Source organism: Cyprinodon tularosa, unplaced genomic scaffold, assembly GCF_016077235.1.
Source record: "Cyprinodon tularosa strain WSP-4 unplaced genomic scaffold, ASM1607723v1 ctg74, whole genome shotgun sequence".
Taxonomy (NCBI): Eukaryota; Metazoa; Chordata; class Actinopteri; order Cyprinodontiformes; family Cyprinodontidae; genus Cyprinodon; species Cyprinodon tularosa.
The window spans coordinates 948,560-1,092,738 of NW_024039496.1; positions in this window are offsets into that span (position 1 = coordinate 948,560).

Here is a 144,179-nt window from a genome sequence, read left to right on the forward strand (position 1 = left end):
CCACAACATTTAGTTATTTGAGCAAATTCAAGTAGTAACTTCTCATTTCTTCAACAAATTGTAAATGCTTTAGGACTTGTTTCACTTGCTTTGATACAACTCTGCTCCTTTATAATATAATCATAAGCTTATGTCATGTAAGTCAAAATTAACTATTCTTCTGAATGCTGAACAGTCATTCCATATAAAATTAATAATAATTTTATTGCTGGAGTCATTACATACATAAATGTTGAACTTGTTGTCAAAATTAGTTTAACTGGAGAACATGCAAACAATTTTGGGATAATGTGAGTTTTCAGTATTCAGATTCCATCAGTCAGCAGTTTGCAGCAAATGATATCATGCTGGTAAAATATCTCCCTCCCTTCTCACCATTCCTAAATCCAATAGACCTATCTTTCGTCCTGGAGTAGAAAGGTATATAAGCGGCATCCACATACCTTAATGGCCCTTAGTGGCCTTGGTTGCAGCATGTGATTATTTCATTACAGAGTCCTGCCAAGCATGGATTTGCAACTCGTGGAGATACTTTCCTCATTGCAATGCAAGGGATGATACTCAAATGTAGACGAAATCATGTCGCCTGACAGAGAGGAACATCTGGATGTACATGATTGAGCAACCGCATGGATTACCCAATAGCTGAAATGTTGGCATTGAAGCTTTGGTGACTGACCGAAAGAAATCCATACCATACTGATATTGACCTGACACAATATCAGCACAAATCATATATACTTTTCTACTCATTTGGAATGTTAAGAAAGTCTTGGTCAGGTGATATTATTTCAAAAGAGAACAATCGTCAACAACAATTGATAGAACACCTGACCCTTTGATTATTAACCAGTTTATTACTTGAACTTTGAAATAATGCAGCTAGAACAGTTATACACAGCTCTAAACAAAATGAGCTAATTTATACTGTGTATAAGGATGAATTTGCATTGCATTATTAAAGTGGCTGCATTAATTTAATTGGTGGCATTAATTGAATTGCATTGACCACAATGGAGATAATAGTATGATCAATTCACCAAAGAGGTGGGGGAGCCTAAACATTTTGTTCTTCCATTGAGATTATTTGTGCAAACTCAACACTAACAGTAGTTGCCTTTTATGGTTTCATTCTAGACAGCTGCAGCTGATTCAAAACACTACTGCTTGTGTTCTCACTAGAACTAAGAAAGTAGAGCATATCAGGCTGATTCTGAAGTCCTTATACTGGCTTCCTGTAGCTAAGAGAATAGACTTTAAAATCCTTCTGTCAGTCTATAAATCGCTGAATGGATCAGCACCCAAATATATAACAGATTTCTTGGCAGTGCATCAACCTCCCAGACCACTCAGGTCTTCTATGTCAAGACTACTTTGTACACCAGAACTACAAAGAAGTATGGAGAAGCAGCATGTAGTTCCTATGCTTCACTTATCTGGAACAAACTTCAAGAAGACTGTAAAAGTTGTAAAAGCTTGTTCTTTTAAGCCAAAGTAAGAGCTGCCTTTGACTGTTAAAGTTAAACTGTTAACTAAGGTATCATTAGTTCATGTTTGTGGTCCAAATGTTTTGCTTGTTTTACTATCTACTTTTATCATGTTTTATTCTTCAAATAGTCTCTGTACTGAATTGTACAATAGAAATAAACTTGCCTTGCCTTTCTTAAGAAACAAATTTAGCTACAGTGAGTGTTGTTGTTAGTGTACCTGTTTCTTGCAAGTAAAACGACTTGCAAGTAAAAAGATGCCTTAGTTTTTTCCAGGTTAATTTTGTGTGCCAAATATTAATAATATGTATGGTTGGTATAATTATATAGTATAGGCTTTCTAAACTAAGAACATTCAAATTTTAAATAACAGTGCATCGGTCACATCTCAAACTAAAACTTGCCCTTGTACTTATACTGTTGTTTCGGTCTAACTGTTTCGATTGGATAATCAAGGGGCCAAAAAATGTCTGTTATAATGCAAATGACTGACTGTTTTTTCTTTCTGTTTATACTTATATCTGTTAGGTCTTGGCCTAGAGCAATGAAACAAACAAACTGTTCTTCAGTATATTTTAATTCTTTTTTGGGCAATCTCTTTACCTGCCCCCTGTTAACTTCCTGTTACCCTCCAAACACACTTCCAACCCCCACTCTGCCACTCTTTGCAAAACCACATGACAGGCTGAAAAACCAGGAACACATGAGGTTTACTTGTCCTTTCTTCAGATGAAAAAACCCAACTATTTACCTTATTGAATTTACATTTGTCACTTGAATCTGAACATGTTCTTACTCACGTTTCATGCTCGTTTAACTATTAAGGAAAATGGAAACAGAACTGTAGGGTACACTCAGTCTGATCAGACATATTTGAAGTTTATGCTGAACTTTTACAAGTATGGAAGAGGGGTGAAGGGACAGGAGGGCCTGTTGTATTCCGGTGGTGTTCTTGCTGAGCAGAAAAGCCACAGGGTCTGGTTCAAATGCAGCGAGGTAAGCCACAGTCTCTCTAGTTTTTCAAACAGTCATTATGAGATGAGACAAAGCAAAATACATGGTTGTATGTCTCTGTGTGTATCTATGTTGCCTTTGGTGGACTAGCAACCAGCTTAGGATGTACCCTGCCTTTTGCCCATAGACTATTGGAGATACTGTAGGCTCTAGCCTCTCCATGATCCTGATGACTGACTTAGACAGACTTTGTTCAGTACAGCTCTCAACACATTTCCAATTATAAAGTGTAGCAGTGATAAAATGTAATCATGGTAATATAGGACAGGATGGATGGATGGATGGATGGATGGATGGATGAATGGATGGATGGATGGATGGATGGATGGATGGATGGATGGATGGATGGATGGATGGATGATGTGACAGAGTGGTCATGTTGTCTGAAGACAACAAGGATTCTCCAGATGACCAGCTTTCCAGACTTTTTCAGGAAATTACATGCTGACCCCTTCCTTCACATTGCAGTAGTTACAGCAGTGACTGTGATAATGACTTTACCATGGTCTCTTTAGCTGTGGTAGCAACAACGCAAATACAACAGGCAGAAAATGGGAAGGGAGTGTGAAAGAAGTTGTGGGAGAGGTATAGATTAGAATTGCAGCATTGTTAGGACATATTTTTCAAATTGACCCAGTTCACATAACAAAGCTTGGGGCGCAGACACTTACCTTGACCTTCACCATCTCTTTAAGCAGATAAACAATAAATAAATAAAATGTTGTTTTTTTGACAGCTGCTATCCGTAAGCCTGAGCAAGGAGCACCCAGACCAAACCCATCTTTACCAATCTTTCTTTGCTCTTGCCCTTCGCCCCTCCTCCTCTATCCTCTGCTCTTCCTGTGTCGTTTGTGTTGTGTATTGGTGAAACTTCAGGTTATTCATCATTCTCCATAATATATCCCTCCACTGCTCTCTCGCTCTTGCCCAGCCATTCTTTCCTACAACAAATTCATTTTGCCCTTGACAGAGTCCAACCTTTGCTTTGACACTGGACACCCTGTGTGCACCTTCTACTTTGACACTGGTCGACAGGCATTTAAAATCTGCCCATTCCCAACCAGACAGAGGTTTAGATAGAAGACCTAGACCTGCATAGTGGCAGAGATGAGGAGAAGGGTAGTGAAGGAGGGGAGGGGAGTCAAGAGTTGTGCAAGGACAGCACAGCCTTGTCAGGCCATTACAACTGACTGCAGGTTTAGTGCCGCCTCTCTCCTGAAGGTGTTTTTCAGCACCAGCTGATAAAACCCCCCTGGGCAAGGTGCTTAGGTCAGGTCTTCAAACACAAGGGGTAATCCATCCCGCCTCTCCAGCTCTTGCCTGGCTGATGCCGCCACTCTCATTTCTCCCCTCGTTGCCTTAATTTGGCAGCAAGGCTAGATCCTGTTGGTGTCAGCTAGCTTAGTGAATGGGCAAATGTCATGGAGTTGCAGTGGCAGGGGGGAATTGTCAAGCACCTTGTATCGTACATGGCAGCTGCACAGGAAGATAATAGATTAATTTCATGAGTGTCTGAGGCCAGAGAGGACAATTGCTTTTTCTTTCACTGCTGCATCCTTGTAGGGTTGGCGTCTCAAACTAATACACACATTTCCTGCACACAATGTGAGCATATTTTTCCATAAACACACACTGAAGCATAACTGGTTCCTTTCTGTTCCAACTCTATTTATTAGAGGCACATATTTTTAAAAACATTAGAATCTAAGTAGATTTACTAAAGGATAGCCTATAGATTTTAAACAAGGTACCATTTTCAGAAAGCACATTTTCTTTAAGGAGAGATGGACATCAAAATAAATTTTTCCATTCTTTTTAGTTCCTGAAATTACAATGACAAGCTTCTTCTCCTTCGTCTTCTTTTTCTGAACTTTAATCCAAAAGACTGTGCTGTGGACAATTCTGCAAATTAAATTCAAATGAGCAAATGTCTTTACCTATTAGTTTAAATGTATCTTTGACCAGTTGGGAAAGAAATAAAACAAACCCAGCCTTCTTCATGACAACATTTATTTTGTACATATTTCTAATTTTTTCTCCTAAAAGTCAAGGGCTTCTTGATTGTAAAGTGCAAACATGGTGTGGTACAAACCATTTGGATTACATAAAAATGTAATATTTTCTTCTTGGACAAAAGCATCTTATTTTGTCCTAGTTTGGTTGAAAGCAGCTCATCGTGCATCTAGTTGTGGAAGGGCATGTCAAAGACTTCTGAAGTCGTCTTTTATGCATCTCTCCCACTGTTGCTATGACACCGTCTGACCTGAGTGAAAGAACATGGGTTTTGTCCTAGATTGGCACTGCTGAGTGAGGGCATTTTTTGTGGGCACCAAGCATCTCACCCTTGTTCCATGGCTGCAAAATTGGAACACTCCCAGTCTGCACTTCAATATTTTTTTTTTTCCAAGACGAAATTATTATTTTCCTTGGAATTCTTCAAAAAAGAGGCCTGGAAACAATGAGAGCATTGGGCTGTTGAAGCGCTCGGTTGAGACATACCACTGTAATAGAAAGCATTAATATGAGGGCATTTTGGCTGGGGCACATGTTTTCAGGAATGCTACACATAGTTAGCATTACTGATCCCCTCGCTTCCTGATAGGAACAAATGTCTGGAATTCTGGGCCTTCATCCATGAGAGGTCACACTTCTGAGCAGACATTAGCATCTGTGACGTCATCATGCTGCACAAAGGCAAAGCAGAAATGGGTGAAGGAGTTTGGCACTCAACACAATTATCTGGTTTGTCAAAGGGAATTTTAGACATTTCAACCTATGCTGCACACATTGTTCAAAAAGCATAATATAATGCTAAACTAATTAATCACAGGTCCGCACAGCTGTAGCTCAAATTGATGAAAGCTAAGCAAAGTAGTTTTCAGAGTTAAAAAATACATTGAAAATTTCCGGTGTTGTCAGTAATATCTTACACAAAACAAGTTTACATGGCTAAGTGGACTGTTATTAAAGATTTTTTTTATCTAATTTAAACTGAACTGTAAATGACTATAGCAGTCTAAAAACCATTGAACCCTCTAAACAGAAGTCTTAAAACTACACATTTGCAAACCAGGTGTAGTCTCAGGCACCTTTAAAAAAAAAAAACGTCAAAAAAAAAAGTCAACTATTAAATCAGAAGCTTTAGTTGTACCCGAGATTGACTAATTAAAAAAGGCCTATGGGATAAATAAAGTAAATCTATTCTATTCTATCTGGACTGTTATTTTGACTGTTTTATTACCTGTTAGAAACCTACTCAAGAAAAGTTGATCCTGATGGTTGTTTGCTTACTCAGGTGAGCCAGGAAGAGTCTATCTTAGAACTTCATGATGCCAAATGAGCAACAGGTCTATAGTCATTAATGACTGAATGCTGAGTGTTATTTGCAATCTGAACCAAAATGTTAAAGTAGAAGCAGGATGGTTGATAATGATTCCAGTTTGAACAACATGGATCTACTGAGTGGTGTGCTTGGAACTCTGTGTGTGTCATGATTTCGGTGGTAATGGCTGGCTTGATTGCTCATTTCATTCACCTGTCCAGCTCTGCTATGTTAATCATCACTGCTTATCTGATCCACTTGCTCCTGCTTCTATTTAAACTCCTTGGTCCCAGCCATCAGTGCCAGACTATTCTTGAGCCTTTGGTGTGACACTTTTCGAGCTTTACTATTAGCAAAGGCGTAGGTTTGATTTCAACTTTGGTAGGGACACTATTAGTCTGATGTAATTGGTCCTATGCAAAATTATGCATGCTCTGTTTTTTTATGCTTGACGTGAAAATCAGGGTGTATTTTGTTTAAAAAGAAAAGCAGCATTTCTTGCTACAGTTGTAAAAATTTTATAAGCGCTATACACACTAGATGCTGTTTATCAATGTTTGAACCATCATAAGCTCATTCCAATTCATTTGACATTAACAGCAGAAAGTAAATCTTTGACTATTTAGCAAAATATAGTCTAAAAATGTCTGTTATATGTGGATTTATCCTGTCTTTTCTTTTGAAGATGTACAATTGTGCAGAGGTAAAACCCACACCTATCTTTTAAATATTCTCTCTGTATCATAAAATAAAGCAAAATCATAGATTCGAGGGACACCAAATAAATGTATTGTAGAGTTACTCTATTTAACCCATATCATGTATTTTATCTTGGGCTGAAACAATTAATCGGAATAATCGATTATTGAAATGTCAACAAATTTAGTAATCGATTAATCGTTAACTGGTATATAGAGTCTCTATAACATGTCTTTAGCTCACAGAGCGACCCACTTAGAGCAGGAATTATACCAATACCATTGTAAAAAAATATATAAACGAACATTTTTTCGTCTGTCAATATTCTCCATCCCCTCTACTGCTGCAACCCAGCTGTATTGTAAATTATAAACATGTTATTCACATCTAATTGTTGGTAGGGACAAGTAGGTCTGTCCAAAATGTTGGTAGGGACATGTCCCTATGGTCCCTATGCAAACCTACGCCCATGACTATTAGTGTTCTGTTTACCTGATCCTGACCCCCCCCCCCGACTGATGTCTGATTCTTTAGTCTGGCCTGTCTAGGGGCTCCTGTTGTATTCTTTTGTGGACATATCCCCTCTAAACCCCATCCCTCTTGACTTCGCTCTGTGGATTATCCTGCCTTTCTTTGTCTGCTCGGATCTGATCTATCAGCTCTGCATCCTTGTAGGCTTCTGTATCTGGAACTCTCTGGTTAGCTGGAATAATCCTCATTCTTTGGGGACGGACTGAACAGTCAAACCAGGTTAGTGACTCACATGTTCATAATCATCCTCATTCAGATTATCATGGTCACTAACGTGTGTTTTTTCTCCTATAGACGTTCCTGTTATACACGTCCTAGCCGCTGATACTGCAGATCCACAGCCAGCTTGTTTAAATGTTTTCAGTTATTCCACTATCTGTCTTGCCTGATTTCTGGGTCCTCTGTTCTGAAACATTACAATGTGCAAGTCTGCTGCAGGAGGATGTTTCACGCCTCCACTAAAATCAGTCTGACTTCCAACACTTCCTAAGTCTGTGGAAACACTCTAGTTAGTTCTGTTCTAGGTGTTACTTTAGAAACGTCATACCTGTGCTCGGACTTTACCTCATGCTTTGACTAAGCCTGCTGCTAGGTTTGATTGTGTGAGGACTCAAGAGTCGGTGTTTAGCTCTTAGTTGGGATTTACACTGATAAAACTGGGTAAGATGACAAAGAACATCTGTAATCAGAATGTTTTTTTTTCAGTTTGGCTTTGAATAAAATCAAATAATTCCTGTCTCTTTTCGTCACGTAAAGAAAGGTTGAGCCTATTTAAATGATCTAACTCGTCTGGAGAGAAGCAAGATGAGGTCAACAACTACAACCATCTGCCCTCTATGTCTGAGGAGTTCACAACATGTGCATCTTCAGCTGTGTGCGGTTTTGAGTCAATCTTTGTTGACTTTATTTGTAATACAAATAAAGAAACACGTTATGGAAAGGATTTCAAAATAGTTGAATTTTTTAGTTCAATTCAGTTTATTTATATGGTAGTACTAGTTTTGAATCCATCTCAAGGCAATTAATAAAGCCATTTCAATTAATAACATAATCCAGTCAGTGCATGTTCAACTATGTATGTGTATTTCAATATACATATTGTAAAACCTATTACATATATGTGTAGAGGAGATACACAGGTTGATAATTCAACCTGTGGTTTAGAAAAAACAATATTCTTTCAGTGTGAAATGTGCTACACCTTTGTTTAAGGAATCATTAGCTGTTTAGCGCATGATTAACCTGTCTTTGAAGATTTACTAGCACTTTGGCACAATGCTTGACCTTTAAGGATTTACTCGCAATTTAGCTCATGTTTCACCTTTTCTCTGAGAGATTTTAGCTGTTTAGTTGAACACTTTTCCTCTAAGTGTAATATGAATATTATCATCCAGTCCGAGCCTTTTTCATCAGTTTTACTAATCTTTGAGGATACATGTATTTGGATTATGTAAACACCAGAAATATCAGAGAAAATGCCAAAGGATAATCTTTTAAACACAAATCATCTTTTTATTGTTTTAATTTAATCTTAAATTATCAGTAATTGATCATTGGTCATTTTATGTTAAACTGACTATTTGTTTGTGTTCTAAAACCATCAGAAAACCATCACTAACAAAGCAAAATTAACATTCTGTACGTCTGCGCTGGTATCACTATAGATAACAGAAAAGATGGGTTACAATAAAATATTTAATAGTCAAGGATTTATAGAACAATAATTAAGTAGACTTACTGCCAAGCTACATTTGCCTAAGATTTTTGTATAGGATCCAGTTTTCCCAATATTTCCTCCTATTTTTATTTTTTTGCTGTCAGACACACAATCTCTAACAAAGAATCTAAAACCTGCAAAAACACAAACTGATGGAAAATATTGTCAACTGTGGGGAAACGCTGTTAAATACGATGAAGTAAAATTATACGACTGGCATAAAATCAAATACAAACAGCATAACAATAAAACAACAAGCTGGTCCCATCTAGACGTAATCGGAGACAATGACACACGAAGTGTGCTCCTGATATCCATTCTGCTCCGTAGCTTTGTTTTGGTCGCTGTAACCGCAGAAAATCCCGCTTCACAAAGATAGGATGTAATAGACAGGATGAGTCTTGAACTGAATTAGCCTGTGTCAAGAGGCACAGGTGCACCGACTGATGTAATTGGGAGAGAATACCGCAATTTTTTATATTTTTCAAAATAAAACATCACTCTGATAGTCGATAAATTATATATATATATATATGTATGTATATATATATATATATATATATATATATATATATATATATATATATATATATATATATATATATATATATATATATATATATATATATATATATATATATATATACTTTTTTCTGTGCGGCCCGGTACCAAATGACTGACGGACCGTTACCGGTCCGCGGCCCGGTGGTTGGGGACCGCTGTTCTAAGTTATATTCTAATATACAACCGCTGAAAATGAGATTAAAACTCAAATCATGGTCAAGAAGTTATACATATATGTAGTGAATTTCCAACAATTTCCATTCAAAATAGTTTTAACTCTAGGTCAGACATACTTCAGTTAAAAATGTTTTATCTAGGCCAGTGAAACTGAATTTTACAATTTCTTTTTTTTAATTTCAAAAAGCCGACTAAAGCTCACAAACCCAATAATATTGTTAAAAAGTGCCTTTGTGTAAGAGGAGTGGCCAAAAGTTTCTTACAAATGCTTCTTTTTTGCAGTAAATATAACAGTCTGATTAGCTACATATGGAAGGATTTCACTAAATGTTTTTAAAACCACACTAGTCATTAAACTGTCATTAACACTGTGAACTTGTGTTTGATTTAAAGAAAAAGGTGGTTGTATTATCAGTGATTCTGCAATTTTTTCACTATATGGAGCAGTTGATTTGTAAGATGATATGCCACAGACTCTGTGGCATAGTTGCTCTGAATGCTAACTCACTAATCAGTAGGGTGGCCATTTCTATAGCACCAAAAAGGAGGACATTGTGCGGCATATCAATAAATTATTAAGGTGTACATAAGAATCGGGTAAAGTCACATTTATAGCACAATTCTTAGTAGTTTAAAGAGGATGCTTGTGTAGCTGAATAGAACAAAATATTAAAGAAATGTAAAAAAGAATTGGTTCCCAGCATTTGTATTTATTTAATACATTGTGGTGTTTAAAAAGTTACCATTTTTTTAACACAATTAATTTGCGCAGAACTGCTGCAATTGATCATAAAGCAGTTGTTTGGAAAAGAAGCTCGAGAAAGAGCTAGAGAATAGGACGATGCAAGCTGCAAAAAGTGGCTGGAAAAGAGGAATTCATGACATGGCTGCAGCCTGTTGAGAGTAAAGATGATTTCACCATGTTCTCTATCTATCCATATCTATCTATATATCTATCTATCCATATCTATCTATCTATCTATCTATCTATCTATCTATCTATCTATCTATCTATCTATCTATCTATCTATCTATCTATATATATATATATATATATATATATATATATATATATATATATATATATATATATATATATATATATATATATATATATATATATATATATATATATATAAACTTGAGTCATGGAACTGTGCTTACAGCTCCTTATTTCATGTAAACTAATAACTTGTGTACATGATACTTGTTGATGGCATTAAAATTATTTCTAATAGCATTAAAAGAGCATTAAATTAGAGTTCCTCATTCCTGTATAAAACCTGTGAACGCTTAATTTAATCTGACATATTAAAAAAATCCCCATCATCATCCAGCAGATGTTCAGTTTCTGCCCAAATATTTTCTTTCTGTTGTGGATTTTTGTAACAGGGATAACTAGGATCATACATAGTTTGTATGAACTCTGTTTATTCTCTGCTTCCAAACTCATCATCTCATCCATTCCTGCAATAAGAATTTTCTTTTAAAGTTGTGAGATTCACTCTAGAATCTCACAACTTCTTCCTGGTCTGTTGAAGCACCAATAGTCTGCATCCAATTATTTAATTAATTGCTCTTAGTTTTTGGGAATATATACAAACTATGCTCTAATTTCTAGATACCGATCTGTTTTTACTATAATTTAATTTGACAAACCGGGTCTTCTCTACATTCTTTTTTCTGTTTGGTGCGATTGCAATAGCGGGTCTTGATTTGGACGGACCGGAGGGGAGCAAAAAATAGCTCAGCTCCGTATTTTGACGGTGAAGGACGGAGAAGACGTACGTGGGCGGTGACGAGCGGAGGATGTGGAACAGCTCTCATTGATTTACATGACAGACAAGTACTCCGTACGTGAGCGGGGCGGAGCGCTGACGGAGTATGTGGAATCTGGGGGTAAAGGAGGACAAATACACGTCCGGCTGGGTGCCGGACGCCGGACAGTGCAATGAAAATCCGGACTGTCCGCCCTAAAGCCGGACATCTGGCCACCCTACTAATCAGTCTGGCTTGCATTAGGGAACCTCTAACAACTGAGACACAATTGGGACAAAAAATAAATGAGACAAAGGTCTATTCAGATCTGAGTCCAGACTTGCCCACCCCCTCTTAAAATTCCCAAAACAAGGCAAAAGAAGAGTTGAAAATGTGAGAAAATGAAGAGAACTTCAGCAAGTCATCATGGTCAAGCTGGAATAGCGTAAAGGAGCTGGCAAGAAGATTACATATTTTATCCTTTTTAGCTGCTCTTGAAATTGTCAATGGCTCACTGAATTAATTTTTTTTTTTTTACACTCATGTATGTCTTTTATATGTCCATTATGACTCTGTCATTTAAGTATTCATACCCTTTAAATGTTTTCATATTTTTTCATGGTAATATAACAAACTTTAATGGTTTTCATTTGATGGAATTTCCCCCAATGAACTAAACATGGAGTAGAAAAATCATGCGCTTTAAACCAGCTACCTCAAGAATGAATAAAATGAGAAACCAATTGGTAAATGGAGTCTACTTGAGTATAATTTAATTGAAACAAAAATATAAGACTTTTAAGTGATGCTTAGAGTCACATTATTGTGTTAGCTCCAAGATATGGCCACTTTTTTTCATTCTGAATTGATGGAAAGATGTATGGGGCTAAAGACAGGGCAATCCGGGAAGTAACCCTGTCACAGCCTGGGTTGCAGTTTCACCTTCAAGAAGGACAGCAGTATCAAAGTATCTTCATGTGTCACATGTGCTCTCCATGTAGAATTATCATCATTGCCCATTGACTCTATTGCTAACTAACTGTTGGACTGGTACATAGTTGTTTTACACAGTTTAAAAATAGCTATGATGACTATCAACCCTCCAGCAGAAACCAATATTAAAATCTATTTAAACAGAACTGTAAAAAACCTGAATTCAACTCTCATTCTTGAAAAATTAAAAAGTTTCAGGAGTAAAAAGAATCCCATGTGACTATGTCCTGCTCTGTTCCTTGCTATTCTCTATGGTGTCTGACATTCTCTCGGGTTAAACTCACAAGTGAGACACATCTCAGCACTTGGAATAATTTCTGGTCTCTTTCACCTGAAAGACAGAAGAACGTAACTTGCTTCCTCCACAGGTCTTAGACAGTTATTGCTCCTAAGCAGCCCATAAATCTGTACGCACTGGGATGTTTGTTAAAAGGAGGATATGGATCAAAGGTCGCTGAGCCCAGTCCTTTGGCCCCCGCACTCCAGATGGCACCTCAAGGTTTCTCAGGCTGTCAGACGGATTTTTCTCTCTTTTTCACTTTCCTTCCCAACACCCCACTTTACTCCCTAAGTCAGGCCACATTGTCACATCATGTCTCTCCCACTCCCACTTATACTCCCTAACAACGCACCCATTTTCTCTTCTCTCCGTAAAGGTCCAGCCCAACAGGACATCACCCCCTCCTTATCATCCCTTCTGTCCGCAGAGGTTTTTTTTTTTCGTTTTTTTTTTTTCCTTATCAGGAAGTCGCTGATCTTTAGCACAGCCTAAACAGGAAGGGGAAACCTAAGTAGACATTAAAAATGCTTGTAAAAATCCCACTCAAATACTTAACAGTCAGTGTTTGGGAGGCACACTGCTCGGAATGGCATTATCATCTGCTAATTACGGCTTTTTGGAGGATTTACTATGTTTTCTTTTTTTAACCCCTACTTCATTTCTACTTCCTTCCTTCCATTTTGTTTAGCAAATAGGTTTTTATAATCCTAGTTGAATCAATTTTCACTGTCAAAATGAATAAATTAGCTTGCTTTATTTTGGAATAAACCATTTATACTGGAATGGCTGGTAATTAATTTCTTGTAATTACCCCACTGGGATTGGTGTCAGTTACACCCACTACATGGGAATGCTGTATACTGTATCAGCTTAAACATGGGTCTTACTTTACTTCTATAATTTAGGTTCTAAACCATATAAATATAGTCCTGCACTTCAAGCACTACTGATGTAAAATAATGGTGTATATACTGTGTTAAAAGCTAATTAGAAGACACTTTACAGTTATTTGTAACATAAATAGCATCAAACTAACTGTCTTATATAGCCAATAAGCTCCATCAGCTAAAAAAATGTTATTCAAGCTTTCTCATCTTTAAGTAAGTAAGTAAGTAAGTAAACTTTATTTGTATAGCACTTTTCACAGACAAAGTCACAAAGTACTTCACATGATAACATAAAAACAACACAAGTAAAAACAGATAAAATGCAATAAAAGCTATAATAAATAAGGGAATAAAACAACAGGCTATGTGTTTTGGAAGGCTAGTGAAAACAGGTGTGTTTTAAGCTGCTTTTTAAAGATGTCCACCGAGTCCAGAGAGCGCAGGGACAGGGGGAGTTCATTCCAAAGACGGGGTGCCACCGCTTTAAAGGACCGGTCTCCTCGGGTTTTAAAACGGGTCCGAGGAACCATAAGCAGGTTTTGACCTGAAGACCGTAGGCTACGGACCGACGTATACGGCTGGATCAGACCTGTCATGTAGCCGGGCGCCTGTCCATGAAGGGCCCTGAAAGTAAGGACCAGGATTTTAAATTTTATCCTGGAAGCAACAGGAAGCCAATGTAGGGACTTCAGGAGAGGAGTTACATGGGCTGTCCTATTTGTACGGGTCAGGAGTCTTGCAGCAGAGTTCTGGACAGTTTGTAGGCGACCCAGCTCCTTCTTGCTCAGACAGGTAAACAGGCTGTTACAGTAATCCAGTCTTGAAGAGACGAAGGCATGGATGATTCTCTCCAAATCATCGTGAGAGAGGATTTTCCTTACCTTGGAGATATTGCGCAGATGGAAGTAACAGTTCCTGATCAGTTGTTTTGAGTGTAGCGCAAGGGACATCCCCTCATCGAAAATCACTCCAAGATTACGCAGACTGGATTTGGCTGAGGAACATAGATCACCCAGGTGCTGTTTAATGTCAGGGATGGCACTGTCAGGAGCATCTTTATCAAAAACATTTTCAAAGAGGCATGCAGCAGAGAAAAATTGTCCCATTTTTTTCTTCTGTTATAAAAGGACAAACGTGTAACAATTGATATTAGTTTGTAAAATGTTGGGCCTTCTGCTAAAGGTAGCTAGCCAACCTTCATGTGTATTGCTTGCACCTTGCCAGCTGTAGTTTTAAAATAGCTACTTTGTTAAGAATGAAATAATAATATTTGTCTATTTTGAATTAAAAAGGTTGAAAAGTAGCAGCCTTCCTTTAACTAGTATGCTAATAGTATGCAGAAAAAGGTGGGTAAATGGCAACTTTCATATGGTATTTTTGTTGCCCAGCATTTTCTCTGACCCAAAAGGATTTTAAACCTTAAAGCTAAAGTGTGCAATATTACATGGATATAATGCTAAATATTATACCCAAGTATGTTTTTTTACTATCATCTACTAAATGAAAGTCTTAACCATTATGTTTGCATTGCCTTAGAAATTGCTATTTATAATTACATGGGAGCGGTTGCAGGAGTGCTTGTATGGAGACATCTTTGTGCTACGACAGTGCAGAGCTGACAAACTAGTGACTGTAGAGATTGCCATTAGGCTTGAATCTGACTTTGGCATGTTAAGGCTATAATAAAACATTACTTACAAAATTATTTATGCAAACAAACCTTGACATCCCTTGACAAGACAGGAAGATGAAAACATTTTGTACCATTATGGCCTCCATGTTTTTGGAGTGGGAATAGCGGTGGGGGGAGAGGTTCATGTTGCTGCAATCAGAATATTACATGTAGCTGAAAAAATAAAACACTGTACATAAAAGATTGGTATGAAAAATCTTTGAAACTATGCCTAATTGGAAACGGTGAATCTTCTGCTTTCACTTGAAATTTAGGCAACAAATTCGGTATGTTATAAAAAGTCCCAGTAACATAAAATAAATGTTGGTTCGAGCAAAATTTATAAACCAGTGAAGAGTTTGTCAACATTTTTATTTACCAATAAACTGCTTCATTTTCCAATATACTCATGCCATTTAGATTTTTTAAATGTTATTGTTTAATATGACATAACTCAAATAACTAAAAATGTCAAACTTCTGTTTCAGATGTGTTTTTAAAACAATTATATATAGCAGACGTAAAAATCTTAAATCTACTAAGTTGCTGCTTGTTATATATATAAAAAAACACCTATATAAATTACAAGATTGACTTACAGCTGAGAAAAGGAGTATGGCACAGTTTGAGGAAAAGCTGTTTAAAGTTGTCAATATCACCAGATAAAAAAAAATACATATAAAATGTCATATACTGTATATGCGTAAGTAAAGTCTAGAAATTATACTACATGTACGTTTAATGGCTTGCAACCCATGTCCAGAATGTTTTTGTATATTGTCAGTTCAACGTGAATATATAGAATGTAGGCATTACTTGAACTTAAGCCTAAGCTTAAAGCATCACTGAATACAGGTATTAACACTTTGTACATATCCCTCACTAAAGTGCTTCCTTAGTTGTATTGCCCAAAACCAGGCTGTTTAACATCTCTAATTTGTCACTCCCAGAAAAACGGCTGGAAGAGCAGATTGAATTGCCTTCTCTTGGCTAAGCTCCTTATGTTCACTTGAACATATTGGTGGGATTTGTGTAAGTGAACTCAGAGGGTCTAGGTATAGTGGTCCCTCTCCACTGGCTGTGTAAACAAAGCATATGAGGGAGTCTGTGCTTTGTAGTCTTCTGCGGCAAGAGTCCCTGGATCTAACTTTGTACTTTGAGGCACTGAGACAGCGCATTACCATCCATCTACCCAAGCATCTCCTCCAACAGATTGTGGGGTGTGCACCCAATGCCCCCATTAATAGCAGAGGCACAGCTTTCCTGCAGTGTCAGTCTAAGGAGGCAGAATGTTAGCTGTAAGTGTGTCACCCTGGCTGAGGCTGGGGCAGAGTGGCAGAAAGGGAGTGAGTCTATTCTTCTCCTCTATCTTTCTCTTTTCCCCCCTAGCCACCCCCCTCCTTCTTCCATCCTGCTCTCACTGCTTCACCCCCACCACAACAGCGCACATGAAACCAGGGCATGCCCCCAGTGAGCAGCAGTACACACAGCTGCCACCAGCAGGCCTGGAAGGGCTTGACTTGAAAAAAGAAATTTGGAGAAATAGCTCTAACCCAAAAACAGCCGCAGTAAGTGCCCCTATTTTCCTATTTCAGATAAAGAAATGATAGCTGCAGCGAGGAGGGAAGATGTTGAGGAGCGTGCCAAAAGACAAGTTCTTTCCTCAGGTCAGGAACTACAGTATGGGGACTGAGTGAGATACTAAACTTATGGGTAACTCAGAGATTCATTGTTTTTTAAATCAAAATACAGATTGTGTTGCTCATGATCTGTTTTGATGCATTTTAAGTTGACTCACATATGCAATAACTAACACAGGTAAATGTTCATGGAACAGAATTCACCATATTAATTTAATGCACCAGGCTGCAGGTAATCGAAACGGTTGAAAAATAAAACATGTCTTTTCCTGTTGATCTTAACATGAGTTTCCACAAAAACAAAAGCAGTTCTAAACATTTCAGGAAAATGTTCTTGTATACTTGCAGGCTCCTTCTGTTCTTTGAGGAATTGTTATTCACTGCTGTAAAACTTGTATATAATGTCAATTTTTCTGTTCTCATAGATACCACTCATCTGACCACTAATACTACTTAGTAATAAAGTTAATCAAGAGTATAGCCTAAACAGCTGAAGGCGAGGGAAACATTAAAAACCAGAGCAAATTCTTACATTAGGGGAGAACATTTTGACTGTCTGAAAATATGTCTTTTATGATTCCAAATATAATAATATTTTATTTTATTACTTTATCCTCTAGAGACTGTTTTTACAAAAAGCATTTAGACGCATTTAATCTTTTCACTTTTTATGGTTAGAACCAAAGCCTTTGCAAGTTTTTGTTGGAATTTATGTAATACACTTACACCAGTTAGCACACATTTTTGAAGCAAAAAAATAAATAAATAAATAAAAATAAGTTTCACGGTACTTAGAATAAAATGTTTAGATCTCATCAGATTTCCTGTCCATGCTGAAGAAAAGCATGACCAGAGCAAGTTAACAATAGCTTTTCTTTGCACATGTAGAAAATCAAACAACTTTTGCATACTAAAAATACATGGGGAAAGAGTGGATAAGAGTGTCTTAGTGGAAAAGAGATGTTACTTTTGGTACATTTGGGGGCCAAAAATTGGTCCCCATGAGGAGAAGTTCTCTTCCTGGGGTTAGGATCAGGACTAAGGTGTGAATCGGTTTTGGGTTACATCTGTCTTGATAATGGTCAGGGTAAGGGGTAAGGATGAGGCAAAAGGAAATAAATGTAATATCAATGGAAGTCGATGGAAAGTCCCCATAAGGATAGTGTGACACAATGTGTGTGTTTGTGTGTATACATTTAAAACCCAATATCTAGATATTTACATTTCTTCCACAAAGGTTTTCAAATTTTGTAAATTGTCTTAGTAATATCACATATTGTGTGTTGATAAGGGACAAAAACAATCAGTATCACTGCCTTTGAAATTGGCCCTTTCCAGGAAAAAAAGCCAGCTGAATGGCAGCCGAATGGCAGCAAAATCTCCTCCAACTTTCAGCCACAGGCCTTCTCATGGGTTTGCATATTTTTTTAATCTGCCTCCACCCTTTCACTGAATTACAGGATCTGACCAGGAGATAACACTTCTCTTTAGATCTTAAAGTCCACAAATCATGACAGAAAGAATAGTTTAGTACAAAGATTGATGCTTAAAAAGGAACTGTAGGGGACCAGCTAAGGGCCCATCAAGGAAATTGGGGAATTTTAGAATGGTTACTACTGTATGTAATCACTGAAAAAGATCCTTATAAAACCTATATTACAGCCCAAACAAGAGATGAAAGTATATTCTTCACTATTTAACACTCTACAGGCACAAAGATTGATGAGGAGATAATCCATGGAAGATGTGTCTTGGTGGAAGTCTAACTTCAAACATTTAAACAGAGACACTCCATCAGGATTTGAAGTTGACAAATACGGTGAGGTCCTGTGTGAATCAATACCTTGGTTGTGGAGTGGTGGCCATCTGCCAAACAAACTGGCACCTCTAATGGATCTTATTTTGGACACCAAGTTTGAACATTGAATGACCTTTAAAGCTGATCAATCCCATGAAAAGAAAACCAAAAATGTAGATTATATCCATGTGAATAAAGTATAAGTAGTTTTTCTAATGTAGTTTTCTTCAAAATCTATTATTTACACACAAAAAAAACAAAACAACATTTGGTTATTTTGGTTTCAGCTTGCCTCTTTTATCAGTGACAAATGCCCAAATGTAATTTATCCAGACTCTGAATCACAGGGTTCCTGAAGGTCTCATTTGTATTTGTTCTCAATGACCTCAGAACAGTCTTGGGAAGTCTTCTTAAACCCTGAGACAAATAAATCCAGTGTGTTTGCAAATTGAGATAAGGAAAGAGAGCGATTGTGAGAGCAGCACAGGGAGATCTCTAAGTCATGTTAAAGCAGCTGGGGTAGGCCACTGTCATGGCAGTGTGTCTAAGAGGGCTTGAGCCTTTGGCTCCTTTTGCATTTTAACACACCATAAATCACTCTACGAGCTCAGCCCTGCATTATGTGAATGATATATTTTATTTACACTATAGAGGAAAACACACATGGTCCTTATTAATCATCTCCCACCTTTAATAATGAGTCAACTTCCACTCATTCATCACCACTTCCAAAGCCATGCCTGCAGAGAAACACACACAGGAGGAAGAGGAAGGAAAAAACAAACATGGCTGGCTATCAATGTGGCTGCGGGAGAAAGTACATTTGAAAAAGATTCGAAGTCCAATTGTCACAATCTTATTGCATTAGAAGCCAATAATGTGATATGGTAGAGTGTGGAGATTGTAGCATTGGGGATTTTAGCTAAATAGCTAAAAGTATGCCACTCGAGGAAAGTAAAATACCTTGCTGACATGAGAACTTTTCTGCTCCCTGACATGTTTATGCAAGCGTGCCATTACTCACTCGCACTTGTTTCTGTTAGAAGTCTCCTTTAATGATCGAAGCAGAAGCATAACCATTGCCCAATGGAATGTGTGTCACAGAAATCTGCCATATTTGCCAATATGGCTGCATTACTGTCAAAACTCATCAAATAGAGGAATTCAAAATCACAACCTTTCTCCACCCTCTCATTCACTAGATGTGCATTAAACGATGGGTGATTCCCCCTCTCTCTGCTCCAAATAGACTTAGCCCTCCTTTAAAAAGTCAAATTTGATACTTATAAAAATTGAAGAAAAAAACTCTCTAATGTTTGCAAAGATTATAAGTCTTAAAAAGTTAAACTTTGCAGAGAGTTTTTAGAAATATTTAAAGTCAGATGAGAGACAGCAAGAAAGCTGCTGCAAAACCATCACCTCTACTTTGGGAAACATAACACGACAATGAGATAATACACCAGACAACTGTAACTGATTCCTTACATCCAAGGACATAAGGGGATTGGTTTCTACGGCACCTAAGAGTCAGAGATGGCACAAATTTATTGTAGTTACTATAGGATGGAGTGTACTTGACATTAGATGGCTTATTAACATTGATACACAACATCCACAACCTCAGAAACAAATTGGAAACTTCCACACACTGTAAAGAATCTGTTCCAAAACCACAGCACCTACAAACTTGATTAAAACCCCTTTAATTATTGCTTTTTTTATTTTGTTACATTAAAAGCACATATGTTCAAATGGTTTCCAGATCTGTTAGATGTTACATACCAATCTTGCTGAGGCAATGCTACTTGGAATGACTTTTTGCAGTTATTATCCATGTTGCTATTCTAGTAGTAGGGTGACCAGATTTGTGTTTTTGAAAAGGAGGATATTTCCTTTTTGGGGGGGGGGGGGGCTCTCTGCTGTGTTGCTGACTGGACAGGCCCAGACCGGGCATTCAAACCCAGCAGTTAGCTCCGGGGCCTTGGTTCCCGGACCAGCCCCGGAGTTGACTGCTCGGTTTCGGTTCTGCTGCACTGTAGTCGACCAAAATCCTGGACGATTTTGAAAATCCCCCCGGACATTTTTTTAGGTATGAAAAGTAGAACATGCCCGGGAAAAAGAGGATGTCTGGTCACCCTAAGTAGTACCCCAGTTTCTTCTGTGTACTATGGCTCAAATTCAGTCAAATTACACACATAGCCTTGGTGAACATTAGATTTTAAATGTTATCTCTGCAGTTTGTTGCTAAATGTAAACAATGATCATTTTGGCTTTCATCCCCAATTACCGTTTCCTTCAAACAAGCATTGAAAGCCTAATTTATGAAGTGTATTTATAACATTAGTAGTAAACATTATTTCAGCTGAGCTCTGGATTTCAACAACTCTTCTGATGTTCCCATGAATCTGTTGGCTGCATCTATGACTGATGGTCTTTGCAGCCAGTCAGCCTAAGTGGATGGCCATCTCTTAATATGTTTGCAACTGGGGGATTTTTGTTGCATGACTCGCATAACATTGATATTTGTTGTTTTAACATCTGAAAATTTTAAAAAGATTTCAGTGTGTAAATACTTTTGTAAGGCCCTGTAAGAAAAACTAACATAAGCTTTCCTTTTTTTTCTGTTGTGCAACACTTTTATATATATATTTTTAGGTTGACTTGATTTCAGATATCCCATGGAGAAAAACTTTAATTTCCCATGTTTTTTGCTCAAATATTGAAAATACAGCTCAATAAATGTGTTGACAGTGACTCTAAAACTGTGTAAATAAAAATGAAATCCCTGAGAAAAAAAAAGGCTGGCTTTATTTTGTTTGATAGTCTCTCTTTCGGTAATGGTTTACATCTTTCTTACATTCAGCCTGTGTTTGTGCTTAATGATCCAGGGAAAAAGGGCATTAAAATATAGCACTATAACATTTTTTTGAGAGAACTAAAGCTATCATAAAATGAGCGGTAAAATAATAGGAATATGATTTACTTGGTCCTGGTAAAGTGTTTGAATGAGTTTAACTGCTACATTTAGTAATGAGCCAGTACCTCCCCTCCCTATTAAAGGTGGTGGCCTCTTTTATGGTCTAACTTTAGTGATTCGTCACAGCTTGACACTGGCTATGAGGCATCAATAAACATAACTTTATGAAGCGGCATAAGCGACGGCATTTTCTGTTATTAAAATAATTTGGGCTGCCAACCCATGATGTGAAAACCCAGGCTGCATAATTATTAGCCACATATAGGTAGCATTCCAGAGATCTTACATACATTTGACAGTCAAAAAACCCCCCAAAAATATCTTGAGCAGTTTTTTTTTCTATCTTTCTAGTAGTTTTAGATGAATGTTAAAATAGTTGTTCTTCATTCTTTTCCCTTGCTCTTAAGGATTCTTCAGCATGTTCACTCCCTTGTACAACCTTTGAAATATCAAAATCTGTGATCCCCTAATCCTATTAATAAAGCTCTGTTGTCTATGTTACATTTATTTTCCTGCTAATCTCCTACTCTTCCACTTGTCTGCTTTTTTCCTCCCTCTCTCACACTTTGGATCTCCCCATGTCCCCTGGCTGACCCTAGTGAAATTTTTTTTCCTTGTAAGGCTGAGAAAAAGATTGATACCCAATGCTACATTTTCACATGTGGCAAGGAAGATCAACCGATCTGAATAGCATTGTTTGAGTATTCCATCTCGTTCCATGCAATACTTACAGCACCGCTAATACACATAACATGCCCAAAAACTTTGTTCCTTTTTGAAAGAATCTACAAACCGATATTTGATAGAACAGACATAAGAATTTTAAGTTTTATGCGTGTTAGGAATTTGTGTTTTCTTTATGTAGACCATTCCTACAAACTGGTGAAAACTGCTGTCCCCAACAGAAACACAAACAATGTTTGCAGATTTTAAACAATTACTAGTATCCTGCAATTATCTAATAAAGCCAAATACTAGGTTGAAAATATCTGCATTTAAAACATATTCATATTTATAAGCTCATCATTTATTACTCATCACCTTACACTGGTGTAGGTGGTTGACCTGACCCCCAATTCCTAAATTTCAGTTCATTAAAAAGACAGGATGATGATTTTATCACATTTTCTATTGCTGTTTTGAAAAATGCCTTTTTAATTGATTTACATGCAAAGGGTGAAAAAGTAAATTGGTTTCAATTTCTTTTTGTAAATCCTGAATATGTATGTACAAAATCTTGTCCCTCATTTTCTTATAACTACTGTACAGAAACATTGCAGGTTTTAGTCCATAGGCTAAGATTGATTTATGCCAGACCTCAAATATTTGTTTTACTTCCAAGAAGCAAGTACAGCTAATGATATTTTCAAAGAACAGTAGTAGTTCTGTGAAGCACTTTTACATTCTTCTGGGAGTTTGTTCCAGATAAGTTGAGCAAAGGAACTAAATGCTGATTCTTCAAGTTTGGTTCTGGTTCTGGGTGGACAGAGTAGGCTTGGATTAAAAGACCTGGTTGGTCTGGGAGATCAATACAATCTATGTATCAAGGTGCTGATCCTTTCAGTGATTTATAGACTAACAGGATCGTTTTAAAGTAGATTCTCTGAGCTAAAGGGAGCCAGTGAAAGGATTTCAGAACTGGCTGATGTGCTCTAGTTTCTTAGTTCTTGTGAGAATGCAGGCAGCATCATTTTGGATCAGCTAAAGCTGTCTGATGAGCTTTTTAGGCAAAACTTTGAAGACACTGTTGCAGTAATCAATTCTACTCAAGATAAATGCATTAATATGTTTTTCTAGATCCTGCTTGGATTTCTTCTAGATCCTTGAAATGTTATCCAGGTGATAAAAGGCTGACTTAGTAACTGCCTAGATTTGCCTCTGAAGGTCAAAAAATTACATAATCTTTGTTTTTATTTATTTGGAGAAAATTATGGTGCCTCCACATATATTTCTGTTCTAAGCATCTGGGCAAGGCTGTGATGGGTTCATAGTCACCTGGTGACAGTGACCCTGTCACACAGCTTTTGAGATCTGAATTGGATTGTTATTTGACTCTTTGGCTGCCAGTCTGGTTATTGTCATTAGAAGCAGCACTTCGTTCCTCAGTTCTGTTGGTTTTTTATTCTTCCGATTAGTTTCTGTTTAAAACCACTGGTGGGGTTATCTCAGTGTTTTGAGACACCAGTCTGGTCAGCAATAACATAAAAATGTCTAAAAAGTAGTCCAACAACAGAATCCTTGAAAAGAAATAGTTTTCTCTAACGTTTTGTCACTTTGGCTGAGATGAAAAAGTTTAAAAGTAAGAAAAATGTAAGCAAGGGGGGCAAATGTAGGCAAGCAAGGAGTGAAGGAGAGATGTGTCTGAGCAAGAATAGAGGCAAGAAAAAAAAATGTCAACAACCAGGAATTGGCTGCATCCTACTTAAATTGATCCTCCTTGATGACGTCAACTACAGTAGCTGCAAGTGCGCCTTGTTTTAGGCCGGCTCAGGCACCATGCCCCCGTAGCCCTCTGGTGGAGAGAATCGAAGAACCACAACAACCCTCCCATAACCCCAACAGCTGTCTTAGAAGAATAAACCACATCAAGGGGGGGTTCTACAATATTTCAATGTAACATGAATTTTAAGTTAATCAAAGTTGTGGAATCTTTATATTAGCAATCCTCCTATGCTACACTTACACTTGTTCCTCTAACTTCCTCTAAACTTGCAGAGCTAACTAGCTCTGCAAGTTTTATTTTTGATTTACTAAATTAAACATCGGCCTACCTTGTTTTGCATTGTACGGAGGCAATATGATGTTAAGAAAAGTTAGTGGGGGTAAATCCAGCTCTTTAGAGTCGCTGCGGTTCTTTACCTGCCTGGAAAGTATAGGGTTGAGGTCAATCAGAAGATAAAAGTAACTTTCTTAACACATTCAAAGAGGCAGCAGCTTAGGCTCTAAACACCATCTAGGAGATCATTTAATTTTAATAACGAATAAGTAACACACATTTTTACACCTCCCCAAACAAAAAGTTTGTCTCTTTGTGTTTTTAGGCAATACACAGACGCAAACAAACAAACTAACAAAGTCAAGGCTTATTTAAACGGAAATACAATTAAACCTCTTGGTTTGAATTGAGCCATAAGACATTTGAATACATTTTAGCCAAACATCTACCACTGCTCCCTTCTGAATTATAAGAGGAGGGTAATATACCCAAAAGTTGTACTGAGCAACAATGAAATATTACAGTAAAGAGTAGTATTCTAAGAAAAACAACTAAGTTCTTCACTTTTATGTACATATTTAAGCATTTTATGACACTGTAACAAATATTTTGAAAGCTTAAGTTTTCAGCAGTTAACTATGTACTGTATTGACTTGACCTTCAAATGACACAGGAGTACCAGAAATAAAAGTGTTTAAAAAAGCTTATGTTATACAAGATATTTACTTTATTAAGAAAAAAGAACAAAAAATCCACACATAAAACCCATAGCCATTAAATTCATAGCCGATGTAACCCTTAGACAAACAGCATCCCCTCGAGGGCATGAGGGGTCATAGTTCAAGACTCAACACAAATTACATGTAAATGTGTTGGGACCACTGGAACATAGTAATATTTGTTTTCATATTTAAAAGACTCAAGTAGTTACCTTAATTGGAGGAAACTCACTAGTGGTAAAAAGACTGCAGATATGTTAGCAAGCATTCAGGATATTACCATTAAAGTGGTGATGGAGTAAGGGAAAAGTTTAATGTGACTCTCACTCTGCTACATCTTGTGATGTGACTAATGGAACATTTTCCAGTGGTTTGCATAGGATTCTGTCAAAGCCTTATTCCTGCCTAGGGGCAGGAATAAGGCTGGCCCTTAACATATTGCTCTTAATCCATAGCGTTAAATGATGAACAAGTTCAATCACTAAGTCTAATTGATTGTTGTACAAATAGTTAAAATATAATTAGGAAAAGAGCATTACACCACCAATGAATGTAATTTACAGTGCCTTAAAAAAGAAAAGTTTATTTTATTTGCATTTCTGGTTAAATACTAGCAGAAATAACTACATAGACATACCACTTCACTAGCATCCATAAAGGACCTCTTGTGTAGCCAATTACTTAAGAAAATCATCAGATTATTAAACTGAGTTCACAAAAAATTATAAATATGCCTGTTTTGAGAGGGTCTTAGGGATGTTTTAAGGATTGTTATTAAACTCAAGTTACAAGTATCACTGAATGGCCCTGATAGCTTAACGTTAGCCTACACCACCATTCTGCACTGTGAGATACAGCAAAAAAAGGCTTAGCCTTCTTCCTGTTTTATAGAGCACTGTTGCTGACTTGATTTGAGTGTGGAAGTCCTATGCCAACACTGCAAAACTAAGACCAAGTCATAAATAAATAAAATATTATGTATATATATATATATATATATATATATATATATATATATATATATATATACATAAATATTAGGAAGCAGATTCTCTGGTCTGGTAAGACAAAGATCTGTTTTTATTCAAAGCATTGTTTATGGGAAAAAAAACTAAACAAAAAAAAACTGCCCATCACTATGAACTCAACATTCTGCAATGGTGGCTGTATTATGCTATTAAGGTACCTTTATCCTCAAGAACAGGGAAGACGATCATAATTGGTGGGACGATGGATGGATCTAAAAACACTGTAATCCAATAAGAAGTTTAGCTTAAAGCATATTTGTGCTTTAGAATAGCACAGTTAAAGTCCAGAACTATGTCCAAGTCAAAAATGTGAAAATGATAAATATGTTTCAGTCTTTTTACTGTAGGATTTTAAATCAATGTACTAAAACTAACAATTTTGTGCTTGTTTGTGATCTTCTATTCATCATTATGGTTTTTATGTAATGAAAAATTTTAATGTGTAAATACTTAGAAAAAGCAGTGTTTTTTATATAACTAGGCCTGTTATATTAAAGTTAAAGGAGTTGTATGGTGTTAGACAATGATTTCAAAACTACAATATAGCAGATGTCTTTTTATGTTCTTTTTTTCCTATAAAAAAAAACTAATTTGAGAAAAAAATAATCCACTAGATCCATTACACCTAACTGGCTTAATGTTTTTCGTTTTTACCTCTGCAAAGAGAACAGATTTTTTTTTTTTTCTGCAGTCACAAAGGAGGACAGGAATACCTTGCTCAGAAATCCTAATAGGCAATTTACATTTAAATGTCTGATGTCCCTATTACGGGTGGATTTAAAAGAGCAAGGGCTTGCCTTTAAAGCCTTCTTGCTGTCTCCAAGCCACCTCTTCATCTTTTCCCCCTTTCCACATCACCTTTTTCAATGAAGTGCATATCCCACAAGGGCTTTTATCATCACCTTTAAGGGGACCTAATCAACGGTGGGCTTGCTATAGATTCCACGGTGATCACAAGGAGGTGAGTTGACCCCCAAACAAAAGCCAGGTCATTAAAATATCTCCGACAGAAAACTCAGGGGGATCAAACTGCTTCATCAGCCTTTTTGCGAACAGAGAGCAGAAGATCAAAACGTAGCTATACAACAGAGAGACTTAGGTGCCTTTTTTGGAATACCTCAAGCCTCCAGCTTCCCTTTGCTTCCAGCAGGGAAGCACGCCGGTCTTCTGAGTGTGAAAACCAATAAAGATGTAACATAAACTTGGTGGAAAAGCATCTGCTTTGAGCAATACGTGGGAATCTGGACATGGCCTCTGATGACTGTATGCATCACAGTCCAGTAAAAGCTTCCTCAATCTGCAGCTTTTTAAGTGAACACTTGTTCGTGTTAAAATGTTAGTGTCCTGTGGGAAAGTAAGATTTTGGATTAATCTTGCTAATACTAGGTGTTGCTTCCCAGATGGTAAGGTTTGGCTCATTTCAATGTGTTGGCATCATGCAGTCCCTTGAGATTAACAGCCTCAAATCCATGATGTAAGCATCAGATTGCGACTCATCTCAATGGTGGTTTGCTGGATTAGTATTTGAGATTATACGTAACCATGAGAGGAGGGAAATACTGTGATCCAAAGAGATAGACATGGATTCGATGATTCTCAAATACTGTGATGTTTAAACAATCATTTGTTAATAAGCGACCCAAAGTGCACCAATTGTATAAACAACTATGAATACATGGCTGTATCCGAACGTCCTCCTTAACCCCTAGATTCCTCAATCACTTTATAGAATGAGGACACTATGGTGGACTTTATAGCGGACTCAGATATCTGACCGTTCTGATAGATTATCACTACTTTTCGCTCCCCATGTAACTCCGCTTCCACCGCACGGTGCCTGCGCCATCTTTGTTGTTAGTCACCACTGACAAGTTGCCAAAGCCAATTTTAACACTGGGCTGCTGTGACAGAAAATTCCATAATGCTTTGCATGGAGAGCTCTCCGCACAAAGCATTCCAGGATATATCTGCTGCTCTACGTAGTGACCATGGATGATCACTACTTGTCAAGATGCAATGTGGGAAATTTTGAGTCCACTACTTTTTCATCCACTGGACGTTTTGACACTCATTTAAAATGGCTGACACTATGTAGTGCCCTGTAGTGATTAGGGTGGACCTATGGTCACAGCCCACGTTTTTACTGTATGTTGTATGACAAATTTTGACCCTACTATCTTAAATTGGCAGACAAAAAAAGCTTTTAGACAAGGCCAGATAATTCTTCTAAAGCCTATCAAAAGTGTAATCTTCTCTTCTTAAAACAAGTTCTCACCTATTCAGTGTGCCTGAATGCATTGAGCTGTTGACATGCAAAAGCTTGAATCACTATTTGTATATAAAAAAACAAAAAACAAACTAATATTAATATGGTCCCTGGGTGTAGGTGAAGATAAACAGATACAAGGCTTACATTAAGTAAAATAAATATATAATGCTAAATGCTTTTCAGTTATTTTGGATTGAAAAAGGCATGTTTGCATACTGTACATATATTCCGTGTAAAAAGAACCTCTAATCTATGATGGATTTATTTCTATATTTCTTATTTCAATTTTTTTTTTGTTTTTACTTGCTTTTATGTTGGTTAAATAATTGTCAACTCTATGGTTAGCAGCAATGTATTTCTTTAAGAATGCAAATGACTGGAGATTACCCACTCATTTTAATGCAACTACAATAGTCCTCAGCTGTGGATTAGTTTCTGCCTCTTAGAACAGCAAAAGTGAGAAAGTGGTAGATGAAAAAAGCTGTCTTCTTAAAAATCCAACTTTATGGCTCCCAGAAATATGAACTTCATTTTGTATCCTTAATGGTGCAGATCCTATCCATTGAAGTAATAAACAATTGAAAATTTACATATAGTGTACAATATATTTCCTATGCCACAGCACACTTTTATCCAGAAGGGAATGAATATGTTTGTGTGATTTACAAAATAGACCCCTGGTTATGAGTGTGTTTCAGATGTTAAACTCTCCAAGGTGTTAGGGGGTGGAGCTGCAATGCATTGTCAGCTGGAAGAATGGTAGTGACAAAAGTGGAGATTTACAATTATATAGCCCTTTTTGCACAAGGAGGCTCTGCACTGTATCATCCATGGTCCTAACGAAGGTCTATGGTGCTGGAAAGTTTTGGAAAATCGTTCTCACCCAAGGACACGTGGCCAGATGTGCTAAGACTTATGGGAGCAATCATAGGTGGCCAAGACTTTGGTGTGGGCCTTATTACGCTAGGCTGCAACCCAGCACCTTCAGCTTATTAAGCTGTCAAGACTTGCAATGATTAAAACCAAAGAAAGGTCAGTTGTAGACCTTCGGCATTGTGCAGACTCTGGTATTTGCTTTTAGGCCCCAGACCTAATGAAGAGCTTTTACTTGATACATCCATGAGGCGAAAAAAAGGGAAATAGTTATTTAGCAGCCAGCTTTTTCAGCCTTATTCATCTTTGATGGCTTGTAAAAATGTCCAGTACTTTTATCCCCCCCACATACACTCTATCCGTCTCTTCTTCATTCCTTTTCTATCTTGACAGACTCCTTTGAAATTAATTTAATCCATGACAAAGAGGCAGATAATTAGGAAGAGATAGAGAGCAAAAGAAGATGAGAATAAGTAAGGAAATCGGAAACCATGGGTAACTGCTTACTGTTTTGCACATCCTCAGTCTCTCTATTCAGCAGTTTTGCATAATATCAGCATGTGTGGGGATCAAAGGGAGTAGGTTAATGGGAAAAAGGGCTAAGGGATAATTACAGGGAGGGGACAGGTTGGGGAGCGATGGGGCCAGGTGGGGCCAGCCCTGTTAATATTCTCTGGTTATGCTGACAGCAGGATTCCAATGTCTGCCTCTGGAGATTTAAAAAAAGGGAGAGTGAAAAGAGACGGTGAGAGAAGGGGAAAAAAATCCTCAGGAGTTCATAGAGCTGTCACGGACATCCATTGGTTACAAGGCAAAGGTAGACGCTCGATTTATTCTCTTGTCATAACTGATGATGCCACCCAGGGTGTCACTGCAAAAGGGCAAGGAAGGAGACCTAGTGAAGTAGAAATGTAGGGTTCAGGTTTTACAGACGCTGGCCAGAGAATTACTCCAAGTGTCACAAGGTGGGGTGACAGATGATGTTGAGGTCTTTACCAGAGTAGAAGAAACCTCCTGTCTTCATCTGGTGCCACTAATTTGATGATATTTCAGTTTCAATCAGTTGGTAGAGATTGATGATGGCAGTTCCCATTGTCATCATTTTCTACACTTTTCCTGTTTTGTTTTATATACTGTATGATCACAAAGTGTTAACACCTCTGCGGATATATATGCAGTAAATTTGACCCAGCTGGTAGGCAAATGATCAGTGTAGAGACATAATTTTCCAGAGCTTCTGACACCCTGTGAAATCTGCATCATTAGCATGAGTATGAGACTACAAATGATGCGGAGTGTGGAGGAGAATTAAAAAAAAAAAAAACACATAACGGCAAGGCAGAAAATGAACCTGTTTGAGTTCAAAGCATACCCTTGACTTCAGAGAGGTACATAAGTGGTCGGGACTTTGACTGAGGCATCTGTCTCTTCTAGAGGTGAACGTCACCCTGGCCTCTGTGTGGCAAATTGTATATGACATATGTAAAACTAAGGGGTTATACAAAGTTCTGTCAGGTCTCCAAGGGATTAAGTGGAGCTAGTTAGTAAGCTACGATTGGAAAGAAGATAGAGGGTATTTGAGAACAGTGTAATGTTCTTTAAAACATTAGAAACAATTAGAGTCAATATGCTCTTTGATGATTACTAGCATTTATTTTTTAATACAAAATAAAACCTCACATTTATGAGGGTTAGGTCTTAATCCAGTCTAGTTTCTCAGAACAGAAATAAGGATTGACCTATGAAATAAATGTCATTTAGTTTGTCTAAAAACATTTTAGAAAAAAAAACTTTTGTCCAAATTCCTAATTCAAAGAAGCCATGATTGCTGGTATTCAGTCAACTATCATTAACCATTTATTTCTACCTGGAGTAACTCACAGAGATTAAGAGGCAATCTGAGAGTTTATTCATATGAATGAATATAAATATCTACAGCAATTAGACCCTGAAAAAAAGAAAAAGAGCTGAGCATTGCCGATGATGAGCTAGACCGGTGTGGTGAAGGGGGAGAAGGTGGATTGCAGGGGGCTTAAGTGACCCTGACCAGGAGGCTTTGATGCTATTGGCAGTTGATAAGGTTTGGGGAGCAGGAGAAAATTGGCAGAGGTGGATCCAGATGATATAAATATATATATATATATATATATATATATATATATATATATATATATATATATACTGCATTACAATTTTATTCTATTATGGTGATATGACACATTTCCGGTATTTCAATATATGTTACAGTCTATGGTTAGCTTTTAATTGACTGATGTTCAAGGCAAAGCCAATTAAAGCTACTGTAAATAGACATACCCGCATAATATTACAAGAACTGTTCTGTCCTTGTTGCTGTGATAAATGTATGGTTTAAGGTACCATTACTAGTGTGAATGTTCTATGACCTCCTTGAAAGTACTGTCTAGAGTGTCTGCAGGAGCATAACACCAAATTATGGGCCCTGTACATTCAACAACAGTGTTTTTTTATTCATGACAGTGCATGAAAAAAAGAAACAAACAATGGTATTTATTTAAATTGGAAAGCATAAAGAGGGTTTTAAGCTACAATCGGATCAGATTAGATTGAAGAGTGGTTCTTTCATTTATTCAACACCAAGACTGAGAGAAGGGGAGTCAAGGTCAAGACCAAAACCATACTTCATAACAATAAAATATAATACATGATAAAAAGTAATCTGAAACATCACCATTCCCATAAAAACTACAAGTTTCTAAAACTTTTGCTATTTAATATCCATAATTAGAGTCTTAATTTTTTAATTAAGTATTTAGATAAATCATGCCTACAAATGTAGTTTAATAATTTGTTTGCGTGCATCTTAAGCCTCATTTAAATTTTTTTTCCAAATGGAAATATTTCATTTTCAATTAATTGAACTGGCGGCACATTTGTCTTTCCATATGTGCTTCAGTCTAATTGTTGATACTTATATATGCTTTTGCTTATGTGACATGTTATAGAAAGATTTCAGTTAAAAATGTCATGGTCAGTTGTGGTTTTGCAGCAGGATTTTTTTTTTTTTCTCTCTCACACCCAGATTTATCTTGAAGGTCTTGAAGCCTTAAAACACAACAGGTCCCTGAAGGGAAATTCTTGTAAGAGCATTAGAGCAGTAGTATAGAGAATGGGCTGTCAGTAGTTTACAGTGAACCCAATGTTTATGTTTCTGCACTTTAAAAACAGATTGGTCAATACAACAAAAAAGTTGGTGGAATTTTACCAATCAGGTTAACCCAAATGATGAATAAATAGTTTAGCAACTTTGACAGCGGTGGCCAGAATCTGAACCCACAATTCTTCAATTGAAGGGCAAACCCTTGCATCTAATGCCATTGTCGAGGGTAACATCTTTTAGAATTTAATACATGATACTAATGTTACAACCAAGGTTAATGACATGATGTGCATGGAACATATGTACACATCACTGTAATTGTCCTCTAGGTCCAAAACTATTACACACTGCACTTGACTAAAGCCAAACAGTCAGATTAGTAAACCATCAGTTAACATTTTTGTTGGTTGTGTGGTTAAAAAATGTAATTGGTTGATCCAAGACCAATGGCTTGGTCAGTTTCTGACCAATACATTGGTTAATCTAACCAAAATTGGTTAAACCAACTTAAACCTTTCTTAGAGTGTGAACAGTAAGCACTACATGTCATATTGTGTAAACTAAACTGATTAAACAAGAATACAGTTTAAAATAAAATACAGATGTACCATTTTATGTATACAGCATTAACTAAATTATTAATATAAATAACAGGATAAAAGATTAGAATCTAAGAAAAGGATGAGGATGATGTTCCAATTTAACTATTGAAAAGTAGTTTTCTCTAGTTTGCTTCAATTTTGTTTTGGCCTCTTTTTTCCATTCATCCATCCATCTTCTCCCACTTATTCCATCAGGGTTGTGGTGGGGCCAGTGCCTATCACCGCCTGTGTATGGGCAAGAGGCGGGGTACATCCAGGACAAGTCGCCAGTCTGTCGCAGGGTAACACAGAGAAGCACAGAGACATAAATCATGCACACACTAATACCTAAAAAAATGTAGTGAAGCCAATTAACCCAACAGACATGTTTTTGGACTGTGGGAGGAAACCAATATGCCCGGAGAGAACATCCAAAGTCCATGCAGAAAAACTCCACAAATAGAACCTTGAACCTTTTTGCTGCAAGGCAACAGTGCTACCATATTTACGGTTAAAAATTTCAATGGACCCCCCTATAAAAACTTAGCCCCATCCTTTGCCCCCCACACCCTCCACCCACCAACCATACACAATTATCTGGTGCCACCACTGGTAATAGTTAGATTTTGGGCAATGATTAAGGCTTTGACATTAAAGGAAAATGAGAGTCAAAACAAAGTTTTTCTTAAGATAGACCCTATCATGGCTCTGCATAAGGGGAAGGCTTCAAGGACATTTTCATAACATGAGACCGCCATTAGAGCCACAGGTCTGGGATCAGCCTTTCCTACAGATACTATAACCATGGACCTAATTACCTTATGACAGCCTGAGCCTCAGATGTACTCCCGGGACAAATGTCCTGGTCGGTTCTCACTATGGCTGCTGGCAAAGTCTGTTATAAACCTGTTCCCCTGTCCATGTTGTGCTGCAGCCCCCTTTCTTTAAAAGCCCAACAGTCGAAGCCACATCAGTCAGTCATTCTAAACTCATTACCATATGTCCTCCAAAACCTCAGACATCGATGTGTGATGACTGTCTCAGTTGAGAGAACACTGGAGGGTAAATGAAAACTGTCTGCACTTAAATAAAGAAAGAAAAGAAAAACCTCAACCTCTTGCCTCCCTAATGCCCTCCATAGGATCCTGTCCTAAATAGCAATGTTTTACCTGGAGCATTTCTCCTTCCTCTTTTCCTCGGCTCACAGAAAAAAGAAAAACTATTTAAAAAAACATAAAGGGAGCTTGTGAAGACTTTACCAATGAAACAAAATAGCACCTAAAGAAACCTAAAATGCATAGCATGAACATTAACAGACATAAAACTTGTTGACAGTTTTAGTAGTATGATAACAAAACTTAACAGTTAGCTGCTCTTGCCTCCAGTATGCTGACTGTGCAAAGATTGAATTCAAAGATTTTTGGCAACAAAAGAGAAAAAGCCTACAGCTTTCCCAACAGAAACAGTAAGTGAATAACAATGTGTGACCTAACCCTAATATCTCAAATGCTAGATTGCGCTCTATTTACGGTAACTTTCTTCTCTCCCATGTAGCAATATTCTTAACCGCAGGACAAAAATCTTATCTGTCTATCTTTGTGATCAGTTACATGCTCATTATGTTGGATCCATCAACATTTTGAAAAGCTTGAACATGCCCTTTTTCCCTAATAGTTCCCAAGACACACTCAACTGCTGTTGAAAGCTCCAGTTACCTGAAACAAATTGCCTGCAGAAATCTGAACCTCTACGAGTCTGCAAACGTAAAAAGAGAGACATACAAGAGCTTCAAAACATTAAAGCATACAATACTCCTGTGTTTTCTCCTTTTTTGAATTGTCCTCTAAAAAAAAAAAATATAAATAAAGAATAAAAAAGAAACCTTGTAGTCTGTGTGCATTCACATAGTTTGTGCTTTGGGCAAAACGTTGTGTTTCACCACATCCCCCCACATTCCCGCTGTATAAAAAGAGCTTTGACACAGCGGCAAGATAGAGTTTCACAGTGTGCTTGAGTGAATGTAATATGTTAAGATGTTACCAACATGGTTTCCATTATTGTAGAATAACAGATTCACATTTTGTAGAGATAAGCACTGAGTGGGCGTTCGGAGCACAGCCTGCTGTGACATACTGGGTATTTATGTCGACTGATGACGGGGACAAAGAGAGAAAAAAATCAACATGGGAAGGAAAGGCCTGGTGTATGATGTATGGCAGTGCCAGGAATGAAGTACTGAAAGAAAAAGAAATTAAATGCTTGGTACATATACATTAGCACAAAAATGAAGGACTGAATAGACAAAATTCCTTTCAAGAAACATAAAGCAATAATATACAGACTAAAACACTGGACCACCCATTTATATCAATCTTAATATGATATTTGTGTGCATTTAGTATTTTCCTGTATTTCACTCTCATAGTGTGGCTCAGTCTCAAAACCCTTGGGCCTGTACCCCACGAGGGTTCATTGATGGTGGCAAAGTTCAGTTTGGATATGGTTTACAAGCTTCTTTCCCAATGGGGCAGAAAGGCTAAAGGCTTCTGCCAAAACCACTGCTTATATACACACACTGATGTGTCAGTCAAAAAGAATATATCACAAAAAATCTAGCCACACGTTTAGAACAGGCTGCTAAGAACTTCAAAAATATGTTTTTTACTTCTTATAAGCAGAATTATGAAGCAGTGCATTACCAACAGAAAAGTGTGTCACATATTGTCCCAGTAAGCAATTGTGGCTTTGATAATTTTTTAACAAAAACAGAATTCCATCACTGTTTTCTATGAATACATCCTTCAGAGTTCCATCAAATTCAGTTAGCCATGAAGATGGTCAAACCGTTCTGTCCAAGGTTGTTATAAACTTTTGGCAGTCCTACACTGTTAGAAAGCCATATATTGCAAAATATAACAGATGTGAACAATAAAATAGAGAATAACAATAGAGTACAGTGTGGAAGTGCATCCAGGCAATAACATGTGTTTTTCTTCTTGTGGATCTATGCTAAACCACACTTTTTTTTTAAATTCACTAAAATGTGACATTAAGTTCCTATTGCTGATATCTGGTTTCAGTTTACAGGATAGTAATGTCAATATGACATATAGTTTGGTGTATAGAGAGACTTTAAAATTATAAAATGTTAAAGTGAATTGACAATTTTAATACCAACTGGGCTCTCAACAAAAATGTTTAAAATTGCTGACTTGAAGTGTTTTAAGAAAGTAATCCTAATCTTGTTTCTTAATGTTCATTTCTATGTTTTATTTTACAGCAGTTTTGATGACAGACCAACACAAAGTGGTGCATGAGTGTCAAGTGTAAAGAAAACTTTTACAAAGCAAATCAAGTTTATTTATACAGCACATTTCAGTAGCAAGACAATTCAAAGAGCTGTATAGAACAGAAAAACACACAGGGTAAAATATATGGCAATACATTTGAAAAAAGAAGAAAATTGTTATTATTAAAATAAAGCTAATTTCAACTGCAAACTTAAAATAATGTTTAGATATCACAAGGTCAGTTTCAGTGAATGTTTTTGTCAACTGGATTAGTGCTTTTACAGATTTTCTGGGCGTTCCTACTCTATCTATGGTTCTGGTTCTTGGTATGCAGAGCAGACTTGAGCAGTTAATATGCTAAAAAACAATCCATAGTGTATTTTGGAGCTACGCCATTCGGCGATTTTTAGACTAACAAAAGTGTTTTAAAATCTATTCTCTGAGATGGGGGAGCCAGTGTATGGACTTGGGTGTATGTGCTCTACTTTCTTAGTTTTGGTGAGAACACGGACAGCAGCATTCTGGATCAACTGCAGCTGTCTGTTTGGCTTATTAAGCAGACATATTAAGACAAAGTAATCAATTCTACTCACAGACACTACTTTTTAAAGTAACTGATGAGACATTATTCTATTATTTCCCGGACATGTTCTCTGGGTGTTTGAAGGACATCTATGTTACTGTCTTCAAGCGCCTCTGAGGGTTCAGGTCTGAGTCCATCACTACACCCGGATTATGAGCTTGGCTGGTTACCTCTAGTTGTATTATCTGAAGCTGTGTGCTTACTTTAAAATGTGGTTCATTTGGTCCAAAAACTATTAGTAGTATTTAGTTTTGTAAAAAGTAAAATTTGACTCAAAACATTTGTCACGTCTCTCCAGATGGTTGATTCAGAACAGCTTTGTGTACACTGCCAAGTATGTAAATGTGAATGTGTAATATGTTTTTGTATATGTAGAAATACAATTATATACAAAGTAAACCAAGATCTGTGGGTAGTGTATGATAAATATTGTAAATCATTCTGAACATGTCAGAAGCTCAGAGGATTGGACCCAGAATTCAGACGTGACAGACAGTGATTACTTCAAAGAAGTTTATTGAAAAAGCTACTTGTGGCTACTCATTAGTTGGGGCGGGTTCACTGGATATGCCGCGGGGATGTGTACTCAGAATGAGCTCACAATGAGCTGAAAGTCACCAACCTGGCAAAGTTCAGTCTATGCTCAGAAGTAGGAGTGAAGTCCAGAGGAGCTGAGCTCCGCAGCTTGAAACTGAGCCTGAACCAGTGATCCAGAAGGGAAGAGGAGCAGCGACCAGTAGCAGCCAGAGCACAAAGAGAAAACGAGGGATCCAGGAGGGATAATCCAAGCCGTGGTCAGAAGACATGTCCAAGATCGGCAACAGGTGAAATCCAAAGAAACAGAACAGGCAAAAAAGAGCAGAACAGAAGCAGCCAAAACTCAGAAGTCCAGGGGCAGAAACAGGTCAATATCAGGCAGAACAAACACATACAGAGTAACGCTAGAACTAGACTCGCTGGAAGCTCGAATAATCTAGCACCATGAGTTGGGAACTGGTGACATAAATAGCAGAAGAAACAGGTGGATCTGGTAAGAGATCATTAGGCCAGGGGGCAGCAAAGCAGATAAGAGGAGGAGGAGTAAAACCCAGGCTATGGTGCAAAGATCATGACAGAACATACCTTTCCTATTGTGAAATGTGATGGTGGTAGTACATGGGGTTATTTCTTTGCCAGAAGTACCTGTTGATCTATCTACTAAGCAATAAATTATGAGACCAAATGTGAAGCAAAATGTAGGAGAAAACCAGTTTGTGGTTATTAAAATCCTGACATTGTCACAGAAGTCCGTCCGTCCGAAGGGTTGTCAGCCAATTCCAACCCCTACTCTGTCATTTTCTATTAAATTACTGTGTATCCAGGTCAATTTATAACTCAAAACTTGAAAAAAATCAAGTTTTGAGAGAAATGGAAACATCACACTTTAAAGATCAAATTTTTTTACTGTTCAGGGAACACTTTTTACATGAAAACCACTTGTTCTGGCTGACACGATCATTTTAGAGGTTTCTTTTAGTGCATGTAAGTAAAGGAAAGAGGAGAAAAAGGGCTTGAAACAAATCTAGCTGTTTTTCCAATTTCTATATTTTCTGCCATGTACTGCGTTTATGCAAAGAGGGCTGATGAAGACAGAGCAAGGTCAAATGCAATAAAAACCAATGTCCTACTATTGATCTCATTTTGGGATCAGTATTTTTAACAGCGTCTGCTACCATAAGGAGATCTTTGCACTTTACAAGACTCATTGACAGTGGCAACTTTGTCTACACAATCTATGTACAAATCACATACATCTCTTTAGCACATACGCTTTAACCTTATTGCGCAGTCTGTACTGCTAGATAAGATTATATAAATGATAAATAGCCTTCACTCACTTAGTGCTTTATGAAATCAGATGACCTCAAAATGCTTTACGCAACACATTCACATGCTGGTGGTGGTAAGCTGCATTTACCCACAGCTGCCCTGGGGCAGACTGTGGGTAAATGCAGCTTCCAAATACCAATACCACCAGGATAGTCTGAATACCAACAACAGGCAAAGCAGACGAAGTGTCTTCCTGAAGGACACAGTGATGGTGAAATATACAGCAGGGGTTTGAACTAGAAACCTTCCAGTAACAGCATGAAAAAGCTTATAGCAGAAGTTGGGTGAAGTAGACAAAGTATTATGAAATAAGGAATTTTCTCACCTTAATTTTAGTGCAATGCTCCTCATGTGGTTAACAACAACACTTTGACCGCAGACACCTACTCTCTGTGGGAATACTGAACTGAGCAGCAACCTCACAGTTCTGGCCTGATGTGTTACTAAGCAGAACCACCACTAACTGCCATCTCTCTGTCCCAATGTTTCAATGCACTCCCACCCACCCACCTCTGCTCTGCATCTGAAATAACCCTGGAGCAGCAATTGACCGTGTTCTGCTCTCGCTATCATGGACTCTCTGATGACAGTTCCTCTACTGTAGGTAACTTAACTCGAGAGATAGAGCAGAATGAATACGGGAGAGACATTGAAAGAGGTGAATGAAAGCAGCAGCAAAACAGGTAATGTTTTTTTCTGTTAGACAAAAAAATTATATCAAGGTGCAACAGCAGACTTCTTTTTAAAATGTGGATGAAAACATAGAAAACATTTCACTAAATAAAAACATTTCTGGAGTAAAATAGAAAACAATGGAGACAGAGACAGAAAGGGAGGTGAGAAAGAAAGAGGGTATAAGAACTAAGGTGGAAGAGATTGAGACAGGAAAGAATGCATGAAAAAGACCAAATAAAACAGCAAAAACAGACCACACAGAAAATATACACTCACCGGCCACTTTATTAGGTACACCTGTCCAACTGCTCGTTAACATTTAATTTCTAAGCAGCCAATCACATGGCGGCAACTCAGTGCATTTAGGCATGTAGACATGGTCAAGGCAATCTCCTGCAGTTCAAACCAAGCATCAGTTTGGGGAAGAAAGGTGATTTGAGTGACTTTGAACGTGGCATGATTGTTGGTGCCAGAAGGGCTGGTCTGAGAATTTCAGAAACTGCTGATCTACTGGGATTTTCACGCACAGCCATCTCTAGGGTGTACAGAGAATGGTCCGAAAAAGAAAAAACATCCAGTGAGCGGCAGTTCTGTGGGCGGAAATGCCTTGTTGATGCCAGAGGTCAGAGGAGAGTGGCCAGACTGGTTCGAGCTGATAGAAGGGCAACAGTGACTCAAATAACCACCCGTTACAACCAAGGTGGGCAGAAGAGCATCTCTGAACGCACAGTACGTCGAAATTTGAGGCAGATGGGCTACAGCAGCAGAAGACCACACCGGGTGCCACTCCTTTCAGCTAAGAACAGGAAACTGAGGCTACAATTTGCACAAGCTCATCGAAATTGGACAATAGAAGATTGGAAAAACGTTGCCTGGTCTGATGAGTCTCGATTTCTGCTGCAACATTCGGATGGTAGGGTCAGAATTTGGCGTCTACAACATGAAAGCATGGATCCATCCTGCCTTGTATCAACGGTTCAGGCTGGTGGTGGTGGTGTCATGGTGTGGGGAATATTTTCTTGGCACTCTTTGGGCCCCTTGGTACCAATTGAGCATCGTTGCAACACCACAGCCTACCTGAGTATTGTTGCTGACCATGTCCATCCCTTTATGACCACAATGTACCCAACCTCTGATGGCTACTTTCAGCAGGATAATGTGCCTTGTCATAAAGCTGGAATCATCTCAGACTGGTTTCTTGAACATGACAATGAGTTCACTGTACTCAAATGGCCTCCACAGTCACCAGATCTCAATCCAATAGAGCATCTTTGGGATGTGGTGAAACGGGAGATTCGCATCATGGATGTGCAGCCGACAAATCTGCGGCAACTGTGTGATGCTATCATGTCAATATGGACCAAACTCCCCGAGGAATGCTTCCAGCACCTTGTTGAATCTATGCCACGAAGAATTGAGGCAGTTCTGAAGGCAAAAGGGGGTAAAACCCGTTACTAGCATGGGGTACCTAATAAAGTGGCCGGGGAGTGTACAGTAACTCCTTGAAGTCTGCTTCCAAATCTGTATAAGACGAAAGAAACAGAGAACATAACAGCAAAAAGAAGACAACAGACAACCAAAGTGATCAAGACAAAGCTTCAAGAGCAGCAGGTCTTGAAAATCCATGTGTGTGGAAAGCAAAACCTATGGTGATTCTAAAAAGTCATTCAGAGTGGCATAGTATTTAGTAGTATTGCGTATCCATGAATCCCTTGAAGCAAGCTACCATGGTATGTATGCATGGGCACACTTGTGGATAAATGATTTACAAAGCTTCTTCAAAAGGAAAATATGATTAATTGGGGGTGTGGGCTTTTGCAGACTTGCCTTACAGTGCCCAGGACTGATAAATAGGCAATCCTGGCAACAGATATCCAGAGGCACCCTGGTTCACTGGGACATAAGGATGGTAGAGATAGAGAAGAACACTCAGAGCCCAACCCTCTAGGGGCAAAAACCCCAAAGAGGCACAGTCTCTGATGCGACTGACCCAAGAGGCCATAGGTTCCGTACCTAGGTTCTACAGGGCTGCGGCAGCGAGCCCATGGGCGCTGCAGGTCACACCCAAGGTGGACCGAGATTAACCCGCAGGGTTCCGAGGCCCAGGGGCACACCATCCCCTAGTGGGGAACCCACAGGGCCAGGAGGCCTAGGTCGGGCCCAGCAGCCATAAGGAATGAGACAGAACCCACTGAAGTACCCAACCCTGTACCGAGAGAACCAGCAGTGTGCCAACAGACACAGAAACCTCTTATAGTTGGGTAGCATAAGGAGGGGGAGGAGACAGGCCCTGCTGATATTTAGGGCCTAGGAAGTACCAGTATGTGGGGGGATGCAAACACCCAACCTGATTAGTAGACAAAGACAAATTCACATGTGTCCAGTCAAATTCACACAATCACACCCTTACACCCATATGGACATGTACAAGCACTCAATGGAGACGCACACAGGGGCAGACATTAAACATATTCTTACACTCCTCATACATACACTATCCTCGCAGGCCTAGGGGCAAATGCCCCAAGGAGGAACAGACCCAAGAGGAGATCCTCAGACTCCCCAGTGTGGGGAGGGGGCAGGCAGCTATAGCTGGTGCTGGGATCATGCAGCACCAAAGGTAGAAGAGCAGCAGTGTACCCCAAGTCTAGCTGAAGACCCACCCCACCAAGCTCCAATGCACTCCCACCCACCTCTGCTTTCCATCCGAAACAACCCTAGAGCAACAACTGACCGTGTTTTGATCTCGCTATCATGGATTCTCTGATGACAATTCTTCTACTGTAGGTAACTTAATTAACTAGAGACAGAGCAGAATGAATAGGGGAGAGATGTGGAAAGAGGTTAGATCAGAAAGCAGGCATTTTTTTTCTGTTAGAGAACAAGGTTTAACAGCAAAAATTTTTTTAGAGATGTGGGATGCAGCTTAATAGTTACAAAATATTTTACTAAATGAAGAAATGAAATATCTTTGAGAAATACTTCCAAGTTGTTAAATGTACTTGGATTTGTGTCTCTGGCTGCTAATTTCCCATGTCACATCAGCCTACATGCCTTGGTCTTGTTGTAGAACGTGTGAGAGAAGGCTTTCTGCTGATTAGACATATTTGTAGTGACATATCGTGTGGCCTGAGGGGTGTGTAGTGGATAAAGTCTGTTTCAGTATTTTATCACTTTTGTGCATCAATTCAGCCATATTGTCTTCCTGGTTTACTGTCCATGTCCTTCTTCAGCATAAGAACATGAAAATGCGTGCACACATACACACACCTGATCATGGTGCCCAGTGTGATCTGCAGGCCTCTGAGGTCACAGTGGAATGACAGCTGCCACAGTGTCCTCATTACCCCCATGCGGCAGGGAATTAAAGACAAACAAATCCACAGCTATAGGAAGAGCAAGTTAAATTGTGTGTGAGTGTGTGTCCTTGTGTCCCCATGGTGGTGGTACAGTTAGAATGAGGGAGATGCCATCACTCCTTATGTTTGAAGAGAGTAATAAGGACACAACTGTGCTGTTTTTTTCATTTTCTGTCATGTCTTCTATTGCCTAGATGTGAGTTGCTGTAAAAACTGCTCCTGTGAAGTCCTCTGTTCTTGTCGACTTATTTCTTATTCCTTAGGCCCTTTTCAATAACATACTCCAAAGCAGTCATTTGTAAATTTGACCTTTGCTGTTTTGATGTTGCAGTGTCTTGCTGTGTTTGATTTATTACTTTATATTTATTGCTGTATAGGGAGATATACATTTTTCTATCAGGGCAACATTTTATGTTAAATTCTAATAAACTTAGAAGGCTAATTAAGATATACGTTTAACAATTGTAAAGACTTAGGATTGGAACAACTTATAGACAAAAGTGCAATTTCTTTTCAGTCTGAGGCAAGTTCAATAACAGGGATCTGTTCAACAGTAGCTGTGCCAGATCTTTGAGATTTTTAGAATTACACTTTAGACCTCTAAATATGAAGCTTGAGAATCCATGTTCTAAAGAAAATAAAAAAACACCTTAGCAAAGGTTTAACATCGGCATGAAGGGTTTTAATCATCAAATCAGTGTTAGTAAAAAGGTCCTATATGTAACATTTGTTGGAGATCTTTTGAGCCTTAGTTATCTGTCACACAGAGCAGATTCCTTAAATTCAGTTTGATAGACCAATGATGGAACATAAAAAGGCTTGTCTAATATCTTTATCACATCATCTTTATAACTCCCAATTCCTCTGGCATTTGCTATCTAAGTGTAATGCACATTTAATGCCACCCCATACTGTGGCCTCACTCCTACTGCGACAGCGCCTGACAGCAAAGGAGCTTGCTCGTTTACATGTGTTCCACATCGTTTCCCCTGCTGCCCAAACAAGGTGCCGCTGTTGGTTTTAACCGCAGCTTCGGGGGTGGGTAGTGGTGGGGGGTGCTCCATATACAGCTCTCCTCAAGGGAGACCATTGCTCATAATGGTAATTTAAGTGTAAAATCTGGTCTCTGGGAAAAAGGTCATTGAATCTACATAAGCCCTTGAGCCAGGCTTAGGACCTTCCGTTGGCCTTCAAGGGGATGAAATCCAGAGAAAGAACAGCTCCCATCTCTTCCTATTTCTCCTTCACTGGAATCCCCCCACCTTACTTTTAACCCATCCCCTCTCCCTTGGCTCTGCAGTTCCACTTGGTGCTTGATCTATGTCTGTGAACAATAGTTAGAGATTCAATAGAAGTGGGACCAGAGGGAGATGGGATGAGAGCCTTCGTTGTTGTGTGTTCCTCAAATGTCCTCTGCATCCTAAACCAAGACTTAGTAGTAGAACGATCAATACTGCATTTATGTGTACTTTCCAAAAGCATTATATACGCATCCACCTGCATGCTCAAAATATACTAAATTTGACTGGATCTGCCCTTATGTAATGGATCCAGCCATTTTTGACTGGCAGATGGAAAAGTATAACTAAAACAAAACTGTCAGTCATCTGTGGAAAAGAATGTTAGAGGGGAACTTTTGCTCAAGCTCTAGAAGTACTAACATATGTTGTTTTGTCTTTTGATTAGGGTTAGTCTTCTTTCCCTGTGCCGCTCTACTTCAAGTGTGGTGAGAGTCTGAAGGGAGCTTTTCCTTCTACAGATGGCAGAATCAGCTTAGGGCATATCACATTCTGGTTCTTATCTACAAGCAAATATAACAGCATGTAAAATAAAGTGCAGCATCTGGAAGTTAAACAGCATTCAATAGAACAGTATGTAAAGTAACACAAACATGTTAACGTAACTACCCACTTGTGGAACAATTATTTAAAAATACATAATTTCTTTCTTAATTTTAATGCATTTGATGCTTAGATAGAGAACCTAATAAGAAGATTTGCTTGCCTACATAATTAAGGAAAACAGAGCTACCTTAGCTATGTGATAACTTTCACAATTTGTATTTTATTCATTGGTTAGACTGTTAGCCTAAGCAGTTAATGAAGGTGTTTTAATTATGGTTTCTGCCCACAGTATAAACTGGAATTATACAAATATACAACCTATATGGTTTCTAAAATATAGGAAAACACACTTATTATTATTATTATTTTTTTTACATTTTCTTTGAGAGTATGCCTTTTAAAATAAAAATTATCTTTGACTTGGTAGACTAAAAGAGTTCTTACCATCCAGAAACAAGGGTAGACATCAATAAGCTATGTTTAATTTGTTTTACAATATTATTTGCTCAAAAATGCCCAATAAATGTTTTATATATAAATGTTAACATTTATCTGTTAGTATACATCTCACATTTTCAATGGAATCCCGGGAATGGTCAGGTGTGTATTGAATTGCCTGTAAATAACCTGTACTTATATAGCGCTTTGTTAAATCAGGTGACTTGACCAAAATGCTCACACTGACGGGTGACAAGCTACATTGTAGCCACAGCTGACAGAAGCTGCCGTACACTGACCACCATCAATGCAGGTGAAGGGTCTTGCCCAAGGACACAACAACATTAAAAGCCAGAGCTGGGGCTTGAACCAAGAACCCTCCGGTTGTGGGGCAAACTCCTGCATCCGATGCCACTGTAGCCCCAAATGCTCAAACACTAGAATGATTGATCACTACCAATTAGGTGTAAGAGAGACATTGCATTTTTAAGCTACAACCTAAACATTTTGTTTTTCGGATATATTTTCATTCCTAAGCTGATATTCTTTAATCTAACTCAAGTTGCGTTAGAGACTTAAGCCACAGATAAACAACTGTGCTTTTTCCTCTGCCTATTTTTTCCCCTTCTGCCTCAATTTTGTTACTTTTCCTATGTCTTCTCCATGCTGTTGTTGGTGTGACCTCTGCTCTCGACCTCTGACATTCGACCCTGAGACATTTGATCATTCACCACTCTAGAAGGGCCAAATTAATAGAGGAGTTGCTTGTTAATTGCATAAGGGGTGAACTAAGAGATTCATCACCTCAGTCATTGCCATTGCTTTACTTTGACTCCCCCCGTTTCTTCTTGGGTTTCCCAGAGGGCATTTAGGGGCAAGCCCAGCTGTGCTTTTTCCTATAAACCTTGGTGTGTTGTGCTGTGTAATTATTCAGCATCAGCCCTTATTAATCAAGTCAATGCCCTTACGTTTTAAATGGAAATTGCAGGGATTAATACAAGCATTCATTTTGTCCGGGAAATCTCGATGGCTTTAGACGACTAATCGAATTGGAATAAAGAGGCCAGAATGATGGGAGGGACTTGATTGAATTAAAGGAGAAGGAGAGACACATTATACTGTATCTACCAGCAGGGTTGCAGGCAGAAACCTACAAATACAAAGGTCATTGAATATTGTCAACAATGATATTTTGATGAGTCAAAAGTGGCGTGTGGAATAATATTAATTCTAAAAAAGGTTATTTGGCTTTAACATACCTATATTATCTTTTTACAATTTGTGCATTGTCAAGTATGATAGAGTGAACTTGCAGAGGTTATTTTTGCTGTAACCACTTGTATTTTAAACATGGTCCACATACATGCAGTCTTGTTTAAGGGTTCCATTGAAATGAACACACAAAAGGATTAGTTTACACATTCATAAACTAGATATATGTGCTTGGGATTAGGGCTGGGTGATAATTCAATAACGATATATATCGATCGATAGACGTGTGGCACAATAGAAAAAAAGAGGGTCGATAAAAGTTTGATAAAAAAGAAACGCAGTTTTCCTTCCTTCTCATTGTAGCCTAGCATGTAGGTTTATGCTAGTCACGGCTTCCTCACAACCAATCACAATCGCGGACCCAGGCACGCCGTCACCAAGCGCCGCCCTCTCAAACCACAACACAGAGCACATGAAGATGTCGCAGCAAGGAGAGGCGGAGGAAATTGTTTCAAAGAAGGGTTTTTGTAGTTCGGCAGTCTGGCAGTATTTCGGTCATGGCAAGTCGGACCAAAAACAAACCACAGTCATCTGTAAAATGTGTCGGGAACCAGTGAAAACGAAGTCTGATAACACAACCAACTTTTTTTTTTTTTTATCATCTCAGCCGCTCACACCCGCAGGAGTAAGAGCTGTGTAGGCCCCGACGCGGCTCTCCTCCGAGGAATCTTCGGGAATTTCGGGAAAATATATATATATATATATATATATATATATATGTTCAGTTCTGGGAAACTTCAAAGTAATAACTCAGGTTAAAGCAGGAAACGGGGGCGGCGGTGGGGGGGCATTTATTTATTTGTTATATTTATTTTGGTCACTTTTCTGGTCACTTTAGTTTATTCTTTGTCAGTATTTAATAACATAACTCAGGTCTTTTAAGTTATTTTTCTTTAAAACAATTCTGTTATGGTTAAAAAAGTTGGTTAAATAAAGATTTAATTCGAAGTCTGTGTTTGTGTTCTTTACTAAAATTAAATCATTTAGCAATATTATAAAAAGTCCAGGCAGAGCTGCACATAAAATATAGTTTCAAATCTTTTCAATAATTATCGATATCGATCAATATGCATTTTTTTTTATCGATAAGCTTTTTTTCTATATCGCCCAGCCCTACTTGGGATCATTAAAAAAATTGTTAGATGCTTAAGAAATTTTCAACAACCAATGCTCAGGTCTATATAAAATCTGAGATTTTAGAATATCTAGGTCAATGATCTAAAAGACAAAAAAAGGGGGACACCAGCATGGAATAAGAGAGAGGGCAAAAAAAAATATTAGGCTTCTCAAAATTTGACACCTTCAGGCATAACAGTCATTTCCACAACCTCTATGAACAAGCCAAAGGTCATCTTGAGGTAAGATTAATGATTACAAAAAAGAAAGAGAGAGAGATATTTAAGCAATGTAATGACAAAGACAAAATGTATCTTTGGGGGTGGCAAGGAGATATATTTTTGAAACAAAATAACGATCTCCCCAACCACAAACGATGGTGGTAGGGGTAATTATTGTGAAGGTCTGTTTTGGTGGCACTATTCATGTTATGCACAAATTGGCTTGTAAAAAAACTTTACTTAAAATTAGCAACTTCATGGTCGAACCTTGACTTTCCTAACTGATGGTGATCTCAAATACAGCAAAAGGGACTATGAAATAGATGAAGCAGACCACCATGAAGCTTTAGAAATGGCTCCAACTATAGCTTTGCTAAAAGCTGAGTTTGTGCTCAGAAAAACAAGAAACAATAATCCCTACCATTTTGGGTAGGAAGGGTGATCTAATATGCTGCCAGGGGATATTCTCTTTCCCTTGATTTAAGGTCAGTATCGGGATAGACATACCAAAACACTGCATAGCTTTATATACAACTCCCCTGTCCATTCCAAGAAATCACCGTTGTTTCCATCTCTTTATCCTTACACCTCTCCATCATGCCTGCTTTGACCATGTCTTCAGTCCCCGTAACCCAGATTGACAGACAGATTAGATTGGACACAGTTGATGCTGGTGGAAGCAATCAGATATAGTGTTTGGCAGAGGTTTTGTTTGTGTAAAATGACACACAGACCTCACTCCATAAGAGATGCCATTGGCACAATCTCGCAGGGCGATTGCTATCAGGCCTAGTGGAGGTGTTCCAACATGTCATTTGTCTGTCATTTGTTTGTCAACTGACGACAGCTCGATGTCTCTCCGGTGCATTCGAGTGGGTGGGCACGTGCGTGTCTCCAGCGGTGAAAAAAAAAATGCACATTGTTGTATATTTCCTCCCTCCAGCATCTCTCCTTCAGGTCTCGTCTTCTCTTTTTGATATGGTGGTGACATTTTTTGACAGCATGCAGAGAGATAAGATTTGTTGCGCCTATGAGCCATCAAGGGATTAGAAATGCATACTTCTTTTGGCTGACAGTGTCTACATAGCTCTCTCTTGACAATGCAAGATTCAACCAAACAGCAACTGTGTACCTCTCGTTAGTTTTGCACTGAGTGTGACAGCAGAAAAGCCAAAAACAAGCCAAAGTGAAACTCAAAAAAATGTCAAGGGCTATGGTTTCAACCTGAACAGTTCTAAGGAGTACACAGTGTCTTGCACCATTGTATTGATACAACTTTAACCTTTTCATATTTTATCGCACTTAAAACACAAACTTCACTATAATTAATTGTTTTCTAATAGATTACAGAAAGTAGTGCGTAAGTGTGTATCTGTACACTAACACATACAGAAATATATAAGTGAGTAAGTAGATATAGGTATATATTACCATTCTTTAAAGGAACTAGGGTTTTGTTAGAGAATAGTCCTGAACAAAAAGCATTGTGTCGACCAAGAAACATGCCAGACATGTCATGAATATATTTGTGCAGAAGTTTAGAGCATAGCAGGATCAGAAAAAAAATAGAGTTAATTTCTAAAAAAAATTACAGCATTGTTCAATCCATCAACATTATATGGACAGAGTATATGACATCTGAACCTAACAATAAAATATTTTCGAACAATCCTGAAAAGCTGAGAAACAAGAGAAATAGCCAAGAGAGCCATAGTAACAGAAAAACTTACATTTATGCACAAAGCTCTTATCCCAATGAACGAGTTTCACAATGAAAGCTATTGTTGAAACAAAGCCACAAGATGTCCTGTTTGAAGTTTACACCAACCTATAAAGGGAAAAAATTGACAAAGAAGAAAGTTCTCTAGTTCTCCGAAAATGGTTTCACATCCAATAGGTTATACTGTATGTAATTGAAAACTGAAACTAAACAATGACCTAAATACCCAATATGTATGGGGAAAGAAGTGGCAACATTGTGCTAGGGGGTTCTTTTGTTATACAAAAAAGTATTCCTGAGATGAAGGAAAATAAATCAACTTGAGCAATATCTTTTAATATCTGCAAGCTTTGACAGACAGCAGAATACTTTAAAATGTACAGATATTAAGTAGCTTGCAAGATGGCAAATAATCTTAACATGATTAATACAATGGTTTACATAAAATCATATTCATGTTTTAATCAATCACAAAGGGAAATTAAATGTTGCAATAACTGTTATTTTTTAAACAGGTGTTGTAGGTGTTTATAACTGTAGGCAGGAAGGATCTTCTGTAGTGGTGTGTCTTGCACAGTATCAGGAGAAGCCTCTTATTGAAGACACTCTGTTGTTGTTTAAAAATCATCTAAAGAGGGTGCTCACTTTTGTCAATAATTTTCTTTACTTAATGAATAATTCTTCTTTGTGAAATGATCTCCTGAGGTTCTAGAGGAGTTTCTAGAACAGAGCTAGCCTTCTTAATTAGCTTGTTTAGCTTTTTTAAATCACCAGCTCTGATACAGTTACCCCAGCACAGGATGGAAGAAGAGACCACACTCTCCACAACAGACTTACAGAAGATATGGACAGTAGTGTCTTGCTGCAAACGCAGAAGGACCCAAGCTTTCTTAGGAAGTACAATCTGCTCGGTACCTTCTTGTGTCTCCTGTGTAGTTTGTTGTCCGAGTGAACATCAAGGTATTTATACTCCTCAACCACCTCCACTTCTTCTGCCATGATGTTAACAGATTTCTACTTCTTCCTTTTTCTTCTGAAATCTTCAACCATTTCCCTTGTTTTGTTGACATTCAGTATCAGATAATTGTTTCCACACCATACCACAAAGCAGTTCACCAGGTCTCTTTTCTCAGCTACTTGTCCATCTTTGATGCACCCAATGATTGCAGAGTAATTTGAGTATTTCTGTAGATGGGAGGACTGTCAAGCACTTGAAGTCAGACATCTACAGAGTAAAAAGGAATGGAGAGAGTACCATCCCCTGTGGTACTCCTGTACTGCTGACTACTTGATTTGACAGCTGACCCTTCAGTCTAACAAACTGTGGTCTGTTTTTAGGTAGTATTTGATCCAGGCAATTTTTGATGACTCTGCTCATATGGTCAGAAAACCTGGCAGAGAGACATTTAAGTCTTGGATGTGATCCTGCATCCACGTTTCAGCAAAAGACATAATGCTGCATTGCAAGTATTCTGGCTGGGTCCCTGCTAGGCCTTAGAGTTCTTCTAAATTATTTCCTAAAGATCTCACATTGCCCATGGTGATTGATGGAAGAGATGGTTTAAACTCCTTCTTCCTTGCTCTTCTCCTTGCTCCTGCTCAGCATCCCCGGCGCCTCTTTTTCAACTCAGCTGGTACTAGTGGAAGTAGTTGAAGTATTATTTCAGCTTTAGAAATATTAAAAAGCTGCTTCAGGGTATAAAAAGAACAACTTGCTGTGGTTGCTGTGGTTACACATCATAACAAGGATCCAAAAAGGACGAAAATATCATTGAAAATCACTGTAGTTTCGCAGCATTCATCAACAGAGGCGAAAAGAAAACATCAGAAAAAGAAACTCATCCAAACATGGAAGGATTGAAGTTCTCTTAAAGAATATCAGTGTAAAGATGTCAGAGCTACTGCAATATGCAGCCACCTTAAGCAGCGCAATTCTAGAAATATAGCTGAGTCAAACTCCAAACCTGAATCCAATTGATGCTTAGGTGTTAAAATATGCTTTATGCTTAATATGAACAAAGAAAATATTATAAATAAGTAAAATCAATAGAAGGCCTTTCAATGTCCATTGACATAATCTGATATGGACACACCACAAATGCTTGTAGCAGTAACTGTGGATGATGTCGGTTCCACAAACTGTTATCACAAAAGCATTGATCATTTTGTATATATGTCCTGGTACTTTCAAACTATGCACTAGCCTACGTTGTTTCCAGTGGATGCAGGTCCAGCAGATTGTGCAACAGCTTCTCCCCCACTGCCATCAGACTGCGGAACCATTGAAAAAACTCTAAGTCAAGTCACAGACTCTGCATCACACTGATAACACTGAACCAAAACACTGCATATTTGCACCTTATATATTTGTGTACACTCTGTGTATACAAAATGATAATAAAAGTTGTGCAATTTCTTTATCACACTGTAAAATTCCCCCAAAATATATTAATATTTATTTTGTCACTTGATTAAATTTCAAGTGAGATAAATAATTTTGCAGAGACTGGAAATAAAAGTCACCCCCCACCCCCCACCCCCACCCCCCAAAATTACCTCTAGAACTTAAAAGTCAGGGATATTAAAGATACTTTATTCCAGTAATTATTTGGGCAACAGAGACAACATGGCTTACACTCTCAAACTACAATTTAAAATCGGCACTAAATTATAATGATTTTTTGGGTGTGAAAGTTCACACCAACCCTAAAACAGAACTCTAATGACTCCAACCCAAACTAACTGAGATAGAGTTGCACTTCCTGACCCTTAGAAATACCTAACATCTGTTCAGACTTTCCCATCTATTCAAACATACAAATGGGTAGCAGTGTTTTTTTGGCCCATCCTTGACGCACAAAGGTTTTAGGGCCTCCCTATTCATAGTGCACTGGCCAAGTAGCAGTTATCTTACAGTCTCTGTCAAATCAATCAAGTTGGAATTGTTTAGATCTTGGCTCAGGAAGAGGGCCAGTGTGTTTATGTGAGCAGACTATTACAGCAAGGGATAAGGGATGTGCAGCAGGGATTTATAGCATTCTCATCTCTGCAGAATGGGTCTTATCAGTCCAGTTTGCCCTAAAACTTTGATGGTGCTTAAGTACAAATTCAGGTCTTAGTGCTGTTATTATAGAAAATGTAAAGACGTATCTACTTGTTTTTAATAACAGCAAACTGCTATTTTGCTTCATCTACACATCACATTGTGGGAATTTTTTAAGCAATGCAAACAGAGTTGGACCATTTAGTATGCATTTTCAATTAAATATACCATGCATGAAAAAAACAGCTTTTTTTTGGTTCTCTTGGCTCTTGTACAGCTTAGCTTCACATCTTGTTTCTTCTATCTCAAGGGGCTAGTTAACCCCCACATAATCTGGAATTCCAACAGACCTCTCACTCTCCTCCTCATATTCCTCAATGACTGCAATCCCTGCAACAGCCCTGAAACATTACCAAAAACCCTGCTGTCACTTGGCCCTGATTTATGGTGCCTTTAATGTCAGGCTATCAGTGGACATGAGCGCATGAAACAACAGACGAGCCGCCCAAAAACAAATAGTTTTGATTAAAGTCAAGGACATTCCGTGCAGCTTTTTCCGTAGAAAGACATTTATCACATTTGATGTTGACCCTCCCTCACAGCTTCCCTCTCTTTTTTTCTATGTCAGTCTGCTTGTTTGGTAGAGAAGGTGATTGGGAGTGCTGAAAAAACCCAAACTCTGTGCTAACAGAGATACAGACAGCTTATATATAGAGAGACTTTACAAATCTGTAGTTGGCACAAAGTTTAAACAGCAGCAATTTCATTAATTGAACACTAAAGAGATTACAGAGTAGAGCTCTATGTGAATAAACAATGAGTCACAGACAGAAGGATTGATTTTAAAATGCCTCTCTTAAATAAGGTCATCAGCTTTTGTTATTCACTCATAGTCTCCTTTGATGCCATTTGACCTGTTTTGTAGGGTGTTATGATATAAAACAGATAACATAAAGAAGTGTAAAAAGAACAGTTGGATAAATTTTGAGTATGTGGTTAAGTTGAAGAATTTGGTTGTCAAGAATTATGCTAGTACCACCATGCTTACAACTTAGAATTATTTTGATCGAAAGCCTCACCTTGACTCACCAAGACATATTTGTGTAATGATGGTGACTACAGCCATTGGTCTTGCCCTAAGCCAATGTTTTGGATTTCTTTATTTGCACAATGTAAGTCTATATTGGTGTAAAATTAATCTGACTATGAATAGTTACATTGATGTTTTAACATTTTCCATTTTTAATATAATTAACTTATAATTCTTAAGAGATGTCTGCACTTCAAATATCTGCATATATTATGCCACAATTCTGTTGATAAATGTAAAAAAAAACATACAGTCTAGGTATATTCTAACTGTTTCATATCCCTGTATAAGCTGCCTCAGGATAAGAACAATGCAACTTTCCAAACCATGAAAACCTAGCCTGAGGGATCCTTTGGCCTACTACAGGACTGCTTGCAAAAACTAAGTGGTCCATGTATGATTTCCTGGGTTACATGAGATAATAGATGCTGTTCTAACACTATTCATATATTCTAGCTATTATAATTAGAGGGTCCAGTTGTATCCAAATCAAAAACCTAGAATGATTCGATAGCTGAGGGAAATCCTGGGATTTACTATCTTCCCCTGATCTGCAATGTCTAAATTAAGGTGACAAAGATCCACATTTTGGCCGTCTGACCTAAAAAGAGGGATTAACTAAGTAAATACAGTAAGCAGTTCAGAAAGAAAATGGAGGCATGTCTGGAAGGCTACGAGTCTGGGAAATGATTCAACACCTGGTAAACTTTGTTGGGAACCTACTACATTGATTTAATACCGATACCTCTCTAAGAACATATATTAACAACTTTTTGCCGACTTTAACAAATTTAGATACCCTCACCACTGACATTTTGTTAATTCACTTGTTCTTTATCTGTCAGCCTTCGACATCATCAAGATAGGCATGTCCTAAAGACTGCAAACCAACACAAAATACTGATCAGGACAAAATTCATGGTGAAGTCCTTCCTGCTTGAGCCAACCAGTTAGCCTGAATTACCAGTGCCAAAAAAGGCTGCTGTAACATGTCCTAATGACTACAGACCTTTAGCGGTGATGTTTGTTGTTATAAAGAGCTTTGAGAGCTTCCAGCACCTAAACTTACACTCCCCCAGAACTTGAATCCACAATAATTTCCCCAAAGGCCAAATGATTCCCTGGAGGCTCTCACTGTCACTGGTCCTTACATGGGTCATAACTATCTTGCAGCACAAATATTTCATTAACATTGTAACTCCTATTTGTTCCCATATCCCTCACCTGTGATGAATATGTGTATGTTACTTGTTTGGCTTATTGCAGTAAGTAACACTTCCAAAGTGTTTGCCTTGTAAGTGGACACAAAATCCATACCAAGTCATAATATGATGCCTGGAGAGTTACAAGTCACAGGGAGATAACAGAGATCAGAAATGCAGACAACGTTTACAATTCACCAAACCAAACATCTGTTATAGTGACAGGAGAAGGGTTGATGTGAGGAGGATTCCAGCAACGATGGGAAAAGCACTTCACTGCTGTTACAAACTTTTATCCCCTACAAAAAAACCTCCAGTTTGTGTAAACAAATCCTAAAGAGTCTGCAGAGCTTTTCCTCTTTCATGCCTCCCTGATCCTGGCCACCCAGTCTGCACTCTGGCCCACAGGACTTGAGAATAACAACTAAGAGGTCAAGGTTTAAGAGGCGAATTTGAGATGAAATCAAGAGATTTGAAAAGGTCTACAAAGGAATTAGCTAAAGAGGGAAAAGGAATACTAAATTTGCACAGTTTGGAATTCTGTCGGGCCAAATGTACTTCATGGCCTCAGCTGAGCGAGAGTCAGCCTAAAATGTGTACTCACCCTTATAAGTTGGACCGGTCTGATATGCTGATTCTATTTATGTTACAATAAAATTAGCTGTATTTGGTTCTCGTTTTGTCACAGCTTTTAAGAAAAGGTGTGAATTTAATCAAAGTAGCTTTAGTTGTCTTATTGAACTCCAGATGTTTGCACCCCCACTTAATTTTTTTTCCGCTTTTATTTCCCTCTTTTTAATGGAAACACACAAGCAGGGTTATTGTGCTTCTATCAAGGTCTTTCTTAAATGTCTGGCTCTCTCGGGTATTTGGAGGGGAGAAGAGTATCAGGTGTGAAAAAAAGTTTTTTGTGGAAATAGATTTTAAGAAAACTTCAGAAAGGCAGATGTTACAGTAGCACAAATTATCCCCACATTTTGAAAAAATCACAAAAAAGAATATTTTAGTACAAGCTGAACCTTTTATGCAATGCATACCAGTGTCCATGACTCTGATACTTTTTCAAATCACTCACAGATCAATGTGCAAACCTTAATCCAAACATAGAAATTGTATGGTACAATAGCAAACCTACAAAGATAAGGCTGTCAAAAAGCAAAAAACAGAATGGCTAAATAGAGCATTATCAGAGAAGCTTCGAAGAAACCCATGATAACTCTAGGGGAGGAGCAGAGATTTATAATTTAGCCTGGACAATCTGTCAAAAGGACAAGTAATACTCATGGACAATATGCACATTCATTAAAAACAGTAGAAAGAAAACAGTGGTATAGTAGAAAAATAAAAATAAATATACAACAGAGGATTATAGAAAAGACAATAGGCCACGTGCTTCTTTTGCTTTGGTGTACATCATGCCACCCTAGACTTGAATAAATTGTGTTCTGGGGTTTCAGTTTCAATCCTGGAAGGGGTAGAAGTGATGGGGGCCTTCAAATGGCTGCTCAGTGAGGAAAGTTATACTGCCCCAAGAGAAAATAATGGGTCCCTGTAGTCCATAATAGATTTATGGTAGTAAAAATATAGTTTTATTTTGTGAAATCTGACCTGAAAAGTACTAAAACCATTTAGCATATAGAACACAACATGCATCAAGTTTCCTCTTTTTCAAACTAGGAGAGAACTGTGTGAAAAGAGACAAACAACAAACCTCTAAAGCAGTGGCATAAATCTTGAGATCAGCCTGTATTGATAGGACCTTGACTACCAATTTGGTAACATGTGTGCATATCTATTTCCCTGACTGAGACTGATGATACATAAATGTAGAGGTAATAGAATTGTCTTTAAGGATCCAGCCATCATTTGTTAAAAGCAGAAGGTATTGCTTCACCTGTGGTGCATCCCATTAGTCTAAATCTAACTCTTCCTTTTGTCAATTACACTCTTTTTTCATGACTTGTGGTAGTGATCAAGAGGTGGTCAAGTATCTTGCCACAGCACATTAAAATGGGCTTTTAGTTCTGTAAGAGCAAAAAAACAAACAACAACAAAAACATATAATATATAAAAGATAATTTGTAAGCATGCATCATTAAATCAAATTAGACATAGAGATTCCTTTTATCATTCTCCACCAAAGCTTCCAATTATGTGCAGAGAACCAAGAAAGAAAGGCCAAAATCACAGCCAAACTGATGGCTTATTAAACGTTTTCTCTCTTTTAAAGGGTATGTACAAGATTTATTTCATGATGGGTCAAATTAAAAGCTCCTGCTAAGCCTTTAAAGCATTATTGTTTCAAAGCATACTGAGAACTTTCGCTACAGATGTTACCAAACCCAAATGTTGAACATATAACTGTTTGATTTGATGATGAAAAATTATATATTGTTGTATTCCTTTCCATTTTCTTCCTAAACAGAACTTTTAAAGTTGCTTTTATTCAATGTTTACCAATCTCTTGGTCACATACACAGTGGTGTTTATGCTGGCTTCAATTAACTCAACACCGTAGATATGTGTTTGCTCAGCAACGTGTTGCGATACAGTAGATTGTCACTGAAAAGGCAATAGTCTCACTTCTAAGTCATCACCTAATGACGCTTGGTCAAGGCCCCTGGAAGTCAGATGCTGACTCCAGATAGTAACCCCTAAACCGAAATAAACAGTAGCGTACATGTTACAAAGCTAAAGCTACCAAAGTAACTCTGCAGTCTAAAATTTCATTTTTTTTTTTTTTTTTTTTGGCGTCGTGTGTCATGTGATACAATGTCCGCAACCTTTCATTTACCCTGCTTGTCACATTCTGACATGCATGGTACTTTGACCAAGCATTAATATGTGACGAGTTGGGAGGGAGAATGTGTTGGCAAAGTAGCAGCATGGAGAAGACCGCACCATCATTAATGTACTAAATTCACTGGGAATTTTTCTTTTCAATGTAAAAAGAAGTTATACTGTTATAATGGGCACAGCTTTGAATGATCGTATCTGGTACTGCACTAATTATTAACATGCCTTCTGTTTTAAACCAATATTTAAAAATAATGCTCATTTATCAGATTCCTATGCCTAATCTGTTAATGTATGTTATGGGAGACATACATTTCAAAAGATGCTAAATGACACCACAAACAAAGTTAGAAAACTTTTCCTTCATCAAAATGTTTAGACAGTTGTCCTAACAAATTTTAGGAATGTATATAATTCTTTCATTTAAATTAAATATGAGTAATAAATGATTGCTCACCCATAAGGAAGCAGGTTCTCCATTGCAGGTGGCCATGAGGTTTTCTCGATCATGCTGATGGAATTGCACAAGCTAGCATGAACCAAATCCCGTGATATACATGCTAATAATGGAAAAGATTTTGGATAACTGGTTACTGGCCTTGTGAGAACCTCCTAGAATATTCTTGACAAGATGTTACTGTAAGGAGAGTGTATGCCCTGGTGCAGATTTCTTAATTGTGCGTTATCAGGAGGTTCTGACAAGCCTTATGACAAAACGGTTAACAAAACAAAATTATTAGAAGTTATTCAAATGTAAGGAATACTCAAAGAGTGTTTCTTAGTTGCTAACTGCCCCAGATTCCACTGCTAAAAAAATTAGCAAAAACAGATCAGATTGCCAATTAATTAAGAATCTGGAACAATATGTAGTCCGAATGTTATTCCAGCTGAATATACTGGTAGTCTTTATGGAACTGTTATAGATTTTATACAACTAATATAACTCATACCAAACACACAACCATTGAAACTTTCTGTTTGTGATTACTGCATGGGTTAATCATGCAGCCTACAGTATGTGCAGAGGCTTTAGTTCTCAACATGACTGTCACAGGTTTGAGTCCCAGTTTGGCAGTGGTGTCAAAAGAACACACATTTGTTACTTAAGTAGAAATATAGATACTGCAGTTTAAAAACACTCTGGTAAATGTTGAAGTCTGAACTTGACCTCTTTACTCAATTAAAAGTGAAAAAGTGTGTGCTCCAAAAACTACTTAAAGTATGAAAGTATAAAGTAACCTGAAAAAAAACAGCCAAATGCCACTATATGAATTAAAAGCTTAATTTTTCGACTATTTCAAAAAATTCTTTGAGATAGGACCAAGGATGAGGGAGGTGTTGTAGGTCTCCGTCTCCATCTCTCAATACGCTCTAGCCTGTGTCCGACCTTTCAGACATTTCAACATCTTTTTCTGAATCAGATATTGTAGCATGGCATAGACAATTCGTGTTTGCAGTTTGAAGAACACCTTCTTGCTTCTGATGATTTCCTTTAGCTAGCCAATGAGTGATGGCGTTATACGACTCATCCAATTATACTAGTTTTCACTAGATGTGGATGGAGCCAATGATCTGCATTGGATGGCGCACATGACGTGAAATAATACCTCTGCAGTTTGGTGATGTTTGGCGTATGTCCTCCCCCCTCGCTCTCCCATATCTTGTCTGTATACTTAATACATAAAATGGCAAAAATGAAGGCCAATACACCTAGAAAAAAAGAAAAAACTTTACTTAAAAAAGTAAAGTTTATTAAGTGAACACAGACTCTCCAGATCCAATAAGAAATCAATATAAAGGGTGTGGAGGTACCGCAGGGGTAGAGTACCAAACCCATGCTTGGAGGCCTCAGTCCTTTCTTCTCCCTCTGTCTCCACCACATTTCAAAATAAAGGCCATCACAGTCACCCTCAAAAATAAATGAATCAAGAAAAGAGCCAAACATCCTAGCTAATAACTAATACCTCAAGACATGGCAAGATTAAGAGACACTTTATGAAGAAAAATTAGCAAAAATCTATATCTATTAAATGTATTAAATTAAATTCATTTTTTTTAAAAGCCTGTTAAGTACCTTATCCTTCTATCAAGCAAACCTAATTTTCTTCATGCACTTACTTGGATTTACTTTGGTTGTTATCAGTGTCTGGTGTAAATTTCATGTAAATTGCACCCTTAGAAACGTCTCAAACAAGAAAAATGTTGACATGCTCAATACTTTTTACCCGCAGTAAACATTAGTTTAATCTCCTCGCATGATAGTTTCGTTATTTTTATCAATATTACACTTGGTATAAAAAGACAATACCTTTTCACAAGTCTAGAGAAATCACACAGTGTGCCATTATCATGACAGTATGGTTTAGTTTAATATTTAAACCATGGTCTGAGATCAGGTATTTGCATTTCCGAAAAATAATTTCACTTGTTTAGGTTTTCATAACCCAAACATCTGAAATTGAATAACTGTTTATTGGATAAAAGCCTTTGCATAGAACCCCTCGCCCTTTGAGTTTTCATCATTAATTCTGACACAGCCTTTCCCTACTGTATGTTCCCAAATCTCCTATAATGTTGTTTTATCCAACCCTCTTGTTCTTTTCTTTCCTTTCTTTACCCCCTCAAAGGTTTCTAGGCTGAGAAAAGCAAGTGTAATAACGTGTTGAGATGTACTCCGGGGACCTTATTATGTTGGGAGAAGTATTGGTTCAATGTTTCATGCTTTTCGTCTACCTGTTGGACTCTCATTGATCTTGGAGGAAGGTGTCAATAGGCAAAGATAGGTTTTGTCGTCATCACAAAACTATCACAGCACACAAGTATGCATAAACAATGAAACGTTGACATCATGTCACAATTTTTACATAGAAGGTTAAAAGAAGTGAACTCTAAAAGTTTCAAGACAAGAAAATATTCACATACTGCTTTTTTAGCAAGATATGTAAAAAAACAACCACAACAACAACAACATTATACATAATTACATATTTAGAAACAAAAAAATATAATTATGATTTAGTGCTGCTTAATTGTGCTGGATTCCTGATGTTAATGTTTAGTGTTTCACCTCCTATGTTGGCTACTACAAACCTGTGATTTTTATTCTCTCTCCATTTGAGCCTTATTTTCTCTTACTTTCTCTGTAATGCACCTTGAGATAACATGTTTTTTTGTGTTGGCACTAGATAAAAAAATAGCAAATATATACATCATGGGTGTAAAAAATAAGAAGGATACATTAAATTAGGATGTACAGTCTGTACAGTCTCCTCTTTTCCTACAATCAACATCTGTGAATAAAAGCATGAATAATGGTATAATTGTATGATTGATTTATTGATATTTAACACAAGGGGGAAAACCTTATTTAACATCTGGTTCAAACTATTAATTGCATTTACTTTTCGGTTTTACTGAGTGTAATTTAAATGTAAAATTTAGATGGAGAAAGCCATTATTTGTGCAGAGAAGTTTTTGATTGTTTAGTAACTCACCTTGGCAAGTAACATAGAATATGAGTATTTCATTTGTAAAATTATGATGCATTCGCACATGTTAAAAAGCAACATTGGAACTGTATTTTAAAAATACGTATACAACTATATAGATATTGTGTTTATATTGATTCTGCCACTCCAGCGGGCATTTCTTTCTTTTGTCTCTTACACGTTTTAAAATACAGGATTAATAATGTTTTAATTTTCTCCAGTCTACCAAAATACTATTAAAGTAGCATTATGTCATACTACAAAATGTCCAACTTGCTTTCTCCCAATGTTTATTTAGCGTTAAGAAATAATTTATATTACCTTCATCAAAGGTGAAATAGCTGACACTCCTAACAGCATTGCTGATATACTTTTAAAAGCTAATTTTTCAAGTTTTTTTAGGGTGTATGGAAACTCAACATCGAAACAACTCAAGGCAAAGTTTATTTCTATAGCACATTTAAAACACAAGCATTAAGCTGATATTTTCCCCATAAAGTAAAAAAAAATATGGAACTTATTCATCTGTATTTCTAAGCCACTCTACAAATGAGTTGTTTTAAGATACAGCAATGCAGTGGTACACCATAAACATGCACATGTGCACAGGAATACACAGACTGTGCCTTGGCGACCTCTCTCCTATGCTATCTTCTTCTTGATGAGGCTTTGTTTTACTCTGCACTTGGAGGAAAGGAGGTCATAAAAGATCAGATTGAGACAAGGTCAGCCTCCTCATCAGAGCTGTGTAAGGAAGTCTGGAGCCAGTGTCAGTCCAAATCATATCTTTTCGACAGACAGGAAAGAAGCAGTGTGTGTGTGTTCCTATCTAACTTCTGCAAACATTTGCACAGTAAGTGTTATTGGAGCAACTGCATACTCTACTGCTCTTCTTAACTTATTATATTTCACTTGCACCTGTCAGTCTCACTGGGTTTTTGAAAGTCACATTAAGTCTTATTAATCCTACATGATTTGATGTTACAAACAGGAGAGAAAATGACAGACTAATCACTGACTTAAGGAGACGAGTTGGGCGTTTCACTGTTGGGAGACTCCAGAGGTGGTGCTTGATAATTCACAGGAACAAAGACTGAATATACTTAGACTAGATTTGTAAATAGTCCAAACTTCCATGTAATTTCCATGTAATTAAACTTTTCCAATGTAGTCATACAAGTAGTAAGGATTAGATAATTCCCTTCTGAAGAACTATTGTTTATAAATTCTTTCATTTGCAGATATACATTTTTTCACCTTTAAAAACTATCTATTTTGCAGCATTTTTTGATCTGGAGAAGTTGGCAAGCTTTGGGAAGACTTTGACTACAATGTAATTGTAAAAGGATGTGCTAATCAAATGGAATTGTCCAGCATATTGTGGGTGATCTACAAAGATTGCTTGAGCAAAGACTTGAAAAACATGAAAACAAATTCAGTCCTTCCAATTTAAACAAACAAATTGCATACGCTACGAGCAGTTTGAACATTTTCATAAAAGAAAATTGAAATTGTAAACCATGGAGTTACTATAGCATTAAAAATGTTTACTTTTCAAAAAAATAATAGCGATGATGATTATTATCAATAGTGCAGTTTGCATATACTGGAAATCCAGGCAGGCCCATAAAAAGTTTGAAAACATAATTGTGCTTCATTTTGAGCCAATGAAGGAACATGGTGGAACAAAATATCTCTTTTCCACAAGTTACATGTAGACATGCACAATTCCGGCTGGAGTAATAATGTGCAGTCTTTTTTTTTCTTATCTTCTAAACATGCTATAATATCTATATTTTATTTTATTTAACTATAGTCCTACGACATTCATATGCGCCATCCAATGCAGATGTCGTTCTCTCCATTAGTATCATTTCAAGAACTGAACATGAATGCAATAATTGTGCCCACAATCAGTTTCCAGCTGATAAACCCCTTTGCAGGTAGTCACTTCTTTACATGTTCGTATCCTCCATCCAGCATATTGCATGGTTTGTACCTTAGATATAATATGCATATTCATGGAGGCACCGAAAAAAAGCTTTCACAAACTGCTGTGCCAAATTTACACACACAATATGAATTGTAGCTGCTTTAAAAATCTACTTAGTGCCTACAAGTTTTCAAGCGTTTTAATATTTCAAACTTTTTTCCCTAAGTTCTGAAATCTCTTTGCATAAGCAGCAGACAGGAAACCATAGCCATACTGATACCAAAAAAGGTATATACTGTATATATGAAAACTGCAAGCAGCATTGATGATTTAAAGTCTAACAGGTTCTGGAAAGCAGTATCTGTTAGAACACATCCACTGGTACCAAGGATGCACCAGTTTTTCATTGAAATAGCTTGTCAGTTTCAGTGATAAATAATTGATATAGATAACCTACAGCAATGGATCGGGAGAATAGCTGGCAAGCATCCAATGTCAAATTTAAATTTCTATGATCAAATATTGAAGAGATGTCTTTTAAAAAAGACGTGTAAACATATTTGCTACATGGTAGCAGACACAGACTCAAACATATTCCTGTAATTATCAGATTCTTAGTGCAATGGCTGCCTAATCTATTCACTTTTGTTTATAAAAGAAGACATTTTTTTTTTTTTTTTTTCTTGTGTGCAGAAAATGTCTTTTAGATATTGAGGATACAAAGAGACCTATATTCTGGGAGTATCATTTACCAATGACTGCGAGGACTGGGATTTATATGGTAAAGTCCACAATGCTGCAGCTTATGAGTCCAGTCAGTGCTCTCCGGCTTTGATAATTGTGATTTATGCTTTAGTCATCAAGACCCTGTGTGATGTCAGGTGCTTGTGCCACATTGAAAGGTGAGAAAGTTTATAGGCTCAGGTGACTCTATCAGGTCCCTCCTGTATTTTATTATTTATTTTTTTGCTGTTTGTGTTATTCTTTTGAAACATCAAATACAATCAAATATCTTAAGGCATTTTTGTAAGTTAAAAAGTAGAAAAAAGGGAATTTAATCCATTGGTTCTCCTATGACGTAAATATGGAAGGTTATAGCTAACCAACATAAGAAAAACTAGGCCATCAGATGCCCCTGTTCTGAGATACAAATGCATCAGCTACACTTTTTCTCTGTTTTGATTTCCTCCTTGCTGGAGGATGCTATGGATATGAGGCATCTATTCTCACAGGAGAACAGTTTTAGAAAGTTAAAACCTATGGGCCCTAAGTGGAACAATAATTCTAATGACCAAGAGGATAGAACAAGGAGAGTGAACTGGACAAATAGCGGGATATATTTGGAACTTCTGACGGCCCACTGTGATTTGCATAGCCCAGTAGGCCTACATTACATTTTTTCTTTTTTTTTTTAAATAAAGGTAGAGCTAAGAAATGTTCAAAGCAAATTCATTTTGGAATAGAAGTGAGTAACAGTACTATATTCCTGGTCATAAATAAAAAGCTACATAAAACAAGGATTTTCTGTCCATGGTTTACTATAGGACTACATATAGAACATCTCTTTCTTGTGCTGCTCTGCACATTCATTTGCATATATTCTTTATATTTTAAGTATTAAGTTGGTTTTTGAGTGTCTTAAAGGGTCTTATTTAAATTACAATTGTCAGATATATTTGTTATTTCTTTGTCTATTAGAATTTGCATACTACAGTTAGTCTGTTAGTTTTTCAGAGATTTCTATTTTAAAACATCTTTTTTTAAACTTCTGTGCTTTTTTGAGTATTTCTTAAAACAGCAAATCAATAATTAGATCAATCAAGCTGTCATTGTGTCTTTTTGAAAGCTATATCAATCTGGGAGTGACAGTTAAATGTGTCCAACTGAATATCATACTTCCTGGCTGTTAATATTTATTCTGTCTTTATTTGCTTTATTAAAGGAACTAAAATGAAAGAATGATTTTTTTTTTCCTACAGTACTTTGAAAAGGTATTCAGACTTCTTAAGCTTTTCCTCTTTGTCAAAAAACTGAATAGATTTTATGGGAATTTAAGATGACCAACCAACATAAACTTGTACACACATTTGTTTTGTGTGTGTGTTTAAAAAAAAAACTGGGAAATAATATTACCAGTGAAAAAAGTGGGAAAAGTATCTTTGAGCCTTGTCTTTTTTTACCAAACCAATATGCTTACATTGAAAACTTTTCATTGTTTCTCTGGCTATCTGTTAAAATTGTTAAATGCAATTTTGATGGTATGATTATGAATTTAATAATATCTATAACTAGAGGTTATAGTTAATGAATGTTTTATTTCAACCAAGGGTAAGCAATAACTTGAATAATGGTCCAATTATTATAAATGAGGATCTGCTTATTTATCAGATGTTATTAGCTCATTAACTTGTGATGCTTCATGTGTGGATCAGTTGTTTAAACCCAACCTGTCTCCACTAATAGGGAATCAACTTGGATTATAATTTCAGTTTCACTTAATACAACAATGAACAATTATTCATAAACCAGAATATCTTTGATGTGACAGCAAGGAAATAAATTTGGAAACAAGTGGTGATGAGAGAATGGGAAACTTATGTCTGCAAGCTAATGGTTATCCAGAAGGCATAAGGGGGTTGGGGATAGGGAACCGGATAGATAGCTTAGTACTATCTGACCCTTGGTAGAAGCAACGTTGGAATCACCCTTCTCTGGTGGCAAGAAGAAATTGTTAAAACTATCTGACACAATAAATTAAGTAAAACTTTCCCAGTCACACAGCAATTATTAAAACATCGGTTCATCACTTATTTCTAGTCCACACTTGCTTGCTATTTATACTTCATGGTTACTACAAAGAAGTGCAAAGTTAAATTATGACATTGTGCTTTGCATCACCTTATTATTTCGCTCTAAGAGATGGAAACATGTCTGATGAGAATTTTCAGTTTTTCAACCTTTTAAAGCTTTCCCTACAATTTACATCATATTTAGGTGAACACAGCTATTACCCAAATTCAAGGCTTAGAACCTCATCTTCCTTTTACAATCACTGTTAATTACCCATAAAACAAACAACAATCTGCTCATTTTAATGGGGGGAACCAAAGTAGTTTGCACATCTTAACATTTAGACAATCTTTGTAGATCACCCAATACAATACACACGTAAAAACAAAAAATGCATGTGCAATTAAGTCTCCCTTATTCTAAATCTATGAAGATCTGGCCCCTAGTGTTTAGGAAGTTTACTCTGATAGTGTTAGTGTCAATACATTTTTATCTGTCACTTTTATACTTATTCCTGCTCAATAAAATATGTAGCTATATAAAATGACAGAAGATTATGCTGTTTATCCACCTGCAGAACATAAGAACAACATGACGGAAGACATCTGACACATATGGCAGGTGAGTGCGGTAAGGCTGATGGATCTTCTCCCCATCTCCACAACGACTGTTTTCCTTTGACAACGTTCAAAGCCAAAGAAGATTTAAACTTATACAGCTCCTCAGTTTGCATAAACAGATTTAGGAGGACAGACGAGACAAGAGAAGGTTTTAGCATTGTAACACCACTCTGGCGTGTGCAAAAAAACAAATCCCTCCGAGTCATACCCCAAACACTATCTTTTGTAGACCTACAAAATAAAGGAATGTGCAAGTAAAACCTCATTAAAAAGGAAACTTACTGACATAATTTATTCTAGGCCAATAGAAAAAAAAATCTAAGATCTATCAACAAAATATCTACAGTATCAAAGGAGGAGAAGACGCCCTTGTTCCGACCCCTGCAGAGTTGCTGGAAAGATGGTTTCCTGTAAAAAGTTTACAGAGGCTATATGGAAGATTAACGACTGTGTTTTCATTGGCTGCTCTTTAGTCGTCTCACAGTACTTATAGGTGATAAGATCAGAATATTTATCGAGCCTCCTCTCCAGGTCATTTGCTATGTTAATTTTATGAGCTTGATGCCTTTGTTTTCACGGTCATGTGTTATTTCTCCTGAACCCTAGAGCTGGCTGGGGGGGAGTGGAGGGATTGTATACTTAGCATGCAGTGTCTTTAAATTAAAAGCCCATGCATAATTATTTATGTAGAATAAAAGGGGGGTTACTGCGGAACAACTAATTCTACTTGCTGGCTGAGGAAATTTAAATGTATTATTTTACAATCAGATCAGACTCTTGCTTTTCATAACTCTCTTTGTATCTTGGAAGACTGTATTGTCTTGAGACAAACCCCATGCACCTATTGATTTCTGAGGGCAAAGAGCATCGTTGGATTGTTTGGGTGTTGAGAAAAAAAATCTACATTCTTACTGGATTAGCATGGGCTAACGATGAGATTAACAATGCACCCTTTCTGATTATCATTCCAGTTGCATCCAGTTGCATAGGAATTTGCGCCTACATATTTTACGTAGCCTTTAGCAGCTCTTAAAAGCACCAAAAATATTAAAACATTAATTGATATTTTTCCTTTAGGACAATGCTTCAGCTTTTCCCTTTTATCACTAAGAAGTTCATCAAGTGAGTGAGCTGAATGGATCGAAGACCATCAAGCCTTGGCGGGCTCCTGTGAGCATAAATCAGACTGGGGAGGGTTAGGACACCAGGACAGGTCTCAGCAACATAAGCCAAAGCTGTGTGACTATGACCTCATCTCAGCCTGTGAAGTATCCATAAAAAGCAAACATTTAGCCAAAGATAAGACATGAACTCCGACGTATGAGGACATCTATTATAATGATGAAGCTGTCTGAGCAAGGGAGAATCCCACTCGCCCTCACATCTGTGGGTTCGTCATGTGAAATTATATAAATCTTTCAAACTGTTTTAAATCACTTTAACCCCACCCCCCACCCCCCACTCCCTCCTTTTATCTCTTTCACTCTATCCCCAAGCACTCACCATTAATGCCTACATAAGGCCACGGGAGCCAATTGTTAAAGAGAGGTTCTAAGTGCATGGCCTGATCGATATTGATAATGTCGGAAATGTGGTAGGAAAGAGAGCGAGAGTGGCAGAGAAATATAAAAAGGGAAAAACATAAATCTGAACCCAGTGAATAGGGGAGAGCAGCTGTGGTGGCCTCTGAATTGTCCCTTTTCACCTCTTTTGAAACATCATCAGCACTAATCAGAGCCTCAGCTAAAGAAAATGGTCATCCTTGATTTACACCTATCACCCTCTGCTGTATAGCAGAAATAGGGGGGAAGGGGGGACGAGGGATGGGACACCGACAAAGGGCAAAAAATCAGGAAAATGAAAAGGGTCTCGCTGGTAAGCAATAACGTTCATAGGCAAAAAAAAAGTTGTGCTCCTTCAAGGTCAGCCTCAGGTGAAGCAAAAGGTTGTACACAGGTCATTCCGTTGGAAGGGGGCTGGGTTGGGGCTCCGTGAGAGTCAATAACATCTCCTGGACACCCTCAGACGTTAAAGGGTGGTGGCAATGGAGGAGGGCCGTTCTTGCTCTCACATCAATCTACTGCGCATGGACCACAGCAATAAAGGAGAGTGAGAGAAAAGGGTGAGAAAAGGAAAATGTACCGGGGGATTGTGAAACAGCCAGCCTTTCACCTACTAAATGCTTTTCATGTAAATGTCTGGGACAGACACTTCTTATCCCTGCCATCCACCCCCAACCCAACCAAACATGCACACACATCCTCTCACGCACACGCACACACACCCGAAACTCACACTCTCCATTTCTCTCTCTTCATCTCTTTTACTTCAGTGCATTCTCTGTCAGCAGAAGAATAAAGGAGACTGGAAGGCGATGGGAAAAGTGGGCAGAAGAAGAGAGGGAGCCAAGAAGGGAGGGAGAAAATCAGACACTGCCGGGGTTGGCAAAAGGTCAGCCCCGACAGACTCGGAGGTTAAACTGCCGAGTTAAAATACTGTTCATTATCCTCTATAGCTTCTTCCCAAATTCTCTTTTGTTGTGCCATAGTCAGTGCCCAGCATCACCCCCCCCCCCCCCCCCCCCCCCCACCTATTCCTGGATTTATTAGACATTGTTAAGCCGCTAGAAAGGAGACTGTTTCTGTACAATAGTAGCAGTGATCCTATGGCAAGGACAGTGCCACTGCCAACACAATTACGGAGCTTGGCTTGAGTTATAAGGCTACTAAGTCCAAAACCGTGCTTTGTGTTGTTTGCGTGTGCTGTGTGGTGATAAATACAACCAGCATGTGGTGCATAAAAACCACTGTTTTCGTTTTCTTATTACCTGCTCTAAAACAAAAATATATTACAATTAATGAAAAAAAGAATTTGCATAGACTCTTTTTGTTTGGCTGCAGGGAATTAAATTATGGTATATGAAGAGCACAAAGCAGGGGTATATCCATAACATGAATTAGTCTGAAACGCATCATTCATTACTCACCAGAGAGCAATGAGATGTGACACATGGCAAAAGAACCCTGCCTTGAACCGGACAAATTAAAAACATTAGTAATTAGCACTATGCAAAACATGTTGTAAGTTTATTACCTGATTTATGTGGCATCTCTGTTTATAAGGGCATGCAGAGTTGGCTATCCATCTTCAACCTAGCGTGCTCAAGATTTGGGAATGGCTTTAAATGATTTATTAAATGGACAAACAAATAAATCAGCTAGCACCTAATTTCCGTAATGATATTAGAAATGACTAACTGTAAGAATTGTGCAAAATATAAGCTACTAATAACCTGAAGCATCTTTCCTTTTAAGGTGCTTCAAAACAGCCATCAATTCTCATCTACACAAAAACAAAAACGCAATTAAAAAATTGACTCCTGCCAAGCACTTCACATATAAAAACACTCCACCCTTTTATAAATAACACTGCTGTTTTCTGGATTAATAAAGGAGGGTCGTATACTCAGAGTTGTCAGCAATAAGTCAAAGCTGAGAATAGAAGTCAGCCAAAGTAAAATTAAGCCACAACAACATGCCTCCCCCAACTCCAAACTTTCTACTTAATCTTCTTCTCTTGCAGTGGTGTGTTCTGAGTCACTTCCTGCTTTGTGTTTTTCTGTTAAAAGAGACATATCGTTTTCATCTTTTGCCCCTCTTTGCCTGTGGGGAACGAGTGGAACAGAAAAACCCAGACTTTAAATCACAAGAGGCCACATAAGCATAAGCCACATCTACAATTGAGCTTCCAACACCTACTTAAATGTTTCAGCTCTGTGAGCATATGAGATCATAAATAATTTAAACTCGAGTCCTGCTAAGAGGCCCGTGAAAATTTGAAATTATTTGAGTTTAGTCCCCTGATAACATCCCAGGGTTGGAACACTTAGCAGCTGAGAAAAGGTGCTCCCTGCAACTTGCAAAGTGGCATCTTTACTTCTAGTTAATCATTTCTAAGTTCTACAATTTTGGTAAGGGATATGCAGAGCTTATTAAAAAAAAAATGATTTTTTTTTTAGTTTAAAGAATATTGTATATTGAAACTCATTGAATTAGATTTATGGGGTTGTATCTCACCAGTTTTACATTTTTTTCACACAAAAATGTTTTTCTTGCAAGATGCTTAAGCTCAGTTGGATTTAAATATAAGGGTCAGGTTGATATCAGATTCAGGTCTCAATTTTGCATTAAGACTTCATGTGGCCAGAGCAATTTCTTTAGCAATTTTTTTATGTGCCCTATATATGGCTTGTGGAAAACATCAGGTTTAATCTATCTAACTTTTTCTTTCTTAAAGGCTAAGTTAATTAAATGGCTGATTAAAGATTGCACGTTCAAAAGATTTTCTGACCTTAGCTGTAAATCTCTGTGGGAAAATAAAGCAGGGATCCAGGTGGAAAAAGGGTCCCAGTGTTCTTGTGCATCTCACTCTTCTAGCTGGTCCAACTTCACGAGTCGTTTTCCACAATGGCAGTCATACAAATAAAACAAGCCGGTAAGGTACCAAACAGGAAATAAGCATAGAGTAGGGCGGATATCGATTTGACCAATCCAAGGCCTCCTGTCTGCGGCACTGTCTGCGGTCACCTACAATTTTGGAGAGGTGCACCAGAGTGTCTGCGGAACAGGCGGGGGCACATTTACGTTCACTGTGACACACATGCAGATGACCTGGTTTCTGAGTATAAACCAGCCTTTAGGTGTGAATTCAGGGGACTGTCTGTCTGTTTGTCTGTCGGTCTTTCTAAATAATTGAGGCTTATTAAAAAATGAATTGATCATATTTGTTTGATATACAAATGAATCTTACTTGGGAAAGGTAGAGGCATGACTACTACTTTTGACTGTGACAGTGACAGTTACTACTTTTGCAAGGCCAGAGAAATTCTACAGCAAGGTACTGGTAGACAGAAAAGCATCTTATGCACAATTTCATGAAGGGAAATTGTGTGTAAGATGATTTTCTCTGTACCAGCACAAGACCATTGAAAGAATCAGCTCAAGTAAATGCGAGCAAAACTCCTCACATAAAGAATTTAAGTATCAAAATAGAGCAAGGATAGAACACCTACAGAGAATGTTTTGTTGACATTTACAAAGAGTGTCTCAAATAGTTTTGCCCATCCCTGTCTGGACTGCCCAGGAGGCAGTGATTTATTGTTGCCCAAAAACAGTCAATCATCCTCAGCAAGGGAAGAAATATTCATGCCTGATAATTGAGCACACAATAACAAGAACTAGATATAGAGAAGATACATAGACTGCCTGACACCTGGTCACAGTGATATAAAAAGTAGGGGTTCAGAGTTGTTTAGTGGATGTGTTATATTAACTTAAGACATGTTGCAGCAATTATTCTTTAATTAGACAGAAAAGACAGGACCAGTTCTATGATGGAATGGTAATGCATAATGATGTATATATTTGAAAAATGAAATACATTGAAGACTAGTGAAAGTAAGGCCAAAAATTGCCACTCTAAAGCATATCAAAGCATGGATATCCGCTTTAGAAAGTGGTTTATAATATGCATATCAAAGGAAAAACATGGAGATTTCCTGAGCCCGAGCATCCTATCCATGTACCTACCCCTCCGCCCCCTTCATGGGCTGGGTGAGTTAGCTGAGGGTCTGTTGCAAATTTTTTCAGGTAAGAGAGAGCCAGAAACCTGCTTATGATGCTCTGCTGCTTATAATCCATAGGTTCTATCAGCAGATTACTAGAAATAAAGTGTTGGGAAAGACGTAAAGCGGGAATCAGAATCCCAAATGAGACAATGATGGTTTTTAGTGTGCACATCGCAGCAATGCATATTATTACCAGCTCAGGAAAGAAAAAAATTCTGAAAGAGTGATCTCTTTAAAGCATGCCAGGATGATATGGTAATTTATGTGGCAACATTTCATACATGTACCTAAAATCAAGAATAGGACCCATAGAGACTTAATGTTTTATATGTTCTATGAAAAAATATAGTTTATGTATGTCTGTATAGTTTATAGTCACGTTGTTTCCATTCTCTCGAACACCACTGGGTGTGTAGGGCATTACATTCGTCACACAGCTTTACCCATTAGAGCTGGACTGCTAAATGCTTCACCTTTTGATTTTAAGAAGGAATACAGTAATTGTCAAGGGGGAGGGAAGGTGCTTTATTGCTCCAAATTTCATCACAATAAAGGCTTATAGGGAAGGTGGTATTATTGTTGCCCTATAAATGTCTCTGTGTAGATTACATGCTTCTCGCCCAACTAATCCTGGTAATTGATGAACTTGTACGCTGACAATTTATTTTTTATTATTTTGTAATTTGTTTATTAATTAAGATAACACTTATTATGTGCTCTGCGGGGTGACTGTTCAGTGTTCCTAACGTTCCCAAAGCAGCGGGCTGGCTGAGCTCGCAGACTGCCGCTTGCCAGGGAATGTCTAATATTCTTCCATTGAGAAGTTTAATTCATTTGCCATGAAGCTAAAAATAAACAAAGTCACAGTTAATTGGGCTCTAAATGTGAGCATTATTGAGTTGCAAGACCACAAATTACAGGCAAGGACTAAACATTTAAACAGCTACAAGACTGTGTAAAAGGTAGATGCAGTGGTAGAAAGAAGAAAAACACAGTAATTTAAAAAAGTAATCATGCCCCTTGATCATTTTCACATTTTATTATGGTGCAGCCACATAAGCAGCATTTAATTACAAAGAACAAGGGGGGAAAAAGGTTAAATGCACACTCCACAGCAATCAACTGCAATTTCTTCTGGGTACATCTGTATAAGCTTCTTACACATAAAGATGGAATTGTGTCCACCCTCGTAACAAAAATGACTTTACCTCTGTCAGGTTGGAAGTGCATCAATTTTGGGTCTTGTCACAAACTCTAAAATGTTCAGGTCTGGACCTTCCGTAAGATCTACCTGTAACTCAGTCTCCGTGCTTCACATTCTTTAAGTTGTTATAGAAATTGTTCAACATTTGGCTTTATAGATTTTTTTTCATCCACTCTGACCATCCTCTGTTTCTCTGCTGAAAAAAAGCATTCCCACAGCATGATGTGGCCAGCACCATGTTTCTGTTTGGGAACTTTCCATTCAAGTTGATGGGCTGTTTTTTTTTTTTTTTTTTAGATAAAACAGGTTGTACAAAGACCAAAAAGGCCAACTTTAGTCTTGTGTGACCTATTCATCTTCTTACACATGTTGCTTTGTTGGCTATATAAAAGATCTTATATCAGCAACGGTATTCTTCTATACAAATCTTTCTTAAAGGTCAGTTGGAGTAAAGAACAGTTGAAGCTTTAAACAATTCTTCCACCTAAGCTGGGAATCTCTGTAGCTCCTCCAGGGTTACTACTGTACAGTCCTTTTCTCCGGTTCTCTCTTTTTGTGTGTTCCTTTGATCATAAGAACAATATTTACTTTACTAACATTCTCTAACAAACTTATGGGCCCTTCGTAGAACAGCTTTGTTTAAACAGAGAATAAATTACAAACATGGACTATTTACAAGCTATGTAATTTAAAATAAGTAAAGATAGTTGCACTGAGCTCTATTAAGGGTATCAGAAATATGTGGAGAAAATATTTATTCACTATGAATGTATAGAAAGTTTACAGTTTCTATACACAACATATAAAAAGGAAATATACACAGTATTTTCCCCTCAATTACATTTTACTTTCTGTTGTTTTATGAAAAAGGAATAATAATATTATAATTATTTATTTTTGGCTTTAATTTATCAAAATGTGAAATGTTAAAAAGTAGCTTTATATCCTAGATATTAGTAGCAGTAATACTTAATAATTGTGATTAATCCCTACAAATTATGTTAAAGCATGTGCTCCTTACCAAAATAAAAATATGTAGTTGCAATTTTTAATAAAAAGACACATTTGATTGAATTCATGGCACAGCAAAAGTCTTTTTCTTTTTTTCATGTGGGCTTTTTCATATATTTAAACGTTTTCTCTCTCTTGACATTTACCAGGAGTTACAGTCCTGAGATGAAACATTTACAACGTTTATGATTCAGAGTGACTGCAAGGCAGGGTGAGGGAGAACCAGGATACGAGAAAGAGAAAAGCCAAAAAAGATTTCCATAAAAAAGTGGAATAAATAGGTTCCTGAGCTACAACAATTTGGATTTACATACATTATCCAGTTCTATCTCTTTGGGATATTTTACAGTTGTGATATGTGAGCAGGAGCTTGGAGATAAACTATATATGACCTATGCTCTTCAGGCTCAGCCAGAAAGAGCAGACGCCTGTAAGAATACTCAAAGAGCCGAAAAAAGGGAATGAGAGGATGAGCACAAAAAGCCAGGGGAAGGAAGAAAAATGACACTAAAAGACAGGCACGGTCTGATTGATGTTGTGCTGTATTTGAAGATCAGTGGCAGCCTTGTGGTGGCAAGCACAGGGGTCAGTGAGTGTGTGCGTTAAAAATGTGTGTCCATGATCGCTTATAAGGGCATATGGCTTTCTTTGACGGTTTCTCTGGTGGCATTGTGCCTGTGTGCAGAAACTTGTTTTCAGAGTCCGTCTCCAAGTCTCCTCCTCCTCTCTCTCTGTTTCTCTCTCACCCTCTCTCTTTTATTAACACACACACACACACACATAGTCTTTCTTTCTGTTTCCATTGTAGCAGAAGTCTCAGTCACTGGGCAGCTGGGGGAAATCAGATGGGAGCAGAGAATAACATGCTCAATTTGGCCCGGGAGTGGAGCCGGTGCTAAAAGAAAGGAGAGCACCGTGATGTATTGAGCAGTTTGCCAGCCGGGTTAGGGTGCTTGGTGGCAGCCCTCTCTCTGCCTGTCAGCAAATACACATTTTAAACCCCCAAGCAGTGGGAGTCTGGAGAATGTCAGCAAGAGAGCAGGTGGAAGGAAAAGTGTGAATGATTTGTATCAGCGCAGAGCATGAAAGTGCTCACCAAAGAACTGGCATGCTGTGAAAATTGTGAACAAAACATAGACCAACAATTAGAAAATCTGTGAAATGCTGAACTATTATGAAATCAATAACAGTCAAATGGTAAATATCATTATTTTTAATAAATTACATACAATATTAACAGAATTATTCCAAGATATCAGGAAGCAGTGTGGTTTTCCCTACACTACATCTGCACGAGTTATTCAGTTGATCTCAGATAATGAACTGACCTTTTATAGCCTACAAAGCCATGACACATTCATGTGAGCCTAAACAAATTTATACATAAGATCTTCATTTACTTCTGTGATTAGTCTGGCCTTTATAAAATAGAAACATATCTAGTAACCACAACCTACCTAAGCAGGAATCCTTTGTGAGCTTAAATATAAAAGTTGTCACAGCTATTTTCAAGATAAAAATCATGTTTCATCTCTACATATTCATGTGTGGTTTTTATTTTGTATGAACGTAACGATGGTTTAAAGGCCAATCGTGACAGACTGTGACGGGGTTCTATTATGACTTGGTCAAACACATAAATGACTGGCCAATGCCGGAGATAAGTTTAGTGATTGTTTTTTTTATTCCGTGATTTTTCTTCTGGTGAACAAAGACGGTTGGTGCAAAAATATTTACATGGACATCCAAGGCAGGTTAAAATCAGAAAAAGAGCAGTACCTTCAAAAAAAATCAGAATCCATCACCTTCAGTGTGACATCTCAGGAGTCCAGCCACAGACTGCCTCCCTGTGGAACAGAGGCCTGCTTTTAATGCTATAGGCTCCACCCACAGAAAAAAAAATGAATAAAAATAAAATAAAAACTAAACAATTACTTCTAATTCACTAAGTAAACAAAAATAATGATTTTGATAATGATGACAATAATAATAACAACACCATGCTAAAGAGAGAAAAAAAAAATAAACTTGTAATCAAAAATACAATACTCAATTTAATACAACACACTCTGTACGTTCTGATGACATCACTACGTCATCACGTGACTCCCTCCCGGCGCGCTACAATCCGGAAATAAACCTGTTTGAAAATAGATGCAGAAAATATACTTGGCTGAAAATAAGCAGGTTAGAATAAATGTTAAATGAAAACCGGACCATCGCGTGTGCACCCACGATGAACGGCGCCAGCCCAACCTGCAACAGAAGTAAGTGATTGCGTACGTGTATGTATGCGTGTGTGTGTGTGTGTGTATGTTTGTGCGCATGCTGAAACTGACTTATTCCTAAGTCCCAGCTGATGACGGCTCCTCCGTCACATCACCCGTCTCCTCTCCAAGGTTGGCGAAACTCGGCAACCTAGAAAGAAAGTCTGCCACTTTATTAAGTCTGCCACTTCTATGACAGATGTTAAATTTGTAAGGTTGCAAGGACAAATACCACCTAGTTAGACGATGGTTACTATCCTTCATGGTGTTGATCCAGGTTAGGGCACGATGGTCTGTCTCCAAATCAAATTCTCTGCCCAGAAGATAATACTTGAGACTTTCCAGAGCCCACTTAATGGCCAGTCCTTCTTTTTCCACCACAGAATATCTCACCTCCCGAGGTAGCAGCTTGCGACTCAGGTAGAGTATGGGTTGCTCCTCTCCAGGATCTCCTTGAGCCAAAACAGCTCCTAAACCAACTGTGGATGCATCTACTTGGACCAGAAATTTCCTGCTGAAATCAGGACTTCGGAGGACAGCAGATGAACATAGATGAGCTTTCAGAGCGTTAAAGGAGTCTTCACACTCCTTGGACCACACAACAGGATTCTTCTGGTCTTTAGCTGTCAAACTGGTGAGTGGAGAAGCAAGTGTAGCAAAATGAGGCACAAACCTTCGATACCAACCAGCTAGCCCCAAGAATGATCGCACTTCCTTCTTGGTTCGAGGGCGGGGGCACTTTTGGATTGCTTCAACTTTGTCCATCTGTGGTCGCACCTCTCCTCTCCCCAGCTGGTAACCCAGGTATCTGGTCTCCTGTTGTGCCCAAACACACTTTGATATGTTAAGTGTCAACCCTGCTCCTGCAATCTTTTCCAACAGTCTTGCTAGATGTGACACATGCTCCTCCCAGCTTTTGCTGTAAATGACTACATCATCAAGGTAAGCAGCACTGTAGTCTTCACTTCCTTGCAGCACTTTGTCCATTAGCCGTTGGAAGGTGGCTGGAGCACCATGCAGGCCAAACGGCATAACCGTAAACTGAAAAAGACCAGAAGGAGTACGGAATGCTGTGTACTGTCTGCTTGAAGGCTCCAATGGAACCTGCCAATACCCTTTACACAGGTCAAGGGTGGTAATGAACTTTGCTTGTCCAATCCTTTCCAGCAGCTCATCTACCCTGGGCATAGGATAGGCATCAAACTCTGACACTGCATTAAGCTTTCTGAAATCAATACAAATCCTTAGTGAGCCATCTTTCTTGCACACGATGACCACTGGACTGCACCACTCAGAGTTTGAAGGTTCAATGATACCTGATTTTAGCATGGTCTTGACTTCATCTTGCAGCTGTCCCACCAACTGCTGTGGAACTCTATATGGCCGCTGACGAATTGGCTGCTTCTCTTTTAGTCGAATTGCATGCTCAATCAAAGTGGTCCGACCTGGATTAGGAGAAAAGAGAGGAGACAGTTTCTGGAAGATCTGCTGAAGTTGTGAGGCTTGGTGTGGGGTTAAGTGTCTGAGCTCAGGGGTTGACTGTTCATTCATGACTTCAATGCCAGGAACCTCTTCTTCCTCCTCCATTGGCCTCAGCAGGCATGATGTTTCTGGAGCTGGATGTGATGGTTCTTTCCACTCCTTTAGCAAGTTCACATGATAAGCCTGTGTAGTTTTCTTTTTGTCAGGGTGGTAGACTTCATAGGTAGTAGGTCCCAGCTGTCGGCTGATGGTATAGGGTCCTTGCCACTTCGCCAAAAGCTTGCTGGTGGATGAAGGCAGGAGAAGCAACACCTTCTGTCCAGGACTTAACACTCTTTGTCGGGCCTGCCGGTCATACCACAGCTTTTGCTTCTGCTGAGCTCGAAGCAGGCTCTTCTCAGCTTCTTCCTGGTAGTCAGCAAGCCGACTTCTCATCTGCAGCACGTACTGGACTACACCTTTGGCACTGGATGGGGTCTCTGATGCATCCCAGCTTTTCTTCAGCAGGTTTAACGGTCCTTGAACATCCCACCCATACAGGAGTTCAAATGGGGAGAATCCAGTTGATGCTTGCGGCACCTCACGATAGGCGAAGAGAAGGAATGGTAACCAGCGGTCCCAATCTCTGCCAGTGTCATTCACAAACTTCTGCAGCATCCTCTTCAGTGTCTGGTTGAACCTTTCGACCAGTCCATCAGTTTGTGGATGGTAAGGAGTCGTCCTGATGGCAGAGATCCCAAGCTGTTTGTGAAAGAGTTTTAGCAGATTAGAAGTGAAGTTAGTTCCCTGGTCTGTCAAAATCTGATCTGGGATTCCAGCTCTTGAAAATAGCTGGACCAGAGCTCGAACCACCACAGGAGCAGTAACAGTATGCAGTGGAAAAGCCTCTGGAAATCTGGTGGCATAATCACATACTACCAGGATGTATTGATGGCCACGCCCACTCTTCACTAGGGGTCCAACAATGTCCATTGCAACCTTACGGAAAGGAGTGGAGACGACAGGTAGTGGCTGGAGGAGCGCCCGATCTGATTTACGAGCAGGACGAGTCTTCTGACATATAGGACAAGAAGCACATAATGCATTAATGTCATTGTACATTGATGGCCAAAAAAATCGTGAGCTGACTCGCATAAATGTTTTGTGACGCCCCAAGTGCCCTGCCCATGGAATGGTGTGCGCCAAATGCATGACAAGTGCTCTACAGCTAATTGGAACTACCAACCGTTGCTTTTCATTACAAGCATACAACACACCATCTTTTAACACAAAAGTTTCTTTTCCTCTCCACTTAGCATCAGTTTTTTCTTCCACCCGTTCAAACAAAGGTTGTAAAGACACATCCTGTTTCTGTAAAGTAGCAATATTTTCAGGTATTTTCCAAATGTCATCCACTAATAAATCTGTTGACACATTTCCACTCAGCATTAACTTTTTCTCAAATTTTTTTTGCTTTCTGGATTTTCTAGTGTTCTTTGAAACCTCAAACAAGCTCTCATCAAAGTCAGGTAAAGATTCAACTTGTTCTTTGGCCTGAGAGCGAGTAACCACAGGACAGGAAACATTGCCAACTCCGCCCACGTCAGTTTGTATCTCTTCCAACAGATGAAACAGCACAGGTAAATCAGTACCTAAAATAATGTCAAAAGGTAGATTTTCCACCACACCAACAGTTAGCAAATAAGGTTGATCATCAATAATGACAGTCACTTCGGCTTTTGGATAAACATGACAATCTCCATGCACACACAAAATCTGAGTTTTCTTTTCATAATTCACACAACCAACAGGTACAAAACTTTTTTTAACCAGTGATGTAGAACTACCACTGTCAATTAATGCAGTCACCTGCTGTCCATTCACAGTCACAGTTTTATGAGTTCTAGTTTCAAAGTTTTTGACTCCAGCCGGTTTTTCCACTCTGGGAGCATAACAGGAGCCAGTAAACTTAGTCTTCTTTAACGGGCACACCGAAGCCTTGTGGCCCAGCTGCTGACAGTAATAGCAAATTAATGTCTTACCATGAGATGGTGGATTGAGAGAACCGCTGGTACCTCTGACCTCCTGGCCTTGGTCTCGGGCATACCGTTGATGTCCAGTCTGTTGAACCGGTCGCAGTACAGGTTTGGAGAAACGTGTGGCTCCTCCTTGTCGTGCATTCATGTACTGTAGAGCCAACTTTGCAGCAGTCAGACCATCCTTCGGTTCATGTTCCTTCACCCAGGTCCGTACATCAGAGGGCAGAACACTTAACAGTTGTTCCTGGATGATGAGCTCCCCGACGTCCTCCTTTGAATGCTGGTCCGGACGAACCCACCGTCGGTAGAGGCCTCTAAGGCGGTGGTAGGTTTCAGTAGGAGTTTCACCAGCAGGTACACTTGTTGCTCTGAACTTCAGTCTGTACGTCTCAGGTGAGATGTCAAACTTTGCTAACAAAGCAGCCTTCAAGTCTTTGTAGCAGTGAGCACGTTCCTCATCCATGGCCGCATAGGCCTCCAGCGCCTTCCCAGAAAGGAGTGGAATGAGACGGCAGGCCCATTCACTCTGTGGCCACCTCCAGGTCTTGGCAATGCGCTCAAACCGCAGCAGATAGTTTTCAAGGTCTTCTCCTAACTGATAAGGAGGAATCTTTGGATCAGTGGTGTAACTTACTGACTGAGGTTGATGGCTGTGATAACTGCCGTCGTCGTCATCATCATCATCATCATCATCATCACCACCATTATCATCGTCATTTTGTTCTGCGCCACCTCCTGACTGAATGTGAGGACGTGGTACTTGTTGTGGTTGCTGCAGGGACATCCTAAGATTTCGCAGTTCCTTTAGCAGTCCTTTCTCTCGCTTTTGCTGACCTGCCATAAAGTCCTTCATCAAAGTGAGAAACTCACGGCCAGATGCACTTGGTCCAGTGGGGTCAGGCTTTGGTCCACTATCCTCATCTGACACATCCGTCGTTGGCATACTCTCCCATGCTCTGTCAGTCACCTCTTCTTCCATCTTTGATTGTGATCGAAGACCAGATCGTTGCTTCAATGGACGAGATCCTCTTCTCCGGCTCGCCATAATCCCACTTCTGACACCATATGTGACGGGGTTCTATTATGACCTGGTCAAACACATAAATGACTGGCCAATGCCGGAGATAAGTTTAGTGATTGTTTTTTTTATTCCGTGATTTTTCTTCTGGTGAACAAAGACGGTTGGTGCAAAAATATTTACATGGACATCCAAGGCAGGTTAAAATCAGAAAAAGAGCAGTACCTTCAAAAAAAATCAGAATCCATCACCTTCAGTGTGACATCTCAGGAGTCCAGCCACAGACTGCCTCCCTGTGGAACAGAGGCCTGCTTTTAAAGCTATAGGCTCCACCCACAGAAAAAAAAAAGAATAAAAATAAAATAAAAACTAAACAATTACTTCTAATTCACTAAGTAAACAAAAATAATGATTTTGATAATGATGACAATAATAATAACAACACCATGCTAAAGAGAGAAAAAAAAAATAAACTTGTAATCAAAAATACAATACTCAATTTAATACAACACACTCTGTACGTTCTGATGACATCACTACATCATCACGTGACTCCCTCCCGGCGCGCTACAATCCGGAAATAAACCTGTTTGAAAATAGATGCAGAAAATATACTTGGCTGAAAATAAGCAGGTTAGAATAAATGTTAAATGAAAACCGGACCATCGCGTGTGCACCCACGATGAACGGCGCCAGCCCAACCTGCAACAGAAGTAAGTGATTGCGTACGTGTATGTATGCGTGTGTGTGTGTGTGTGTATGTTTGTGCGCATGCTGAAACTGACTTATTCCTAAGTCCCAGCTGATGACGGCTCCTCCGTCACACAGACACAACACCATTTCAAAGAATATCTACTGTACATTGGTGCAGTTTTAGTAAATCTCTTGACCAGACCAGCCATGCAAAGCACCATAAGGCATCAGTTTCTCTAGCTACATCCATCATCTCATTCTAAGTTATCAAAATTTCTTGGCTAGTAAGGACACCAGTAGACATCTGGGTCATATCCACTGTCTTGTTTTAGTGGTATGTGTCTAGAAAACCTACACAGGTACAGTAAGCTTTTAAAGACATTGTGAGCAGGTAACAACTTTCCTAAATCCAGAAGAGCAAGGATTACACATTAATACCCCCTGTATGATGGACTTTGTCACTATGAATCTAATCATGAATCCAGCCAGGAAAGCTCATTTCCTGTTTTTCTGGTGGTCACCACTGGGGAAGCATGTAAATGTAGTCACTTCAAATTAGGATCAAAATCAAGGTTTGGTTTCGATTTTCTATCACTCACATGAAAATAGACAGTCCAAAAAACAAACTACAGTATGTAAAAACATTTTGTATAAAATAAGGAAGAATCAAATTATGAGTACTAATCTTAAACTCCTGATGAAGCTGTTATGCTCCTTGACAGCTGGAGGCAGTAATGCACCTCAAAGTTGTTTGCCACCCCCTATTAAACAAGAAGAATTTGTTTTTGTAACTTCCAAGTTTATATTGTCACAGATGAAGCATTTGAGTTCACATGTTATGTATGAGTTGAGAAGGAATTAATATAAATTATAAATGTATTCATATTTATGTTTGTACATTTACAAATAAAGACACCTATGCATACATTTTAATTGACAGTCATCTCACTCCATAAAATAGGCTTTGATCAGGTTGTGTGGGTTTGATAGAGATATTAGTTTTCCATGGTGGAAAGGCCAATGTCTGATATTTTCTTTTAAAGCTCAAAGAAGCCAAAACCAATAGCTTGCTTATTGGATTACATTTTGCATCTCTGCTACATGTTACAATGCTACATGCTACAAATATGAAACATGATGAACTTGAAAGGCGCAGTGAGCCTGCCTCAGAACTAAAGACAATAGAAGTAGCAAGAGGAGCAGGTCAAAAACCCGAAACCCATGAATGACGAAAGAGACTCTTGTTTTCATTGGCAACAATGAGGTTCAGAAAATATGTTGGTGTAAATTCTGCAAAGAACTGGAAATCTTCTGAAAATGAACAGAATCTGCAAAGACTACTATTGTTTGTTATTAGATTTGTTCATTTGTGTTAAGGGAAAGGAAATTCCTACATTGGCTCATGTGCCACTTTGTAGCTGCTTTAATATTTCGGGGTATCAACGCAAAGCCATCACAGGGATGGTGTCAAATTTCCCACCTCTGGGAGCTGGTTTCAAATATAGATGGCCTGCCACTTCTTCATGAGAACAGGCCTCCTATCTGACCAAGAAGTTTGGCAAAGTCTGAGTCCCAACCTGGCTATTTTACTCTAACTTATGTCAATGAAGGTCATTGCTAAGGTAAAGATGAAACCCTCTGGGATAAGGAAAAGCCCTGGTGGAGACACAACCACATGAGGATAAAGTACGAACAATGTGAGCACAACTCATCTGCAGAAGAAGCATCCAAGACACCCTTCAAATATCGGCCAATTTTAATGTGCATAACAGGCATAAGAGAAGTACATTGTTTGAATTGCAAACAATGTAAATTTAACTTTTTCTTAACCCATAACTAACATTGAGAAAAGTTGACAAGAAAATAGCAATTCCTACTTACTAAGCTACTGCATATCAATAAGTTGTTTCTTTTTATTTACAGCTGGAAACTGTCACAAAGTTGTATTTGATCTTCTTTGCAGTACAATATTCCATTTTAATGGGGAGGTGTCAGGCAGGTGTCGGGCTAGTGGTTAGAGCACAGAGCTTGGAATCCTGAAGTTCTGAGTTCGAGCCCCACTCCAACAGACTGCCACTCTAGGCCCCTGAGCAAAGACCCTTAACCCTTCACTGCTCCCAGGGTGCCACACAATGGCAGCCCACTGCTCCCCAAGGGGATAGGTTAAATCCTGAAAGTTAATTTCTTTGCTCTTTACTTGTGAAAGTACAGAGCAAAATAAACAATAAAAGAAATACAAAGATTCCAAACACATAATTCTACATCAACACTGAAAATGTCAGAATTTATTGAGAGCTAACAGCTCTTTTAAACAAGTAACATTTTTGGAACCACTTACAAAAAATCAGTATGTAGTATGACTGTAGAGTATGCACTTTAGTGAGCTAATATGTGTGTCTATATTAGTTTGGTACGGGGATTCAGTGCTCTGCTTTTGTGACCTCAACACTTAGCAGATTTAACTGCATTTGCCCAGAGGAGGCACATCTGTGACTAGCAGGAGAAAAAAAACATGGAAGTCCTCCAAACATGCCAAATTGCCTTCTGACCTCCAACCTCTCGCCTCAGTTAACTTGCAGTGTGCTTAATGAGCTACAGTTACGTATATAGGGCTGTAAATAAAATAAAAAAAGAAGAAAAAATGCCAATCTCAAGGAAATGTCTCATAAAACTATACATTTCTTTAGCAATTCATATCATTGTATGTGAATAGTTGAAATGAATGAAGGTCGATTTGAGATACAGACAAAATAAACGTATATTAATAGACAGACAGACAGACAGGCAGACAGACAGACAGACAGACAGACAGACAGACAGACAGACAGACAGACAGACAGACAGACAGATAAGCCTCCACTTGAAGCTTACTTCTATTTAGCCTAAGTCAAGAGATGTGTTTTGGATAGGCTCGTTGATGTAAAAACACTAAGGTCAACCAACACAGTCTGTGCAACGCTAAATTCCATCCCCCACAAGAGTTCAACTTTCGCTTCCACTGCTACAAAATTTAGTTTTTAAAGCCTATCTTCAAAACAACTTTTAAAAATAATTTTAGTACAATCTGCATATGTACTAGTACAACATGGCCATATGCCATAATTCTGGCAGGCTGGAGTCAACACATTTTAGTCTGTGCCTGTGTTGCATTTGGGGATTTTTCTTTCTTTGTTTTCCTTTCTAATACTTTGCAAGTCTTTGTTTTCTGAATCTAAGTAAAAATATAAGAGGTCTAACCACATACACTGATCTCAAATGGCATGTCTTTTTAGAGCCAAACAGAGGGGAACGTCTAGCTTGCTAAGATGCCAAATAAATGTATCAAAATTTTATGATAATTCATTCAATTACTCTTTAGACATTTAAATTATGTTGAGATTGAGAAGGGAGGCGGTGAGGTTCAAGTGAAGAGAGAAGAGAACGAGACGGGAGAGGGAGTTAAGAGGGGGGTTGGAAGAGAGGGATTGGGGAATAATCCTGCTCTTGATATTACACTCCCTCCAGAGGCCTTTTAAAGGCTCCTGTCTCAGTGTGAGGCCTCCTAAACTTCTCAGCCACTGCCCCGTCTAGCCCCCCTCTCAAAATACCTCTGTACAAACATTTCTACTGCAATACCAACACATGGTAATTAAAACCCCATATACTACAGTATATGGGGTATAAGGAGTATCATTGATGGATATTTATTTTTAAACAAAATTAATAGATTCAAAGAATAAATGCCGATTTTTTTTTATTTTTTGTGTTTGTTCCAATATGCTTCAATGATCACATCCAGGAAGCGAAAAACAAAAATATGAAACAAAAATAAAAACAAAAGAAAATACACAAAGAAGCATGCACTTACGTAAAGATTATTGCTTTCATTCCAAAGAGAATGACAATAAAAAGCTTCTCTTGACCCTTAACCTCTGACCCATGGAGGTCTCCCTCAGCCTTTGCTAGAAGGCGGGTTGATAAAAGGTGTGGAGGGGGTGGGGTCCTGAGAACACCTCCCTCAGTGAGACCAACTCAATAAGGCATCATGGGTAAGTTCCCCCTCTAGTGTTCACTAGCATCCCAAATGCTCTCTGTTAAAATGTGGGGTTTACCTAAAGAATTATACACAATCATGTAATAAAAAATCTGAATAATATTCCTGCCAAAAAAAAATTATGTTATGTCCTTAATTGAGGCATTTTTTTGTTGTTTTGCATTTCAAAGATTCAACAAAATGTATAAGACATTTGTACATCAAACTAAACTATAATATAGTAGGACAGTCATTGTAAAACTTGTTTTACAAATATCACCACAGTAAATAGCAGAGGTGAGAGATGTGCAGTCACCAAGTCATCACTACCCCATATATTTGTTCTACCCAGCTATTTAATCCACTGTGCAGATTAGACTTACTTGGTTCAGTGGCTGGGCAGAAAACAAGCAGTAATGATTTTAAAGGAAAATAAATGCTATCTCAGCCTTATTCTGGAGTTATTGTTATATTATAAAATCCCCAAAACTTTCAAATGCTAGAGCATAAAGTTGGAAAAAGGACCCACAAAAGAATTAACAAGAAATTCAAAGTTAAATGTTGAATTTAAGAGTGGGAAAGTTGGTGGTTTTATTATGAATACCAACATAACATACTGTATGTTGAATGGATTTTTTCCAGTTAAAATTCTAAAAAAATAATAACTCAGATGATTTGTTTATGTATTTTAATATGTTTTAAGATATTTAAAGATATTGTACTCTACAAAGCTCGTTGTGAACATATTGTTAGAGTTTCTGAAAGTTCATGTTTTAGCGGAAACTAATTATTTACTAGCAGTGTGCATAGAGATGTAAATTAATTGGCAATTTAATGTAATCCGTTTAAAAAAAAAAGGATCTAAAAATACCAATATGCATTAAAAGTGATATAAATAGAGAAAATACTTTTTCCCCAAAGATGTGAACAGTTTCAAACAGCAATGCTGCAGACACAAGTGGTAAATAGACTATTTCCATAGCCCTTTTCTAGTCACACTGACCAATCAAACCACTTTATTCTAGGACTTAATTTGGGCGACATCAGCTTGTGGCAGAGGTAACCTGGAATTGCTCAAACAGCATTTGGATTGCAAGACAATAACTTTTTCTACTGCTCCACTTTGTCCACTGTTACAGAGTAAACAATGAATTGTTACTTGTAGTTTAAAACCTTTCACATCTTTAGTTAAAAAAGGAAAGATCAAATTGTTTTTTATGGGCATACCATGAGGCAAACAAGCGGAAATAACCCAAAATGATGTTGATAAAATTAGTCATGATAAATTTAAGTTTATGCTCATTTTAATGGACCTATTTCTAACCCATAGCTAACATTGACAAAAGTTGAGAAGAAACTAGTCACTTCTACTTACTTAGCTACTGCAAAGCAAGAAGTAATCCCTTATTATTTATAGCTTGAAACTGTGACACTCCTTGAGCCCCATTTGGCCTCATCAGATGGCCGCTCACACTCTGTCTGGTTCTGCTGGAGGTTTTTTCCTGTTAAAAGGGAGTTTTTCCTCTCCACTGTCACTACAAGCTTGCTTGGTGTGAGGGATTGCTTTTGAGTCAGTGAGTCTACAACACACTTAACTTTTGAGTGTCTGAAGCTGACATTGATGCCCTTGAACAGCTAATCCTTTTGGTCTAAGTGATATAGGGTTTCACATCACTGTGAAATATGCTGAGTCAGATGTAATTACTTTAATGACTTTTTGCCGAATTTTTAATTTGAAAAGAATTGTTACTAAATGGTAATTAATTAAATTCAAATTAAATGAAAATTATTTTATATAGTGCCAATTCACAAGACAAGGCATCTCAAGGCACTTCACAGAGACAAGACTGTCAGATTGGTTAGGAAAACCAGTTTATTGCACCTGGTCATTTACTTGAAACACATTCTCCTGCAGCGACGACCTTTGTTTACATTCTGTCAATGACTCTTCAACAATCCTTCACACTGAGCATGCATGCAGTGACAGTGGAGAGGAAAACCCGCTCTTCTCAGGTAGATACCCCGAGCAGAAGAAGAGGCCGACTGGAGGTTTATGGAGACAGAAGCAGACATACAGAATCAGATACATAAATGATAACTGTTAACTAGCTCCAAAGGTGGCCCTGTCCAGGAAACACACAGCCAGCCTAATGACTGTTATATAATATCAAAAATACACCAAACACAGATTGATAGTTTAAGATCATGTTAAAGTGATTTTTCTTGTTTCCACACAAGTTTCGCTGGGTTATTATTTTCAATCTGTGACATATTCAGGTAATGTAATTATACAGTAAACAGTTTGTCTTAGATTTATTTTGTTTTTACTTTTGTAATTATGGTATTTATTTGTAATAGGTATTCTATTTAAGTCTTTTAAATGTCAACATTTACAATTTATATTTCTATCTCCATTATCTCCTTTTTACTGTTACTTGACTAATGCCTGGAATAGGAATTTTTTACTTTTGTAGAAGTTATGCTAATCTTAACGAGTATATTCTTGGGTACTCTACCCAACCCTTATCACAGTTAATTTAGACAGAGTTGCCTTGCAAATAATAGCAAGACTTTTCTTCAGACTACTACCAAAGGTAGTGACCACCATGGATATCTCACATGGATAAGAGAGTCATGATCCTAAGTCATAAATCATGTGATAACGTCTGTTGAAACCTCCACTTTCTTTCACTGAATGGGCTTTTACTGTAAACATATTCAAAGCAGCTGCTCGTTGCTGTCTTCAAACAGAGCATGGTGTTTTCTATTCACTCCCAACCATTCTTCTACTTCTTTTTCTAACTGAGCCATGCCTGAGGCCATGCTAATTACTTTCCCTCTTGGACTAAATTACTCAACTTTCACTGGGACTCTGTTGCCCGCTTGAGTCCAACACTGATACTGGCTGGAGAGCACAGAATGACTGATAAAGAAAACTGATAGAGGGAGAAGTGAGGGATGAAAATAGAAACAAACCAATAGTCTTCTAAACTGTCTCCTAAACGAGAGCCATTCTGTCCCTAATGTAGACAAGTCATTTAGTACAAACCTTTAAAGCCCACTGGGCCAGGCGAGCATGCAGAGCAGCGCCGCCTGTTTCAAAGATCTTTTGCAATCAGTTACACAATGGACCCCCTCATTTTATGCTGCTACATCATAAAAGTGCCCCTTTTGTTACATTTCCATCCTTAAAAGGGTCTTAATCCCATCCTTTCAGGCCAGTCTATGGTAAATTCCTCAGGGACATCCCATTCGCTGCAAGGGCTAGAGTGACCCACTCAGAAACCAGCATGCAGGGCTTTGAGCTTTTCTTCTGCTGCCATTCTCCAGAGAACATTAAATCGTACTTTTCATCCCCCTCACCGTAGGGGGAAGCCCCTTAATGATGACAGAGAAAGAGAAATTCCTCCACTCTGTCCTATGACACCATTCTGCTGTCAAGCAGGCGTCTCGGCGGAAAGAGAATCAAACATGGCTTCCTGCAGGTGGAACGCCAGTGAAGGTCACAGTGCAGTCCAAAGAGACGAGAAGGATAGAGGGTGGGAAGGAGGAGGGAGAGGAAAGAAAGGTTTTACTTCAAAGGAAAACCTTTTTTTTTTCTTTGCAAATTGAGTCATCTAAAGAAAAAGCTCGGAAAAAAGGAAATGACAGCCACAAAACTTCTACACAGCAGTCATTTATGGTACCGATTGCATTTGTTGTGGTCATTCTACATAACATAGGATGTCATTAATACTTCTAAAACATTTAAGCTTTTATGTTATGAAAATGTATTTTACATGGATCTTATGTAAACAGAAAAACTCAAATAAATGTATATGTAAGACTTTTCAAAACCCATCCAAAACAGACCTCTACTGGAGATTCTCTTTGCCCAAAGCATTTCTCATCTATAACTTGGAGGGTGAGAATTAATGAAATTTCCAATTTCCCTGCGGAATGATGTATTTTAATAAAGTATTAAGTTATTGGTTAGTGTTTCCTTTTTTCAATAAAGTATATTCAAAACTAGAGGAACATCTGAACAAAAATATATCTCTTCGTTAAAATGGCCCAACTGATCTTAACAGATACTCTCCATCCAAGCATACTGAGCTTTAGCTATTTAGAGAGAAGACTGGCAATGACTTTGGTCTGTAGATGTACAAAGCTGGTGGGGACATAAAACAAATGACCTGGAACTCTCGCTGCAGTAAGTTTTTCTTTTTTTTTTTTTTTACAACATAATGGCTTAGGGGGCTGAATACAGATGGACACCACATGTTTCAAATGTTACTTTAAGAATTTTAATTCATCTCTTTTTTTGAGTATCCCCTAGTTGTTTTGAATCTGCATGAAATCTTCATCTTCTGTTCATTGTATGTAGAACAAATTATAGAGTTTATGATTTAAAGAACCCTCATTTATTTTAGTTAGTAGAGAATTATGTAAAATGCTGCACAAAGAATAGGCTCACTGACATCATAACTACATGTAGACCATAATTGGAGAAGCAGGTCAGACAGTTGAAAGAGTAATGATGAGGGATTTGAGCAGGTGAGGATGTCACTGATAGTTTTCAGCATGAGGCGAACATGGACTTCTATACTCCATAATCCTCCAGCTACAAGCCTTACCCCTCTGTAATGGCTTTTGTGACTGCCAGGATTTAGCCAACACAAAAAGTCACGGAAATGTGTACCTGCAAACACAAAGCAGACTCAGACACTGTGTGCAGTCCAATCATATGGCTTTTGCTGTAGTTTCATCTAAAATTTCAAAGTTTTTCACTCATACATAGTATTCCTTCAAAGTAATATTTAGACAGAGTGGTTAAGATTTGTGCAAAACATAGCTACAGCTTTGAAAAAAGAATAGGCCACACAACTTGATACATTCATCCATCCGTCAGGGTCATGGTGGTGCTATCTCCAGCAGTCTATGGGCGAGAGGTGGGGTACACCCTGCACAGATTGCCAGCGACACCCAAAGACCATTTAGAGAAGCCAATTAACCTAGCAGTCATGTTTTTAGATTTGGGAGGAAGCCGCAGGAAGCTCCTTGCAGAAAGACCCCAGGAATCAAACCTAAAACCTTCTTGTTGCAAGCAGCAGTGGTGTAAACTAATCCACCGTGCAGCCCAATCACATAACTGATTAAAAAAATTAAACTGAAAAAAAGGGACACTATCAAAAGCAATAATCACATGCAGAGTTGGGGAGGTGCTATTAAGAGCCAATAATCACAAACAGCACTAACGTTGGAATCTCATTCAACAACAAATGACCTGTCACTCATCAGTGAGACAGATGTTTATAGATACCCAGTACCAACCGCACAGCTCATCAGTCAGAGTCAGAATCTTGGCAGCCATATCACCTACCACACCCACTTACTTACCATGACACAGTGGGAGGAAACTGCTCCTAAGTTACTGATGATAAAACTTTTTTATTTTTTTTGCAAAAATACGAGAATTCATTAGCATTTCTTTATTTCTACGTTTTTTTTTTTTTTTTTATAATTTTGTTCTACATTCTTACTGTCTTCCTCATGTGGCCAAGCTGAACGTCACCTGTGCTTCCTCTGTCCAGTTACTTTCCCTATTTCTAATGTGGAGGCAGCCATTTTGTTATGGTGACTCCCTCAGCTTTCACCCTGACGCATGACACTCATGACAAATTGGGTGTGGAAGTGAAGGTGATGGTCTGTGAAAGCAATGTTCCTGCCTCCTCCCTCTATCTACACAGGGCACCAACACATGTTTTTATGGTCAGAGACACATACAAAAGTATCACTGTGTGTGCCTGTGTATCCTCCCACACAAAATGTGTAGTTACTCAGCTTTAAAAAAATAAAGAAGAAAGGTTTGTGTGAATCAGACAAAAAAAAAGCAACAAACAGGTAAAGAAAATGTTGCCTTCCTTCAACTTTAGTCTTTAATTTAAAGATGTTTGTTCGCTTAAGTACCAATGTTTTAAATTTTTACATTATGTTTTTTTTTTTTTCAATAATCCAAAGTTTACAGTGGATTTTTTTTTTACATTTGAGATTTATTTGTTTGGGAGGAAGCATTTTAATAATTTTTACCAACAACATTGCTATAACGCTGTTCTTTTTTTCTTTTAAATAATTCAACAGGTAAAATTTCTTGATCACCTGTGGTTCTTGTGGAACATTAGGCAATCCAACCAGCAAAAAAGGTTATACTTAATCGTGGAGCAATTACTGTAAAATTACACTAATTTCCACATAGATATTTAAATTATACGGGTGGTTGATTATATGATGAATTAAGCAGTCTTTTTTTTTCTCATACAAAGATCCACATATAACAGTAATCGTGATGGGGGCTCTCAGGCATATGTAAGAACAGACAGGCCGGAACCGCACCAACCTAATACAGTGTTCACATTATTATGCTCATCTAATGGGGTTTAATCTAACATGTAACCTCAGACAAATCCACAGGTAGTTGGTCACAAGATATTGTGTAAATTATTATATAAGCCATTTATGTGACAACATGTAAACTTTATCCTACAGTCAACTTACCCTATAGTGCCTTTTCAAACTACTCATGCCTCTTGAACTTTTCCAAAGTTTGTCTTTTTAGAGGAAAAGTCAGGTCATATTCAGAGTTTAAACTTCTGAAAATACTTTAAATATGAAATGATTACACAATGTTAAATAAATGATAAGTGTTTTTAATTAAGAGTAATTTCATTTGAATGTGCTTTACCGGAGACATCCATGTTTGTCAAAGAACACTGGTTTCACCTACCAGGTTGTGACGTTGTTGCTGATTAACGCTTAATTCACCACAAACTAATTAGTTTTAGGTATAGATAATAATCCATTGATCATTCCTTGCTGACCTGATTTTTCCTGTAAAACCACTTATAACTATCTAAGTTGTAATGTAGTAGCTAATTTTACAGAAACAAAAACTCATATTCATCTAATTGCTAAGCATATGTGCATAAGGTAGTATCAGTGCAATGCTGTGTTTGCATTCGTACTCTGAATCTAGAATTTCCAACCTCACAACAGGAAATGAAATTCCTGGACTTACAAGTTGGAACATTGGTGGAACAGGACCATACCCTACTTCCTTATTCAGGATGGATGCTATTCACATCAACAGTAATTAAAATTTCCAACTCTGGCTGTTTTTAGTCTTTATTATTGCTGATGTAAAATTTAGTCATGCATACACATACAAATTTTTAGTAATTATAAGATAAGATAATTCAACACTGTATGCATGAAATAACATATAAAAGTGCGTATTTTAAATGTTATTCTTCTACCAGTAGCTAGAGGGGGCATATATGAACAATGAGGGATACAAGCATTCACAAGTGGAAAACTTGAATGCTCTAAAGGCCTCAGAGGTGTGTTAGAAAACATAAGGGAAGAAATAACACCATAAAAATCAACAAAGATACAAGGGTAGGATTGGGCAGGTTTTTTTTTTTTTTTTTTAAACAGATTTTACATAGCTATATACTTTGAAAATTGAAAGAGTTGCAAACCTACCGGTACCAAGACATGACCGTGAACTAAACTGGCAGGTAGAGATTATGAAACACAGCCGCCATCAAGTCCATCCTCCTATTATAGATCAAATACTTCTTATGTATTCTAAACATCACAACCTTTAAGGATAAGTAGTAGTTGAAATAATTTATTTTGAATTGTTTGTTTGAATGAAAGTTGATTACCTACCTTAGTTACATCCACCAATGGAGAGAGCAGTAGAAATAGAAATGGTTTGGTGCTCTAACCAGGGCCAGACATTTTGGCCAACATACATTTTCTATGAGGGTCAGAAAACTAACACTTCACATTAATGTAAACAGATCACCCCTATAGTTAATGTTGGAAGCATCATGTAGAAATTTGCATAAGCGTAGAATAATTACAATTTTAACTAGTGTCTTTTATCTTCTTCAGCTCTAACATTGTCAATTACTTTTGCATTTAACACTGGTTTCCTCCACAATTTCACATCGTAATGAATTAAATATACTGTAAATATATCATCTGACAAAGTATGAGGTTTAAAAAAATCTGAGACAAGGTTATTTTTGTCTTAAGCTTTCTCAATTTACAGAATTGATGACTGCTGCTCTTGTTGGTGGATCTGATATAAGATCCAGCAACATGGTCAAGCTAATATCCTGCTTAATATGGTGTAACGAAAAAAAAAATGCAGGAACAAAAACTTGTTTGGAGATAACGATAAACATAATGTGTCTGTTGTGGAAATGCTCATAGACATCTTGATTTTTTTTGTGTGGGAAGCGGGCATATTGGTCTGATCCATACATATTTACTCCATAGTTTTACAAAAGTATTAGTAATGACTTTATCATTAGTATAATAAGAACAGCAATACTGTACATAGGGAAACATGAAAAAACAGAAAAGGTTTTATTTCTTTAACAAATAAAAATCTACATGATATTTAAACTTCTTTTTAGCACCTTCTCCAGATGTTCACTAAGTCCCTTTCATGGCAAGCAGGACCATGGCTTTCTTTAAATAATATCCTTATTTGGTCTTCTACAGTCGTATTTCCTTATTATTCCTTATCTCCTCATACTCCTGGGCTGAGGGGCTCTGTAGCTCTTCCAGAGTTAAAATGAGCTGCCTGCCTACTTTTTCACTTAGTGCTTTCCTTTACCAGCCATTTAGGGTAGGCTGACAATTGTGTTATATTTATATTTGTGCTATATTCTTTATATATATATATATATATATATATATATATATATATATATATATATATATATATATATATATATATATATATATATATATATATATATATATATATATATATATATAAACCAATTCTGGTTTTAACTTTTATCTAGATTTAGACCTAACATGTCTATTCTGTTCTTCAGGTTTAATGATGTTTTTGTTTTGATATATTTATGTTGAGATTATATTACACACACGGGATCTAATTTAAGTGACATCTAAAACAGTAATTGTGGCACTTTTATCATGCCATTTCAGAGTAAAGTCTATTAATACAAGTGCACACCTTACCTTCCGTACTCTATTTCATTTAAAAGAGGTAAAGGTTTGTATAATTTTCATTTCAGTTTTTCACTAGTATGTATTAATCTGTTTTATAAAATTAAAATGAGATATGTTGCAGTTTTTGATGATAGCTCAACAAAAGGTGAGAAATACACACATTTTGCCCAACACTCTATACTCCTGCTATCTTCCATGTCTGTCATGAAAGACTTCTTTAGTTGTTTATTTATTTTCTGCTTATTTTGAAATTTAGACTTAATGATTTACTTGCATGTTCTTGCCTTGTTTGTGGCAACATCTGTGTATTTATGCTCATTTTCCTTAGGACAGCGCTAGGTTTCTATTTTGAGAAGGTGATCTTGTGTTCTAAGAGAAAAGACTGAAAATATTTTAGGCCATATACTGTAAGAGAACATATGAATTGTTATAAAAAGAATTGTTATTGCAGAACACCATTATCCTACACTGAAAAGGGGGTCAATTTTCTTTATATTTTAGTAAAGCAAGAGAAAAACCAAGGCTTTAAATGCATTAAATTAATATATAATAAATATTATTAAGTGATAATATTGTTAATATTGTTTAACTAAAGAGGGTGCAGTTAGTGGGAAGTATGAAAATCTTCTAACAGCATGGCTCTACAGACTATTTGGCTAAGGCATCACATGATCAAACCTGAATATTGTGACTGACAAGGCCTTCTTCATCAGGCATACCATTCCTTGATAGATGAAGCAGCAATGTCGGTCCCACAATGCACAGCAGGCTATATATATTCACATACAACTATGTGGCAGCTGTGTTGTCTTTGGTCCATCAAACCAAATGTGTATGGAAATTTTAGAGCCCTCCAGACTCTTTGAACTGGTTTCATGCACACTACAGAGGTGGAAAGCAAAGACATTTTCACATCTCTTATTATAAATGGTACAGTACTAATTTTAGGCTGGGTCAGGCTATTTAAGGACTGAAGTAATAATTGCATGTAAAAGTTACATTTTCTTACTACTGTACTAATTTAATTATTAGTAAGTAAAAATAACATAAGTTTATTTTTAATGTTCACAACTAAGAATTTAATTGTACGATGTTTGTGGAGAATTAAAAAAAAGCTGTATTTATATTTGGTAATGCAAAATACTTTATAGTTAGAAAGAAAGATTTCTCAATATCTTTTTTCCAACTTTAGATATTTATTTCCTCTATGGTAATGAACACTTCTAAGGCTTAGAAAACCTTTGTGTTCACATCAGGAGAGAACTTTTTTGTGCCTTTGTATTTGGTGACAGATTGAATGAGAGGGAGTGTTTCTGCAATACCAAAAAGTGTGAGAGGCACCTGCTGGGCTGGGCTGCACCAGCCTGCCCTGCACCACCATTAAAACATGTAGTGCTAAGGACTCCTTTCTTTGTCTGGAGCTGTTTGTGGTGACATGTTTTAAGTGTTAGCCTCTATCTGTTCTGTTTTCCTGTTAGGAGATCTGAAAAATGAAACTGGATCAGACTTGGACATTGTTCAGGTGCATATGACTGAAACATTATTGTTAGTAATTAAAAAATAATTCAAAACAAACAAATATTTTTGATATATAGAGTTATTACTGATACATATAAGCATGCCATTTTCATGCACACAGTATATTTGTGTTAATTTGCAGGACTTAGACTTGCAGCTACTGTAAACCCCAAAACCCCACACTTTGATTTTCAGAGATATCGAATAAACCACATCAGAAAACTTACAGAGACATTGGTTGTTGTAAGAATGCCACTGTAATTGAGAGTAAAAAAAGGAGAAAACAAAAAGTGATACACAAAATTGTGAGGATTAGGAAGCAAAGCCACTTCAGTAGTGAGGGGAAGATTCAGAGGTTAAAACTGTGGCTGTCAGTTTGTGTGGATGCTTTTACAGGACCCAAATGCAGAGATGGAAGTTTAGGTGGTTTCTTGCAGATTTAATAACAAATAGTGGGAACAGAAGCTTAAATTAAAAACTATATAATAACAGAACACAGAAACCAGAGCAAAGGGGAACACATAGGACAAGAGGGAAGTGGATGAACATCCAGCAAACACTAACTTCAGAGGAGGGGTATAAATGCCAAGCAGAGTGAAGAATGGAGTAATCAGCTGACTGGGTTTAGGTGTGGACACAAGGATCTAGAAGGGAGCTAGGGGAAGGAGACTGACACAAGAGGGCAACAGAGGGTAAACAAGAAATACATAAGAATTTAAATACAACCAGAAAATGACTAGAATGAGACAAAATAGAAATTAAACCAATGAAAACTCAAAAAGAAAACTTAAACAGAACCAAAAAGTGCAGAACCCTGACAGTTGCTAAGTTAAGTGATTTAAGAGTCATCTTACACAGACATATCTGGGATACAGGCTACATGCAATCATGATTTTCAGCTACCCCTGTAAAACCATTAAAGACAACATCAGGATTGTCTTAATATGGTTTAGGAGAAAATCCCATCTGAAGAAGAAGGAGAAAGAAGAGCTAGTAGGAGCTGCAGGAGGCACCTGTGCAGTGGTGAACAGTGAGCAGTAGCTGGATAAACTGCTTAAAGATGGAGGCCAGACTGCTATGGAGCTATTATACTGGTGTAAGTGTATTTCAAAGTAAAATAAGGGGACAGATGATCCCTGCTTGTTTACGGTACTTAATAAAGGGAAACCGCAAGTTAAGTTCAGCAAAGTTGTCAAGAAGGGGAAAAAATGCATCTCAAAAATACAGAATTAAGGCAAAAGTCTAAATTTGTTAAACGGATATGATCAAAATTCTTTGAGTGCTTAAGTGGACTGGAGCACTACTGCTAGGTGGAGCTAGATTTCAGATATTCTTAACTAGCAGCTGTCTTTGCACTTTGAAGCACTTTCCCTTTGCATTAATCTACCTAGCTGCTTTCTGTGACTGCTGCATTTCGGCTTTGCAGCATTTTTTCTTTTGCATTTGTTTTGTGTCTTAGTCAATTTTTCTTCTATGTTTGCAAGCAATTTGTTATTCAGGATGGTTCTTCCTAAACAGATTAAAGCTTGGAACCTCTTTCTAGCTTGCTCTTAATTGAGGAAGCCCCTATGATAAAAAGTGAAACCTCTTTAATTACAAAAAATAAAGTTTCTTAAGCTGTTTGTGATTTTACCTTTACTAATTTTGCCCATTGATATATTTTTCAGTAGGCTGTCCTATTCGAAGTAAAAATAATTTTCGCTGGTCTTGTTTAATGGGCTAATTTTCGGAGAATCAAAATTTTTTATTCTCATAAGCAGAAAGTCATAATTGTCAAAAGAAATAGAAATAAATACTGGAAGTATATAACTCTGTGTTAAATGAACCTATTTATTGTTTTCTTGTATAAAATGAATTAGCAAAAAAAAGTTAGATTTTGAATGAAATTATACTTTTTAAGATACAGTATTTATAAACTCCCCATAACGGGAAAGCAGTTTTTTTTTTTCACTTATTTTGTCTATGAGTAGATAATTACAGCTCTGTGGTAAAATCATCAGGTCCGGATTATAATTAGATGAATTGAAAATTAGATCTTAAAGCCAAAGCCAAGCTTTATAAAAATTGAAAAAACAAGAAGGTCATAGACTATTTGTTTAATTAGTTTCACAATTATTGAAAGGCTTTTTATAATCTTAAATGAAAAGCATCCCTTCCTTGCTAAATGTTTTCATTTATGCACTCCACAACAATTACTGTGTAAGAGAGTGGTTGCATTTATTTGTAGACTATAACTAGAACATAGAGGAGAAATAATTTATGGGGCTGCAGGACTAGAAACAAGAAGGTTGCTTCTAAAAGCACAAATCGATTGACATCTTCACAAATGTTCATTGACGAAAGGAGAAACAGAGAAAACAAGTACAAGGAAGACAGAAAGAGAGATGGTTTGGGGGTAGGGTGGGGGGTGTAGGGGGTCTGGAGAGGGAGAAGAAAATCCATAATTGCTCTCATCGCCATATGATTTTCTGCAGGCAATTTTCAGGGATCTCACATTGACCTTTGCCTACTTAATTCTTGTGCTTGTGCAGTAAAGAAACAGAGAGATGATCACTGAGGCACATAATTAGACCCTCATCGATACATGGATCTGTGTGATAGACGATGAATGCAACACAGGGATGAAAAAAACAATACACTTCACCCTCACACTCGTAAGCTATGACCTCAGCGTGTTTGGAGAAAAAAGCAAAAACAATTGCCCAAACACATATCACCATTACATTGACATATATTTCTATCTGGATGCTAAGTGAATGTGAAAAGCATGGCAGGTAATGAGGATGTGAAGGTTTGAGGCTGCAAGCAAAATGGAGGACCCCATATGGCTCTCTCCGTCCATGTCATTACCTTGTTATGCCTCTGACTTCCATTCAGAGAGTGAGAGAAGGAGAGGGAGGATCACCCAAGACTACGCTACAACTGAAATTGTCTGGGGTCAACAGTGCCATAATTACTTTAAAATGTCAGCCTGCAATAAAATACAACAGTTCATCTGGCAGAAAGCAAATTAGCTTTGACCATGCCGTAATTACCCTTTCCTGCAGAAACATTAGAAGAGATCAGATCTTCACATTCTCTGTTTGAGGAAAGGCCATCAGAGTACACTTCACCTGACAAGGATGCACATGTGCCATTTTGCCAGGGTAATTAATTGTCCTTATAATAGAAATTTTATATTGGACTTTAGAATATGAAAAAGTGTAATAACCTGCCAGTTTTATCTTAACCATTAGATGATACTCCTTACCTCCTTGTTCTCACACCATTTCCCCTTCTCTTCATTTCACATCAACTGTTGACCGCTATGTCAGTCCTCACCCATTTTTGACAGAAAGTACTTGGTCCTACACATACAGTATTCTAAAGGATAAGATGTCATGTCTAAAGGGAATTCTCATTAGGATGATCTATGTAAAACACCAGATATATATGGGATGTCACTATTGACTAAAACCTTTTTTGAGACAATATTAATGACACAGAACACTTTTAATATCTGTAGAGTTTTCTTAACACCTGTCTTCTGTCTGCTTTTCTACAAACCTTAAATCATCATTCCTAGTTTGCTTTGCAAGGTAATGTTTACCGCTTTGTCATTAAGGGAACTGTCAGCACCAAATAGTTTTTATTTCTTTCAGCTTTTCCTCAGCGTTCATTGTGTCTTTAATATTGTGTACCTAATGCTAACTATCAGATTGACCTAATAGGGAAAACACTCTTAAAACGATAAGCAAGCTGATCAAAATTACATCAATAACAATTTAACAAAAGATTGAAGAAACCTTGTTCATTACTCAAACTCCGCAAATGTATAAGCAGAAGACAGAATATAAGCAGAAGGTAGAAGTTGCTACTCCTGCTTAAAAGAATATATTAAAAAAAAAATTAAATAAACAAAAACTAAAAGCCTATATATATATATATATATATATATATATATATATATATATATATATATATATATATATATATATATATATATATATATATATATATATATATATATATATATATATATATATATATATATATGATAAAGAAACAGGGACCGCTTACCCTTATTTTTTAGAACAGCAGTAGTGGAATGTTGACACACTTCCTGCCAGCTTTATCAGATACTGTATACCTCTTTATTGCTTTACATAAACCCAACCCAACCAATCATATGGCTGCATTCTTATGACGTTAGTTAGCTATATGTGGTAAAGTGAAGTTGCTACCGTAAATATCAAACTGAGCATCAATGTATAAAAGAAAAAATATTTAAGTGAATTTTGACTTGGCTTGCTGATTGTTTACAGACAGTGTTGATCTGCAGGTAAATTCATGCACAGCTTGCTTTACAGATACCATAAAGCAATTACCAGTTGAGAAAATGTGGATCAGAGGAGAATGAACAGAACGGTTTGTGCTGGTTTTTGAACATTACAGTATGTTCACTACACTCCAATGGCCTCACGCTGTCACCAGATCTTAATTCAATAGGGAACCTTTGGAATGTAATAGAATGGAGAATTTACATCTCTGATGTGCAGCCAACAAACCTGCAGCAGCTTTGGAAAATTAAGATAGGTATCTCCTCAGACTGTTTGATTACACCATATTTATGAAGTTGAGGAAATTAATTTTAAATTGTTGGTAGTCGAAGCAGGTTTAAAATTCTTTTAAAAATGTGTCAGACCTGATGAAAGGGCAATGTGAAGAATTCTGTGGCAGGTGGCGTCTCATCTAGAATCAGCAAAGGTAAATGTCAAAGTGGGACACCATCATCCAATTATGCAATATTCCTAAACCTTTCTTTTATGTTTTAAGTAATTAATGCATAAAACAGGAGTTCCTGCACAGCCAATACAAAGGAAAAATAATAATAATAACGTGTGGCACAGCTAGTGTGGACAAAACCTCTTAAGGTAAAAAAAAGTCAACGGGGATGTGGTCTCAGCAATGTGCTGAGTGGCTGAGCTACAACTATGAACCACTACTGCTGCCTCTCAATCAGTCTCAGCTCAAGAGAGCATTGTAACTTTATCAAATTAGCTTTGGGCCCAGTCTGTCAGCCAGTGTGGCTGGGCTGGCAGCCACCACCATGATTAGTCATATTGAATTATACATTTGGGCCATGTGCAACACCTTCCACATTAACACAGTTCATAGAGCTCCATGCACACATACACACATATGAGGCGACAGACATAGAGTAGATACAGACACAAACTGAAACAGTGATGAAAACGAGCAAACAATCATGCACATGCACACATGCCACAGAAAACACACAGTTTCTGTTTTGGAAGAGGGAGACGCGGATGTGCGTAAACAGGATTAGGGAAGATGGTTCCACCGTCACACAAACCTCCAGATTGTAATTTTTATGCCTCTCTGACAGCTTGGCATGACACTAAGTCACCTAATGATTGCTCTGACATGAAATCCAAGACCAAGTAGAGATGAGGTTATCAGTGGGGGATATAAGTGGGAGGAAACACATTACATCCTATTGGGAAAGCTCTTTGGTGCTTTTGGCCCAGCTTGGTTGATTAGAGTGGCCAAAGGTAGAAAAAACATCCATTAAAACTAGGTCTGGTGACACCTACCTAGAACTGGCTAAAAGATTACAATCCTCTTCATTAAATTTATCTCCTGTGACATAAACTTCTAATAGGCACACCAGCTGTGTGTATGGGACTTCCAGGGCAGCTGAAATGACTGTAACCTGTAATTACTGTTCCAGCACTTGATTAGAATAATCTGATTGCAATTATTCAGTGACTTTAAAATACAAGCCTCGAGCTACAGAACAATAATACAAGGACAGTGATTGGGAACGTGTTTCTTTTTTGGCTGTAAAATGACGTTTTAATCGACACAGAGTGAAAGAGGTTCCCCGCTAAGGAGCCAGCTCCCTTCAATTAAAGCCCATTTATGCAGCGAGGGGGAAGATGTTGCGCTGAGATGTTGAGTTAATCACCGAGCAGACACTTTACGGAGTTCTCACGGGTCAGGGAACTAACCCTACTAAGTGGGCAAATACCCAAAAATAAAGCACATTGGGAGGGTCACCAATGTGCTATGTTTTTTTGTCTATACCTGTTGTATAAATAAAAAAATATATAATAATTTCAAGAGAGTAAAAATTCAACCTAAAGAAAAGCAAGTGGCAGGAAACCATATTTCACCTTACCCTAAACACACTATACAGTGTTTTCACTAGCAGCCTTTCTTTAATAGTCAGCTGACAGGTAATAAGATGATAGAGTACAGAACGGGGGCAAAAACCATTGATAAGGACTAAGGCCTCTATAGATGGGTCGCACACTTCACACCTGCACCGTGTAAATTGGACTTCTTAAGTAACTAAATGCAGGGCAGTCCTGGAAGAAAATCTGTTAAAGATTGCATAATATATTCCATGTAGATCAAAACCCTTTATATACTGTTTATATAGAGCTACAACAGATTTGTTTATATCCAGTGATACTCATAGATTAGAGTTAGGGATAGACTGATACATCATTCAGCCAATATTTTTGATCCATGTTAGTGTTTTTGCATTCAGCAGCCATGCTTGAGATGACATGAAGCGCATGTCATCCGTTTCCTCCATTTGCTATCCATTGTTAAAGTTTACTATGCTCTATTAACAAATGTTTCTTTGTTTGTTTTTGTTTAATTTGAGGCTGCGCAACATTTGTCATCAAAAATCGGTTGGGATTGGGTACAAGGATGTCAAGATAATTGGTATCGGCATCGGCTCAAGAAAAACCGCCATTCTCATTAGAATGGCCCTAAAGTGTCTCATAATAAAATTTTAAAGTTTCCATATATGACTACATTAGTAGGGGCACTGTATGCAATTACATATTTTACAGAATCAAAGCTGGATAATTGATATAACAGCCAACACTTGCGTATCTCATAACTTCAAGGAGCAATTGGTAGATTAATTAAGAAAGTAATACAACTTGAAGGAGAAGTATTACCCAGCTGGCACTGATTCCATGGTCAAAGTGAAGGACAAGCATAGTGACTGTAATCTTTTCTAGGCTTCTAATTTGCATGACTTTATTTCCTTGCTCTGATTTACCAGAGGAGAGGCGATTTTTGTCCCTGCCTTAGAGGCTGACCCACCCTGGATGATTAACAGAGATGATTAGTCTTTTAACGTGGGCACTCACACAGATTTGTCCATGTCCTTCAGAAGCTGTGCAGGGTACAATGAGCGAACATGTGTCTATATACTGTAATAATGTAATGGGAGGTCACAGAGTTCTGTACTTCAAGGGGATTGTTCAGGATTTTTGAAGTGAGATTATGTCAAATTGTTAAACGCAGGTAATATATTTCATGGAATATACAGTATATCTTCCTTCCCATCTTCATTTACCAGATTAGTTGTTCCTGGAGGCTAAAGCTAATAGAAAGTACTGAAGGGGCTAGGATTAAAGCAGACTTGTATCATCTTAAAACATTTTCCCATTCAATAGATGTCACTAGTTTCTGAGAATGCTGTTTAGTGAAAATGTTAACAGTTAATATCTTGCAGTAGGTCATTTTCAAACAACTTAATCTTAATTACAGTACCTGTGATAAGGGCTATTTAGCTGATTCTTAGTTTTTATACACTAGCAAATAAATAAATATACAACGCATTTCTGGTCAGAATAAACGTTGTTATAAAAATAAAGCATTGAGATAGGGAAAGCATCACAGCTGTTAAAGCTGCAGTCTGTTACATTGAGAAGAGAGCAGACTTTGACTGAAAATTTGAAGAAAAACAGGTTTCACGCCACTCCCCCACCCTCTCTGCTTCACTCATGCCCAACCTCCAAGCTCCACCCCTCTCACAGCATCTGCGCGGCTACCGCATGCAACCAGAAGCTTCCAAGCAGCGTACGCGGCAGCTCTTCCATTGACATCTTCTTTTTTGAAGTCTTTGCCGTGTAAGCAGTTGTCGGCAGGGGCAGTAAGGGCAGTTTCTCTTTCGCTGGTGGCTGTCGCTCCCCCATGACTTCCACGCGCGTCCTCCTGACTGCAGCAGCCGGGCGGCAGCGGCAGGTTCAGCGGTGAGAGGGAGGGGGCAGGATTCAGCGTGTGTGAGCTGTGATTGACACTCCATCAGACACTCCTCTGGCTGTGATTGGTTGTTTTGTCTCGTCCCGAAATATTCTTTCCAGATTGCAATACAGGCAGTATGCGGGACCAATTGAAGCAGTTTTTTTCACAGGTTACATATCACATGTACTGCTGTCTGGGCATAGGGACAGTTTTAGCCAATATGACAAAAAAGTGATTTTTAAAAACTTACAGACTTCAGCTTTAAGGTAAATAGACTTTCACAGACTTAAAATTATTTTCAGGTGTTTGGTTTTTGTTTGCCAGATATTTTGAAAAAGCCAAAGACTATTGAAATAGTAAATAGAGGTGGGAGATGATGTGCCACCTGTAACACTCCTCTCTACACTACCTTATGAATTAACGCAAAATAAAGAGATAATACAAAGAAATAGTGCTTGCCTTATCTCCATGGTATTTTTGCTTGTATGACAGACAGCTAGTTTTCACAGGTAATGTTAAAATATGTTTCTTATGCTGATAGAACATTTCAGTGAGAAAAAACACAACACCACAAAAGTTTCTACCATAAATAATCATTTGTTCTTTTTTTGTTTTTGCTTTGTTTTTATAATTGACACAGATTTGACAGGCCATAGAGCATCATTAGCTTGAGGTGAGGTAACATTATATGGATGTTGTACGACATTACATACTGTATCTTTGCTTTAGTCTCCCAGGATATTTTATTACTAAAGTAATTGGAACCACCTAAAATCTAGATTTAGACATATAAAAAAAATATATAGATTATCTAACACAGCTTAAATGTTAACTGATTGAAACATTCAACTAAACGCATGTCAATTAAAACCAACATGATTGCCTATTTTATTTTCAAAATCGGTGCAGTTGCCATCATCAAGTATTCCATTTTGAAAAGAGTCTGTACATTATTAACAAAGCGTGTTACCAAGGATGTATTAATCAGTATTACTCTTCCTTAACCTCAGTGAGTGGCACAATAGGAGACATGCCCTGCCTAATCAGCCTCATTGTGTTATATAATCTCCACTCTAACTATATCACTGAGAGTTCAAAGACCTTACGCTACATGTTATTGCTGAAACCATCTTTAATCAGCTGCAATGGTCTTTGTTAGATCATGGAGGTCTACGTCGTAATGAAAACGGCAGCTAGCTCTGATAGCAGCCTAATTGGGAGATAATGAGCCAATAACATCAATTGCTAATGACATAGCAAGTCAAAGTCACACCCCCCTCAGGCCACACAGAAGCTCATTCAGTGCTGATGGAGTGCATAGCTGGGAAGTATACACCATGCTCTGTACACACAGGCTGTCTTGATGGCTTCATTACACTAATGAAAGGTTGAGGCTGACATATAAAGATGGTGGTCTAGCTAAAGGAAAATTAAGAGACACTTGCAATGTAATACATTGTTTAACAGTACACTTCCCATAAAAAAAAAACAACGTACAATTCATTCTGGTTATATTAACACTGAAGCACATTGTCTACATATCTCTTATTCTAACTATACTATAAAAGCAGAAGAAATGCATCTCAAATTAAAAGCAGCACAGAAAATTTTAGGAACACTTAATGCTTAATCGTAGTGTGTTTGTTTGTCAGAAGTAGGGGCGGGCATTGACAGCTTAAGCACTGTACAAGTGTGTGGGCGTGGGCACCGGAAAGTGGGTTGAAGTAGGCTGAACTTTTGTCAGGTTTCAACAATGAGCTGGCGAACAGTACTAACAGTAAACAAGCCTGATGATGCATAATCACATTAAGAGAGACACCAAGCATGGAAGAGCGACCCCGCTAATCCACACTGTGCTAGCTCTCTAACCTACACATAATCCTGGAGAGAGGGAGCACAGATGAGAGGAAGGAGAAGAAAAGGGAAGAGGAGGGCAAAAGGCAGCTTTTGATGGAAATGACTGTACATGCAAGCTTTAGGAAAATTAGCGAGGTGTTTCAAATATCTACCCTGTTGCAGCTTTTTTTTATGTAGAAAGTTCAGAGTTCATAAAACCATTAGTTAACTAAGAAGATAAACCAAGACATATTTAACAATCACCAAGGAATATTCCTACAGAGAAATAATATTTTGAACTGAAAGTGTTAAATTAAAAATCTTTTTTCTTTCATAAATTCAAGTAATAATAAAACAAAGCAAATAATTTCAAATAGATATACCTATTCTTCCGAAAATAAACAAATACATAAATAAAATATGTACTTATTGTGAGATAGGAATAGAGCAGTTACCTTATCCTAACCTAAATAAATATCTAGTCTTTGAAAGAAAATATTTAAATATTAGTGTCTAATATTATTAATTTCTCTCTGAAAAAGAAAGGTTATGGTCAGTATGCTGTAATAAAGTAATAATACCTTTTAAATTATTTTTGTATTTAAAATGTAAATTTCCCAGTTAAAATGTTGTGGTTTAGAACACATCAATATTTTTTAAATCTTATTGTTGGTAGTGTGGAGAAAGGAAATCTAGCATGTAAAATCCTGTTTTTGACTGTTCCTAAAAAACAAAAAAACAAAGTAGTGTCTTGCAACAAAGTAGCCCTTTAAATTTATGTTTAAATAACACATTCCAGCTGAGATGGTCCATATGTAAGGCTGTTTCAATACTCAAAACATCAAAACACATACTTTATTACACCATAATCCTTTTCTTGGATTAAAATTCAAAATTAAGAAATTTCAAAAGGAACCCTAAAATGTTGACATACCCCATCCATGCTTTATGGTTGTTATAAGATTTTTTTTCTTCGAATGCTGCATTTGATTAAGTATAACACATTCCCTGTCTTGATGTCCAATTCCATTATCAACTCATCTGCCGAAGGAAAATTATTCTAAGGTGCTCGTATTTGTCTAAGTTCTGGCCTGTATTCAAAAGTCTGTCCCTATTTTGGTTTCATTGCATATAAACCATTAAAGTTAAAATTCTGCAGTCTTTCTGATTTCAAATCACTTTGAAACAACTTTCTAGTCTGCTTTCTGCATTCAATCAATGATAGTTAGATCTGAGCATGTATGCAACTGTTCAGAAACAGAAAGCAGAATGGAGGATTTCAAATTTATTTTAGAACTCCTTTATCTCTTACAGTACTCATAAGATGCAATGATCCTTTTTTTGAAGACAATAATTTTCAGAAAACAGGACTAGATATCTGTGTTTTAAACAGGTCAAACATGCTATTAAAATTCTCAATATTGGTATTCCTAATATTTCTACTTGTGATATGTAAATTTAAGTGTTATTAAAGTGTCATTACATTTTAGAATAAAACTAAAAAGTGTAAAATTTTTTAAACATAGACACAGACAAAGACCCTCTAAAATATTTACAGCAATAAAGCACTAATCCAAATGATTAAAAACCCTAGTTTGTGAGGACAAATTATAAATATAGTACATGGTGTATAAGATGGTGTAAAGTGGACAAGCAAACAGTCTAACTGAATAACAAATTAAATAAAGACCCAAAGAAAACATGTCATAAGCTCGCTGTGTTATTTTACAAGGAAATACAAAAGTAAGGCAAAGTTTACTCGGTGGATTTTATGAAATGCCAGTTTCAAAGTACCTAAATCTGAATTGCGCATGTATTCGTTTCTCCTCTGTGATTGTCCTTAAAGTTAGAGGGGCCATGAATCATAGTCACAAAGTTTGAATTTGCAACATAGATTGTGCTTTATCTCACAGTTATTAAAAGAAGAAAAGTTCTTTTCCTAAAAAGCTTATTTTGCAGAAGGGTGTAGCGTGGAAGCTCTTGCATGAGGAAAAATGGCTTTGTCTTACGGAGTATCCTGTTGAACTTGCACAAATATCATAAAGCTGCGCTCTTTTCACTGTACTTTCAAAACTTTGCTGAGTAAACTTTTTCTGCTAACTCCTGTGCAGCTGCGGAAAATTCATCATTATCAGCCATGGGATCAAAAAATGAGGAGGGGGTGAAAATGACAGATGCAGCAAAAGTTAAGAAGGAGGAAGGTGGGTGGAGATGACGTGGAGAGTGAGGATTCAGAAAGATTGGAGCCAGACAATGAGCTATGTTTGAGAGCGTTACCGTATGGTGTGGGTGTCTTAGTGAAGTAGGTGTGTGTGTGTTTCTGTGTGTTGGAAAGACAGAAAGACAGAGATGGTTTAGATGTGGACCCTGGGGGTTATAGTACCAGTTAAACTCTGACCACTTTGCGCTTATTGTAACAGTCATTCAACATCCTTTAATTTGTTAACTAAAACAAGCTTCATAATAGTCATTTGCGTTTCTTCGGTTATGAATTTCACTATACCCATGAATGATCTTTTTGGGAGGCTTCTAGGGTTCTTTTGTTTTGTTTTAGTTTTTGAATTAATCAGAATAATATTTTCCATTTTCAATATTTCTTGAGTAGCCTAGTTAACTTTTTTCAAATTTGAGGTTATACATATTTTTATGCATACTACAGTTTTAGCAGAAATGCATTATAAATAGTACACTAATGCATTTCATCATATATGAGTGGCTGCCAGTGTTGTGTTTATAAAATACTGCATTATAAATTATTGTCAAAACAACAAAACCCAAAAGTTGGTTGTGATAAGAGGCAAATTCAGATGAAAAGAAAAAAAAAAAGTTTAGAAATGTCATCTTTAAGAAAGCATGGTGGGTTTAGATTCAGGGTGCCAAACATGCTATCCAGCACCACAATTTAATACCAAAACTAGCATCCTTTTTGTTTTTGAGTATGAAATGTGTCTATATTATATTACACCAATCTTTTTCAAAATCTCTTCTAATCTCTGTAGAGGAACCTCCTTGTACATTAAAACTGACATTATTGCCAACTTCTTTTCCTTAACCTACTACCACTACGACAATGTATCAGGCTGATGTGCATATATTCCATTTTTGCTGGAAAGCAAGATAGCAGATTTGTATTTTCGAAATTGTAAAATCTGAAAGCTTTAACCATTCAGTTATTTCAATTAAGACAACAACATTCAACACAGTTTACTAAAGACAGCTAGATTTACTTAAAAACTTTGCTATATTGATCAGTTCACATGTATATTTGTATACCTGTATATTAATTGCTTGTCACATTGGATCAGTAACTGGGCTGCCTATATTAACTTAGGTAACTTAGGTAAGGATAAGAGCAAACAAGCAGCTGTCAGGACCCCCTACAGTTTCCTTATGGCCATATAGTTGTAGTTGATAATGCCATCATACACCTGCTTGAACAAACCCACTCTAAGTTAGACAAGGGAGACCCGTTGTGAGAATCATGTTCTTTAATTTTTTCTGTGCATTTATTACAATTAACCTAGACTTACTTTTATAATTCAGAAGACTCAGGTGGAGGCATCACTAATCACCTGATCAAAGAGTAGCTGACAAACTGACCACAGTTTGTTAGACTGAAGGGTCAGCTGTCAAACCAAGTGGTCAGCAGCACAGGAGTACCACATGGGACAGTACACGCTCCATTCGGTTCTACACAGTACACCTCTGATATGCAGTACCAGACTGAGTTCTGTCATCTGAAGAAATACTCTGATGACTCTGCAATCATTAGGTAGAAGGAAACGTAGATGAGTACAGAGAGTTACTGAACTGCTTTGCCGCATGGTGTGGAAACAATCATCTGATCCTGAAAGTCAACTAAACATGGGAGAAAACCGAGAGAAAGCAGGACAAAACATGAATAAGCCTAAACCAGTAAATACTTGGATATAAGAAAAATTACAAGATAGAGCTGTAGTCTTAACATAAACCACTGACAGTTTCCAAATAATTACAAAGAGGGGAAAAAAAACTTGAAGAAAAAAAGAGAACAAGAGTATTTTACACCCTCTTGCTCACAAAAGTGGGCCCAGTCCAAAGATGAGAGGGTTGGCTGTGTTGTATTGCCTTACTATAGTCTATATTTTAATTTACTAAATGTGACTTTATTTGGCAAAGAGGCTGGTTTGTTCCATTGAGAAGGACACCGTGTCAGTTTCCTTTGCTAAGCTTTATGCACCCCAGTAAATGTCCTTCCCCTTGGAAAGTGACCTTAGAGTCAACGGGTGGTTCTGCTTTATATGAAATGAGAGCAGAGGAGATCTAAGAAGGAAATAAAAGAGTTCAACCTCTATTAGTAAAGTATGTTCTTTAGATTTAAAAATGGCCTTGTAAAGTTGGCATGTGTGCACCCCCAAATAGAGATTGGGACTCAGGTCACATGACCTCAGTCAGAATTTCCTGTCAAGGTCTCGCTGTCATGCTTTCACAATAAAAGCACAGGAGAAACTTAACGTCACGACTGCAGCTGAATTGTTCTCTATGAACTCCTTTTGAATCGCCTTGGGGAGACCATAAATTTTTGGAAAAGCTCCAAAAGCGCTGGAAAAAACAGTCCACTTTGGTTCATCCAGAGCTGCGTCTGGATGACGGTCGGATTCGGTGGTACTTCCTTTTAAATCTACTCAAGCAGAAAGTACCAATTATGGGCAGTGGGCAGTGACATACTTGGGTCTGTGCTGGAGGTAAGGGAGGACAACGAGCAGTCTTTCTAGTGTTAGATTAAAATGGCTTTTATTAAAGCAACCTAAAAACCTCTTGATATCATTCCTTGTTTCTACCATTGTTAACATTATTATCTCTTTATACCATTTTAAGTGAAAAAAAGCTTCGCCTTAAACAAGTCCCATGATTGGTTGCCATATTTCAATTTCACAGAAAAGTTCAGATTGTTTCAACTTCAGTGATCACCAGTCCTCTCTCTCCATGTGGTTCTACTATTTGACAACACCTCAGTTCTATATAGTAGCACGAGGTGAGGGAGAAGCAGCGAACGTTCTCACTGCGTGGAATTCACCGCTGGCCAATTCCCTGCCCTTCCCTGCGCGGTTTGCATATGAATTCTATGTGAATCCACCACACTCACTGTGGAGACTGCCTTCGATCTGAACGCATTGACATGGCTACAATCTTCCCAGACTAGTTTGCTGTTTAATTTTGGAATGACACTGCTCAAGGTAGCTGAACCTCATCATCAGCTTTGGAATTCTGTCTTCGGCCTTGGAAGTAGGAACATGTTATATTATTCCTTAGGCTTCTAATTTGATAGTTTAACCAGCATAGCTTTTACCAGCCAAGTTTTTTTTTTTATTATTTATGATTTTTTTATCTTATTTACTACTACTTTGCTTACTATCATTAATAGATTATTTCTGGCATAATTACTGGATTTGCAATTCTATTTCATTCTTTGCTAAAACCAAGATAAACAAGAGCAAGATGTGTGTGGTCAAAGCACGGGACATGAGCAATATTCCAATGCCAGACCAACTGACTCTGGCCTATCAAAAAAATCTGATCAACATTGACTCTGTATTTCCAAAGTCCGACCCGGGGATCCGAACCTTAAAGGAAAATTCCGTTTTTTAACACTTTTAGCCCATTTTCTGTAGTGTCCAGGATGAAATCGAATGATCGACACCAAAATTTTGACAATTGGTCCTGTCTCTGCTATTTGGCTCATGCAGAATCCCCCCCTGGCTGCTTCAGAATGGCTTCCATAGTGCATGTCCGATCATGTCCTTAAAACAACCTTAAACGTTCTTTTTTTAAAATATGCTACTCACCGGGTCGTCAGCGCTGTTCAATGACGTTCCAAAAAAAGTTTCGTGAAGAAAAACCGTTCCTGTCTTGTTTTATTTAGCATTTTGTAAATCCCAGAACTATTTTTTCCGATACATCACAACCGCTTATAAACTTCCGCTTCCCGTTCGAATCTGAAGCGTTGCACACTCCAGACCACTAGTTGGCGACGGTATCCTCTACCGTCAAACTCAAAGTCCAATATGTCCTCCTCAAGAATCCACCTTTCGTATTCCATTTTCAGAGTTTTTTAAAGTGTTTAACAGAGACGTTAGCACCTCGACGTCGGAGTACACAGAGTGAAGCAGAAACACTTGGGCCTTGCGAAAAGACTACAACTAAGTGTAAACAGGCCCCATTTCCGTTTCCGGTGGTGGAGGGATATTGACTATTCCAACAGAACTCAATGGGATTTACAAAATGCTAAATAAAACACTACAGGAACGTTTTTTTCTTTACTAAACTTTTTTTGGAACGTCATTGAACAGCGCTGACGACCCGGTGAGTAGCATATTTTAAAAAAAGAACATTTAAGGTTGTTTTAAGGACATTATCGGACATGCACTATGGAAGCCATTCTGAAGCAGCCAGGGGGGATTCTGCATGAGCTAAATAGCAGAGACAGGACCAATTGTCAAAATTTTGGTGTCGATCATTCGATTTCATCCTGGACACTACAGAAAATGGGCTAAAAGGGTTAAAAACCGGAATTTTCCTTTAATAAACCTATCACTAACCAGAAAGCATGAGGCCCCCATGGTGTTACAGGATCATCCCCGTCAGAATTGCTAACACAATAGCAAAGAAAAGCAGTGGCTAAAATTGGCTAATTTATGAAATCTATTACTATTGTTAGGGCTAGGAATGATATTTTGGAAAGGAAGAAACTTATTTAAGTGATCTAAAAATCGAACAAAAGAGAAGATATTGTTTTTGATACATCTTAATTAAAATGGCCTGCCATAACAGACTACATACAAACTTTCGGGTTATATTAAGCAGCAATCTGCTTCTACATCTTCTTCCTCTCCTTTGCAGTTGAAGCGCTTTCTTTTAAACACAATATCAATTTTTTTTTCTTCTGTATTAAAATCTTTAGTTCCAGTGCTGTGTAATAGGATGACTTCCTCTTGGCTGTTGTCATGGTAACTTACTGAATTTGAACTCCACTGATGATGGCCTTTCATAGTTGTTATGCACGTGCCTGGCTTTGAGTTGACCTACTCAAAGTTGCTTAAACTAACATGTACAAGGTTTTGAAAACACAAATTCAGAGTTTCCAACCATACTTGAGATCAATTGAGAGTTGAGTATTTGAGTCTTAATTTTGTTAAACCTGTTTTGTGAAATGGACCTCTGGTCCAAAATATAGCATACTGCTTGAGAAGTTCCTGCCTACCACTGCCAGCACATACCAAATCAAAATAGGCTTTGATTAGAAGGCAACTGGAATTTGATTCAGTTTTTTTAAGAGGTTTTGACACCTATAAAGTACTCATCAATTCTCGTTAAGACTGGATTGTTTTTAGTCTCCAGCAATCCAGAAGAACAAGGGTTAGCTACTTGATTTTCATTTGACTTGAAATGTTTTTAGGAGGAGACACCTCCAATGCAATCAAATATATAATTGTGCCAACTGCAGCTTGCTGTGGTGGGAGCCAACAGAAGTGATGAATATTTCTATTGGATATTGGTGCAAAAACTGAGGAAAAGTCTGGTTACCTTGCAGTTTAATCCTCTTTTGTGGTCACAATGACCCAGAAAATTACACAGACAATACATACCATAATTGTTGAGAAATTCCCTATGAGTTACTACAATATTAAATTTCCCTTTGGGATCAGTCAAGTAAATTTTAAATTGAGTTGAAACAACACATCAGTGAAAATAAGCTTATCCTTCTACAGTGATCTGTCAGCACATCTCAAACCAATATTTTTAAAATATGGTGAAATATGAGATTGATATCATAGATATCCTGGCAACGACTCTAAATCAAACAAGATGCCATTATGTCAATATGCTATTTTATCACCTCACTGAATCTTTTCATTAATTATATGAGGTCGTTATGATAGTAAATGTGGGGTCTAACCATGTACTAGGAAACCACACTTAAACCAAACTTCTTGCAATTTGATTTACAAAAACAGCCTTGTTTGTGTTAGAGAAAGTTATTTAAATCTCTAAAAGTGTTTTTTTTTTTCAGATGGGTGGAAAAAAATCACAAACCCCTCATTGCTTGGTCTAAACACACAACATTGAATTTTACATTTCAGATACAATCAACTATTTTGAGAATGTCTTAACTGAAATGACTTGAAATTCATAAGCATGATAAATTGGACCAAGCTGATTCTTATTCAAAATATACAAACAATATACAAACAAACTGTTTCAGTTAAAGTAAATATGGATTTAATTATTTAAAACACATTCTTACTTAACTTTTTTCCAACTTTATACAGTGCAGCTTTACACCAAACTAAAACTTTAACAATCCTTCCCTTTAAAATATAAAAATAATACAATCACATGTTTCATTTACTTCAGAGTTCATGATGAGGTCAGTGGTATAAGCTTCGCAATTAAACTTGATGTTCTATGTTGATGGGGCTATTTGTGTCCGGAGTTTGCCAAGGATTCAGGCTGTTATATTTGAGAGGCCCAGACACAGGGGAGGACATGACAAACCCCTGAAAAGGAATCTGCAGCTGCCAACATGATAAACCTGTAGGGAGGAGCCCAAGAAGAGCAGCTCCATGAAATTCATCGTTCAGCAACTGGCCTCAACCTTTTGAACTTTTAGAAAAATTTAAGACAGGCCTTCATTAAGAAAAACAATGCAAAGAGAAAAATATCTAGATAAACATTAAGAAAAGATAAAATGCTTTCTTACAGTGTGCCCAAGGTTAAAACCTAAAGGCCTAGAGCTCAAACAACAGTCTTAATAATATTCATTTTGGTGTGCAGAGGGTTGAACATCCCTCACTTATTCTCTAAGTTTGCTGCAACCCAACATTTTCCCTTTCCCACAGTTGTAACTTACCACAGTTTATCTTTTGTCAGAAACATATTCCTCAAGTGACATTGACTATAAACTTCCCAATAACTTGAACCAGCAATTACAATATTATTTCCTGTGGTTTGAATAGTATTTTAATTTAGATGACGATGATGCTATAAGATGGGGTAATCAAAAATCTCATTAAGTGCCCTACCCTCCATCCTGTCAGAAGTCAGTCATTATCTGCTAAATAGAAAAATGTAGACAAGGCAGGAAAGGGATAAACTGACAATTACTTTATTTAACAGAAATAGTTTGGTCAAAGATGTGAAATGCAACCTCTCTGATGACAGTTTCCAATCCACATGCCGTGGTTGCTGACATGGTTTATTTCCACTTACCCTGATAGTGCTGTTTTACAAAAATAAATTGGCCGACATAAAGGCAGGGGTTAAAATAAATATTTACATAGGGATAATTGAGTCCTAGATTAGTATGTTTGAATGTTATCTACCAAATCAAACTGCAATATGTCTAACAGGATAGAGAAATTATCTATACTGTGCTGAAACATCAGTTAAATTTAAATATGATACATCAGAAAAACCTAACAACCGATCAGACAGACAGGCCCCGACATTAAGGAAAGCCCCATCTGGAATAGCTTTTTGCCCTTCCCTCCCGAAACCCAATAGCCATATCAGATCTGAATACTGCACTGTGATAATAGATGAATATTCATTTTTTTGTGCAAGCGGAAGACAAACATTCTCGTCCTTAATGACATCTCCTGGGAGGAAGTTCATTACATAGGGGTTCTTATGCAACAAAACTCTCATTTTGTGAGGTCAGATGAGGTTCATGCAACTAACATTAGTGCAACTAGGTCAATGACACTTCTTATTTTTCAAAGGAATTCTAAAACAACTTTGACACAAGTAACATCATTTCTCCATGAGACAAGATCTCACTATTCTGACCTATTTAACAAAAAAAGAAGCTGTAAAATTCCATGCAGGTTAAGAACAAAGGCCTTATCCTATATCAGAAATTCAAGCTATTTATTCAATTAGACAATGAGGCCTTTACTGGGACATTTCATCTTATAGGGGCATATTATATAAAAAATGTCCAACTAAAAGCCTGCATTTTGTTTGGGTCTGTTTGGCTATGACATACAAGCCAATGCTTGGCAAAAAGAGCACCAGCTTTTTATATAATTGTTGGGTCCTACCTTGCTTCATAAGCTTAATGTAAGCTTTAAGTTTTCCATATACAGGCTGCTAACTGGCACATTTCAGCATAACAGGTTGTTAAAATGTCAGCTGTCAATATTGTTATAAACTAATGGAAATTGTACCATTGCATAAAAGCCCATATGGCATTTACCTCACCACTTGTCCATTGAGCACAAGATTGTAACATTAAAAAAAAGGACTTTTCCCACTTTGTCTAAAATCAGACTTTATCAGCTTGCTAGTTAAGTAAATAACCTAGCTTATGATGTTTAATTATTTTTTTTTTTTTTTTATATACTCTAATAATCCCAGAGGGAAATTACTTCTCTGCATTTAACCCATCCCCTTGGGGAGCAGTGGGCTGCCATTGTGAGGCGCCCGGGGAGCAGTGTGGGGTTAAGGGTCTTGCTCAGGGACCCACAGTGGCAGTCTGTGGGAGTGGGGGATCGAACTCACAACCTCAGGATTCAAAGCCCAATGCCCTAACCACTAGGCCACCAGCTCAAATGAGTATGTAGTTTAGCAGCAGTGGCAGGGAACAGAGGAGAACACAGGGGTCAGAGGAGGAGAAAAAATAATTAAGATGTATTTTACGTATTTTACCTATTTAGACAAAAGTAGATGAGGCGGCAACAGGGGAGGAAATGTAGAGGACAGAATTGTTGAATATGACTGTCAGGATGTAGATCTCAGATATGGGCCTAAATCATATTTTAATGAAATTTTTATTTTGCTTTGAGTTTTTGGATCCAGGAAAATCAGAAGGGTTATATTTGCCCCACCTTTAATTAGAGATTATTTATAATATTATAATTATAATTTTTTTATAATGCAGAAGTAAAGTGGAGTACTCTGACAAAGCTAAGACTCCATACACCAACTGTGTCATCTGATCTCTCTCTCTCTCTCTCTCTCTCTCTCTCTCTCTCTCTCTCTCTCTCTCTCTCTCTCTCTCTCTCTCTCCCTCTCTCTCTCTCTCTCTCTCTCTCTCTCTCTATATATATATATATATATATATATATATATATATATATATATATATATATATATATATATATATATATATATATATATATATATATATATATATATATATATATATATATATATGTATGTACAGATCAATAGGCCTTTGCAGCTCTTTCGCCTTTGCATCATTTAGCTGCCTGGCCCAATAATTATTACATTTATTTATTTATTTTTTCCTATGCTTTTTCATACTTGTTTCAGACATTGTTTCTAATTGACCTGAATCTGATTTACTGTGTTGTACAACTCTTCGTGACTTTGTGTCTGGGGGGCTTTTTTTAAAAAAAAGGTGTACTTACTTACTGTTACCCAAATTTGGGCTTTTTGAAATTCACATATTTATAGAATATGCCATTTTTTGCTGGCAATCAGATTTCACGCTGGATCTGTTGGTCAGGAATCCCAGTAGATTAGTACAAAGAAGTAAATACCCAGAAAATTCAACTTTCCATCACACCATCTCAGGGTAACAGACAGGTGTAGAGTGTGTACGAATTCCTGATGGAAAGTGTGTGTGGGGGTGTGTGTCTGGGAAAACAGTACAGATGTAGTTACACACTGTTCTGTACATTGATTGATGGTTGCTGTCCACACAGGCCTACATTTTTGAGTGGATTGGAGTCACAGCACATGAGCAAACACAGAATGGAAGACTGTGGTACTTTCTACTACAAAGAATAGCAAGACACCCAGCACCACATACACACTGAACAGAAACTAAGTCAAGTCATACACCACACCCACAGATCCGCCTACTCGCCTCCACCTCTTGAAGATTTACCTGCCAGCTGCTGCCAGTCGCAGCGAAAGATGGGCTTTGTTGGTTTTGTGAAGCTCCCCGACAAGACTCCCCTGGAGACTTCAGGTCTCCAGCAGCACAAGCCTCAGCTTTATCCACTCTGCCGCACAGGCAATCTGTTTTCTATATTACCAGCCTGTATCACTGTACTATGCACTATAGAACAGCAATTGAGCAGGAAATTAAGTTAGGGGATCAGTATTTGGCGGAGGAGAACGAGCTGGTGTGGTCTACTCTCTCCACATACAAGGATCATTAAATATCACATGAGTTTTTTGATAAATTTCCTTTTCTCTTCTATCTGCTGTTCCCATCAACTCACTGCCCTCATCCTGCTCTCCATTTTCTTCATCTGCCTCTTTCTCTTCCCCTCTTCACTTTCCCTGTTTCCTGTTTCTCTCTTTTCTGGCTATATTTCTGGGTTATTAAAACCAAAACATCCTAATGGATGTTTAAACAGCTTGAGATGTGTCAGCCTGGGAACCAGCTCCCTGTGACATAAGAGCTCTGAAAATAAAATAAAACCATAACAGGCATTCTCTTTATTGATCTTTTCCTCACCCCTCTTCCTTATTTACTGTCCCTTATGTACGTTTACCTTTGTGATCCCCTTTTCCTTTACCATGTTGTATTTTCTGGTTCATGCCAATAACACATAAATACATCACAATTAGTATAGATGAATATCCTCCACTTTTCCTTCTTTTACCTCTCCTGTTTACTGCAATATTGATAAGCTTAATTGATTAATCAAACATTAATTCAATAAAGTTGCAAAAATGTTGGCAGGGAGAGCAAGATAGGTCAGAATACTACATCAAACTTGAAATACTCGACTTTCACTTGGCTCCACACACTGACAGATAAAGCCACACATACCAGTTTTCTACTCCTTTGTGAATCCTTAACTTATTAATCATAAACCTCATTACCAAACTAATAATTAACTTGTATTTTAGATTTTTAGGTTAATTTTGGGTATAAAAATGACCCAGTTCTAGAATTAATAATTGAATGTCTTGTATATTCATAGAAAGAAACTGATACAAGTTCACCCTCAACATGATATATTCTTTATTAGATATGTTTGAGCAATCTGATGAATAGATTTAGACTGTATTTTATCAGTCCCCACAATAAAAAGAAACATTTAAAAGAAATATTCCTTATTCTTGTAAGATGGGTTTTGAAAACAAAAATATTTTCTATTTAGTTCAGTGCATTTTAAAACTATTCATAGCTCCTTAAATGTTCCACATTTCTTAAGCTACAAATATCAACATATGTGACAAGCCATGGCAAAACCATTTAAGTATACAGTACATTTGTTATTATTAGTTATTTGCAGATCCTAAAAAGAATGGAGTATAAATTGGCCAAACTTGTGGAAAAAAAACTGAATGGAAGTAAATATGATCATTTGAAAGTTTGCACTGTACAAAGAGTATTTAGGAGAAAACCAGCTTTGAAAATTGCTCTGGAAGCCAGCTTGTAACAAAGTCTGTTTGAATACCGTTGCTCACTATAATTTTTTTACTAAATAAAAATGAATTAAATATACTCGAGATTTTTTTATATATAGGTGGGCTATATATAAAAAAAAAAAGAATAGTGACTAGTAGAACCAATAGAAGGTTTTTTTAGTAGTTTGCTCCCAAGCCATGAAGGAGTCACAGTAAATATGTGTTAGAGGTATTGAGGACGATCTTTTATTTTCAGCTAAATAACAAAGATGACGCGGGCACTACACGGTGGAGGAGGAGTTAAGTGATCAAGGGGGAGCAAAAAGCACTGATCATCTGTCCGAACGGTAAGTTAACTGAGTTTGTTGTAAAGTCCTCACTCCATATAGTGATTGGGGGATTTATGGATTAGGACGAACATAAGAGCTCAGTAAGCTTGTATGAGCTCTGACAACAGCAACTTTTAAACAGAGTGTGCATGTGGAGAAATGGGCTGGTGCATGCTCTCGTACGTGTTTAATGGGTGTTTCCTCTTGGGAGCGGGTACAGGGTTGTGCATGTACATTTTTTTTTTGGTGGAAAGGATGGGTCTTTTAAAAAAAAAAATTGCTAAATTCCTCCACAATACCTTTCATTGCAATATCAGATGAGAATGTTATTTTTTTGTCTACATGCAAAACACCACGTCTGATAGAAAACATGTTTCAACAATCATTTTCCTTTGGCTCGGATAGGGCAGTTTGTAAATGTTAATGGGAAGATTAAGCTAAGCATATTTCAGAGAAACATTCAAAGAATGCAGAGGACTTGAGACTGGGAAGAGTCACTTATATGTAAAATGTTGTAGAATGACACAAAGGACTTAACAAATTACAGGCTTTGATCAATACCAGGACGTCTGCTGTTCACAGATGAATCAATATTACTGCTGAGAATGGAAAAAGACTTCTAGCTGTTATTAGAGCAAAACTTGTTTTACTGACAAAAAGTAACAGGTATGAATACTTTTTTTTACATGTCAGTATACAAAAACAGGACTGGAGACACTTTTCCTGCTTAACAATTTGAATTTCAAAACAAAAACTGAAATGAGGCAAATGCATTCTTACAAAGATTCAGAAATGCAGCAGCTCATATTGAAACTTACCACAATAACAAGCTTTTACGTTCTGCAAACTGAAGAGAATCAGGAAAGTGGATTGATAAATTAACAAGCGCTTCAAACACCATTATGCGTAGCACCATTTCAGGTAGGGGGATAAGTCAAAAATCAGAACAAGTTTGGAGGTAAATCACTGCATACCCACAGTTTTTGGTTTCAGAATGTTGGATTGCTATTATCCAGAGACAAATTAATCCCTGCAAGTAACTCCATGATATAACCGCTTAGATGCCCATCAGATTGAACACAATTTCTCCAATGTGTCATCCTTCTACTTTGGCAGAGAGGAGAGTTACTCAACCTGTTGTGAGGCACAAAGGCTTTTGAATTCATACAAGGGTTGAAGCATTCATAAATCTCATATTTCTTCAACCATTTAATAGTTAAGGCACTGTTTAACTAGATATTATAACTGAGCTTTGCAGACAAAAAAATCCAAAACTTACAGAAAGAAATTATAATGTTGCATCATAAAGTTATTAAATCCCCATGATTTTCAGTTGCAAATCCACAACATTTCAAGCAATATCTATTCATGTATTTTTGTGATTCCAGGCATAATTTAAATCATATAAAATATTTACAATTACTTTTTTTTTTTTTTTTACAAATATATATATATATATATATATATATATATATATATATATATATATATATATATATATATTTGTAAAAAAAAAAAAAAAAAGTAATTGGTATAAGCAGTCTTGGCGGTGGGACCCAAACCGGTTGAAAGAAGTACTTCTTCCAAAGAGTTTTCAGCCAACAAATCTTTAATTTTTCTAGTGTAGGACATCAACCAAAGCACATGAACAATGGCAGACATGTTTCTTATCTACAGGATGAACCAAATTGGAAGAAACCTTTTCTTAAAGGATGTTCAGGTGCACAATAACAAGAAAAAGAAATTTGTTTTAAACGAACAGCTAATTAAGAAAACTTTTACCAATAAATACAGAAATCAAATATTTCAATTCAACCCAAGCAAATACTAAAACTCAGTACAGAAAACGCCATACATGATCTCAACCTCCCCCCTTCAGTTATCCAATGGTGCAGTCCTGTACACACCTGCTTGGAGGGTGAAACAGCAGAGGTGAGTGTTTCACAATATTTTAACTATTTAATTCATGCATTTCCCTTTTATGAAGAGTTAAACAAAAACAAAATATTGTAAAGTGAAATCAATTCTTCTTACAAAAATGAAAACAAAATATGGAACCACAACCCAAACAAATCCAATTCACTCAACACAACAAAAATAAAACGATGTAAAAAACCAGATGCTGTGTTTAGATGTACTTTAGCCAATATACAGGTAACAATGGCTCATTGTTACAATATGATGTTTAAAGGTATACTATGCAACCGGTGTTGATTTTCCAGCGAGGCTCCCCCCAGAGGGCGAAAGTAAAAGTGCACTGTCGTAAATATGCTCAGCTGTTCTCCTGGTTTCTCCGTCAAGCCAGGCGTGGTTGTTTTGAGCTTAGCAGACAGGCGAATGCAACGAATCACCATGTCTATTGCGGTAAGTGACTATTTTGTTCCAATTTTTGAGTTTGAAAATTTAGCATGTATTCATACATTATTTGTTATGCATGTGTCTAAATAACAAAGATTGTAGTTAGCCAAGTTGGAGTTTCCTATACATTTATCCGACTGTCGTTGGGGGAAGGGGGTTCTGATTTCTGTGGTTTTGTACCTCGAGCACTGAATTAGTACATTTCAAAGAAATGAAAATGGTCTAAACAACCATATGCATGCATCAAAAATATTTGAAATAGTATGGTAGATAATCAGACTATTCTAGTCTGCCATAGTATGACTAGACACAAAATCGTTCGAGGCTCAGGACTTATGAGCTATTATATGTAGGCTAAACTTGTTATTGACAACAGCTCTGTGATAATATTGCAGGAATCAGCTTCAACATCAGCTTCGTCTGAGATATCTATTCAAGCTATAGGCTAGCAACGAGCATGCCTTTCACTGGGGGCGTGTAGCAGTTCTCGCCGTAAAGCAAGACCGACTCTCGCGATCACACCTCCGAGTGACCATGACTTATACTTCATGTGCACAAACAGACAGGCATTGTTCTTCATGATAAATTACAGTAGTGTTGAAAATGTAACTTTAATTTTTTTTAAACCCCACTCACATATTGACTGGTGTCTGCCACACTAAAGCTGCTTATTTTGCAGCAGGACCAGTATCACTTTTTATTTGAAAGTTTTTTTTTTTATAATCTCCATATGGCGTCATTAATATTTTAAGTTTTCTTTGCCAGCAATGCACAACTTGAGGCTTCTTATTACCTCCAATTGCCGTGGTGGATCTTTTTTGTGTGTTCCATTGATGAATTGTTCTTACCCGCACTTACCCTGAAATCTAGGCTCACTGAGAGATTTTACTGAAATAAAAAATTCTGAATATAACAAATCTAAATAAGTTGATAACAGCTGTCAGGATAACAGCTCTACTTAGAAAAGCCAAGGACATAATTAGAAACGGAATATAACTTATTTGAAGCATAGATTTGCAACAGCATTGGTTGCATGGAACACACAGACTTTGCTCAAGCCCAATGCATTGGTGAGGTTATAGTGAGACAGTCATAGAGATAAGGCACCAAGCAGGTCTAAATCCCCATTGAAGCTGAGTTGATGGACAGACAGGGTACCATTAACAATGCTGGGGCTTGTGAGGGCAGTAAATGATGGAAAGATACCCTGGCATTTGCAGTGCTAAGAAGTGGCCCTTAAAGATTTTACACTTCCAATTTCTTTGAATTATCTTCCATCTCCTGCTTGTCACTCAGCCTGACATTCTGTGATTGTTGCTCACTGAAGCACCATGGCTGACTATTGACAAAGCAATCCACAATGATACCGATAAAACATTAGTCAAACTACATCAGTGTGTCCACAATCACTGCCCACAGCTGTGAATAGAGAGTCTGCTTTTTCATAAAACAACAAAAAAAAACAACAAAAACAGTTTTAAAGAAATGTTGTTTAAAAAAAAAGAAATAAAAATGGAATTCATCTGTGCTATTTCTTTTTTAAGTGAAGACTTTGAAGGAGAAGTTAGCTAATCACCATCAAAATCTTACCTATAAAAGACAACTTTGAATCAAACTTTTTTATTTAGTATAAATCCTGATTAGGAATACAAAGATCTACATTAATTACACGTTTGCTTTATGTCATTATATACATTCCAAATAGAGGTAGCTGGTTTTCCACTACTCTTCCAGGGTAAAGCTTAATTTTGAAATTTGCATCTTTTGGATCCTTTAAATCAGTTTTATATTAACTCATCTATTTACCTAGGGTAAACTGTTAATAAATTAAGATATTTTGATACAACCTAAGTTCATCATTTTTGATCTATTCTTTTAAGGACTACAGTGTGGCTTAAAAGCTAAAATTATCAAGCAATCATAATGAGTGGAATGACAATTGTTTCCAAAACATACTTTTGGCTGCTGGTCGTTTAGCATTCGACTACTTCTTCATGTTTTCTGTACTGATTAAATTTAAAATCAAAACACTTCAAGTGTATCTTAAAAACATACTGATTAATGTCTACATCTCTTTGTATTGCATCACATATTGGAGTTTTCATGTGGGCTGTATTGACATTTTTCTCAATCTCCCCTTACGCTTTGCTCCATTGTGCTTCACAGAGCGGAAAACATTTATTCAGGTCCACTTATGAAGCAGTGACAACCACCAAATGTTGTTACAAGATAGAACAGACTCCTCACCAGATCTTTAGCTTGATTCTTTTTCTTGCTGCAGCAGACAGGCTATGATAGAAATATCATAACATAACCATTACGCTCAGTATACGGAGAACAGTGCACAGCCGGTGCTTTCCATGAATTATTAAAAGCAGACAGATTACGCTGCGAGGCTGCAAGACTGCAGCACGCTACAGATGCTGCTGAGCAATACAATAATACAACACTGCTGGCATTTGTATGGGTTTGTGCTTTTATTAAAATCTTAATTGTACTGTATTTAAGGGCAAGAAGGTACAGTTAGTTTAAAAATATTAAATGGGGTTTACTCATTCTTGCACAAGGCCATTGTTTAAACAGGCACATGAACACATGTCCATTTATGTGTGTCAGAAGATGAAGGGGGTGAAGGGCAAGGTGTCAGGGCTTGTCTGACATGTGGCCTAGTGGGCTGGCTGGCTGGAGGGTTCATTTGCTGGGTTGATGGCTGCTTGGGTGCTACCCAGCTCCAACCTGGCAACTCTGTCCTTCCCTCCCTCTCTCTCAGTGTCTCTTTCTTTCCCTGGAGTGACAGGCTGAGACATTAAGACAGGCGTTTTAATTAACTGTGCCACTCTTCCACCTGCTGCCCTCAATATGTTCTGGCCCTGGCAAGCTGTCTTTCAAGCCACTGACTCACTTGCTCTCTTTTTGTTCTATAGACCCTGTCTCTGTATCATTTTCCACTCATTCACTTTTTATCTCACTCGCTTTCCAATTTGGAAATCTGACCCTTCATCACTTCCATTTTTGCTCCCTAACCTCCTTTTTTTCAACCAGCTGTGTATCCCTCCACAGTTTGACCCTAATAGATGAACACTCATACCAATAGATAAGGTAATTCCATCAAGCTTAAATGACAGAATTAGCTGTTTTTCTTTTTGAACTTGGGAGTGGGTTGACTCCTATGTCTCCTGTTTTACTTGTACTCTACCTTGCACTCATCCATACACACCAATCTGGTGCACACAAACTCCATGCTCCTCAGATCTGTATTGTAATTCATTTCTCCCAAGCACTCATTGGGCTGCTCATTAAAGTCTGATTGGAGCTGGGTATTTCTTTTCTCTCAGACAGAATGAAACCTGAGATCAAACTGAAGACATTACCAGACCTGCAGCAAATCTCTATATACTTAGACATGTCTGCTAATAAATATTGGTACTTATTTGTATAAATGTATGAGTGGCACATTATGAATGTTATTAAGCGCTCTAACTCTAGAGTTTAATCATTTAGATCATAAATTGAGAATTTATTTAAACAGGACAGAGCAACTAATGATTGACTTTTAGCACACTACTTAAATTGTATTACGCCTTTAATAGGGTTAATAATAGATGTCATTAGCATTGCAAGAAAATGATTCTACAAAGTGTTGTATTAAATGGATTAATGTTCTTTAGGAATTAAAGCCAGGCATATGAGATACAGCTAAGACTAACAAATGGCCTGGGTCCGGCTCCATGATGGGGCCTCAAGACACAGCCGCGTTACAGTAAGAAGACTGCAACCCGGGACAATATATCAGCTCTGCAGACAGGGAGCATTCATTTGCTGTGTAAAGGAGTGACTTTGAAGTTTTCAGCATTGAGGTGAAAGAGCAGCCCTGGCCTCAACCTTCATGTTTATGTAGCCGCTCTAGCCTTGGTAGAACTCTTAATGAATGATGTGGATGGATGGAAACCACAGATAAAAGGACACATCTGTCTGAGGGTCAGAATATATAGCAAGGATTTAAACTTACTTTATGTTGAGGCCATTTTGGGGGTGGGGGGGGTGGGGGGTTGTCCGTGCAAGCAGGAACTAATATCTATAACTTTTAGAGAACAATCCTTGTAACTATTATCTTAGCCTTTTAATAGGAGTGTTTAGGAGTTTAGAAGTGACATAATGTTAAAAAGCTATGAGGAGTTAATATCTAATCTACTGTACATAATTCTCCCTTCGGGTCCTATTGGCTAAACCTAAGGTACATGTGAAACCTAATTTTACTAAAGTGTATCATTTAATTATGTTTAATAGTCTTATAATTCTTTATTTTTATAGATAGCTATCATGATCATTGCCAATAAGAAGAGAAGGAAGCTTCAACCTGAAACCTTTACATTGCTATCATGTTTTCAGTTTTTGTTTTGTTTTGTTAAGTTTTTTAAATTGAATTTAATTTTATTGATCTTGGAGAAATTTACCTTTACATTTAACAAATCCCCTTTGGGGAGCAGTGGGCTGCCATTGTTGGGGGGCACCTGGAGAACAATCAGGGGTTAAGGGTCTTGTTAAGAGACCCAATGTGGCAGTCTGTGGGAGTGGGTTTAGAACTCACAACTTTAGGTTTCCAAGCTCTATGCTAACCACTAGGTTGCCACTCCCCTAACTTGTTGGAACATGTCAAGTGTTGCCAATGAAAACAACTAGCTAAAAACAAAGGTACACATTTATAAAACTAAGGATGGTTTCAACAACTCTTATATTTTAGAATTTAGTCTGCATTACTTGTCTGAATTGCATTGCAAATTATAAATGCATGTTTTGTTGGTTAATTAGTTTAAATCAAAGCATTATATAAAATAATAATAAGGAGAGATTATATGTATTAAACATAGAATCTCAGATGCAAACTATGTATTTCTGTTTTTCTTTTGTTGATAGAGGTAACAACATTATTATTTGGTATATATTGAGAGTTCTTATCATTACTGGCAAAATGCTAAAGATGCTTTGAATGCCTTGCAGCTCATCTTCACACATCTCTGCAGCACCCCTCCAGGAGCATGTTGTCCTTGTTGTGTAGCTGCAACTTGCACGAGGGCCTCTGGAGATAAATTATGAATGCAATGCAAAAGCTGTAAAATTTGTTGTATCTTCTATTATCTTCATGTTAAAGGCCACAAAAGCTCTTCAGTGAAGTCAGCCATTAAGAAATGACAGGTATTGCTATCAGGCTTCTTTATAGGCTATTACCTGCGATGACAGCAGCTGCTGCTGCACCACTGTACGGCCTATCACATTATTTGCAGCTAAAGTCAGCTACTGTGTCATTTTGCCTCATTTTCTTGACAGTGCTATCATAAATCCATTGGGCTGCAGGGGAAACTGTCGACTACCTCGATTATCTTCATAGCCTGAATGAATTCTGAAATGTATGTAACAGGCAATGACTGTTATGGATCAGGAGGCAGGGCCATTCTTGTGCTCTCTCTCTTTTTCTCCCTCTCTTCTTCTCTCCTTTCTTGTATCTCTCTTAGGTGATATGATCAGGTGCTTGAAGATTCTGATATGAACATAAAACTGAGTAGAAGGAGATGAACTTTAAAGCACTTTGTGCCAATTAATGACCACTGACATCGCCTTCATTTTTCAACTCGTTTCCGAACTAATGTGAGTAAATTTGTATATTATTTAGAAAATGACACCTTCTTCATAGATTAGCATGATATATTTCATGATTTTATATTTGTTTTGATAGTTGTGAGCTGATGAGAATCAGAGCTGATGAGAATCAGAGCTGATGAAAATATGTAAGATTATGTAAGAAAAAAGATGATATAACATAAATACATAGATTAAAATTTTAGGGCCATATTATGGCCCTAAAGTCATTGTAAAGATATGATGAATTCAGACAGGCAGTCACTCACACCATCAACACAAAGGGTAAGTTACAGAAGTTATTACTGATGGAAAATGAATGGAAAGACTCAACTTAGGCTAAGGAAAAAGAAGGCTATAGTTTTGTTCAGTTTTCTAAAAACCTACCGATAACAGCTAGTTTTTTTTTTTTTTTTTTGTATTTGGACATTTAGGAGTGATTAAGGAGTGGAGTGGCTTAAAATCTAAATCTACAGTTTAGAGTGAACTTTTCTGAAATAAGAATCATCAGGACCAAACAATGTACCACATCTGAAAGCCACTTTTTTGCCTACCTGGCTTTCGTTAAGAGCCCTGATTAAGTGCTTAGTGTATTTACTGTATAACGCAGTAAACTGTCTGCATATTCTAATATTTTGGTGTCAAACTCTCTTGCTGGTTTGATAAAAATATTCTAAATTTATTAGAAACTGAGTTTTGCTGAGCTTTCTTGTTGGCTGCAAGCAACAATCAGTTCACAAAAATAAGCAAATGTTACAAGTAGCTCTGTTTGCAACAAGTCGAAACAATATTATTGACTTTATGAATAAAATCACATAACACTAGCGATAATATATAATATACATCAGTAGAATTATTTTTATATAAAAAAGCAACAAAAAAAAAAAAAACAATTGCTGATATGTAGAGATTATTTGACATTACTGTCCAGTACCTGGTAGTACTTGACTGTGGTTTGATCCAAACATGACCTTTGCTTCATGATTAAATCATTTCACAAAACAAGAGGTTGCCCCGTTTTTATTAGAACTAGCCAATTTGTCCATAATTATAATGCCTACAGGGAGCAGAGCATAAACACATAATTAAAAACATAATTAATAACCTACGGCCATCATCTTCCCACTCTTGTTGCATCTTAAATGCTCTATAACACCATTTTAAAGCTTGAATACCTTGCAACTGTTTTACCTCTTATAGGGGAAAAAAATAGCGAAATTGATTAAAGTATTAATGTGCACCGTGATCATGTCCCACGTGGGACTGAAACACATGTGCTTCTTCCTATTTTTAGGAATTCTCTTCACGACAATAATGAGACAAGGCCCCATCAGAAGTGAAACACCTCACTGACTAATTAGACTCTGGCTGTAGTCTGGCAAAGTAAGAAGAAAAAGAGCTTGAAGAGAGACTTGCTCTCCCGCAATTTGCATCAGCTACTTTTTAGTGCATCTGTTCCAAGTGCCATTCAACGTTCCCGTCCTCCTTTTGTCAGGGAGTGTTGGGGCCCAACTATTTAAGCTCACCTCCTACCTACCCAGCGCTTTGTTCCGGCTCCACCGCAGACAGTAATGAGCCAACCGCCACAAAACTGCAAAGAAATTAATGAGTCATTACGAATGGTGGACTGGGCTGCTCCTGCAGCATCTCCTCCTCCTCCCGCCCCACCCACATGCCTGCATGTAATCCTCTCTCGTTCTCTCTCTTACCCCTTTCTCTCACTTACCCTCATCCCGTCAACCCATACAGAAAGACCTCAACACCTCCCTATCAATTAGAGCCTATTACAGGGCTTCCATGCTAGCTGGGCAAAGAAAGAGGGCCTTCACAGCTCACAAGAGTGTGCAGCAGAGATTGTGAGGGCTGAATGAGAAGCCTTAAGGTGCTCCTTTCACACCCTTGCCCTTATCTATTATGGCACTGTGTAAAGCCCCACAGGAGAAATGTGCGGCCCCAAAGAGACACAAGGATGATATAAGTCAAGGGAGGGATCTGTGGTCACACCTTTTCCCTCTACTTTTGTGTCACATTATATCATAACTAGTCCTTAAGCTGTGCAACATGGTCACTGTGCACCTCGTTTACATGAGGTGATAGAGCAGTGAAAAAGATGTCAAGCTTTATATGTCATGTATTACTGCAACTGATGTCGTCTCTATTTAAAAGGCAAACCAGGGCCCATATACCAAAGCAGCATATGATTGAAAATGTGATTGTAAAGTGAAAGGGAAATTATAATTGTTTTAACAAAACATAAGCATTTGTATTCAGAGCTTTTAGTCCTAGAAACAAAAAAAAGAAATTACTTAAATATGGTAATTATACATACTAATATTCAAGATATCATTACATTTTTTCCGCCTTTTTTTTCCTAAATTACCCTCTTCTTTTATCCCACTGGCATTACCCGCTTACTTTCAGGGTTGTTGGTCTTTGTTCAGGGGACTGAAAAATAGCACACTACATTGCCAGCATTTTAAAATATCCTCTCTCTTTTTTCATGATATCAGCTTTTCATCCAAGTATTCCATATTCTCTGGCTTTTTCAAGCTTTATGGCACATTTCATGGCAATCCCATTGAGAGGGAATGGGTGAGATCACATGGGTTTGAGGTGGTTTAGAATAGCAAATCCTGCTACAAGTGTCATTTCCAGTTGGAGACATCGATTTGGTGTGTGAAACAGAGGGGCCCTGGAGACCCTCAGAAATTCCTTACAAGAGCAAAAGGGTCTGGGGATCAGCTCACATTCACCTGGATAAAACAGGAATTACTCCAAATTCATGAAGTAAAGAACCAAAGGAGATAGAAAGGACGAAATTAAAGTAGAGTGTGTATACAAATGGTAGCAGGAGTCATAAATCCCGGTTGTCAGGACCTACTGTCCTCCATGTCATAGATGTGTCTGCCCTGGCACACCCTAATCAAATGATTGTATTTCCTTTTCAGAAGCCCTCATGGGCTGCATAGGCTTCTCAATCAGCTATTCATTGAGGTTAGATGTGTGAAAGCTGGGAAACACCTATAATATGTATGACAGCGGGTCCTGATGACCAGTGTTCACCAATGCAATATAACTTCTAAAGCTCTAAAGGTTGAGCATTTGTATTATTCTAAATGAGGAAATCATGAAATTAATGTTTTGCTGTGATGAAAAAAACCCCAGCACATTTCTGTTTTTTTTTTTCTAAGCACTTAACGTCCTACTATTCCATCCAAAATGATATCTTGAACAATAGTTGGACAACTCCAACCCCATAAAACATGATTGTTCATCTAAAAAGTCAGATGACTAATAATTGTAGAATAGTCGAAGATATCCATTGAAACTCTGGAGGAGCTATAGGATCCACAGATTAGATGGGGGATTCTAACAACATTTCAGATTTTTGTGCGTTCAACAAATTTTACCTTTATGAAAAAGTGAACAGAAGGAAATCAGTGTACAGTAGAGCCTCATAAGTCATATTCAAAATTAGCTAAAGGCTTCCAAGGACACAGAAAACATGTAGAACAAAATCTCTCTAATCCTCTAACCAGTGAGAAATTATTTCCCTATATTTAAAGAGGCATTACAGAGTTTTATAATAACACTGTTTATTTCATAGTTTTATCACCTTAGGTGGAGTTGCTACTGGTGTCTGAGTTAAGCTGGATGCTGGTCACTTCTGGGTATCCAAAAAATCCATCTTTATATAATGCTTCGACTGTTTGCCGGGTCGATCCGATTCAACATGGAGGCACTTGACGTCTTATCTGACAAACAATTTACCCCAAGTAAATTCATTAAATTGTCTGTAGGCTTATAGATGCATCGGCACTGAACTACTGGAGTTTCAGTCTGCTCATCAAATGAGGTTTTAGTCACATGGGTCAAATAAAAAGCTATTTTTAAAGATACTTTTGAGTAAAAACTTAAAAAAAAACTTTTAAAAAATTTTCCTGCAAAACTGACAAAAATGATTCTTATTTATTACCTGGGATGGAAGCGACATTCACTATAAACAATCAGTCCTCTACATCAAGAATTTCATCTTTTTTGTGTGTTCTTCTGATTTCAAAACACTAGGTGTCATTATTATTATTATTAATTTGTTCTTTAACAGAAATAATTGGGAAACATTGGTGGTTGGCCAATTGGCGCTAGGGATGCTTTTCTTTATCAGAGTCAAGAAACATAGTTAGAGATGACATGATGATACTGTAGATGGTGCTAACTACAGGACAACATTTAGAGAAAATTGATATTTAAAGAGGTTTTACATAAAGTTACAATTTATTTGACATATTTTGCAGAAGAACAGGCAATACCTCCCAACTTTACGCATGTAAAACTGGTAGAAATATACCCCCAAAAACTGTGTCACAGGCAGCTAGAACTGCAGCTAGGACTATATGGTGGTTTATAGTTTCTCAACGTCTTGTCCGAGGTAGACTCAAACTTTTATCATTGTACACTTTTCAGGGTACAAAACATTAAAAACCTTAAACCATAACCTACTTTGTATTTGTCTATTACAGAAGATTATATGCCTTTTGACAAACTAGCAGGCTTGGTGCAAAAACATAAAACAAACAGTTCATCAATGACCTCCAGCTGTGGAAGGCAGTCAAAGACTATAAATATGGTAAATAGGGATGCAATAAAAAACTGACACCCGCAAAGTAAAAATCTAAATTATTGGGAGCTTTTATTTATTTTTTTCCCATACCCTTTTGTGACTATAAAATATATGAAGGCAGCTGTATTAACTCATTTATAAAGTCCTAATTAGTTTCTGTTAGAGCAAAATGGCTGATAATTATTGCATCAGCTCATTAGACTTTTTTAAGCATAAGCAGAGAGATGTAAACAACTGCATGCAGATATTTAGAGCTTATGCCTTCCATAACTAGGAAGATGATGTACAGGTTTACTATTAAAATGCAGGAAAAAAATCCAAGATCTTTACTGAACTTCAATTTACATAACTTATGACTTTAAACTGAGCTTTGTTTCAGGAATTCTAACCTGTGAAAATGTCACTCACATTTATACACTTTAGTCCAAGTCAAAAAAAAGTCCAAATTAATTACTAGTTTTCTGGTGCTATTAATTTACACTGAGATATTAAAGGAATAGTACACCCAAAACATGATTAGCCTTCATTTTCTACTCACCCCCATGCTGAACAACACTCTGGAGTACTTTTTTGATATCTCAAATGCATCTGGAGATCTGGGAGGCTTCTTGCTGTCTGCTGACATTCAAATAATGGAGGTCTATGGTGTCCGAGACAGAAAGGTCCATAAAAGTCCACAAAAAACGTGTCAATATTCCTCCATACTGCTCGTCCAATGTATTCCAAGTGTCCTGAGTGGGTAGCATCCAGAATTTACTCGAAACTAAGTCATTTAGAATGTTTTTAGAGCATAAACAGTAGTGTATAGGATTTCCTGAAAGCGCGCACACGCGCGCTCACGACGCTACGGAAGCCGGCAGACCAAACCAGCGCATTCAGCTCGGCAAAGAACTCATGCTCTTCCTCAACACTGAAGTCCTCAGATATTTTTCTTTCGTTGTTTCTTTCTTTGCACAGGTAAACAGCACATTTCTTCTTCTACGCTTGCATTATTGGAAGAGCAGACGCTGAATGCGCAGTTTCATCTGGTTTGATCTGCCGGCTTCCGTAGCGTCGTGAACGCGCGTGTGCGCGCTTTCAGGAAATCCTATACACTACTGTTTATGCTCTAAAAACATTCTAAATGACTTCGTTTCGAGTAAATTCTGGATGCTACCCACTCAGGACACTTGGAATACATTGGACGAGCAGTATGGAGGAATATTGACACGTTTTTTGTGGACTTTTATGGACCTTTCTGTCTCGGTCACCATAGACCTCCATTATTTGAATGTCAGCAGACAGCAAGAAGCCTCCCAGATCTCCAGATGCATTTGAGATATCAAAAAAGTACTCCAGAGTGTTGTTCAGCATGGGGGTGAGTAGAAAATGAAGGCTAATCATGTTTTGGGTGTACTATTCCTTTAACTATGACTAAGGGAAGAAATAAAAAGAAAGACATTCATATTCCTTGCCCAACAATAGATCCTATTAAATGTTATCTTTAGGGGTCTGTCATAAAACTTTGAGCTTCAACACATTAAAGCGCAACATGCCATTAAATATTAATGCATGCGTTAGAATTATGCTGTTAGTAATATTTTAAATTGCTGTTGTCTATTAAAGAGACATATCTATATTTATTTACAAGCTAGGGTGGGATATGTGGGGGGCCGTGTCTGAAGCCATGTTTATGAAAGTCGATTCCAACGCTGAGGTAAGTGGCTATAAATCTGCAAGAAGATCTTTGCAAAGTTCTAGTGGAGGACATAACATTAGGTCTAACTATCTCCTTCCCTCACTTGACTGTTAAACATCTAGATATAGCCTGGCCAACTTCCTTTAATGCAGCCTTTAAATTATGTAGCTTCCCCTTTGATATCACAAGTGTCAGTCAGTCATAGTTGATAAATTATTGCAATAAATTCATGTAGGATACAGTAGAACTTCAAAGTATTTAGCCTTGATCTGTTGTGTTTATGAGTTTGGAACTAATAAAATGGGTCTTTAATAACCTGCTCCAGTGCATTCCCAAATTATTCAGTCCCATGAACTTTTTGAACAGCTTGTCATGTTACAGTCAAAAGAGATTACTTCAATTTATTGGAAGTCTAAAGTGTCAAAGCAACAGAAAAGTAATTATAAAATTGTGAAGAAGAAAATGTAAATCTTAAAAGTGTGGCATGCATTTTGTCTAACCTTCTCTAGTCCTTTATAAAGCCCCCGTTTGATGCAGTTGCTCTATAGCTGAAGGTTTTCAGTATATTTCTAACTCTTATCTTTTTGGTAATTAGTTTGCAAGATGTCTCAGGTACAGTCATATTACATAGAGAATCTATTTCAACATAAGTATTCATTCTACAGATTCTCCAATTGATTTTAGTCGTGGACTTTAACTAGGCCATTGTAACACCTGAATATGCTCTTACCCCCTCCATTGTGACTTTGGTTCCTTATTAACTATAGCTGTCCCACTCAAAAGTAAGCGTCTAAGAGATTTTTCTTCAAGGATTGTCCTGTGTTTTGCTCCATTGTTTTCCCATTAGTTTTAGATCTGCACAGCACTATGCTTCCAGCACCATGTTTTTCTGTGGCTCTTTTGCATGCAGTTTTATTTTTTCTCCATATAAAGCACATCGCTTATTCATTTATTTATTTATTTGAATTAGGACAATGCATTTATCAACATGTCAGCTTAAAGCATCAATTCAATTCAATTCAATTCAGTTTATTTATATAGCGCCAAATTCACAACACATGTCATCTCAAGGCACTTTACAGTTCAACCAGATCATAGAGTCAAATCGATACAAAGATTTCTATCTAAGGAAAACCAGTTGATTGCATTGAGTCATTGACTCAAATACAATCCCTCACACTAAGCATGCTTGTAGCGACAGTGGAGAGGAAAAACTCCCTTTTAACAGGAAGAAACCTCCAGCAGAACCAGGCTCAGTGTGAGCGGCCATCTGCCGAGGCCGACTGGGGTTCAAGGAGACAGAAGCAGAGATACAAAGAGCAGCTGTAAAAGGCGGCCCCGTCCAGGAAACACACAGCCAGGCAGACAAGCTCCAAGGCAGCTCCCATGTCAGAGGATGAAGAGAGCACATCCACTCAGTCACGGTCAGAGAAACAGGACCACAATGGAAAACAGGCAATTCTCCAACATCTATAAACAAGGGTGTTGATGGAAGCAGCACAGCTGATGTTTCTTTCCAGGATGACGTCACAGCCAAACAGGAACAGACGAGGCAAAGCTACTCTCATCAATGTAAGTATGGCAGAATTAGCACAACAGCTAATTTGCATCTGCTTTCCTAAGGCAGGTAAAAACAGTGAACATTAAACAAGAGGGAGAACAAAGTGAACACAAACAGATAAGATGCCAATAACATAAAACCACAATAAACTGAGGTTAACAGGCCCCAGTAAACAGATCAATTAACCCGTGAACACAGGTTTGGTTAGTTTTCAACCAATGTTTCAAGGAGATTTTAAAACTTATCTAGGTTATACATCCTAACATGAGTTGGCAGTGTGTTCCAAAACTGTGCTCCTCTGATGGACGCAACCATTTTATGGAGAGATATTTGTGCCATCGGTTTGAGCGCGCAGGAACCAATCCGAGCGCGCAGTGAGACAACACGCGCGCGCGCAAAACCGGTCTGGCGCGCGCTCAACTCTGAAAAACCCTCTCAACACACTGTTCTCGCGCTCAGTTTCATCTCTGCGCATGCTCGAATCCGTCTCTGCTCGCGCTCGCTCGACCTGCTCTCTCTCCGCGCTCAACACCAGCTGTGCGCTCGGCTGTTTCTCCGCTCGCTCGACTCTCTGCGCTCGCAACTTCAGCAATGTATGTAAATGAACCATACCATCAGCCAATCACACTCAGCTTCTTTTCATCCAATGAAAGCATTCCTTCCTTCTTCTTCTTCTTTTCTATCATGGCGGATCGCAAGCAACTTTAAGGTGCATACCGCCACCTACTGTTCATGAGTGTGTAGCAACATTGTTTTACATCTATTAAATTCTATTTTTTTATTTTGCATTCTGAAGATAACTAAATAATGCTTTCCTTAATCTATAAACATCCTTTATATTTCCTTTATTTCCCAATAATCCTTTAAGACTCCATTCTTGGCCTGTCATTTCAACTACTCTTCTCAATTTTTCCCTTTCAGGTTCATATGTTTTACAGTTCATTAATATGTAAGCATTCGTTCCAAATACTACATCCGGTTAGATGAAAAAAAATACATAAATAAATAAAAACACAATCAGGAAAATCAAACAACTCTTACAGTTATTTTGTCAACATTCCTAAGATAGTACTATAAAATATCTTGAATTATCTCAAATAAACTTCAGTAAAACAGTTATTAGATCATTGCCTCATCCATCTCTTTTACCTGCTATTGACATGGATTTAAATTTGATGTTTTAAAAGAAAAATAAGGAGGATATTTCAGGTTCCAGTATGGTTCAACAATATATAGATAAAAAATATTATGGATATGTTAAATTTTTTATGGATGCTTCAAAATATTCCAATATTAGGAATGGTGTTTTGTTTTAGTTTCATAATTTATTTTTAAATCGGGTAAAAGAATCAGTGATGGAATTCAGCCTACAAAGGAGAAATGTTTTGGATCATATTGGCCTTACAATGGATTGAAGAAATCGTTCCATTAAGAAGTTTAGTTTGCTCTGATTTTAGATCAGCGACCGTTATATTAATTTAAACGCAATTATTCAGACAGCAGACCTGATCTGAAATTTAACAATTATTATTTAGAAGACCTTTTACAGATGGACTCTAAATAAGAGGGTTATTCTTTATTATATATATTAAAAAGAATAATTTGATAAACAGGATTTTTCAGTTAGTGGCGGTAATTGTTGTTTGCCAACCTCCATAAAAAACAACAAAAAGAAGAAACACCCGCCACAAAAGCTAAGAGTAAGGCCAATATGATCCAAAACATTATCTATATACTGTTGAACCATACTGGAACCTGAAATATCCTCCTTATTTTTCTTTTAAAACAGCAAATTTAAATCCATGTCAATAGCAGGTAAAAGAGATGGATGAGGCAATGATCTAATAACTGTTTTACTGAAGTTTATTTGAGATAATTCAAGATATTTTATAGTACTATCTTAGGAATGTTGACAAAATAACTGTAAGAGTAGTTTGATTTTCCTGATTGTGTTTTTATTTATTTATTTATTTTTTTTTCATCTAACCGGATGTAGTATTTGGAACGAATGCTTACATATTAATGAACTGTAAAACATATGAACCTGAAAGGGAAAAATTGAGAAGAGTAGTTGAAATGACAGGCCAAGAATGGAGTCTTAAAGGATTATTGGGAAATAAAGGAAATATAAAGGATGTTTATAGATTAAGGAAAGCATTATTTAGTTATCTTCAGAATGCAAAATAAAAAAATGGAATTTAATAGATGTAAAACAATGTTGCTACACACTCATGAACAGTAGGTGGCGGTATGCACCTTGAAGTTGCTTGCGAACCGCCATGATAGAAAAGAAGAAGAAGGAAGGAATGCTTTCATTGGATGAAAAGAAGCTGGGTATGATTGGCTGATGGTATGGTTCATTTACATACATTGCTGAAGTTGCGAGCGCAGAGAGTCGAGCGAGCGGAGAAACAGCCGAGCGCACAGCTGGTGTTGAGCGCAGAGAGAGAGCAGGAGAGCAAGCGCGAGCAGAGACGGATTCGAGCACGCGCAGAGATGAAACTGAGCGCGAGAACAGTGTGTTGAGAGGGTTTTTCAGAGTTGAGCGCGCGCCAGACCGGTTTTGCGCGCGTGCGTGTTGTCTCACTGCGCGCTCGGATTGGTTCCTGCGCGCTCAAACCGATGGCACAAATATCTCTCCATACCATTTGGCCAAATTTGGTCCCACATCACTGAAGATTACAGTCTCCCATGGCTTTAGCCCTGGTGTGTATTCTAGTTATGTTTTTTTCTGCTTCTACAGGGTTTATTATCATGTGTTCTTTTACAAACCTTTGAGGTCTTCATAGACGTTTCTATGTTGAAATTAAATTACAATTTAAACATATGAATTAAGTGTTTTAGAAAGAAACATTTTTTGCACTTTTACTCTCAGGAATGTTAGTTAAAATTTTTAAACTAATTAAACATTTTCTTTGGGCTATGTGGTATTTTGTGTTGGTCGCACATAAACTCCAAACAAAATATATGAAAGCTTTCAGTTGTAATATGACAAAATGCAAAAAAAAATTCAAGTTGGGCGTGCTTATTTTTCCGGGTATTACTATGAATAAAAAATGTAACCTCTGTTAAAAAAAATGCATCTACCTTTAAGATATATACTTTCACTTACTTGTTTCACAGGTTATTTAACTTTTCAGCTGGATCCTTCAGTGCTTGACCCTGATGGTAAAATGATGAAATGTGTGAACTGCATGAAGCTGAGGACGTGACCTGTGCTAATGAGAGAAGTCTTAATTGTATGATCAAAAAGATCTCCTATCATGTAGTTCATATCCCCTGTGGCTATTAAAACCAGATGGAAACATTCTTCATAACTCCCACTGGATCAACATTTTGCATATATCTCATTATTACCTTCGTTTTTCGTTTTCCTCCAAACCGTATCACTGACATGTTTATGTTTTTATTTTGGTTTTAGTTCTATAGGTTCGGATCACGGTGTTATAACAGCATTGCACTTGACTGACTCACAGATGATGGACACAGAGGTCTGTTTCCTCTGGCTAGGATGATTAAATAGGAGTGAGGATTAACAGAACTGATTTCTTTCCCAGTTGAGTTCAAAGGGCTTAATCAAAGTGTTTCACTGCTGAACTCTTGCCCCTCAATTTCAGTGCATAATTAACTGACAGGTGGTGATAAAGTTGAACCCTGTGAAAATATTATTTTAGCCAGCTTTTTTTTCTCTCCAGCAGAGAACTTATCAACAGGTGATGTCACAACAGACAAATGATTGGCTGGAAAGCCTCATTGATCCACTAGTTTTAGTCTGGGAAAATTACCTCAGCTTGAGCTAGACTAAAAGAAAAAGAAAACAGCCTGTTAAAGTCTCAGCATTTTTATTTCCCCTCATCTCTTTCTAGAACAGGTTTTCCCCCCTTCAAATCTAAGCTAATCTTAAATGCCCACACATTTATGTACAAGCTAAACTATTTCTGTTTGTGTCTGTAATGTGAGATGGCCCTGGGTGTCAGTTCACACCTTGGACACATAAAGAAAGGTGCTAAATAAGGACTTCAGGACATATCACATCTCTGGGCAGGAGTGTACTCCCATGGACAGTGAAGAACACAGTTTGTGGAGAATCAAATTTGGTTTATTTGAGATGTTTAATGGGACTGCTATAAAAGCTTCAGCTCCCTGTCCTTTCCCTATGTCAGTGAAACACATATTTTGTTCATTTCTGTAGACCAAATTTCCATGCTGGAAATGGCCAAACCCCATACCAGTGCATCATATGGCACATGACTGTGAAGTTCCTCCTCGCAGGTGGTGGGCCCTTTAGTTGCTTTGAAGGGCAAACCCTGGCCATATAACAGAGGCCAAGGCTCAGGAGGATTTTCTCCTATCTCAATGAAATTAACTAAGAGTGCATTGCTGGTTGGGCACAAAAGAAAGGATGCCAATAAACCTTGGGAAATCAGAGTAAAACTGCAGCTTTTCAACTTTAGGAAGAATCAGTCAAGGTGGTTTAGCACTATTATCAGGATGCCTACTTGGCACCAGCCTTGTTTTACATGTTCTATATCTCATTGAAATAAAAGAAAAAAATCTTGATAGACCATAGCACTTGCCAGGAGGATATGGAACTGATATGTCAGGGAAATATTAGCATTAAAAAATAAAAAAAACAAAAAAACAAACAAACTGAGATTTGTCAAAATTATTAATCAATTTACAATGTGATAGTTACAATGCATTTATCATAATGTTTTATCATATGTTGGCTTTACATCTGGAAGGTGAAGGTCAAAAACATTCATCAGTGCAATCTATTGGAATGAATACCTATACCATTGATTGGTTTGCTTTTGTTTTTTCCTGGAAGATTTTTTGTATTTGATGTTTTTTAATGCATAGTGTTTTTTATATAATTTAATGCTATTAGCTATTGATTAGCTGCTTATTGTTGAGTGTAATTGCTCTAAGAAATATAAATTTACCCCATTGAAACTCTTCTAAAAATAGACAGTTTTATTACAGCAGTAAAATAATCCTTTTAGAGTGAGAATCAGTTTTATATTCTCAAATATGAGCATTCTCAAAGGAATTGTAAATTGTAATTTGATTGTAAAATGCTCACAATGCATGTATCTATACAATACTACATAACATAACATACTTAATGATCGCTTAAGTATGTTTTGATGAGAATGATTTAAAAATGCTGTTATAGACAGTGTTTTTCTGCATTGAGTTTGCATGTTCTCCCTGAGGATGTGTGGGTTCTCTCCGGGTACTCCGGCTTCCTCCGACAGTCCAAAAACATAACTGTTAGGTTAATTGGCTTCTCTAAATTCTCCTTAGGTGTGAGTGTGTGGGTGAATGGTTGTTTGTCCTGTTTGTCTCTGTGTTGCCCTGCGATGGACTGGCGACCTGTCCAGGGTGTACCCCGCCTCTCGCTTGAGATAGGCACCAGCACCCCTCGTGACCCCACTTGGGATTAAGCGTGTGAGAAAATGGAGGGATGGAGGGATGGATGTTATAGACAGCTTTGTCTATAACATCAGTCTATGTGAGCAATACATGGCTGAAAAAATACCCGATCTACAACATTTCTACTTAGAACTCTTGAAACTTATAAACTTTGGATAAATCACACATTTATCTCGACTTTTAATGTCTTAAAAATGCACCCTTGTATTGCACTTTTAATGTAATAAAAATAAGGGATTTTCTCTTTCCCCTTCTCTCACTTCCTGTTTGTTACTAAAAAGCATGTGAAACCTATAACACTTTATGTTTAGTTTACAGTTATGATCTGGCTGTTGTTTTCCAATAAGTCAAGCTGCTCTTTGCTTCTTTTTTTTTTACCCTCATTTTATTTCATTTTTAAATTTTTTTCATTCATTTAGCTGTAAGGCAGAGTGCGATAAGACAGAACGACGACTTCCCTCAAAACGAAGCATATGCCAAGTCTGACATAATCCAATCTGGTCCATTTTCATCAGCTTTTGTCTTGTGTTTTTTGCCTCTCTTTTGGACTTTCCTTTGGTTCCAGCAACGGCTCAAAAACCTGAAATGACACAATTCGGTCGTACTTGTATGGCGCCGAGGCTCTCATCCAAAATGGCTTTTTTTCTGTGTGGAAAAAAAAAATCCTTGAAGACCCACACACGTTTAAATCTGGCCCTGAGGGCAACAGGCTCTAAACCATGGAGATAAAAAAACATCCAGGCCAAAAGCAGAAATATATATTTAAAGAAGAGGGCTTATGATAGCAAGAAAAAGGCATGTCAAACTTCTGGAAAAGAGGCATTCTGAGTGAGTGGTAAACACAAACCACTGTGCCTGTAGGAAAGCCTTGGAAAAGCTTTCTACACATTAAAATGGCCCCAGCCTCACACACACAAACAACAGAGAGCAACAATAGCAGTAATAACAAGCGAGGCGTCAGGGTGCAGAAAGAAGGTTAAACGGTCATTTGTGACTAGGCCTAATAGATGCTCCAACTTGGAAAGGGATTTTCTTTTTCCCCAAAAATTGCAAACAATATTCCTAAATGGGCTCATAAACACTATTCTCCTCAACCAGAAAACTATTGAGAAAAAGTATCCTCTTATTTTATAGGATAAAGACAAATACACAAAAGATAAATACACATCTTCAGTGACATTGAACAAAGGAAAAGCTAATTTAACAAAGAAGACAAAAAATATATAGGCTGGATTCTCAAAACTTAACACTTGACATATCTATTTAAATATAGGCATTCATGGCAACTGTGAATTGAAAATGTAAACAAAATCCAGCACCATGCAAATATAATGAAACGCTACTGCTCTTATTATAGGAGCAAAATAACAAGCATATTGATTGTTTCCAAATTGTAGATCTTTGTAAGAGGAGTGTAAAGTAGAGCTAAGTCTCCATTATGGGACAGTGCTGCGACTTTGCTTTTGATTTTCTGTCAACATCCTTCTTACCAACAAGGCATTGCATTTATTGAATGCATCAGGGCCAAGAAATGGATTGAAAACCCAATGTTTGTCTTCCGCAATCCAAATCTTGTCACCAGCTGGAGGAATTGCAGGTTTTGAATCCTGCGTGTGTCTCAAACTGCCTGTATGTTTACAGATACCGTAAAACTCCTTTGAATAGTTGACAGCACAATATGAAAGGAGTCACTACGTCAAAAAAACGAACATAAATGAAGCAGCATCCACTTGAGTGGGTAAGTTAGTTCTACAGAGCTCTTCCTCTCCGACTCAGGGATTATGCAAAAAAATAGAGAAGAGACTGTTACCCAGACATGTCCTTACACAAATCCAAAAGTACCTGATAAAGATACTTTATCTATCATGATTTACTGCTCTTATGCCCAGTAAATCATTATGTCTGTAGTTTGTAAAGGTAGTGAGTATTAAAACACTTTAATCAGGTCATCACGAAAACTAATAAGGAGGCTCCAGTCTAAAGTTGAGAGCTGAATAAGAAGGATATATACTGTATTACTTTACATGATGGCTTTAGTGATTATCTACACTATTTGGGGGTATTATAAGCCGTTAAAAGCCTCATAATTAGACTCCAAGATATTTTAAAACATTATTTAAAAAATAAGTGTAATAACTGGTAACTGTTCAATCAAACAAACATTTCAATTAAAACGGAAAGTTGTAGTTCAGGAAACTCCTTTTTGTTGTGTGAAGAGTAAAGCAGAGAACAGTAAGGCTAATATGTGTATGTGGGCTGCATTTCATTTAATCCTTAAACTGAATAAAACTTAAGAAACATAATTAGACAAAGCTACAGTACTGTGTTAGAAAAACTCCTTTGTTGGTGGTGGAGTTTTAGAAAATTTGGCACAAGCACTAAGGCTGAACCCAACCTTTTTTTTTTTTTTTTACCATCAGGCATTTGTTGGTACTGACCTAAAAACCTTAGCTGACCAAATTTAATGATTGTAAAAATGTTGAATCAAAACTTAAGCTGGGAGTCACATATAAAACTGTGAATACAACTATTTTAATTAGTATCTTATTTAGTTTAGTTGGTTCATCTAAAAATGTTTGGAATTTAATTCAGCTGCTTTTTAGCTGTTAAATTTAGATCATTTAAATGTATACAGGCTGTTAAAATAAAAATAGATAAATTGTAACACGCTGTTTTACCAGTATACTGTTCATATAGAACTATTCAAAAACAATATTCTAAATACTATCCTTATCCACTATGTACTGTAAGCAGGTTTCTTAGTCTCCTTGGCTTCCATTACACATTCCCGAAAACTAAACCATCACACACCTCTGTAGAGTACACTAACCTTCTTCTAACCCATTGTCACAGCGTCCCATTGCTATATGTGCACCCGTCACCCCTCTCTCCTCTTGCTCTGAGTCATGGCCTTTCTGTCCCCTCTAAGTACCCCTATAAATTCAAACATAACGCTGCTAAATGAGATCACTTACATGTGTCATTTCTCTTCCACTATATTTATCATCTAACACTTTGGCCTTCATTAACAAATAGCACTCAAGACAGCAACAGTGGTGAGTGATTCGCTATCACTGTTGCTAGGGAAGAGAGAAGGACGCGCACTGAACTCTGATTAAGTTTGTGGTGCTTGTCCTGAAACAGAGGATTTAGTCAGTTACATTAAATTACGGGTATATAAATAAAAAAAAAAACATAAAAAAAACTGTTACT